Raw genomic sequence first — 144,179 nt, 5'->3', positions numbered from 1 at the left:
ACAAGATAGAAGAAGGATAAGAAACAGTAATGAAAGTGGTTAATACTATTGAGGTATACTCTATGCATTCATAAAGGTATCCTGATAAAACCTCTTTATTTTGTACAATTTAATTCATGCGGATAGAAAATAACAATTGCCTCTTTTTAGAGTAGCCTTAGGTTCACGGCAAAATTGAGTAGAAATCACAGCTAGACTTGCTAGACATGCCGGCTGGCGTTGGCTCAGCCTCCTCGACACCCCACCCAGCATGTTTACTGCAGGCTACAGTGACCCATCATCACCCAGTGTTCATGGTCTGCACTGGACTGTGTTCTTGGTGTTGTCAATTCTATGGGGCTTGACACATGTGAAATGATACATAGTCATGGCTGTACTACTGCACAAAACAATTTCACTGTCTTAAAAAGCTCGTTTATTCTCTCTCTGTACAGATTCCTTTACTTTGCCTTTTCCAGACTGTCATTTTATTGGTCCAATTTTCTCTGCTTCTCTCTCTCTCTCTCTCTCTCTCTCTCTCTCTCTCTCTCTCTCTCTCTCTCTCTCTCTCTCTCTCTCTCTCTCTCTCTCTCTCTCTCTCTCTCTCTCTGTGTACTGGAGTTTTAATGCTGGAGTTTTAACGTTTTCTACTCACGGTTGGTGCTCTGCCACTTGAGCCAGAGCTCCACTACATGTGATCCTCATATGTCAGCTTCCCGAGTAGCTAGGACTAGAGGCATGAGCCACTTGTGCCTGGTCCATTCATATATTTCCTTTTTCTTTTCTTTTTCCTTTACTTGGGTGGGGGGAGTCATGGGGCTTGAACTCTGGGCCCGGGCATTGTCCCTGAGCTCTTCAGACCCCCTTGACTGCTCATTTTCTAGAGATTAACTGGAGATAACAGTGCCCGGGCTGGCTTTGAACCATGATCTCAGATCTCAGACTCTGAATAGCTAGGATTACAGGCATGAGCCACCATACCTACCTTATTTTATTTTTCTGTTTTCTTGTTTATCACTCTCTCCCCTCTAAAACAATTTAAGTAAGTTTCATGGGTCTATTTTTTTTTTTTTTTGCCAATCCTGGGCTTAAGCTCAGGGCCTGAGCACTGTCCTTGGACTTTCTCAAGGCTAGAGCTCTACCATTAGAGCCTCAGCACCACTTCCGGCTTTTTTTTCTATGTATGTGGTACCAAGGAATGGAACCCAGGCCTTTGTGAATGCTAGGCAAGCACGCTACCACTAGGCCAAACTCCCAGCCCTTATGGTATTTCCTATTCATGGTTGTAGTATACTTGTTAATTATTGATCCTCCATCAGTCTTTTTTCCTTTCTTTTTTACTTACTATCATGGATGGATTCTCCTTCTCTCTTTTCCTTTCTGTGTGTGCCATGAATATTTATGTCCCTTTGATCTTGCTGATCAAAAATGGAGACAAACATATCTGGTATTTGGCTTTTCAAGTTTGGTTTATTTCACATGATGAGTTTCCATCTCTATCCATTTTCATTCAAGTGACATGACTTGATTTTTTTTTTTGTGGATGTGTAATATTCTGTGGTCTACCACTTTATGAAGAAAAGAAGGTTCTTTTAATTCATCTTTTCTGGAGATGAAGGTATGGAGGCCAGATTAATTGCAGGCTGCTTGCTACTAAAGTTCTGAGGCAATCCAAAATATCATATGGCAAGAGACAGGAAGTGTGCCTGTGTGTATGTGTCTCAGTGAGTCTCTCTCCAGACCACATGCCTTCAAGGATTCATTTGCAAGGCTTCCATCCTAATAATTCTTATCTAATCTTCATCATTTCCCAAAAGTCATGCCTGCATAAACCATAGTTCACTTAAATTGTGCCCTTTGCCTTCCTCTGTACCCACTGTAGATTTCAAAATATGAAGCCTTACGAGATATCAAATCATCTCCCAAACACATCAATATTTTGCAAAATTTACTTTTTATACCTATAAACAAGACTCTTCTTTTTCTTTAGCCCAGATCTATTAACAGAGCCATTCCATCATTTTTATCAAGGCCCAATAGGGGCCATCTGTACCTCCCCAAAATTCTGATAACTCCTCAAGGTTCTTCAAAGAACTGAGCTGACAATGTATTTTTTAACATGTGCAACTAAAAGTGATACTAATGTCCTCAATTCCGGTTAGAATTCCTTCCTTCAGTAGCTGAGGTTTGTTCTTGACTCTTCCGCATGGTTATGGAGACGGAATATGGATCTCTCGGTAGGTCTGTGACCTTTCCCTGTTGTATCTTCTAGAGAGATCCTACACACGCTCCTGAACTATGGGCTACCACAAAGAGGATCCACTCCCTCTAAGATCTCCTCCAAACCTCAGCTTCTTTATCTGTAAAGCTAGGATCACTTCTGGGTGATTCCTTTTGGGTTCCCTTATGGCTCCAGAGGTTTCATATCTGTGAGGATGGAAGATGGCATCCCTGTTGCTCTCAGGGAATTTCTGTCTTCACAGTTCAAGATTCTAGAGGAAAATGAAGTTCTCTCTCTCACTGGTTGAAAACAGTTTGTTCCCCCCACCCTGTCCCCAGGCCCTGTGGAGTCTTCAAATTTTGTTTTGACAGAAGCTGACAAGGAAACAGGTTAATTATAGGCAGATAGATCTTCAAACTTAATGAATGGGAGTCAGGGAGAATATGAACATGAGATATAATGTGACATATGGGGTATCATCCCTGAGATTTGAAAATGCAGGTTTGTGCAATAAAGTATTCGCACCTATCGTGTATGCTCTGTGGTGTACACAATAAAGTATAACTCAAAAGTCCCTTTCAAGAAGTGAGTCAAGATTGCTAGAAATAAAGTCAATGGTGGTCCATTTTTTTTTTTGCCAGTCCTGGGCTTGAGCTCAGGGCCTGAGCACTGTCCTTGGACTTTTTCAAGGCTAGAGCTCTACCACTTGAGCCTCAGCACCACTTCCGGCTTTTTTCTACTTATATGGTGCCGAGGAATCGAACCCGGGTCTTTGTGCATGCTAGGGAGGCACTCTACCACTAGGCCAAACTCCCGGCCCCGGTGGTCCATTTTTAAGACAAGGAATTTTGACTCTGAGTAGAACATGACTAGTAGCTTGTATGAATTTTCATAGAATTTTGTGGACATGACAAAGTGTTTATCCATTGCAATACCCACAGATAAGCAAGACCAATTAGAAGAGGAGCAGGCCAATTACCAAAGGGAAGAATGGACTGCAATAAAATGAGAAAACAGGTAGAAACTCTGTTCATTCCAGAAGACATGTATTTATAAAAACCTTCCCAGCACCAAAGAAGAAAAATGGGGGGGGGGCGTGGGAGACAGCTAAAAGCCAACTTGTAACATTTGACTCATCTCAAGAGGTACATTAATTTGGAGTGCCCGATAGTAAGTAAAGTAATTTAAGAGACATCCAGGAGAAAATGTGAACCCCATAGCATTTGAGCCAATGAGGAAATAGAGAAGGAGGCCCCACATGAGAGGTATAAAGTTGCTTATTGTAATCTTGCCATTAGACAGACACACTGATCTTGCAAAATCATCATTAAAGTCTTGCTATTGTTGAGACTAGCAGAAAGTCTAAATATTGAGTCCATTGGAGCTTGGATAGGTGAACATGTTTCTCATAGGACTCACCAGAATGAGTGTATAAAGTACAGGACAGTGACAGACAAGAGATAAAACTTCCTTTTAGGAAACTAGATAAAGGTATTTCCTTGGTCAATATGTACTGGGAATTTCACAGGTGTCTCTTTCAGCCCTATGGAATGAAGGGTCCCAGTTTTTTCTGGGTGTTTAGGTACATGCCCAGCCTAGCTACATGACCTCTAATTCTGCACAGAGAGTATGTCCTCTTCATCCCTTTCACATGGTAGTTTATAGCAAGACTTTGTGCTTAGTCAATATGACTCGCACACACACACACACACACACACACACACACACACATGTGCCTGCACATGCAGGCAGACTCAGGCATGTGTGCATACACATAAATGAGACCTGAGGCTTGAATTCAGGGTCTGTGCACTGTCCCTAAACTTCTTTACTCAAGGTTAGCACTCTACAAGTTGAGTGACAGCTCCACTTTGGGCTTAGGTATTGTCCCTGAGCTCTTCAGCTCAAGGCTAGTGGTTGATTGGAGATAAGGGTCTTATGGACTTTAGTGCCCAGGCTGGCTGTTATATCATGAGAGCTCAAAAAATCCTATTGTGGAAGTCCAAAAGTTAAGCATTAATATTAACTTTGTTTTTCTTTACTGCTTTGTCAGTGGCTGTCTTAGACTCACAGCAGAAATAAGAAAATGAAGCGTACTAATTGATTTCTGCATTTAATTATCTTTATTTGTATATGCCACTAGTGAGGCTTGAACACAGGGTGTGGGCACTGTCCCTTAGCTTTGTCACTGAAGGCTAAAGCTCCACCACTTCAGCCACGGCCCCACTTCTGGCTTGTTGATGGTTAATTGGACATAAGAGTCTCATGGACTTTCTTGTCCAGGCTGGCGTTGAACTGCCATCCTCAGATCCAAGCCTTCAGAGCACATTGGATTACAGGCATTATCCACTAGAACCCAGACCGCAACACTGGCCATTTATTCCTCTTTACCTAAGCAAATAATTTGTTAGTCTCCTAACTTTGTTCCTGCTGTCGGGAAGCCCACCCTGTCTCAGCCCCCCACCCCTACCCCAATCCAAGCTGACTTTCTCAGGCCTTCCATGACCTTGGACTTCATGTGGAAATATCCATTACTGAGCTGGAGGTCTGGCTATTGTCCTACCATCAACAGAATAGCCAGAGCCAAGGGACACTACAGTATTAGCTGTTTTGTCTGCCTGCTTTGTTTGTTCATCCACTTATACCATAGAAACTTGGGCAATGCAGCCCTCAGTACGTCTTCAACTCGTTGAGGGCGGGTCTCCCCAGGTTCCTCTGGGATGCTTCACTATATGTGGGCAGAAGGTTGTGATTTGTTTCTGCCCAGATGTGAGACAACACAGAATTTAAAGCACTTACTCCTTGGAAAGGCTTTTCATTACCACTTTTAATTATGTAATTTGCATGGAGACAATAGCCATCATCTACCATTGTTTTTCTGTCATTATTTTCAAAAGAAACATTTCAAGCAAGCTTTTTAAGATCTCTGGAATATTACCTACTGGTATCCATGGGTTGCAAAATCATCCCTTTTGTTAAAAATAAAACAAAAAATAACAGTTAACTGTGTCAGACACATCAGCAGAGATGAGTTTGTTAACCTCCTATAGATGGCAAGTTGTTATAAATTAGTCAGTTTTAAGTTGTACACCTGTGTTTGGAAAGAATGGTGGTATTAATCATACACACTGACATATTGGCACAGAAATTATGACTGCTTTTTTCTGTCTTTTAATGTATAAAGAATGGCTTTAATAATTGGATACTTTCAATATATTTTTTGACAATTGTTACTATTTCCTTAGTTTGTCCAAATGAATTCGATCCTTCTAACAAAGCATATGTATTCTAGGGAACTACTTTTCCAAGAGCGCTTCAAAAGCTTATGCTATATTCAATGTTGGCCTCTTTTTGTATATTTTTTTTTTGTTTCAGACAAGGTCTTGCTATGTAGCCCAAACTATCCTGGAACACTGGACAGTAGATCTTCTTGAGTGCTACAGTTATACCCACAGTGTCCTGTTTGCTGTGTGTGTGTGTGTGTGTGTGTGTGTGTGTGTGTGTGTGTGTGTGTGTAGGCATATATGTTTTACTGGGTTTTGAACTCAGGGCCTTGCACTCTCACTTGGCTTTTCCACTCAAGACTGGCACTCTACCACTTGAGCTATAGCTCCACATTTGATTTTATGCTGGTAAATTGAAGATAAGAGTCTTTGGATTTGTCTGTTCTGGCTGGCTTCAAACCTTGATTCTCAGATTTCAACACTGAGTAGCTAAGATTATAGATGCAACCACCAGCATTTGGTATTGTTAGATTTTATGTACTATTTTTCAAGTCTTTGTGAACTTTGAAGAGTGTCTATCTTATTCTTACATAGCTTGTATAAAGACACATTTATAATTCAACACTTCTAATAAGGGCTCCTGTTCATGAGATATTAAAACAATTTATTGCCATTATCATCACCATTACCATCTTGCCATCATCAAAATCTTACTGATAAATAAATTCAGTAGTCATCAGCTTCGAATATGAGCTGGATGCCAGATGTTAGAAAGAATCATCTCTTATCTCCATGAAAGATCTTTCAAGGTCATTCTATGAAGAAGAGTTTAGGATTTATATTTACAGATTTTGCTTTCCTTTTTGCCATGCTGAATCCTTGAAATAAATACTAATTAAGTACTTTACCCTAGGATATGTCCAAGTTAGTTTTTTTTTACTAAATAAATTATATATTTCCTGCATTCACCATGTTTACAATATGGCATTAAAACATAATTCCACAAAGAACATTTCAAATAAGAAAACCAGTAGCCAGGCTCTCAATTCTGTAATTCTAGCTATCGAGGAGGCTGAGATCTGAAAATTAAAGTTCATAGTGAACCCACTCAGGAAAATATGTGAGGCTCTTGTCTTCAAATGACCAGTAAAAAGCCAGAAATAGAGCTCTGGGTCTGGTAGTATGCTAGCTTTGAGTAGAACAGACAAGAGAGAGCACAAGGATCTGAGTTCAAACCCCAGTATTGGCACACAGAGAAAGGAAGGGAGGAAGGAAGGAAGGAAGGAAAGAAAGAAAGAAGGAAGGAAGGAAGGAAGGAAGGAAGGAAGGAAGGAAGGAAGGAAGGAAGGAAGGGAAGAGGGGAAGGAGGGAAAGAGACTTTTTTGCCGATCAGATAGTTGAAAGCCATGTGGAAAGATAGATGTTTTGTATTTTTAAAAAATCACATTAAATCTGAGGGATGCCTTTGCAAACTTTACACGTAGCCATCACAGATCTTCAGAGGAAGAACACTGAAGATTGACCCCTGAGAACTCATCTCCTGCTTTCAGATGATCTATCTATTCACAAACTGCTAAAAATTCATTTACAATTTAAAATAGCTTTGACAGATGCCCACCCGTCCTGAAATCGCAAGAGCATTTCTGCTTTATTTCTTCCGCTCTCACACTTTCCATAGACATATTGTCAGCCACAGCAACAATCTCCAATTTTCCTTTCAAATAGGGGGAAGTGGGTTGGAAGAACCCGAGATGCTATCTCACAGAGTACTCCGGCGTTTCTTTTCATTTACGGAGCATAGGGTGGAGTGCAGGCGCTCTGTTCCCTTCAGTTAGAATCTGTGGAATAGGATGTAGAAGAATGGATGGCTAAGTTCTGAATCCGTGTGTGTGTGTGTGTGTGTGTGTGTGTGTGTGTGTGTGTGTGTGTGTGTGTGTTGGTCCTGGGGCTCGAATCTTCATAGCTCACTTTGTGATGTTGAATAAGTTAAGTCTTTCTATGCCTCAACTGTATTATATGTATATTAGGGATGATAATAATGCCACAGGGATCACTTAGTGACTGAGGTAGAATAGATGCCCTAGAAGTGTGACAACTTCTCTCATTTTAATTATGTTCAGAGTACATTGTGGGGTTGCACCTAAATTCACAAAATGACCAGTTGCTATGTTCCTTTTTGGGGCCTGTGCACATAGCTATAATCTACTTCTTGGAATAAAAACAATTTTTTCTAGACTTGTATGAGAACTCATAGGCTGTGTTTTCATGAGAAACTAGGGGTCTTACTTAAAATTACACCCTAGCCAGGCACCAGTGGTTCACACTTGTAATCCTAGCTGAGATCTGAAGTTTATTCAGACAGACAAACCCACCTATGTCCAATAAACCATCACAAAGCCAGAAGCGGAGGTGTGGCTCAAGTGGTAGAATTCCAGCCTCAAGCAAAAGAAGCTCAGCTCAGTGACAGCATGAGACCCTGAGTTCAAGTCCCAGTTTTGGCATACACCCTCCTCCTCCCCAAATACATCTTGAGGATTTTAATTCCTAGGACATGGACTTCTGTGGCAGCAGTTACACAATGGGCTTAACTTACTGGGATTTTCCACCTAATAATTTAATAAAATGCAAATGTAGTTAACAAGTTCACAGAAAGACAGATTCTTTTAGGTTTCCAACAACTGGAAATGTAAAGAAAAACGTAATTAAGGGACAACATTAAAGAACACTATTTAGAAAACTCTTTACTTTTTGCTTACTCTTCTACCTCTGAGCAAACTTACACACAAAATACTTGTGGTTTTGTGCTGTAATGTGACAGCATAAACAAATGGTGGCTCTTCAGAAGTTATACTCACCCTATTATCCCTACTAGGTTACCACATTTTGTATTTTTCTTCTTTTTTTATTTAAGATTTTTTATTGTAATTAATAGAAGGATTACATGATATTTGCCAGATAGAAGGTGCATTAACTCACATACATTGATACCCTTTCACATGTCTTGGTCCCCAGTTCCCTCCCCCCCACCCCTCATCTTGTTTTCCCCCCTTCCCTATCCAATTTCAAATAACCAAATACATATATTTTTCTTCTTTTAGTTTTCTAAATTACCTGGAAATAGTTGTTCAAAGGGAGTACACTGCATCTCAACACACGAGTCACTCCTTCCATCAGTCTCCTTCATCTTCTCCAACATGGCAGAGCCATTCAGCAAGATTTTCAAATAATTCAATAAAAGGTCTGAAACTTCCTACTGTTTTGAAAAAAAAAACAAGCAGTGAGCTTTCCACAGTGTCTTGGATGCTACAAAAAGAAGTGGCATTCCAGGGTCAGAGGACCCCAATGCCCATACTCTGCAAGCAATGGCCACATAAACACACACACACACACACACACACACACACACACACACAAATTTTTAATCACATTTAGCACACTCAGAGACGTAAGACTGAGCCTTCAGGTGGATTCTTCCTATTCATATTTAATTGCAAATAAAAATTAGTACGTAGGAGAAGCAAGTCTGTCATGTACGTAGCTTCAGGCTCATCATTGCCGGGCTCTCATGTGGGAAATGAGGCACAAAAGGCAGCAATATCTTGTTTGATATCATAACGATGGATCCCTGCTATTCGTTTCTTATAACTCACCAAATAGACGAGATGAAATCCTAAGGTAAACTACAGACCTCAGTTACTGCTAACATGCTGATAGAGACCCATAAATTGGGGCCCAACTGCCAGGTATTAATCCTATGGGAAATTCATTTACGAATCACCTGCTCCAGTCTCCTCACCTCACAGATGAGCTGAAGCTATAAAACTGCCTACCTCTGCTCCACCATCTTTCTGGAAGCACAGCCGTAACTTGAGGTTCAAGGATCATCTTTTAAAATACAATTTTATTATTATTAAGGTGTTGTAGAGAGGGGTTATCATTTCACAATTTATGCGACAAGTTCATTTCTTTTTGGACAGTATCATTTCATTCTTTGCTCTCCCCCATTTTCCCTCTCCCATCCTGCCCCCAAGATCAAGGCTCTTACTATTCTTTTAACACAAACGAACTCCATGGAACCATCTGGCCCGTGACTTTCCTGTATATCACATTGCCCCACACCCTTGTCTTTGGTTTTGTCTTTGTTTATTAGATATACAGAGGCGTTATAGTTACATAAGTCTGGTAATGAGTACCTTTAGTTTTGAACAAGGTTATCCCTTACCTTACTCTCTCCCAGTTTTTCCCTCCCACCCCCACTCCCAAGTTGTTCAGTTCATTTTCCACATAGCATCTAGTGAATACCATGCTACATTGGTTTACCTTTTGTGTCTCCATCTCTGTGCTCCATTTACCCTCCCAAAGACAGATAAATGAACAAACAAATGGAAATTAAAAACAGCAATGAAGAGAAAAAAACTCTTGTTTCCATTTCCTGGAGTTTTAAATATTATTTTATATGGTCAGATGCATGTAGCTATTGTTCCTTTGTGATCCTTTCCTAAGAATATCCTTTTCTGCTTTCGCTTGCTGGGAATGCCTAGAGACCCCTACGATTTACCATGTCCCAGTGTTTTTTTTCTTTTATCATCCAGCATGTTCACATGTAGATTTGTAGGCACAATCCATTACCACAAATGAGGGAAACCATGCCAACTATATTTCTTTGGATCTGGCTTATTTCGCTTAATATGTTTTTCCCATTTCCTTATGAATGGTGCAATATCATTCATTCTGATGGAAGTGTAGAATTCCATTGTGTGTGTATACATTACATTTTTCTTGACCCATTCACCCTCTGAGGGCTATCTGGGCTGGTTCCATTTCTTGGCATGCCCTTGTTTAGTTGTGCCCAGTGGAAACAGAAAATGAGGCTGAGGTTCTATAACAATTAGGATTCCAAATCCCAGAGAGGAGAATGAAAAGACGCCTGTTAACGATGAGCTGAGTGTGATTCCGGAAATGGGTCTGAGAAAGAGGCAGCTTCTACATTGGATGCTCCATTCTAGCTTTCAGATTTGCTGGTGATAACTAATACAATCCTAGATTCTTCAGGGGAAGGTTTTCCTGGAAGGAATTACAAAGGACAGAATGTTGAATACATTTTACGGTTTCTGCCTTCAATCATCAAAACTGTGCTCTAGAGGAAATGAGATCTAAATCCAGGAAACAGAGCCAGATCGTCTATACACCTTTCTTGAGATGAGAAGCAGAGGGCTGCTTCATGCCTGGCTGCCTATTAAAGGCAGCAATTTTCATAAATCCATACTCTCCACAATGATAAAATGTTCTTTTCGATTCTGAGGTGAATAGGATCCAGATCAGCCGCTGGCAGTGGGAAAAGCCTGCCACATTTAGCCTTTATCCTCCTACCTGCTTCTACTCAGGAGTGCCAGGGAGAAATTACCTACTTCTTGGGGCCAGTAAATCAAGGAAGAGAAAGCACTAGAGGGCCTCCCCACTGTGGGGACCAAATAAATCAGCCATTTTACTACCCAGCGCTCCATGATAAGACTGCATCCAGGATGGCTTACTACCAGACGCATATGAAACTTGGAATTTGGCCTCTAGGGGGAAGAAAAGATACTTTAAATACCTTTTCTCTTCCTTTAACCTTTTAAATTTAACCCTCTTCCTCCCAGTCTCTTTCCCCCATCTCCTTCTCACAACAGCGGAAGGTGAGGTGTTTGCTAAAGGAGCCGTACTGTGTGGCTGACCAGTGTTCAGCTGTGTAAACTTTTGTCCATGTAATAAAACATAAGGATGATTGTCATCTAGGACAATGTGACATTAAAACTGGGAGTGTACTACTCAGGAGGAGAGCTGTGACCAAGGATATATGGGGCCTGAATTCCATTCCAAGCATCACAAAACCAAACTAAACTACATTAAAGCCAAGCACTCACTGGTCGCCCATGCCTGGAATTCGAGCTACAGTATTTAACAGGCTGAGCTCTATTTATCAAGATTTAAAGTCTGCCCTGGAAGCAAAGTCATGACACTTCTTTTTCAATTAACCAGTGAAGAATCAGAAAGTGAAGCTGTGGTTCAAGTGGTAGAACACCAGCCTTGAGGAAAACAGTCAAGCAAGAACTCAAAGGCCATGTTCAAAGCCTAGTGCTAGCACACATTCTGTCTCTGTCTCTGTTTCTGTCTCCCCCCCCCTTCAATTAAACTAAACTAAAAATACCACCAACAAAGTCCTGACATTGATTGATATCTTTTCCTCTTTCATTGCTTTTCACTGGCACATCCTCCCCCTCCTCTTCCTTCTCTGAACTCCCCGAATGTTTATCATGCTGTGAAATTTAATGATATGCTGCCTCACCATCACAGAACAAGAATTCTACAGTTTGAAAGAATCCTACTTATCATGAAATTGAGACTATTATTTAATAGAAAAAAACCCCTGAAGATATTAAAGATTAATTCTGTGTTGTGGAGAAAAATGAGAAGAGCAGGAGTCAAATCTTGAGTCTAGCCCAAGCTCTGCTCTTTCATGAGAGGTAGAGGGCTTCAGGTCTCTGCAGTGAATTGTGAGACCCCTGGGAACAAGAACCAGGCCTTAGAAGCACAGTGTCTTTTGTTTATTTAGCTGGTAGTTTTGTAATTTGGAAGTTTATTCAGCATGGGTCAGCCTCTGGCAAGATTTCCCTTCCATCTCTGTGTGCATCCAGCCTCTGGAAAATGGTAGCATGTAGGAAGGAAATGACATCACATGGTGAGACAGAAAGCTGTACGAGGAAGTTGTCATACAGTTGTCAAAAGATGTAAGTTAAATCTTAATCTCAAACCTTAGTTTCTTCTAAGGCGGATCTCCCAAGGATCTTACCACCTCCCACTGGGCCCCGCTTTAGCATCATCCCATCGGGCATATCAAGCCTTTAACTCACAGTTCCAGAGGAAATCAAACCTCATTCAAACCACAGCACTGTCACAACAATATTATGAGACAATCTGGGGACCTTTTTTTTTGTCATGTCCTTATTCATTTCAGAAAAACATTTCATCAGCATTATTCTTCTTCTATGTTAATATTTTATGGAGAAATAACTTCAGGTCTAGACACACACATCATTTTCATATGTATCACATATGCATGATTTATTAATAATAGCAAAAACAATCCTGAGTTTAGGTGTTAGGAATGCTTAGTACATTGCAAAAGTTAGCATGCCTATCTAGGTTTTTACTAGACAGACTCAGTTTCAGAATGAAATATGAACTGAGAATAGAAGTTTAAGGAAGTAAAAATATTTCATTATAATTAGGAAGTTGTATGAAGAGGTTACAATTCTATGTCAGGTTATGAGTGCAATGCGTCTTGATCACTGTCACCCCTTCTGTGGTTTCCCTCCCTCATCTCCTCCTGTACCCACCCTCAAATCACATAGTTCAATTTCTACACAGTGTACATTGAATATAAACACTCACCCTTCTTCCCTTGATTTGGGCCCCCGCCTGCCTTGTTGCCTTCTTTTTCAACATGTTTTAGCTTTCTAATATTCATTTTTGTTGAACAGGTAAAGGAAAACATTTTTAACCACCATTGGAAAGTGCACAAAAGAAAACATAGTAAATCACTTCTCAGAAATAATTTGCATACAAGAACCAGATGATTATGATTTAGATCCTTTTTGTTGTCTTTGTAGGGATTTAGAGAGGACAGGAAATAGTAGACAAATGCCAAGCATGAACACCCTGTGTGTCACATTGCTCTGACTCTAAGTCGCTTATCATTTTTCTGTTATGATCACTTAGAGATTCAGACTAAATTCCTGTTTCTCACTGAGCCCCACACACAATCCAATGTCATCTCAGAGCGACTGGATACCTGATATGAAGCAAATTTGTACAATTTCAATGTCAAACTCACTTGATTTTGGTTTGCTTTCTTTTTAGCAAGTGAACCTGGGTCAGGCAAAAACAAATCTCTAATAGTTGCTCTTCCACTTTTTCCCTGCTTGGAAATAGTGCAAAATTAAAATAAAATGAATATCTTCTTGTCCTGTTACTTTTCTTTCTGGAATCATCTTATATTTGTCATTTTTCTTTAGTTTAACCATTTGAGTCAGATACAGAACAAATACACTGATTTCTGACATTGATATAATGCTTATAGCTGTGATATTTTCATGAAACTATAGATGCTTAGGTAAAAGATGAAAATTCTTTGGTTATTGAGTTATTCTGTTTATCATTATGTTTGGCTTATTGGGTTTAATGTTAAACACTAAATTTTGAATTATTTCATAGGTAATCTCAATTGCTATTTCCTACACAAAAATGACTCTGACTCTACTTGAATTTAAATATAAAGCCATTGTATTATTTATCTGATTTTATTGTGTACATTTATTTTGTATTTTTGTTTGTATATTTATATATTGTATTTCAATAGCTGGCATTTGTTCCTTAGCTCAAATAATGTAAGACTTTTCCATTGTAATGATGACAATTTAATAATAAAAACCCCTAAGGTCTTACAGAAAACTATTTTCAGATGATATATTTCTTGCTCATTCTGTTTCAAAGATTACATCTCTTGATGACAAATACAATTGAAAAAATCATCTTGGGTTTAAAATTCTCCCATTCAGGCTTGTAAACAAGTCAAAATAAATTATGATGTTGCAATACAAGAAAGATAAAAATAAAAGATCATAAAGGACATTTTCAAATCATTTTTCAGAATTGTTTTTTACTATGCTGTTAGGAAAATGTTTTTTTTCCCTGCATTGAGGAAACAGTTTACTAAATACATTTTCAGGTTTCCATAGAACAGTACTGTAGATTCTAAAATCATAACACGAAGCAGGAGAAAATATGCAGAGCCAAACTCACCATTTCTCGACTCACTCCAAACAAAAAAAACATATTCAGATTCAAAGATTCAGAAATCCTCCATTTTTTACAGTTTACAGAGAGTTGTCTGGCTTTTCCATCTTTCTCGCACTCTTGTCTACTTAATTAATCACTTTACTTCAAGAATTTATCTGCTCCACTCTGTAGTAACTTGTCAATTCGCATGAATGCGATATCACCATTAAGAGCAACTGGTCTCTTAATCTCTTCTACTCTATTACTTCAGTGAATCTAAGATTAGCTTGAGATGGCAATCTGAGCACATTCAAGGGAGGTTAATAGCCTACCTTTACTCCAGGGGTTCACATAGCTAATTCCTCTAATTACATGAACTTCTATATGAATTGTTCCCAAGAGGCCCATGGTAAAAGCTAGGTCTTTGGGCCATGAAGCTATGTGTAACCTCAAGGGAATGGTGACATCCCAGACATTTCCTCTCTGTCTCTGTCTCTGTCTCTGTCTCTGTCTGTCTGTCTGTCTGTCTGTCTGTCTCTCTCTCTCTCTCTCTCTCTCTCTCTCTCTCTCTCTCTCTCTCTCTCTCTCTCTCTCTCTCTCTCTCTCTCTCTCTCACACACACACACACACACACACACACAGCCTTCTAGTTGCCATGAGGTAAAACCTTCTTCCTCCAACCCGGAAGATGACTGTACCACCAAAGATGAAGTGACTGTGGTCTGGAGCCATGAATTAAAATAATACTTTCTTCTTTTAAACTTGATAACCTCAGGCATTTTGTTGAAAGAACCCAAGGCTATTCAGGCACCATTTGCTGACATTTGTAATCCTAGTTACTTAGGAGGTGGAAATCTGAGGATGGCAATTTGAAACCAGTCTGGGCAGAAAAGTCCATGAGATGTTCACATCAAAAAGCCTAAAGTAGAGATATGGCTCAAGTGGTAGAGCACTATTCATAAGCAAAAAAACAAAAAAAGAAAAAAAAGCCCAGCAAGAGCTCAAACCCTTGAGTTCAAGAAACAACCTTCTTTGATCACATTAAAATGTTCAATTGATACATCTCCTCTAAAGTATAAATTATAATAATCCAGAATGTTTTATGCTCTGAAGATTCCTTCTACAGAATCCAAAAAGGCCTAGTCAAGGAAAACATATGTCCAACATGGCATTACATGTGTGATGAGTCTGGATCATAATCCTGAATCCTCTATTCAGTTCTAAGAAATACTTCCCACATTAAGGAGACAAAACAAAACCAAATTAAAGAGTACTGACCCTCAGTTTAAATTGCACCTCAGATTTCTGAACAAATCAATCCAACTGATAAATGTATATGATTAAAAAAAGAACCATTCATTGAAGAGCAAGTAGGATAAAATACTTAGCTTCTGGAGCCAGAGAAACTAAGATTCCCACTGGCTCTTTTCAACCAACTGGGGAACATTTGAATAAGACATCAATTCTTAAAATGATCACAACAGTCTGTCATATCTTGAAGCTTCAATCCTTTAGACAGAGTAATGAAAACAAAATGATGCTGTACTATGGCCCACTAGATCAGTCCTCCTTCTGCGTACTCAATCCAAAGATGTCAAGTCTTGTTTACTATTTTAGCTCCAACACTAAACTCAGAGAGACTTAAACTTCATTGAGCTCTAAACATTCTGTGTGCTGCTGAATTAGCCAAGTCACTTAACCCAGGCCCCTGAAAGGAATGAAGCCAGAGGGAAAGAAAACCATGCTCTGAGAAAAGAACAATATTCAAGAAAGAGCAGGGCAATACAATTCTTTATCACAATATCTCAATGTCAGTTTTGGCCATTGTAGCTGTGAGGAAGCATAGCTTAATGATTCATCTGGAAAGGTCTGTGAATGGAATATGGCTTTTCCCAATTTCTTCTCAAACCTGAAATGAACTTTAAGAATTTGAAAACTAGCTAATCAGCATACTCAGATAAAACCTACTCCCTCTATGATGAACATCACTAAAGAGATTAATATAACTAGATGTCCTTGGCTCGTTCTTTTGAGTATTTAGTAATTGTTCAATATCATGGCATGCTATGTCACAGCTGTGAGATAAGGTCTGAATATTTAGTGGCAGATATCTAATGAATTATTTCCACTTAAAGGCTACTTTGATGAACTGTTTCCTTAGAAGATACACAGATGGAAGAAGTCCTGCCTGCTAAGCAAACAATAGGCTCTGAGTTCAAACACCAGAACTGGGGGAAAAAAGCAAAAATAAAAGAAAGAAGATACCCAGTAACTACTATGTGAAAAGACTAAATAAGACTTTTCAACATGGTTTATTAAAATTATATATATAAACATAATAAGTATTTTTTGTCTGTTGGGGGGCTTGAACTCTGGGCCTGGGCACTATTCCTGAGCTTTTCAGCTCAATGCTAGTGCTCTACTACTTGAGCTACAGTGCCACTTCCAATAATGAATAATTTTAAAACAATTGATTATACCAAGCTCTGGTTGCTTACCCCTATATTCCTAGCTACTCAGGAAGCTGAGAATTGAGGTTCAAAGCCAGCCTAGCAGGAAAGTCTGTGTGCTCTTATCCCCAATTAACCACCAAAACACCAGAAGTGGAGCTGTGTCTCAAGTGGTAGAGCACCAGCCTAGAGGCAATATAGTCCAAAGAGGGTGCCCAGGTTCTGAGTTCAAGCCCCAGTACCAGAACAAAAAAATAGATCACAATACTATAGATCCTAAATAATATGCTAGTTACTATGATTTGTGGGTGCAAGCTGCTGTTTTCCTGGAAGAATCATCCTCACACTCCGTCCCGTCATCACTCTGCCAAGTTACAAAGGCTGGGGAAAATCCCATTTGCTGGACTCAAAGGGTATCAATGTATGTGAATTAATGCACCTTCTATCTGACAAATATCATGTAACCCTTTTATTCATTACAATAAGAAATATGTTTTATGACCAGAGATGTTGAGCAATTCTTCATGTGTCTATAGGCCATTTTTATTTCTTCTTCAGAGAAGACTCTCTTTAAGTCTTTGGCCCATCTTTTAACGGGATGGTTGTTTCTTTGGAGATTAGTTTTGGAGTGATTCAATTTTTTGAACTGTTGATATATGTTAGATATGAGGCCTTTGTCCGTTGTATGGTTGGTGAAGATCTTCTCCCATTCTGTAGGCTTCCTAATTAATTTACTAGCTATGTCCTTTGCCATACAGAAGCTCTGCAGTTTAATGCAGTCCCTTTTATCCAGACTTTCTCTGATTTGTTGTGTTTTGGGGCCCTTATTAAGAAAGTTTCTACTTCAATAGAAAGTAGGAATTCATCAAAAGAAGTAATACTCTACAATGGTATCTGTTATTGCTATTATTATTATCTCTTAGATCAAACATATCCCCAAATTGTTCCTTAAAATCTAATCTATTAAGATGTTTCATATTGTTTCCAAAAAGTTACACAGCATGCAAATTAAAATAAATGTTATATATTTCTGCCACATGAGACTTTTTGTATTATATTGTTTAAAATTAGCATTTTAGATATATTTTCCTGTAGATCACACATACATAATATATTATATTATATATGTGTAGTATATAATATGATAATATAATTTACAAATATAATATATATTACAGATTGTTATGTAATTTGTAAAATATCATATAAGATGTATATTTTATTAATATATTACACATATATAATATGTATTACAGGTTGTTATGTGATATGTAAAATATCACATAACATATCATATAAAATATATACTATATGTTAGAATATATTATAATGTTATATATAATAAAATATGTTATAAAATTTATAATATGTAATGTAACCTATATAATATAGATTATATAGATTATGTATATATTATCTATATCTATATATATTACCAGTATATGAGGGCTTGAACTCAGGGCCTTGAGCTCTCACTTGGGTTCTTGGCTTTTTCCCTCTTGGCTGGTACTCTCCCATTTGAGCTACAGTTTCATTTTAGGATTTTGACTGATTAATTAGTGATAAGAATCTCTTGGATTTGTCTTCCCTGGATGGCTTCCAACTATGATTCTCAGATCTCAGCCTTCGTTGCGGCTAGCATTACAGGCAGGTGTCACTGGCATCTGGCCGACATCCATCAATTTCTAATGCTCTTTCATTAGAGACCAGATTTCTTGCATCAAAATCTTTGGGAAACAAAGCACAACTCACAGTAAAGTGCAACTAGAGAAGCTAACTTCCAATGTCTCTATCTTGCTCCCAAACAAAAGATAGATTTGAATATATCACCTCTGAGCTGTCTGTCAATCATTGCTTAAACACAGTCTCTAGATAAGGATGCAAAGAATTTATTTCTTTCTCTCATGTCAGGTGAAAATTTCAATGGAGGAAATCCAGTAAGAAGAAGATAAATGAATTTTGAATTCTGTTCAGAGGCTCTTGTCCATTTCCTTTGCCAAATACATTTCTTATTGATACTAGAGCTGATTTTCTTAGGTTCTTCCATGATATTTTTTTGGACTCAGGGAAATGCAATTTTGATAGATTTTAATAGTCTCATCACCTCTTTGTGCCCTGAAGCAGCTGGTAGACGGCAGATGCTGTGAGCCTCTTAAAGTTATTCCAGACCAATTTCTATTCTCACCCATGTACATGGATGGCTGAAAGATTCTAAGGGAGTCCAAAACAAAAGTTTAGTCAAAGAAATGTTGATTCTAATTTGCTCACATTGTGTTGAAAGGGTTGATGTGCATCAAGATGTATTGTGTCCCTAAACTACTTTGTTAAATGGCAGCTCCTTGTGCAACTACTTAAAGATAATGTTAAAACACTGCAGATTTTTATTGACTGATCATTTGTTCATTATTTGCACAAAGAGGTCACAATTCCATAAAATATGTTACGAGTATAATGAATCTTGATCAATGTCACTGCTTCCATCATTTTCCCCCATTGTTTTATGGAGATTTTATTATATGAACATATTGCTAACTTTACAGTTTTGAGTAGGCAGAAGTAGTTTACAAAGGACTATGAAGTTTCAAGGCTGGAGTTTCCAGGCTGGAGTTTCCAGTGTGATCTCCTCACTTATGCTTGGTCATGAGACTGACCAGAATTAAAATTCCTCCTCTCCTTCCAGGTGCTGGTGGTTCACAGCTGTAATACTAGCTACTCAGGAGGCTGAGATCTGAGAATCATGGCTAAAGCCAGCCTGGGCAGGAAATCTATGAGTCTCCTGTCCCCAGTGAACCACTAGAAACTCAAGTAGTGCTATGGCTCAAAATGGTAGAGTCCTAGCCTTGAGCAGAAAAACTCAAGACAGTGCCCAGGCCTTAAGTTCAAGACCAACACTGACAAAAAAATCCTGGCTGTCAATTCCTTTCTGTGTGATCAAATCTGCATGCTAGAAAACTAGTCACTAAGATGATAGCATTTTTATTTTCTTTTTTTCTTGTAGAGGTATTGCAATAACTTGGTCTAATAAATGTAAGGTCCCAGTCCAGTGATCAGATTATGATTTTATATATACATAATACTATATGCAATCTATTACATAGTACAGCAATTATAATAATATATCAGTATATTAGATATAATTATATTAACATATACAATTTTATTATACTTGCACATGATATATCTTATATCATGCGTCATATATAATTATGATTACATATTCTGTCATATAATATATTGCTGTTACTGCCAGAAGCATATGGCTTATACCTGTAATCGTAGCTACTCAGAAGAATGAGTTGAAAAATTCAAGAGACTCCATCTGCAAAGTAACCAGCAAAATACTGGGTTGGAAGTGTGAGCAGAGCAAGCAATCCGGGTAAACATAAGCCTTTGAATTCAAACTGCAGTATTCCCCTCACCCTCCAATAACTGCATTTTATCTTCTATACTGTCCAGAAAAATGTCTAGCAATGACCTTGGGAGGAAATAGTAGATGTACACTAAAACATAACTTTTATTCATTTAGCAAAAATTGTGATCCTTTTCTTCTCTCCATGATAGAACATAGAAATAACTTTCTTATGGAAGGAATGGATAAATAATGCCTACTACATTTATTGGTAAATGAAGTTTTTTTTGTTTTTGAAGCCTTGATTTGATCTAATTAAGGTAAAACTCTGGTGGACGGAATCTGATTTAGACAAAGGAAGACTGGTTTAAAATTCGAACAGAAATCTTAGCCTAACCAGCTACTGTTGGTGGCTGGGTCTCACCCAGGTTGTTTCCCAACACCCTTTGGGTCCCTCATTCACTATGCTGGCTCTGTGGTAGTGGCAGAGCCTCTGGAGAAGAGCCAGTTTCACCAGACCAGCTCTCCAGGGGGCTGTGTATAATAGCTCTGGCCATCAGAGCAATGCAATATCTGTGCACCAGGAATCCCCATAGCAGAAGGAGCCTTCTTCTCCTCCTGAAGATGCTGCCGCAGACACCGACCTAGAAATGTTGGGAAGGAACGTTTAGAGCTTTATGTTCTTTTTCTGTCTTTTGGCTCTGCTCAGTGTTGTTATTCTCCAACTCTCTCTTACTTGTTAGGACAGAATTATATTCCATTATTATTCCCCCGCCTCACATACACACATTATTGAACTTAATTTATGTATATGTAGTAAGTCAGATTCCCATGACTGCAAAAGATTAATTGGGCAAGTCAATTTAAAAGAAAGAAAGAAAAGTTTATTTGGGCTCTCAGTTTTAAAGGGTTTAGTCTATGATCATTTGACTCTGCAGCTTTGGTGAGTAAACTGTCATGGTATCATGACAGAATAGCCTAAGTAAAGGAGGCTAATGACTTAGTGGTGGCTAGGAAGCAAAGACAGAGGAAAAGATACAGATAAGGAAGAGCCGATTTCCAAGTGACAACTCTTGCATGAGGCGCCACCTAAACCTACCGTCACCTCCCAATAACTCTACAGACTTTGAACTCATGGCATTTGAAGGGTATTTCACATCCAAGTCATGACATTTGATCTTTTGCTGGGCATTTGAGTCACTTGTACCATGGGGATATTGTGAATAATGTCATTATGAACATTGATGTATAAATATCTAAGTCTTTGCTCTTAATGCAGTGGGGTATAATCAGTGTAAAAATATCTCAATGTCTGCTCTCAATTTATGTGGATAGGATCCAAGAACAAGAATGCCATATCATTTCTGTTTAATTAATTTTTTAAGAACCATCCTACTATTATCCATCAGAGCTCCACTTTTTCTTTTCAGTCATTATCCCCACTTACTGCCCAGGATCTAATTCTTCTATGCTTTCTTGCTGTGGATAACAATTATCTTGATGGATGCTGGGTTTTAACCCTTCCATTCTTGACATACCAGCAAGAACAGTCAAGAGAACTGTTCTGAACTCCCTGTAGATTACATCCATCAACAAGTAGCTAAATGAGATTGCAACAGAGTTTCATAATGGCTTTTTAGGAAAGCAGCCAACAGAAGATCTCACAAGGGCAATTGCGGTGCCTGGAGTTGTTTTAGACTATCAAGGTTTCTGTCAGTAGCCTTGTATAAAATTAGGTTGGCAATAGCCATGAAGATTTCTTCATTTGGGTCTCCCTATACCTACACAAAGTGAGGAAGTCCTCAGTACAAGGTCAAGCTGTATTTACATAAGCACTGAGTTTATGATGGGTTCCTAGGGTTTGTCTTTTCTTTTGGTTTGTTTGTTTGATTGATTTGGTTTGGTTTTTTGTTTTGTTTTGTTTGTGTCTGTTCTGGGGCTTGAACTCAGGGCCTAGGTATTGTCCCTGAGCTTTTCTGCTTAAGGCTAGCTCTTAACCTTGTGAGTCACAGTACCACTTTTGGCTTTGGTGGTGGTGGCAGTGGTTAACTGAAGATAAGAGTCTTGTGGACTTTTCTGTCCAGGCTGGTTTTGGACCAAGATCCTCAAACCTTAGCCTCTTAAGTAGTTAGGATTACAGACATGAGTCAAGGATGCCTATCATAATTTTAAATGGGCACAACAAGAAGACATTTTAGAAGTGAAAAATATTTGCTGCAAGTGATTCAAAACCACGCCAAAGACAAAGCTAATACCTAAATATAAAACTTCTTAAAATTATCTTGTTCATAAACTTTTACTTTACATTTTACATGCATAAGTATGAAACACAAATAAAATGAGAAGCTTGAGTTTTCAATGCTACTTTTAAGTTACCTTTACTAGTAATGTGCAAAGACATTTGATTGTCTTTGGTAACATTTCTAGAACTTTCTATTGACCTTAGAAACAGAGAAATTTGAAGCATTAAAAATATATAGGCCAGTAATGGAGTATTGGATATCCCCTCCAATTTTGAGGTTTAAAACGTATCTGAACTTAGCACCCATGATTCTACCTAACTTATGAGTCTGGAATATGAAAATCACAGTTTGAAGTCAAGGTCAGGAAAGTCCATGAGATTCTTACCTCCAACTAACCAGCAAAAAGACAGAAGTAGAACAGTAGTTCAAAGTGGTGAAGGATGGCTTCCAATGCCAAAACTGAATACTGCCTAGATCCTGAGTTCAAGTCTCAGAGAGAGAGAGAGAGAGAGAGAGAGAGAGAGAGAGAGAGAGAGAGAGAGAGAGAGAGAGAGAGAGAGAGAGCTCAAGCAAGCTGAATTCATTCAAGGTCTCCTAGTTTTGCCCTTTAGAAAGAAAATGCTGCCTTCCTGAGATTCCACAAGAATCCAAACAAAACGGTGGCTTTCACTTCAAAAGAAAATAATCTGTTTCCTGCTTGTTGGCAATTACTCTTCACCATACACGAATCTACATTATTCATCAAAGTGGGGGTGGACCCAGATACATTATTGTGAGCAGAGAGCCAATTGTCTTTCCAGATGAGTCCTTTTTTTAGAGCAGTTTTGATCATTGTTAAGAAATCAAAGCTTTTAAATTTTCAAATGGGGTCTACCAAAGGAGAGAGAGAGATTAAAAAAAAAACAACAAAACAGCCATTTAGTGAAGCTAACTGTAGTCACAGTTTAGGAGCTGAATGTTTGGGTCTCTCAAAAACAAAACAAAGGCCGATATTTCTGGTTACTTTGGAGGCCAGGGCAGGAAAATCCTGGAAACTCTTATCTCCAGTTAGCCACCAGAAAACTGGAAGAGCAGCTGTCTAATAGAGCATCAGCCTTGAGCCAAAGGTCAAGGACAACAGCCAGGTCCTGAGCTCAAGCCCTAGAAATGGCACAAACCAAAACTAATGATAAGCGGAACCCCCGCTCTCAAAGTGACAGCACTTGGAATCTGATCTTTTCTAAGGTAAATAGATTCAGATTAGGTCACGGGGGTACAGTTCTCTGATGGAACCTGGCGTTTCATAAGTAGAGGGGGGAGACATCTCTCATTTTCTAGCCTACTGAGGGAAGGCCACATAATCACCCTGTGTGAAGGCAGTTAACTACAAGCCAGGAAGAAGATACAGCAGGAACTCACTCCCACCTTACTCACGAACTTCCCAGCATCCAGAACGGAGAGAAATAATCTATTGCTTAGGTCTTCCAGTCTACCATATTTTGTTAGCAGCTACAGCTAAGATATTGGAGAGAACCCAATCACTTTCAACTGAAATATGCCTTCTGCACCCTCCCAACTTGTCTGCTTTAAAATATGCATCACATTTTTTTCCACTGAAAAATACTTTTTGTGCAGTTAACTTACATTTACTTCTAAGGAGTTACATAGTGGTATAATTTCGATGCTGAATTTCCCTCAAATATTCATCTGTTGAAGCCTCAGTACCCAGGGGATAAGGTGGTGTGACCTTTCTCAAGGAGGGGCTTTGTAAGAAGTCATTAGGTCACTATTGTGGCTCTGGAAAGAATCACAGCAGCTCAGTCCCTCCCTCTTTCCCTCTTGCTTCCTCACCATAAATACTTTACTCTTCCATGTAAATAGTTTACCCTTGCCATTTGCCACCTGGTATGCTTATTTCCAAAGCAATGGTTCTGCTGGATCTTGGACTGGAATTTACAATCTTTTTCTGTTTTTAAGTTGTTCATCACAGGTATTTTCTTATAGTCACAGAAAGCTGACTCATGTATATGATTTGGGTTGTTCCCTAAGAAGCCATAAGCTTCGTTGACTACTTACAAAATAGTCAAACATTGATGAAATAAGAAATAGATGTTCTGTTGAGAAATTTCAAATACTTAGAATTATTTCTGTGGATTAGCACTCTATAAATTCCCTTTGCCACCATTACCTCAATAAGCAAAAAAAAAGGTTTTCCTGTAAGGGACAACAGTGAACACTACTAGTTAAGAGATTGGGCTCGGAGGTCAAGAACCAAATTGGATAGCTTCAAAGTGCTCTTGAAGTGGATGACTCAAGGCAAATTTTAATGAACTTTATTTCCATTTGCCCATTAATAAAGCGGAAATACTGAATGCAGGGAAAATGCTGTCAAGAATTCACTGTACAAAATTAAGAAAAGTAAGGGAAGGAGTGGGCCAAAGTGGGGTGACAATATTGAAGGGGGCTAACCTGAACAAGATGTAGTATAGGGAGGCCAAGAGTTTGGCCTAGTGGTAGAGTACTTGCCTAGCATGCACAAAGACCCGGATTTGATATTTGATTCCATGTAGAAAAAAGCCAGAAGTGGTGCTGTGGCTCAAGTGGTAGAGCTCTAGCCTTGAGAAACTCCAAGGACAGTGCTCAGGCCCTGAGCTCAAGCCCAGACTGGCAAAAAAAAAAAAGAGATGCAGTATACTCATAAATTACTTTGTTAAATGGCATTTCCTTTGTACAACTATTTTAAAGTAAGCAGATATTTAAGAAGTGGAAATAATATTAGAACCACACCTCACAGAGTTGCCAAAGGATTTACCTTGACCCAGGTGAACTATTTAGGAGAGGCCCTAGGATTTTTTTTTATAATTACTATATACTGAAAGGATCATTTCCAATTATATTTGTTCCACACGATAGATTTCTTCTTGTCTTCCACTTGCGTTTTCACTAACAGAAAATGTGAGAAACAGACTGTTTCATTCATCCATTTATTGAATGTTACTTAAACACTGTCTATTCAGATATTAGATATTTAGGAAAGATAAAATCACATCTCTATCATCAAGGAGATTCTCAGAATGAGATTTGAAGGCAAGGAGAAACCTAGTTGAAATGAGCAAATAAGAAACTTTATTCAGGAACTGATGGCTCACTTCTGTATTCCTAGGTAGTCAGGAGTCTGAGATCTAAAAGATCATGGTTCAAAACTAGCCCATAGTGGGCTAGTTTTTGCTTCAGGTTTTCTGCTCTTGGATAAAACATTGTGTTCTCCTTAGAGAAAAACTAATTACCAAATTTCCCAGGTCCCCTAATCTAAGCAAGTTTAGTTGGAAAGACTATTCTTAAAAAATTGTTAAGATTGAAAGCAAAAAGATTTGTTTGATTTTTTTCTACAACTTTGAATATATATTCATACCTTTAAAAGGGGACATTTGCTTGCCTTTTGTGTATACACAGTTAATATAATATTTTCTTAAAGTGCTCTAAAATGAATGTCTTATCAAATGTGTGGGTTTTAAACAAAAGAAGTAATGAAACACACCAAACTGTTGATCAAGTTAGAGAAACAGAGTATCAGTCACCTCATAATTTCTACTACTCTGTTAAATAATCTGGAGAAAATAAGGTGACATTTTCTTGGTGGAGTTAAAAGTTGAATAAGGGCCAGGAATTTGGTCAGAACAGTGTTGTACTTTGATTAAACAAAGTTCAAAGTTTATTTTGACTTCCTCATCTCTAAATCCGAGGAGACAAACAGAGATAGATAGATAGATAGATAGATAGATAGATAGATAGATAGATAGATGGATAGACAGACAGATAGATAGATAATCATGCCAGGGACTGGTGATTTACACCTGTAATCCTAACTATTCCGGAGGTTGAGATCTGAGGATTCCAGTTCAAAGCTGGCTTGAGCAGACAAATTTGAGAAGTTCTTACCTCCAGTTAACCAGCAAAAAACCAGAGGTGGACATGTGGCTCAAATGGTAACATCCTGGCATTGAGTAAAGAAGGTAAGGAAAATCATCAAAAATCTGAATTTGAACTCCAGTACTGGGAATATAAATATATATGTCATTTATATTCTATATTTTATATATGTGAAGCATAGAACACATACATTCACACACAGATAGAGATTACATACGCACATATATGACATAGTTTATTAGATAGTCATGGTCTATTCTATCTCATGTCTCCATTATTGTGAGGGTCCCAAGTTCATAATCTTAAGAAAATAGTTTGAATTTGCTATGATCCTTTATAGCAACTGAGACATGACATAAACTAGATTATGTGTCAGTACAAAATATAATAAAAATGAATTTCATTTTGGCTTAGAATAATGACACTTAGAAAATGATTTTTAAAAAAAGAGTGATTTCCTATGACAATGAAATCAGAATAATACTATTCACCTATGCTGCCATTTTAGAGCAATAAAATTTCAGTGTTTAATTAACCACTCCTATTTTTTTACTCCTATTTTTTTTGCCAGTCCTGGCCTTGAGCTCAGGCAGGGCCTAAGCCCTGTCCTTGAAGTTTCTCAAGGCTAGAGCTCTACCACTTGAGCCTCAACGCCATTTCCGGCTTTTTTCTATATATGTGGTACTGAGGAATCGAACCCAGGTCTTCGTGCATTCTAGGCAAGCACTCTACCACTAGGCAAAACTTCCAGTCCACACACTCCTATTTTTTAATATCAGAATTTTGTAGTTGAGTCATAAACTTCAGCCTTCTGAAATAGAAAAGTTATTTTCTTTTTTTTATTTGAGCACAAAACTTGGCAAGTAAGTATACCTTTAGTTTTCTATCCTATAAGGATGCTTCTTGAACCAAACATCTATCTATCTAAGGAATAGTTACGAATTATTTCTCTGCAATATCAAAGGAAAGATCTTAGAGATTTTTAGTCAGTTGGTTGTTAATTGGTTATACTCTGGCAAAAGTCTAAATATATACATTCATACTTATTTTTCTGCTTGTAATCAGTGAAGATTGATTCTGCTTTTCATTTTATGTTTAATAATTTAAAAGGAAAACTCAATCAAATATTAAATATCAGATCAAAGAAAGGTTAACAAATCACAATCTCCAAGGTAACAAGAAATTTAAGGTAATATACAAACCAGGACACAGTATTTGTCAATACATTTTTTTATAAATTAGGAAAAATACCACATAATGTTATAATTTAAATTATGCACAGCTCCTCTACAGTAATATTTCTTAAGATTTCCAAGCAATTTATTTTTAAATAAAAAGTTTAAGTATAAAAGACAGTATAGAAGACCAATGGTATATCAGTGCAGCTGGATTCTAAGATGTTAACTACCAGGCAACGGGCTCTGCTGTTTTATTCTCTATAACTCTAGAAAGTTCCAGCTTCCCAAATCTTTTATGGGAAAAAACAAGATTATTGGGAGGGGATGGGGGGAGGGAAATGGGGACAAAAACATAAGAAGGGGTATCAATGTATGAGAAGTAATGAACCTACTGTTTGGTGAATGTAACTATAACCCCTCTATACATTACCTCTATAATAAAAAGTAAAATGAAAAAAAATCCAAGTTTTAGTAATGATATATCTACCTTGGGTTATAAAATATACCCTATTTTTGTTAGATTCTGCACCATTCTGCACAGGATTCCACAGGGTCGGGGAGCAAATAAACAAAAATCCAGAACCCAAAAGCATAGGCTCTTCAGAAAGGGGTGTTCTTTCATGATTGATTATCATGATTACTGTGGTAATCAAGTAATACAATAGAAATAGGCAAACTCTTCAATCATCCATTTCAACATCAATAGCAATGAATTATTCTGAGAGAAATCATTTGCTGGGGACAGATATGAGGAACAGGATCTGTAGTCATGCTTTCAAAAATGACACTAATATGATGAAAATTCAATTATGTAGCAACAGTTCCAGTTGGCATATTTCCAACTTGCCCTGATAGGGAAAACTACCTAATCTAATTGGTCCTTGGAAGGCAATTGATACATGGGTTCTAAAATATGTAGCATCATTGTGTGTGTGTGTGTGTGTGTGTGTGTGTGTGTGTGTGTGTGTGCATTTGGGTTAGTGAACCAATGATAACTACGTGTTAATTCCTGTAACTATCACCGTCAAGTTAATTTCAACTTTCAGCTGTAGGTTTCCATTTATAGCATAGATTAAACTTGAGATGATCTATTGAGAATTTGGTCCTTTGATCATAAACCTGTGATTTTTTATGTATGTATGTATATATGTATGTATGTATGTATGTATGTATGTATGTATGTATGTTGGTACTGTGGCTTAAACTCAGGGTCTGGTGCCTTTGGCTTGACTTTTTTGCTTAAGGCTAAAACTCTACCATATCAGCCACACTTCTATTTCCAGGATGTTGCTATTTAATTGGAAATAAGAATCTCTCATATTTGTCTTCTCAGTCTGACTTTATTGATTTTCTGGTCATGATTCTCAGATCTCAGCCTCCTGAGTAGCTAGAATTATAGATGTGAGCCACGAGCACTCAGCCATAAGTGATTTGAATGGTAGATTTAATACAGCTTGTGTAAGTGCTGTCTCTCCTTGGATTGTATAGCTGTCTGTTTATGTTCAAAAAGAAATTAAGAAGGATAATACATGAATTTATGCCTAGAGCAATCCAAAATTTGGATAAGAAGTGCTGTTCAATTTAAGTTCATTTTGCTAATAATTTGAAAAAAAATATATACAATCAAAGGAAATCAGAAGTATGCCAGTTACAGCCTTTAGAAAAAGAGAACTATAAAATGATTAAAAACTAAACAAAGAATCTGATGTAATCTCCCAATATTATGGGGTATTATTGACATAAATAAAGTAGAAGTCTTTTAGTACAGTAAGCAGTATTTATACCTTGTTTAGTTAAAAACTTAAGCATAATTTACAAAAAATTCGAATTACAAATTGCAAAGAAAAATAGGTAGGCTCTCTTCATTGACATCTTCAGTGCATCTTTTTACCTATCAATTTTCTGTTCCATTACAAAATTCAATATTAAAATTTCATAGCATTCAATATTGATTTCAACATTAAAATTTATCAAAATGATTAAAAATATTCAATTAGAAAAAACAAGACGCCAAAAATAAGATTTCCAGGCTTCTTCTGCTTGGATCGAGCTTTGATAGGGAAAGAGGAAATGTTATTAATTTTTGTTTTGGTAGGTTATTTGGCTCTGAGTTCAGGACTACAAAAATGCAGGTGATGAGAGAAACCTTCCAGGAACAAGGAAGGAAGGGGCTTCTATAATCTTCCAGATAATGAAAACCATGAAAGTTCTGTCCCAGCTTTTTAAGGAGGACCAAAGCTTTATGGCTATTTATTATATTTTTTTTCAGCTAGAATTCACAACTGTGACAGAAATTGAGCCTCTGTTTGGGGAAAGAACATTCTAGCTGGGAGAAACAACCCAACCATGATGGATGGAATGACACTTCCCTGGTTCACGGTTAGGCAAATCCAACATGGCAGGAGGATGTCTCCAAGCAGGGTGGACCTCCCAGAACCCAGAACCATAGGTGCCCTGTGAGCTGAGGGCACCCGCACACCCACTTCCATAGCCAGGACAGGACAGTCCTAGGAGAGCTCAACCATAGCTGCCAACCAGGAAGCACCCTCTTTCTGCCTCCCCCCTCTGACTGTGTGTTGGTGTCGAGGTGACGCTCCAGTGTCTTCCTAGCATTCTTCATTTCTCGAGACCTGGGACTCATTTTCTTTACGTGACTTTCTCTGTTGGCAAATGCGTAGGGCTATGGCAGTGATAAACAACACAATGAAGACCACAACAGCTATCACACCTGGAGGCGAGACAAGGGGAGAAACACAGGAAAACAAAACCCACAAAGTCAGAAGAGAAAGGCCCAACTAGATTCTTTGCTGACAGCATTGCCAACAAACAGGATAAAATAAACCATCTAGTTTCATAAATTGAAACTATCAAAAGTTTTTATTTCTTTTTTTTTGTTAGTTCCAGGACTTGAACTCAAGACTTCGTGGTCACTTGGCTGATGCTTTGCCATGCCATGCCTCCAGTCCTGTGTGATTTTTTTTTTTTGCTGATGAATTGGAGATGGACTGGTTTTGAAGAGAAATCTCACAGATCTCAGCCTCCTGAATAGCTAGGATTACAGGCATAAACCTGTGCTTTTCAGATTGAAATGTGAACACAGGCCTCTCTAACACCAGATATAACTTTCTACTAGCAGGTGTAAACTTTTACATTATTTTAGGATCCAGTATTTAGTGCCAGTGTAGTATAAATACTATTGTTAGATATTATTAAACAGGTATATTTTAACAAAACTATTCTTAAAATACTTTTACCAACACATGCTTCTGACATAAATGTAATCTATTTTTATTGCCCAAAATACTACAAAAGTATTGTTTATATATGTGGAATGTGGATTATTGAAAACAATAGGTGGGAGAGTTCTAAATTTCTAAAAACCAGTATATAGACCAATGCTACTCCAGTCAGGGGCACACAGTCAGGAGATGGAGATAAAGGAGTGGAAGTTGTACCCATCTCTTAAGGTTTGGGTCTCAATTCACAGCCAGAACACTACAGCACTAACACATGCCACAGAGAGCTGAAATTAATGCAGTTATATTAGCAGAGAATAAAAGGAAATCTATGCCAAAACTAATCCATGTGAATAAGGAAGCAAGATTTCACTCTCCACTTAATAAACTAAAGATAATTCACAAAGGTGTTCATTTCTGTCTCCAGCTGGAGATGGCTAGAAAACAAAAGTCCACCTTGGTGAAGACTGAAAGCAAGCCTTCCCTACAATGCATCTTCCTTCTCTTGCATTCCAGGACTAGGTCAGACCTGCTGCGTGGTAAATGTTTCATAGCAGCAAAGAATTACATTTCCTCAGGAAATCTTGCCAATTATATTTGACTAGAAGCAAGGAAAATGCAAAGATAAGCTCTTTTTGCTCACTAGCCTGGTTCACAGAAAGTCAAGCTAACTGTGGCATAGTGCAAAACAGCTGTAAGACTTGGGAGTGGATTTTGAAAATGACAAGCATATTGAAGTTGCTTTTTCATTGCAATGAAAAAATATCAAAAAAAGAAAGAATTAGGATTTAGGAAGGATTTGATTTTTTAATCTGACACAAAAGTATTACATTTAGGTATGCGTTCTTAGCCACATTCCCACTGAAAAAGGTTTAAAAGGTGTGTGCTCATTATATCACATTAATTAATTTTGTGTCAATATGGGGGCTTGAACTCTGGGCCAAGGCATTTTTCTTTAGCTTGCTGCCCAACGCTGGTGCTCTATGACTTGAACAACAGCTCCACTTTTAGATTGCTGTTGGTTCCGTGAAGATGAATGTCTCATGGTCTGTAGCGCTGTGGCTCAAATGGTAGGGCGCTAATCTTGAGAAAGTCCAAGAACAGTGCCCAGGCCCTGAGTTTAAGCCCCAGGACTGGCAAAAATAATAATAATAAATAAATAAAAATTCTTAAGAAGTGATAATAGTAATAATAATAGTGAGAGAACAAGGAGATTTGTTACCTCCAATGACCCCAGAGTCACTGCGGTCTGCATTAAAGAAGGGCTCTCCCTCATCTGTTGGCCCCAAATGACCTAGAGCAGAAGCAGCAGGAAGGAAAGAGAAAAGCACAAAGGAAGACTATGAGCTTGTGGAAAAGAGGGCAGCTTGGAAGCATGAGGGTGCAGCCGGGCAGGGGGTACGCACGCACCTGCGCCCCCTGCGAGCCTGGGTGCCAGTTCCCGTGCTGGGGAGCCGGATCTTGGCCCCTCTGTGCAGCCGGATGCTGGGTTCACCCGGCCCCGGATGAAGATGGGATCCCCCGGACCCCCAGAACGCAGAGCCTCCTTCAGGGGGGCAGCGCCCCCAAATCGCACTGCAGAGAGACAACCCGTGAAGCCACGTGCTGCTGCCCGCTGGGTGTCAGGGTCCGTGTCCAGGGGCTCTGGGGACAAAAGGGAGAGGACAGTTAGGGCCAAAAGTAGGCATCTAGGCAGCAGAGATTAGTGTCCCTGCCAACTGCAGTGAAAGCCTTTATCAGCAAGCTGCCTTGGGATGGGGGGTGGGTGAGATGAGAGTAAGGAGGAAGGGAGGGGTGGATAGAAGAGGGAGGGATACATGAAGAAACAAAGTCTCATAACAATGGTTCGCGGTTATTGGGTTCTAGCATTTTAAATGTTGATATTCTTTTTTTTTTCTTTTATCTTCAAGCAGTTGTGCAAAGGTGTTTCAATTCACCATGCCAGCTGATGACTCATATCCATCCTCCTTTTTCTCGTTATTCACATATCAAATAGAAGTCAAAGCTCTGTGGATCATTTTAAGTGTAGTGTGTACACTCAAATGGGGCCATCTTGAGACAATCAACTGGAATTGTCTCCATTAAGTGAAAACTATACTGACATAGCAAGACAAAAGAACATGCTACTTAAAGTGAATTCTGAGCTATTCTTTTCTCTGAAACATGATAAAAATACATTAGATAAAAGCATTTGTTTATTACAACTCCTTACACACTAGCCTGTATTTCCTATTGATAAATGAGTCTGAGGGTGAATGCTCAATCTGTCTGACCCATAAGCATTCTCAGGACCTAACAGCTCTTACTGAATAGATAAATTAATGAGTCCTAAGAGTTATGAGAATTCACCTTAATGACACACCACTGTGCACTTTGGATAACTTTCTTTGAAAATGTAGTGGCTTCTCTACTTGTCATTTGATTGGGCTGGTCTATCTTGCTGTAAATTAAAAGGAATTCCAAGATGATTGGGAGGAGGTGGAGGAGGGAAATGGGGACAAAAACATGAGAATCAATGAGTGAGAAGTAATGCACTTATTACCTGATGAATGTAACTGTAACCCCTCTCTATATTACCCTGACAATAAAAATATAAATAAAAGGAATTAAAAAATACTTCTGTGTACCTCTAAATGAACATAAAATAATTATCTTGATCCAATTATTACAGGATCTTAGAGTAGCAAAATACCTTACATGGTAGAACACATCTTAAAATATAGTTGTATGAAATTTTAAAAATTAATTTCTGATTATTTCTACCTATCTCTAGCCTCAGAGAAAATGAATATTCACAATTTTCTGAGGTCAGTTGTTCTAGATAATATAATTCACTCATATGTTTAATTTGAACTTAAATTAGTTTCTTTACTATGAGTTATAGAATCTCTATATAGCCTAAACTGACCACAAATAGAAGATCTAGACTTAGCATCCTGAATGCCAGGACTGCAGGCAAGTACTACCAAGCCTGCCTGTTATTGTTATCTTTTTATACCCTTAAGTTTCATCTCTCTGAATATACATTTCTTGAATAAAAACTACGAATGCTTTAAACTTTATGAACTTATTTATTTGAAGGGAAATAAGACCTTACTTACATAGCAAACATTATTATTATGATTTCTGATCCTCTTCAGAGTTAATCTGATGTGCTTTGTTTTCTTAACTGGTTGACATAAGATAAGTATCAGTAGTGGAGTATCAACTCAGGGGCTCTACATTATCTCTGACTTTTTCTTCCGAGCCTGTTGCTCTACCACTTGAGCCACACCTCTTCTTCTAGCCTTCTGCTAAGAGTTTCTAAGATTTGTCAGCTTGGTCTGGCTTCAACCAGGAATCCTCAGATCTCAGCTTCCTGAGTAGGGAGGGTTACCAGAGGGAGCCACTAGCACTGAATGAGTAATTTTTTAAAGAGAAAGATTATTTTTCTCATCAACTATGACTTTAAAGGTAAGCTGTATTTGTTTTGTTTTATTTTGTTTTGTTTTTGCCAGTCCTGGGTTTGAGCTCAGGGCCTGAGCACTGTCCTTGGACTTTCTCAAGGCTAGAGCTCTACCACTTGAGCCACAGCACCACTTCCGCCTTTTATTTTTTTCTTCTATGCATGTGGTACCGAGGAATTGAACCCAGGTCTTTGTGCATGCTAGGCAAGCACTCTACCACTAGGCCAAACTCCCGGCCCAAGCTGTAACTTAAAAAAAAAAAAAAAAAAAAAAAAAAAAAAAAACATGTTCCCCTACTGACATCACAGATAATTACTACATCTTTCAACCTGTGTAATAGACATTTATGCGCATGCCTGATCTTTCTTGTTAGAAGATTACAGAGAATGGAAACATTAGGCTGAGCAGGATTTAGGCAGAGGACAAGCTGGGTTTATCTGCTGAAAGCCAGGACTAGTCCTTTCTCTTCAGCTGAAAGGTACTTTAAAAATTCAATGGAAGTGCTTAAAGTTGGTGCTGAGGCTGTGTGTCTGCTTTGGGAACATTTTCTTTTTCAAGGAGTGTTAGACAAAGACTGTGACTCATTCTTCATAATCATCAAGTAGAGAAGATAAGTGCCCGCCAGGAATTTTTTTTTTTAAGAAAGGCCTTCGCTCATCTACCAGATAGTACTTGCTTGTGATTATATGTGCACTCAGTCAAGAGTACAATTTGTACCTTGATTGTCACTCACTGTGAAATTATTATTAACATAAGACAAGGAGCTCCTTTCAGCATGATGAATGCTTCCAGAGTTAGTGACATGACATGATTTTGGTTTGTGTGTGGGGGAGAGATCTATCACTTACCTAAAACCTTTCCCAAGAAGAGAGATTTGACAGCGTTAAATTCTGTCCCTGAGGACAAGATGACTTTTCTCTTTGTACTCTGGTTAACCTGTAAAAAATGTCCCATGGGAAACAAGCATTACCAAAAATTGGGCCATTTTAATGAACAGAGAGATACTACAAGGAAGCTTTAATAAATCACCTTCAAGGAGCAGTTAGAAGGGGCAGGCTATTTTATAAACAATTTCTGAAAGCCATCTGGCATCAATACCCATTGAGGATCTATCTACTCCCTCACCCTGTTCAACTCTTCATGACGTGTCTGCAATTGGTCACACACTGGGAACTGAACTCAGGGCTTCATACTCCTAATTTTGGCTTTTTACCCTCAAGGGTAAGAGGAGAAAGGGGTCTTACGGACTTTCCTGCCCAGGCTGGTTTCTAATTGTGATCCTCAGATCTCAGCCTCCTGAATAGCCAGGATTATAGAAGTGAGCCACAGATGCCCATGCTCATTATCCAGTTTGGGCCTTCCATGATTGCTTCTCAAGCTGTTGCTTTACCTCTACAAAGACCACAGCTTCCTTTCTGTGCATCTTCAGCCTGTGCAGGTACCCATCAGCCATGTTCTTGAAGTCAAAGTGAAATGCATCCGGATCACGATGTCTGTCCAGCTTGTACCTAACCTGCAAACTTCCTGAAGAGAAAAACAAATGGTGTCTGAAATTCAAATGAAATCCTACAAAGTGTTCCATTAGATCCCAGAGCAACTTCTCCTCTTATTCCTGAGTGTATTTTGGAATCTATATAGCATTGCCTCAGATTTACCTAGCAGCCACCTAGTCTGCCTCCATACGTAGCTGCAACGTATTTCAAAATTACTTACCCTCCATCATTCTTTTCCGCTCTCCTCTCCCCACTTCTCCCAATGTGAGATTCTATTCTTCATGTTAAAGTCAAGATGAAAGCGCACTGATGATAAGCAATATCTCAAATGCCTCTTACATTAAAGGGTTCAAGTTATGCATATAAAAGCTCAGATCTTCTTGAGATAAAACTCCATGCAATATGCATTATTAGTATTCAGTTCCATAATTATAACAACTGCTCTACCATCCATAACAAGATTCAGTGCATCACTGATGTGTACAAAATGTAAAAATATTACAAGCAGAATCGTTTATTGATTATAGTTGCCATAATCAAAACACAGATTTTGTTTCATCCTCATCTTCTAACATGCACAATGCTCTCTAAAAGTGATAAATCCCTATTTGCTGCAATTCTCTTACACTTAATACTAAAATCTTAGTTGTGTAGGATTTATTTAGAAATAAAATTGCTGTCTTGACTCACAACCTAGCAGACTTAAAGCCTGGCCATATTTGTTGGCCAACTGTCAAAGCCTCAGAGGGCACCAGATGTCATTGTCTGAGGGATTGTCACTTTTCTTCTTCTTATGGTTTTATTCTAATTGGTTTGGAAACCACTGAAGAGAAAGAGCAATGATAGTTATCAACTGCTGGTAGAAACTGGTTTTTACATACTTTTATACCATTCCATTAATGTATTTAACTTAGAATGAGGAGATGATATATGGCAAATAGTCAGGTATCTTATTTCAGAAGGGCCTGCAAAGGAGATTTCATTAAAGATATCTTCTCAATGAGTAGAACCACATGTCAAATATTCATGTTTACAAACTTATTATGACAAGGAAGCATCTCAATTTAACCTGTGTGTGTGTGTGTGTGTGTGTGTGTGTGTGTGTCTGTGTGTGTGTGTCTGTGTGTCTATATCGGTATCTATGAATTCAAACCCCAGTTCTGGGGTTTGAACTCATAGCCTGAGTGTGTACCTGAGCATTTGTGCTCAAGGCTAGTGCTCTACCACTTGTATCACTACTCTACTTCTGCCCTGGCTGGCTCCAAACTATGATACTCAGATCTCAATTTGCTGAGTAGCTAGATTATAGATAGGAGCCATCGGTGCTCAGCTTCCATTTTCTCTTAAAATAGTAGCTTTCACAGTAATCACAATGGGACTGAGAAATGGACATGTTGGGAGGTTTAAGAATTTCTTTTCCAAGTTTGAACACTAAAAAGACCGGTGTCATTACAATCCTATTTTTCTAATTTAATGTGTCTGGTTTGTTGTTGTTGTTATTCACACAAAAGATATTCACCATTATTGGCCAGGAAAATGGAAAGGTATTCCTCAGAGAAAGAGCTCACATAAAGCAATAAACTCGGAGTCTGGGTGGTCTGGAAGCTCAAAGTGATGGAATTGCTCGACAATGAAACATCTCTAGGTAATGAAGAAGCCCAGGAAGTGGTGTTTTCACGTAGAGTGTAAGGCTCTTGAAAATTATACGTCATTGAAGATCCAGTATCAAAATAAGCAGAAATCTCTGGAATTAAAACATATATTTTTTGTTACAGTAACAAAATGAAAGCACAAGAGTCTTACTTTAAGTAATATTTAAGGAATGAATCAAGTCATTAAATACCTGGGGAGATAAAGTAATAACATATTTCTCTCTCTCTCTCTATATATATATATATACATATACACATATACATACATATATATATATTTAATTTTAGGCTTCTCTAAAAATGTAAAGTTTAATTGAAAAAAGGGAACAGATGCTAACATTGTCAAAAACCTGGAATTGCCTAACCTCTAGCAAGTTTCACTTAATACACCCCATTTTCTTCTTAGCTCTATGTAAAGCTAGTTGTTCAGTTTCAACATGTAATTTAAAGGCAACCAACTGCTCGTAGCTTTGTGTTCCAACTTTTATCCAAAAGATTGATCTGTCTTAATATCATTATTAAAACATAATCATAAAATCAATTTGAGCGTATTGTCATCATCTCTTTTCTCCCCATTACACCCCTCCCCCCCAGTTCTGCACCTCAGGCAATTCTAAATCTTCTTTCATTCCTCCTATATGTTCTTGTGCTGGAGATTAGATTATAGTGGAGTCATTTGCTATGTGTATTTTTTTTTGCATGTAGCTTCTTTCACTTGGCATGTATTCAAGGTCATCTATATTGTAGCGTTTATCACTGCAATGTTCATTTTTATTGATGAATGGATGTGGAATATTTCGCACATCTGATTATCAGTTGATAAATATTTAGATTCTTTCCACTTTGTATCTATTATAAATAATGCTGCTGTGACTACCTATATGTAAGACCTCTGTGTGGATGTGCATTTTCATTTCATATGTACTCAGAGGGGACTGTAACATTTTGAGGAAGTAGCAAATTGGTTTTTTTTCTCTTGTTCAATGCTGGGGATTGAACCCAGAGTCCTGTGCATGTTTGACAAATATTCTACCTCTGAGCTACATCCTTGCTGGTTTTGTTTCTCATCTATGGCATTGTTTTAGCTTTCCCAACAACAATGCTTGAGGATTTCAGTATCTAAACATCTTCATGAACATTTTTTCATTGTCTTCCTTATAAACTCTAGCTTCAGTTATAGTTGACAACCACTAATTATATTTCAAAAAAAAGCATGGAAGATCTTGAATGTTTCCACTACAAAGAAACAATATATGTCTGAGGTGACAGATATGTCAGTTACTATGATGTGATCATTTGTATATATCCATCCTTTGCATGGTTTGATACATCAATACTTAAAATACCACATCGTACTTCATAAATATGCATGAAGTAGTCCATAAATATGTATAATTACTGTGTCAAGTATACACACACACTCGCCCCCTCTCACACACACATGTAAATGCAGCTACTATAGTTGATGTTAAAGTCATTATCTCATTGTGAATTTGATCTCTGTTTTTCTACTGGCTAATGCTGTCAAATATTTCCCCACGTGTCTTTGGACCAGTTGTATATATTTGCTGAAGAAACCTATGAGAAAATTTTATTCATTGCTTAATTAGTTATTTGTCTTTTTAAATTTAATTTTTCATATATTTTTATTGTAATTAATAGAAGGGTTACATTATATTCACCAGATAGAAGGTGCATTACTTTACAAACATTGATACCCTTTCTCATGTTTTGGTCCTCATTTCCCTCCCCCCATCCCACCCAGTTATTTGCCTTTTTAAAATTAAATTGTAGGGTGCCGGGAGTTTGGCCTAATGGTAGAGTGCTTGCTAGCATGTACGAAGACCCAGGTTCGATTCCTCAGTACCATGTATATAGAAAAAAGCCAGAAGTGGTGCTGAGGCTCAAGTGGTAGAGTGCGAGCCTTGAAAAAGTCTAAGAACAATGCTCAGGTCCTGAGCTCAAGCCCAGGACTGGCAAAAAATAAAGTAGGAACTCTTTATGTAATTTTGTTATTAGGCCTTTATATAGGTCTTTGATTATGTAGGCCCTTGCAAGCATTTTCTTCCAGTTTTTGGAATGTCTGCTTTCCTGATGGAGCCCTTTGAATTAAAAAAAGTTGTTTTATAATTTTGATAAAATTCAGATAACTTTTTTCTTTTGCCTCTCACTGTCATTCTTTTATTTACAGGATGTGGACATTTCTCTCTCTCTCTCTCTCTCTCTCTCTCTCTCTCTCTCTCTCTCTCTCTCTCTCTCTCTCTTTCTCTCTCCCTCCCTCCCTCCCTCCCTCCCTCCCTCCCTCCCTCTTTCTCTGTGTCTGTATGTATGAGTATGTATGTACTATCTATATTTTTGGAAATTAATCTGATATGTAATTAAAACATCAGCCTTCCATCGATCTTCTCCACTACCCAGCCATACTATATTTGGACTTCTACCAAGAACAGCACAGGCTAGGATACGATAAAGATAGTGAGAGGTGATCATTTTTTGGTCACTTTTTCTATTTCCATAAAATATAATAAATTCACTGAAAATTAAAATTACTAATTAGATTAAAAAACTTAACTGCAACTTATTTTCTACCCCCACTGGAGAGCAATTCCCTATGCAATTAACATACTGTCTATGTCTCATATAATTTTAGGTTATAAAATAATATTAATATTGTATTTATTGGAGTTATCTAAACATTATTACAGAGGCTTACCCTTGGAACGGATTGTCAGGTAGGGGGTACTGTATCTGAATCAGGATGTGTCATTACTTATGGGCTTTAAATTACAGATTATTGAAGAAAATGTACAAAGGTACCTTTAAAAATTTTTTAAGGAGTTGTAGATAATTAATGGTCAAAACTTGTTTGAAAATCACACAATTGTTTTTGTAGAAATTAAAGCCGATCACATTCCTAAACATAACGTACGTGACAACTCAGAGACATTTGAACAATTCCTTAAATTTAGTTTTAACTTCTCAGTGTTACAGAAGGTTCCATACAAGTATTGTAAAAACAAGTATATTCAAGAAATCAGCATAGTATATTTAATACTTGTACCCACCACTTCTTTCCTTTCAGAATGACTGAGCAGAAGCACAAGGTTATCCTATGACATTCTCCCAAAAACTAAAGGTCAAGTAATGAATAAAAAAGTGTCTGACTGGTCCTGTTAATATTGGCATGTCACAATGCACATTTTCTCCTCCTAGACCAGATGTTTGTTCATGTGAAAAAGCAATTTTTAAAAGTATTCTCATGAATGTAACCCCACACTATATATCACCCTGACAACAAAATTAAAAACAAAAAGTATTCTTGCATCACTTCAAGTCATTTTGGTCAAAAACATCTTGAGACCAGAACAGTGCAAGAAGAGCATTTCGTAAAACTTAATTGTTGTAGCCGGGCACCAGAGGCTGACACCTGCAATCCTAGCTAGTCAGGAAGCTGAGATCTGAGAATTGCATTTCAAAGCCAGCCCAGGCAGGAAAGTCCATGAGACTCTTATCTCCAACTAGCCAGGAAAAAAAAAATCAAGCAAACTAGAAATACGGTTATGGCTCAAGGGGTACAGTGCCAGCTTTGAGAAAAAGAGCTAAGGAACAAAGCTAAGGTCTTGAGTTCAATCTCCAGTACCAACACTTAATTATTTTTCCCCCACAAACTTGCTCTGTACTCTATTTTCTGGTTGCACTCACCTTGTGAGCAGAAGGGCCCATCAAAGGCAGAGGAGGCACAGTCACACTCGATGCCCGTGTGTTTCTCTCGGCATCTCCCTTCGTTATGGCACAGGTGCCCGTAGCTGCTGCAGTGGCCTGAACACCCTGGCTCCACTCCCGGGGTCACCGTGGCTCTCCCTTCCAGGTCCAGGGCCACCCCGTTTAGCTGCAGGTCCCGGATGCAGCCCAGGAACCCCCTTTGCCTGCTGGCCGTCCCACCTACAAGTGAAACACTGAAAATACAAATGTGCTCCTTGGCATTTTATTCAGGATTTTATGTCCATATCAAAATCAGGCCTTATGGAGGGGGCAAATATTAACTTTTGTTTTTTCAAAACTGCTGTGGGTATATATAATTTTTAAAAGCACTAATTTTGTCAGATTTCATGAAACCTGAATCATCTTAAGTAAAATATGAGCCACAACTCTTAAGCATATTAAGAGTGGCTAATAATAAAAAACCTCATATTGAATAATAGAAGACCCCATTATGGCCATCTAATTGTCAGGAAGGGAGCCGAAATTATCAGATAGAAGAAAGACAGCCTCTTCAACAAATGGTGCTGGCAGAATTGGTTGTACTTGTGTAGAAAACTGAAGTTAGATATCTATCTGTTTGTCTGTCTGTCTGTCTGTCTGTCTATCTGTCGATCTACCTATCATCTTGCACCACAATCAACTCCAAATGGATCAAAGACCTTGAGGTAAGAGCAAATATCCTGGAAATATTAAAGGAAAGGATAGGGGATATGCTAGGGCTCCTTGGCATAGGATGAACTTCCTAAATAAAGATCCAGAAACACAACAAATCAAAGGAAGTCTGGATAAATGGGATCACATTATAAAGCAAATTCTGCATGGCAAAAGACAGAGCTAAGCAAGTTAAATAGAAAGCCCACTGATTGGGAGAATATCTTCACTAGCTATACAACAGACAAGGGCCTTATATCAAAAATACATAGAGCTCAAGAAATTAAACCCACCAATAAAACAAATCCTCAAAGAAACAGCCACCCCATTAATAAATGGGCTAAAGAATTTTTTTTCTTTTTTTTTAATTTTTTTTATTGTAATTAGTAAAAGGGTTACATGATATTTGCCAGCTAGAAGGTGCATTAATTCACATACATTGATACCCTTTCACATGTCTTGGTACCCGTTTCCCTCTCCCCCACACCCCCCCCCGTTCTTGGTTTTCCCCCCTTCCCTATCAAATTTCAAATATCCAAATAAAGAATTTTTAAAAGACTTTTCTGGAGAGGAAATAAGAATAGCCAAAGGACACATGAAGAGATATTCAACATCTTTGGATATAAAAGAAATGAAATCAAAACAACACAGATTCAACCTCACCCCAGTTAGAAAGTCCAAAGGGTAGATTACTACACTTTTGATGGGAATATAAACTGGTTCAACCACACTGGAAATCAGTAAAGAGGTTCTTCAAAAGACTAAACATAGAATTCCCCTATGCTCCAGCAATCCCACTCCTGAGCATTTTCTCAAATGATCACAAACAAGGCCACATTAAAGCTACCAGCACAACCATGTTCGTTGCAGCATTATTTACCATAGCCAAGATGTGGAAATTGACCCAGATGCCCTTCAGTACAGAATGGATCAAGAAAATGTGGTATATGTACACAATGGAATTCTATGTTTCCATGAGAAAAAATGACATTGCCCCATTCATAAGTAAATGGAAAGACCTGGAAAAAATCCTATCAAGTGAAATAAGCCAGATCCAAAGAAACATAGGCTCCATGGTTTTTTTCATTTGTAATTAGTATATGTCTAGGATAGTCCTAGAAAAGGATCATTATAGCTCAGTAGCTTTGTACATATGACCATCTAAAATGATGCTACTTGAAATGAACTTCAAGATATAGAAACAAGAAGGGTTTTTGTTGTAGTTATTGTTGTTGATGTTGCTTTTAATGTACGGTATTATGTTCTTTCTTCCCCCCCCCCCCTTTGGTTTATCCCCTGTAGTCACTGCTTTGGATTCTGGGACCCTGTGTATTGTATATACATTTATCTGATTTGGGGAGAGGAAGAAGAATAACAAAATGGTGAAACAAAGGACAAAGAGTGAACCAATGCAGCATCAATACTCACAAGGCACTGGATTGAAAATGAAATTTACAACTTTTGGAGGAGATATTCAGGACTGGGGCGGCGGGGAAGAAAGTGGGGAAAAAATGAGGGAGAAGGTAACAATGTTTGACAAGAAATGTACTCGTTACCTTACTTATGCAACTGTAACCCCTCTGTATCTCACCTTTACAACAAAATTTAATTTAATTTTAAAAAAGACTGGCTGATATTCATACTAAATTTGTTTTCTCTTTCTATTCTTCCTCTGCCTTCTCTTCCTTCTCCTCCTCTTTCTCATCTTCTTCCTCCTCCTTCTTCTATCTTTATAAGTTGATGAACTAGGGTTGGTGCACTTGGTAATAATAATAAAAATCTAACACAGTTTGTGTAGGTGTTCTCTCCATCAGGTAGTTAGATGGTTCCTAGACTTTTGAAGTGGCTTCCTTCTCGTCGAATACAAGAACCAACTATGCTTTAAGCCTAGTATGTACACTGTCCTGTCAAAGATAAACATACACAAACTTACACATTTGGATTCAGTGTGTAGCAGTTTGTGCCCTGGAGTTGTTATGTGTCCTCTAGTTAAATAGACTGTGTGAATATCTGTGATTCAGACCAGAATCTCCTTAGACTGAAACTTTAACTTCTTTCATGTGTACTATAAAATCATTGAGAGAGTGCTACTGTCTGAATATGCTCAGTTTCTAAATTTTGAACAGAGCAATTAGAAAAGGAAAAATAGCAAGATATATTTTCCCCTTTAAGAAAAATAAACAACAATTAAAATAAAAAAAATTAAAAGGAAGACTTCCACTATCCAGATTTAGAATCTTTAAACAAGTAAACCACAAGAATAAAGCACTGGGCTGAGGATGTGGCTTAATGATAGAGTGTTTGCCTAGAGTGCATGAAGCCCCAGGTTCCATTCCTCTGTACCACATCAACAGAAAAAGCCTGATGTGGCATTTTGGCTCCAGTGGTAAAGTGTGAGCCTTGAGCAAGAGGAACTCAGTGCTGAGTTCAAGCCCCAGGACTAGCATAAATAAATAAATAAACAAATAAGTAAAGTGCTGTAAATAAGCAAGAACTATGAGAGGAAAGAGCATGGGAAAGGAGAATAGAAGGGAGAGGAAAGGAGTGAGTTTCTGAATGTTACACCACAGGCAGACACACTGTGCTCCCATTATGGTTACCTGTGGTCTGTTTTTGTCTGTTTTTGAGCAGACATTGGATGAATAAAACTGTACTGATAAATCAAAGCACTCACAAAAGCCAGTCAGACTTGGGCATCAGATATCTTGAGTCTAGATTCCAAGTATTCATTGGTTAGTGGGTTCATGTGTCAATAGGCAATACCATAATAAAACTGGCATATCAAATAAGAAGCTTATAGCAAGCACTTGGAATTTACTAAATGACGCATACATAGAACCATGGCAGGAGCTGTTGGCAATGGTTATTGAAAGTATTTTCATTGTCCCCATTGTCTCCTGGTCCATCTCTACAGCCACCCCAAGTTCAACTATAAACCAGTGGCACTCACCAATGAAGAGCTGGCTGTTGAGTTGTAAGCGCGTGTGCCCATCTACTGGGGCAGGCTGTATCTTTTGGGGGAGCTGATCCACTTGAAGAGAGGCTCCTTTAACGTTTCTTTCTGCCCTCACGCGGTGCCACCGATTGTCATTGAAGGGAGTAGGTGACTGCACTGTGACCTCAAAAGGTCCATTTCCCACGTCGAAAGAAAATGTCACTTCTGTGGGAGCTGCAAAGATCACACATGAATCTTGCTCAAGTTAATTCACGGGGGACAAAACGAAGTCTTGTATAGGCTTAGGAAAGCATGATGACATGCTCATTAACAGAGAACAAAAATGTAGAAAAATATGACTGATTTGGGGAGAAAAAGAGAGAAATACTCAGGAGGAAAACTGATTTTAATATATTTATCCTCAGAGTTTACTATTTGATTTTGCTAAATCCTAACTCAATCTTGCTCAATGCTAAAACAGAAATATATATCCTTAAGTAGAATAAGAAATAGAATTTGTTTAATGTATATAAACTATTTTTGCTTGCAAGTGGTTCAAAGCTTCAACCAACCTAAAAAAAAAAAAAAAACTAAATGTAAGCCAGATGTCAGTGTCTCATGCCTGTAAGGCCAACCATTCGGAAAGCTGAGATCTGAAGGATCATGGTTCAAGGCCAACCAACCTGAGCAGAAAAGCATGTGAGTCTCCACCTCTATTTAACCAGCAAATTCTGGGCTGGAGGTGTGGTCCAAGAGTTAAAGCTCCAGCCGAGTAAGCAAGTCAAGTTCAAACCCCAGAAACTAAAGGGGGATAAAAGGAGGCTGGGGGCCAGGAGTTTGGCCTAGTGTTAAAGTGCTTCCCTAGCATGCATGAAGACCCGGGTTGGATTCCTTGGTACCACATACATAGAAAAAAGCCAGAAGTGGTGCTGAGGCTCAAGTGGTAGAGCTCTAGCCTTGAGAAAGTCCAAGGATAGCGCTCAAGCCCTGAGCTCAAGCCCAGGACTGGCAAAAAAAAAAAATGGAGGCTGGGGAAAAACCACTAAATGTAAATTTTATCAGCAATTGATTAAACTTTGGCTGTGCTAACCATTTTGGTCAATTAGTTTCTGTTTTGGTAAACAATATGGTGAGTTTGGTTAAAGTTCCAAGTGTATAATAAAAAGCCTACATAACATTTCTGCGTACATAACATTGCTGTGATTTATGCTTCATAATTTCACTTGTTAAAAATAATGTTAAAAATAAAACTCTTGGGGCCGGGAGTTTGGCCTAGTGGTAGAGTGCTTGCCTAGCATGCACGAAGACCTGGGTTCGATTCCTCGGTACCACATACATAGAAAAAAAGCTGTAAGCGGTGCTGAGGCTCAAGTGGTAGAGCATTAGCCTTGAGAAAGTTCAAGGACAGTGCTCAGGCCCTGAGCTCAAGCCCAAGACTGGCACCAAAAAAAAAAAAAACCCTCTTACATTTTAATAAAATATAATTATGAGGCAAGGATGATGACTTAAATTCTTTTTTTATCAAACTTGCTATTCATTTAGTTATTTTAATGCTGGCCCTGGGATTTGAACTCAGAGCCTTGTGCTTTTAGCTTTCTTACTTATAGCTGGTACTTTACAAACTAATGCCTCCAGTCTAGCTTTTTTTTGCTAGTTAACTAGAGATTGACTTTCTCTGACTTTTCTGTCTGGGTTAGCTTTGAAATGCAATCCTCAGACCTAAAACTCTTGAGAAGCACTAGGTTCACAGATGAGAGCCACAGGCACACAGCCAGCTACTAGCAATTGGCATCCGTAAGCTGTTCCTGCCATGGGCAACATACCACGCAGCTCCATCCTGATAAAGTCTGTGATTCCCAGGTTCTCCATGAACACACCAGAGGAAACGGTAGTCTTGAAGAAGAAATGCACGTCAGCAGTCAGTTCTCCATGGAAAGTTGGGAAATGAAGGTATGATGTCTCTGTGTTGAAGGAAGCTGAATTCCAAAATGATTCTAGCAGAAAAGAAAAAACAGTCATGGATCATCTTTCCTGCTAAGTGCGTTGAAAGCATTGGGAGATGAGAGAGATAAAGAACTTGTCATAGAACCATGGCATTAATATCGATGCTGTGATTACTTTGAAGACTAGGATTCTATGTAGAAAAAATCAAAGTAAAATTGTCACCAGTTACCACACCAACACCATGATGGTGTCTTGAACTAGGGTGGTGGTAATGGAGGTGGTGAGACAGAGAACTGATCTCAAACAATTTTCAAGTTAAAGTCAAGTGACTGATGAACAGGATGTGGAACGCAAGAGGAGGGGCTTAATCTGAGAGAATGCCCAACTTTTGGAGACAACAGGGCTGGAAATAATTTTGAAGAAGCAAATTCAATATTTTTGGATCTATCAGATTTCAAATATCTACAGTTGCAGTTCTATTAAATTTGAAAAAAAATATCACTTATCATGGTGAAATGTTCTGTACAAAGGTCTGGGGGGGAATGCAGTGTGACTCAAGAATTTTATTACGTTCCAGTCATCCTAAGAGTGGAGGGGTAATGCATGAATACTGCAAAGCATTCACAAGCTCAAGAAATTTGCGTCACTTAAGGACTGTTCTGTAAGAAAAGCAACAAAGTAAAAATGACAGACTAACCAACTAATAAATATCATTATTTGCAAATACAGATGAAATATTACTAATTCAAAAATCCCAAAACCCAAAATGCTCCAAAATTCAAAACTTTTCTAAGTGTTGACGTGCCAGTAAAAAGGAAAAACCCACCCCTGACGTCACAGCCAGGCACTGGAGGCTCGTCTGTGTAGTCCTAGCTAGTCAGAAGACTAAGATCTGAGGATAGAAGTTTAAAGCCAGTCTGGGCAGGAAAGTCTGTGATGTTCTTCTCCTCAATTAACCACTAAGAAAGACAGAAGTGGAGCCAAGGCATAAGTGGTAGAATGATAACCTTGTGCAAAAAATCTAGGGGCAGCATCCAGGCCGTAGGAGTTCAAACTTCAGTATCAGCATAAGCAAATAAATAAAGAGCAACAACAACAAAACCCTCAGGGCAAATATAGAGTGCAAGATTACTTTCAGGCTTTCTGTAGAAGGAGTAGATGACACATAAGTAAATTTCATGTTTAGAATTGAGTTCCAGCTTTAAGATAATGATAGATGTGCATGTGTGTGTGTGTGTGTGTGTGTGTGTGTGTGTGTGTGTGAACAAGAATTCCAAAATCTGGCAAATTGGTCCCAAGCATTTCAGATGAAGTAGAGGTAAACTTCACCAATGAAAAATTGACCTTTAGCAAATATGACACTTTTGTATCTGTTTTTATATCTATATATTTTCATATTTAGGTTTTTGTAGCTATGGTTTCAAAACTTCTGTTCTATGTTCTTTCTAGAACTGAGATTTGAACTTGCTTGGCTTGCTTGCTCATAGCTGATGCTCTGCAACTTGAGCCATATCTGTAGCCTGAATTCTTATTATTGAGGACTTGTCTATCCAAGCTAGCTTTTGAATTTTGAGCCTCCAGATTTTAGCTTCTTGAGAAGTTAGAATTAGAAACATGAGCCATTGGCACTTGGCTAATAATTTTGATCTTAAATGTCTGCAAAGGCCATCTGATAAAGATTAGGTCACTAGTTTGTGAAGTTACTGGGAGGTAAAGGAATCTTCAGGAGGTGGAGCCTAATGGAAGGAAGTGAAGTCATTGGGGGTGTGGCCTCGAAGATGACTTTCATGAAGCAAGCAACATGCTTCACCACATGGTTCCACCTCACCCACACCTAATCATGGCAAAGCCAACAGGCCATGGGTTGAAACTTTAGAAACCATGAACGGCTCACTTTTAACTCACTTAAGTATGTGGTCCCACTGGTTAAAAAGCTATTTGATCTAGTACATTTCTGACATCTATCCAAGTCTGAAGCATTGGCGCTGTTTGATTTCTGTGACAAAATAAGGATATGTTCCTCCTCTTTATGATCAGAATATCATATGAAACAAAGAGGAAGTTTCATCACTACTTACTGTCGCCCTGGCAGAGCAGCGGCCCCAGGGTATAAGCAGCTTGGGAGTGTGGTTGTCCAGTATCCTTCATCACAATCTGAGTGACAGGCAGATGCTCTTTCTGAGAAAGGACAATTGTATCACTGGTCCTAAAAAACAGCAACCCAAACCCTTAAAATTATTTCATTTTTTTTAACATATGATGGAATTAGCGATTGTTTTATAGTGATTGAAACTAACACTGTAGGACATAATGGAATACCTAAAAGAATTTCTTTTTAGTATTTTGACAACCACCATTCAAATACCAGACAGTATTAAGAATCTACATGAAGAATTAGCAATTTTGTGGGGGTTTTTGTTCAGAGACTTCTACTGCCTCTACTGCAACTAGATTATGGGCAAGATCTTATTGCAGTGAAAATTTATGAACACCAACGTTTGAACTGCAGTCAACTTTTATGTGCCTTGAGATAATCTTCCTTTCAGTTTTCTACTACTTGGAAAGGTTAAAAATTCTTTGCTCATCAGACATCTAAAAACAGGCCAGTGGATGGCTTTGACCCACAGATGTCAGAAATGTCTTAGGTTACTTAGCTTTTTAGCAATGGGATCACATACTTAAGTGAGTTACAAGTGAACAAAAATGCTAATTTGGTTCATGGTTTTCCAAGACTTCATCCCATGCTCGATTGGCTCTGTGAAAGGTGAGCAACTCCTGATCCAATTACCAATTCCTGATCTTGCTGACCACTGAGCCAAAAAGTGGGGAGCCAATCAAGAATGGTGAAATTACCTTGGATGACATCTGAAAGATAATTAAGCTTATAACTTCTTTCCAAAAATCAGTCAAGATAATACATGTTCACTCATTGCAAACAGAAACAGTTAACACCTAGATTTAGATATTCATTCCACAAAATTTTGTTAAACTTTAAAGGTCTTTTTTTTTAAAGAGTTATTGGCTCTTTCTTTTCTTGATAACATCAAAGCTATAAAACTGAACCCACAGTTTCAAAACCAGAAGAAATACAATCCCTGATATAAGTAATAACCATACTAAGTATGCTTATTGATCAGATCTGTGCCAGCCATTAAGAATACAGAGTGAAAACCAGCATCCATGACTTCCCTCATTATTGACTTGAAGGGAATTGACTCTGAAAAAGGACTGGTCAATGGGTTGCCAAATTGTAGATTGTGTAATTTCTGCTGAAGTGACTTTCTTGAGCCTTGTTTTTGTTTTGTTTTTTTTTTAAGCAGAATTCCTCACTCCTACTAATTAAGATGCCAGTAGAAACAGCCCCTGTCTTTTCAACAGCAAAAATATATTCAACTTATGCTAAATATCCCCTGGTGGGAGGGTTTAAAGTTCTTTGAAAGTCCTGATATCTGTGAGTCAATACATTTAACCAGTATTTTAATTCTCCTAAAGTTTTCTGATTTTGGGGGTGGGGGGGTCAGTTATAGGACTTGAACTCTGGGCCTGTGCAAAGTCCCTGAGCTCATCTGCTCAATGCTACTTCCCTAATCCTTGAGCCACAGTGCCACTTCTGGTTTTCTGATGGTTACCTTGGAGATCAGAGTCTCAAGGACTTTTTAGTGCCCAGGCTGGCTTTGAACCATGATCCTCACATCTCAGCCTCCTGAGTGACTAGGATTACAGGTGTGAGCCACTGCGCCCAGCTGATTTTTTTTTTTCATGAGTGGATTCTAATTTTTTTTTAAAAGAATTTCATAGCTTTTCACATTGGAACTTTTATTAGTGCCTGGGTACTTTCTCTAAGTTTCTTTTTGTGCTCAGAGTTAGCATTCTACCACCAGAGCCACAGCTCCACTTTTGGTATTTTGGTGATCAATTGGTGACTTGAGTCTTAGGGACTTTCCTATCTGGGCTGGTTTCAAACTGCCACTTCCAGTTTTCTGATGGTTAATTGAAGATCAAAGTCTCACGGACTTTTTAGTGCCCAGGCTGGCTTTGAACCACGATCCTCACATCTCAGGCTCCTGAGTGGCTAGGATTACAAGTTTGATCCACTACCAGTGTCTGGCCTTATGTGTCTCTTTTGAAAGGCAAGAAATAATCACATTAGAAATAAAATAATATTAAATATTCATACATAATTATTAGAACAAAATCACTCAATAGGTATTTTTGAAGATAATTATGATCTGCCTATTACAGAGAATAAATAGATCTCCTAAACATTAATGGTAAGATACTGACTTGCAGCCTATATTAAATTATTATTAGTAGTAGTAGTAGTAGAAGTAGTGTTCCAATTTGGGTACTTGAATTTAGGGCCTTGTTCACTCTTGCTTGGCTTTCTGGCTACTGGTCTACCATTTGAGTCACATTTCTAGTCCATCATTTTGCTAGTTAATTGGAAGTAGTCTTGGATTTTTCTGTCCAGACTGGCTGGCTTTAAACTGTGATTCTCAGATCTCAGCCTTCTCAGTAGCTAGGATTAGAAGTGTGAGACATCAACACCCATCTTAAATTATTATAGTATTTTTATGTAGATTAGATTTATAGCTGATGTTTGGTATGCTGTAGTTACTATATTAAGTCAGTGGAAATTATGTTCTTTAAGCAACATGCTATCTGAGCATGAAGTATTTATAAATACATGTATTAAATAAGCTAGTGACTGTTACAGAAAAATACTTATAATGCTACTGATTATACTCATAAATATGCACATGATTTGATAATAAAATAGCTTTCCCATTCGCTTCTATTCCTAGAAAAAATACTCTTCCATAAAAAAAATTCCCCAGGAGGAAAAACTCACTAAGCATCTCAATTATTACAGAAAAGACTTTGAATTAAAAAGCTGGATTAATGTTCTTATTTTTACATCTTAATCAGGATTTCATAATCATCTATCTTATCTTTACATGTAACTTTAATTGCAAAAAATCCTTATTTAAGACTGGTAAATTCCATTGTTATAAGCTTCAATTTGAACTAAAAACTTAAGAGAAGAGCTGAATTCCTTGCAACCCTTCCACATACTCAGGCATTTGTGAATCATCGTTTGGGAAATGGAACAACACTTCATAATGGTTGTATTCTTAGAGTTGAACAAGTTCTATCACAAGTATTGAAGTGAATACATGCAAAAAAAAGCAAACGATTCTACAATCATCTCTTTTTAAATCAGGATGTGATTTTTTTTCAAATTGTTTTCTGCCTAAACCTCCTTAAAAATGGAAAGGCAGCAGTTTGTTCCTCCAATGGACTGGGACATTCAAAAGGTGTCAGAAGATTTGGAGTCTCTTTTGCTTTCCATCAATTAACAAAAAAAGGCTGCATTTTTAAGGTGACATGTTCCTTTAGTTCCTTCCCTAAGCAAATGTGGTCTACAGTAAAGTATGTGCTAAAAGATAGAAGGGTTGGAAGTGGCTGTGTAGTAGAGTTCCAGCCTTGGGCTGAAGAGCTCAGGGGAAGTGCTCTGACCCAGAGTTGAAGCCCCATGACCAGGAAAAAAGAAGATAGAAGAATCTATAATTTTTAAAAACTGAATTTTATAAGGTTCTTCAAACTACATTCTAAGACTATTAGAATATAGACAATTTGGATATTCTTACAACACCCTGCCAAATCTCTTTTCTTTGACTTGTAAAGATGAGAAGTGAGTCTCCTGAACAGGGAGTCTCTTGAGCCAGGAGGCTCAAGCCTGACCATTGAGAAAGAAGGGAAGAAAAAAAATCTCTAGGAGAAAAAAAGATAACTTTCAGGGTTGGATGTTCATCTCAATATGGAGCCCAAAGTTAACAGGCAGCATTCAACTGCAATACAGGTATTTTATTTTGTGTATCTTAACCTTTACAAAGACATCGTATTGATACATGGTGACTTAAGAGCTGGAATTACTAGTAAAACATTTTTCCCGTTATTTGCTGCTACACTTGCTCGTGTTTGTTTGTTTGTTTAATTATTGAGGTGAAGTTGCATTGGGATTGTACACCATCGTTTTGGAAGAAAGCATCTCCTAAATACATTTGCAGATCCCGTCCCAGTGGTTTGTTGGCTAATTGGAGATAAGAGACTTTTGTGACAGTGGCTAGCTTTGAACTTTGACCTTCAGATCTCAGCCCCCTGAGTAGCTAGGATTACAGAGATTACAGAATTGAGTCACTGGTGCTCAGCTAAACACACACACACACACACACACACATTGTCTATGAACATACTTAATGTATGAACATACTTTATACCAGCTCATCTAAGAGAGTTCATTAATTATGCATAGTTAAAGTATAGAAACTACTTTTTTTGACAGGGAAATCATGCAGAAATTACCATTCATTCTGGCCAGCATCACAGTTGCAGTGATATTGGGAATCAGTGCAGCTGCCCTCTAATCCACAAGTGCACTTTTCAGCATTGGGCAGAGAACCTCCCCAGTACGTGTGGGTCTTATTGGTTTTTCCAGCCCACCAGCTCAGCGGGGATCCACCTGAAAAACAGGATGAGAAAGGTCATATCTGCATTTCCCCCTCATCATCTCACCAATGTATTCCCTTTACTCCCAGACTTTGGGTAAGGGAAGGAAAGGGAAGGGGAAGAAAAGGGAGGGGAGAGGAAAGGAAGGGAGAGGAGCAGGGGAAGAGAGAGAAGCAGGGGAGGGGGCAGGAGAGAGGAGAAGAAAGCAGGAGAGAGTAGAGGAGAGGAGAGGAGAAGGGAGAGGAGAGGACATTTGAAAAGATACATTTTACCCCTATCAAAAATATGGCTTGGGAGGGGAGGGGAGGGGAGGGAAAGAAAGGGAAGGGAAGGGAAGGGAAGCAAGATGATTGGGGGGGAGAGAAGTAATACACCCACTACCTGACGAATGTAACTGTAACCCCTCTATATATTACCCTGACAATAAAATAAAAAAAAATAAGATATGGCTTCTTTAAGGAAATGGATCAAACTCTCTTCCCTCCATCCAGCCCCATACCTCAGTAGACTTAAATTATTACCATCTATTGTTCTTTTATTGGCAAATGACTTCTTGTCTTTGTTGGAAGTTATATTTCATATTCTCTGGATAAATGACATTTAAAAACTTCCCCATCTAAACAATCTATTTCTTAAAATGCTCTACCATTTGGTGTCATTTTTTCAAATTTATACATCCTAGATATTCAGGAGGCTGAGATATAAGGATCACAGTTCAAAGCTAGCCAGGGCAGGAAAGTCTTTCAGACTCTTATCTCCAGTTAATAAGCAAGAAAAAAAAAGGCTGGAAGTGGAGCTGTAGCTCCAGTGGTAGAACACTACATATATACAGTGTATACACACACACACACACACACACACACACACACACGATTAAATAGAGGACCCGGACCCGAATTATCTTTAAGTGAAATAGTGGCTGTATATTAGTATATATTAGTCATAGCATATAATATATTAGCATATATTCATATATTAGTACATATTAGTATATTAATATATAGTTATAGTATACAGTATATTAGTTATATATGTTATATACTTCCGACTCAAATGAAAGCATCTAAAAATGAAAAAGAATTATATACTGAAAATGAGAAAACAAATCATATAAAATCACATAAGATACTCAGTTAAAAGCAGAAAATGTAAAGAGCTATTCAAAAGCAAAGGGATGGGGCTGGAAGTGAGGAAGGTATAGGCAAAGACAATTGCTTTGATGTGTCTTCTTAGGACTTAAGTTGTGAATGATAAGCCCTGGTATGGGAGGCGAATGACCTCTGAAAAGCTGTCTGATGGATCCTTTGTTATCATTCGTCTGGTTACATTTCTAACTGAAAGCATATATCGTAGCATAATTTTAATTCTTTTAAGTTCATTAAAGTGCATTTTATGGTCGGATTTGTGGTTCATGTATTGAACATGTGTTCTGTAATTGTTGGAGTAAAGTATTCTATATGGGTCACTTTGATCCAGTTGATTGATGGTGGTGTTTAGTTCAAATACATCCCTAATGATTTTCTGCCTGCTGTATCTGTCAATTACCGATAGAGGGGTACTGAAGCCTTCAGGGGTCATAGGGCATTTGTCTCTTTGTCCTTGGAGTTCTGTCAGTTTCTGCCTCATACATTCTGATTCTTTGTTGTTAACTGCATTAACATTAAGCATTGTCATGTGTTCTTGGAAAATGGATGCTTTTATCATTGTGTAATGCCCTCTTCATCCCTAGTGACTTTCTTTACTCTCATCTTTTAAATTAATACCACACTCTAGCCTTTTTTAGTTGGTGTTAGCATGGTATGTCTGTATCTATCCTTATACCTATTACAGCAGTCAAAATCCAAATCACTGGCACCACAAAATGCTGGCTAGGATTGAGGCAGCAGAAACCCAATTTGTTGCTGGCAGGAGGACAAAATGGTACAGTTACTTTGGAAGACAGTGTGGTACCTATTTAATAAGCTTAACTGTCTTACCATAAGATCGTGCAATTATGTTTCTAGAAATGTATTTAAGACTGTTGAAAATGTGTGTGTGTGGCAGGGGGCGGGAGGAACGAGCCCTTCTCTAGGTAGATACAGTAGTCAGGGTATTGTGATATTGGTACAGGCATGGGCATTAATGGGAGAGATAAAGAAACTAGAATAGATTCACCACACAAACATATCTGATATTTGGGGATGTTGAATTTAGAATTCAATAAAGGAATTCACAGAGAAAGAAAGTGATAGGAAAAGAGAGATGACTCTTATGTTTTATAAATTATATAATAATGACTACAATATAATCATTATGGTTATGCAAGAATAATAATTATATGCAATATAATAATATTCACGTAATTACATAAACATATTACATATTGCAACTATACAACTATATATAACATATTCATCAGAATTATATAATTATTAGATAATCATAATAAAAAGTACTTATATTCATCAAATATACATATAAAAAGTATCCCAAAGCAGAGCATAGAGTTAAAAGTAAAATACAATACAAAAAAACAAAAAGAAACCTTTGGAGTTCAGTAATAGAGAAAGAATTACACGTGACACCAAATGCACTAGCCACAAGGGAAAAATAATATATTGTATAACAACAAAAGTAAAAGTTTTGGGGGATGGGAGTTTTGCCTAGTGGTAGAGTGCTTGCCTAGCATGCACGAAGACCCAGGTTTGATTCCTTGGTACCACATAAGTAGAAACAAAAGCCGGAAATGGTGTTATGGCTCAAGTGGTAGAACCCTAAGCCTTGAGATAGCTCAGGGACAGTTCCCAGGCCCCAGAAATGGCAAAAAAAAATTTTTTTGTTCTACCAAACACCAGGCTGTGGAAGAAATTCAATTTTCATACACTATTGGCAGAAATGTAAAATACTACAGCCACTTGAGAAAACAGTTTGAAAGATTTTGTGGTTGTTATATATCTTCATGCAATGTTGTTGGTAATTCAGGATGTATATATGTAATATATATAAATTATATATGTATGCACATGCATGTGTATGTATGTATAATTATATATGTGTGTATTTGTCAAGCTTTCTTGCTAAGATTTATATATTTTATATGCTCATGTACATTGGCTAGGTTGCATTTTTAAATACACATTTTATTTTATTATATAATATACCATAACAAATATATATGATAAATATATAACAAATCGTAAATATCTAATTTTATATACATTGTAATACCTAATTTGTACATGTGCTGTATCATATATTATATACATATCCTATTAATGCAGCAAAAAACCTGTTCACTATGAAAAGGTTTGTATTTAAAAATATAATGACTGCTATAAGACATGCAACTGTAGACTGTGAGTTTTGAATGTGCATAGAAAAGTGCCAATGTTTTGTTCCTAAGGCTGTTTTACAAATTCAACCTATTTTCACTTGCAGTCATTAAACATGCTTTTCCTCTGCATAGCTGGCAAAAATTGTCTCCCATTCTGGAGACTGTCTTATGCAAATGCATAGGACTCATATAGTAGATCCAAAGGAGAACTCAAGCAATGTAATTCCTTAGGAAGACACCAGTAACCGAGTACTTGAAAGGGGTGGGGTCAAGAAGACAAAGGTGGATAAATGAAGAGAAGAGATGGAGAATGCAGTCAAGAATTCAAAGAATATCGTACAAAATTAAGAAGAGTGAGGAAAGCGGTGTGTAGGAAAGGGAAGGCGAGATGTGGATCGAGATATCCCATATTCATAAACAGCCTTGTTAAGTGGCAACTCAGCTGCAGAATGACTTCAATATGACCCTATAGTAATAAAATCGTTTTCTTTTGGCATTGCGTTCGATCAACTTGTTTAGAAGTAAAGTCAATGAACACTCAAAGCTAAGCATGCTAGCTCATCTGGTCAGGACCTTTTCCTTACCTGTCTGTGTGGTGTGCAGGCTGTGGGCCAGTACACAAGTTGTGGAGTTTGCTCACTGACTTACTGGGCAATGTGTTTTTCTGATTCCATCAGAAGATTGATCCCTTGTGACTTGTTCCCTCTCTTCCCTTAGCTTTGCCTTCCCTGTTAAAGAGCCAGATTTTTTTTCCTACAGACCTGCCTTAGTTGGCTTTTTTATGTTTCTCCCTGGATTAAAATTCATCAGTGATGAACTAGATGAACTGACAATTAACAGAACTTGGTAATGCCAAGTGCAATTTAAAATAAAGCACTAGGAGTGAAGATTGCTTTTTTCCTATGATATTTATTTTTAGGTAATTGTATTTATGGTAGGAAATCTTGTGAGATTAGTATCTCTGAGCTTTTTCTGAAGAGTGAGGCAAGGACTGAGAAAGCACTTGCTTTGGTTTCTGCATCCGGTTAAGTAAAAGGCTTGGAATTTGGACTTCACACTTGGCAGTAAAATGGAAGAGACTTTTGCTCTTTCTAGTATTTCAAATTGACTGATAGCCATCCTGACAGGGCAAGGATCACTCTGAGAAGGAGCTTCAAGAGGGTTTGTATGGGTCTAGCACTGTGGGTGGGATTGAAGGGTGAAAGGCAGGAGTAAACCAAACAAATGGAGGAAACTCATGGCATGAGGAAGAATATGATCTAGAATATTCCACAGGGACTGACTGGCCAGGAGAAATGTAAATCAGTAGAAGCATTGCACATATGCATCAGTGGTCCTGAATGCCACACCTATAGCTGAGGCACACACCAACTTGAACTCAGATTTTCTGTATGAGGTAGAGAGAATTCCTGGAAGGAATGAAAAAAGCCTACCTTGAACAGGAGAGTTGTGATGAAGACAGAACTTCTTAAAGATAAGCTTCAATTTTCAAGATTAGGATACTATCCACATTAGATGACTTGGGTAAATGGGAGAAGCCAGTAACAAAAGTCTTGGAATAAATAGTGTTAATAATAACTTCACGATAGATCAAAGTGGGAGAGGGAGGGTGGTGGTGTAAATGGTAAGATAACCTGCCCGAGTAACACCAGAATGGTACAGGTAGAGGTCGATTTTACAAAGGGAAAAGAGGCAGCAGCTGATCCCAAAGAGGCACTGTGAGGCCTCACCGACCTCCCTAGAAATGCACCTCCCTATTCTAGTACTGCACATTTGCTCAACACACCCTTGCAGCAGCAAGATCAGAGCCAAGGCCCTTACCTGGGGAGTCAGAGAGCTGCGTGGCGTGACAGCGCAGCGCTAACCGCTGCTCGCAGCGCTCGGCCATGTGCACAGCTGCCCGCAGCTGCCCTGCACCTGCTGCATAGGTGAAAGTTGCTGAGCGCTTCCGCCCTTGGGGCCAGCCTCTGACCGTCACCACGTCAGGACCACTGTGTTGCACCACCATCCATGCAGCATCTGCTGAATAAAAGCGAAACAAAGGAACGCCATGAGTGGGGCTGCAGAGGAAAACTGGGTGAATGTGTGTGGCATTAACTCCTGGAGACTGGAAGTCGCACGCAAGCTGCTAAGTTCTTAAGGCTTGGATAGTCAGAACAGGGTGGTCATTTTCCACGAGCTATAGGGGTGCAGGTCAGCAAGTTGTATGTCAGGAGTGGTTCCACGAATATTCACCGTTCAAGGGATGATTCCTGTCTCTACTGTTCCCAGCGCTCAGGTTTTCTAACTCCCTACCTAACCCAATAGGACCTGACTTTAGACAAGATCATGTGATAAGAAATACCAGAAAGGAAGGGAGGGAGGGAGGGGAGGGCAGGAAAGGGAAGGGCAAGGAAGGGAAGGGCAGGGCAGGGTAGGGAAGAGAAGGGAAGGGAAGGGGGAAAGGGGAAAGAGAAAAGCAAAGGAAGGAAAGAAAAAATGAAAAAGAAAAAAGATGAAGCAAGGAAGGAAGGGAGGGAGGAAGGAAGGGAGGAAAGAAGGAAGCAAGGAAGGAAGGAAGGTGGCAGGCAAGCAGGTAAGTAAGCTCATTTGATGAAGAAGCTGAATGATATTTAGGGCTCTGGGGAAAGGTGCGTGACTAAGGCTAACCACGTTGGCATGATCTCATCCTCACTTTCATCCAATTCTGGGATTCAGGGTTAGTTTTCGGACTTCCTAGAGGGTCTTCTGTATCATTATCTTCAGCACGCTGCTGTCCAGTGCTGTTCTAGTATTGGCAATATTTCCCCAAACATTTTAAATTCATATGTACTTCCATTTGTCTTTTTTTTTTTAAGTTGTTGGTGCTTACTGACTTGTTTGGTTACTATCCAAATTTATAAAACCTCAAAACCTTTTCTCAGCACATTTATTTAGAACTTAAAACATCTTTCTTTTCTGGAGAATTTTAGAAGAGTGAGGTAGCATATTTCTCTTCAAAAAGTTTAATTAAGAGGAATTTTAATGCAATCTTCCATAATCAAGCTGTGTTTATTTGTAATAATATTGAAATCAGGAATGGCTTATAATATCAAAAAAATCAAATTTCTTTGATTATGAGAAAATTGCATGTCATGCAAATCACTAAATTATATAAGATGTATATAAACTAGCATATGTAGGATATATATGTGTGTATAAATATGCTAGCACATATATGTATATATACACAATATATATCCATATATGTGTGTGTGTGGTTTTAGCACATCTGAAGACCTCCATTTGATTCTAAGTTTTAATAATCTGTAAATCATAGAATCAAAACTGTCCATTTTATCATGATGCATGTGAACAGAATGGGGATGTATTGCACTGTAGCATTAAATCACACAGCATTAAATTTTGCCTGGTATCTATCCAAGGGAAAAAAAACCAAAAAGTAATAAATGAAAACTGAATTGATCACTAAGTTAATAAATGTCATATGTAACACTTGGCATTATACAATGATCAAACTACATGTCCTGTTTTCAACCAGGCAGATTTCTCAGTGTCTTCAGATGCTATGTGTAAACAACTGATATATAAATCTAAAGGTTAGTAATATACCTGTCATATTGCAGTACACAAGAAATGGTCCCAGAGGGCCACTTCCATCCACATCGATGGAGTAGAGCCCGGAAGGGCTCCCCCTGTGCTTGTGGGCCTCACACGACTGCTCATGGGTAGCTGTAGGGAAACACCAGACATTAAACACAGCACAAAATCCTCACTGACCATTTTAATGTCCAAATGGTTGCCATTTGTGAATTACCAAAATGTCGCATATTACCCAGTGACATTTCTATTCATTTCAGTAATATCATGTTTGACTGGGAAATTTTTTAATGATAATATTAAAAACTCAGCATTCTTTATTAACAAATGAAAAGGAAATGATCTAGTCAAGATGAATTTAAGTTCTGAATGTTATTAGGCGCTAAATATTTGGTATATATCTATCTCTATTTTGAAGAAAAGGACACTGGGTATTCGTCACTGAGAATGAAGATTATGTCGGGCATGGTGGTACAGTTGTAATCTCAGTATTCAAGAGAAAGGAGTAAGTAAATCATGAGCTCCAGGCTAGCCTTGTCTATATAAAAAGTCCCTAGCACAAATACAAGAAAAAAAACTACTGTTATACTTCAGTTAATTCATTTGTAACTGCTTGCATGCTACAGTGTGTTTACTAATAGATTTATGGGTACCTTCTAGCTACCACAAATGAGGGAAACATGGGACCTTTGTTTCTCTGGGTCTGGCTTACTTCGCTTAATAGAACTTTTCCAAGTCTTTCCATTTTCTTATGAATGGTACAATATCATTCTGATGGATGAGTAGAATTCCATTGTGTGTGTATACCACATTTTCTTGATCCATTTTTCCAGTGAGATGTCAGGGCTGATGTCTTGGCTATGGGGAATAATGCTGCAATGGACATGGTTGTGCTGATGGTTTTACTGTAGCTTGTTTGTGCTCTATTGGATAAATGCCCAGGAGTGGAATTTGGGGGCCATAGGGAAGTTGTATGTTTAGTTTTTCAAGGAACCTCTATATTGTTTTCCAGAATTATTGAACAAGCTTACATATCTACCAACAATATACCAGAGTTCTCTTTTGTCCACTAAGTTAATGCCCAATAAAATAAATACCAGGAAGTGCTTACTTGCAAGAGGGGTGGTAGGGCCAAGGAGAGAGGAAGACAAATGAAGGGAGAAAGAAGAAACAGTGAAGTCAAGATATACCACAAAATTATGAAAAATAAGGAAAAGGGTGGGTGAATATGTTTCAGGGGTGATGAAGATCAAGATTTATTATATGCATCAACTGCTTTGTTAAATGGCAAAAAAGTCAATAGATAGCCTAAAAAGCTTTAAAAAGTGAGAGAAAGAGTGGGTTGGGAGGGATGGGTGAGAACGCTGAAAAGGTGACATTGATCAAGATGCACTGTATTCATAAACTGCCTTGTTGAATGGTACCTCCTTTGTACCACTACATAAAGATAATAAAAATATTTTCAAGAATATATATATCTATATATATAAACAAGGAAAAAATGAAGATGAAGAAGATGAAGTTGTCAGGGTGGAAATGTATTGATAATTAGCGATTGCATTTTCTTTATGCAAATGTTCTCTTTTGCCTTTGTGTGAGAAAGGGTACAGATTCCAAAGTGCAGTGAAAAAGATTTGAAGAGGTATTTACTCCAGAGAAACTGTGAATCTCAATTGTACGTGTTGTTGCTGTGTAACTCTATTCAGATTCAGGGTAACTTCAAAATCAAGAGCGATAATTAAAGAAGAAACCTTCATTCTCTCCATAATAACTGAGTATCTAATAAACATTCATTTTTAACCTACCTAAGTAATCTTGTATTATACAACATATATTCTGGAAAAATATTTTTTATAATGCAGTAATCATGCCCTTTTCTTACTTAAAAACAATCTATAAATGAACATTCTAGAGACATAATTAGAAACCAATAACTTCTCTTTATTAAAATATAGTGAAAACTGATTTTTAAAAGTTACTTCCTTAGGTATTTTGCAAATGGCAAATCAGGATAATTCAAATTCAAAACAAGGAGAGAAAAGATTTTGAAGAGCAAGTCCCTATATAATGTTAATTTATTCCGACATAACTGAATATTTTCATTTGTGCAAGTAAATGTTTTGCTAGGCTATGGAATTATCACCTGCAGATAATGAACATGGTTAATCTTCAGGATAAATTTAAAAGAAAGATCAGCCTGCAGGGAAGAAGCCATTTGGAAAAGCTGAAAGACTCTAACGACTCCTAGGAAAAGCTACATGCCAGATGGTAAGTGTGGTGGATCTGCTCATTCTCTAAGAAGCCACTTAAAACAAGCTTTTTCTGGGTCCTGTGAATGAATTAAAAGTCCCCCAACATTGTATCTGTGCCCTGATCTGTAGCAGTCATCTTTGCAATCACCATGACTTCCCAAAATGATGGGATTCACAAATAAGCAATCTCAGGCGGAAGGCAACCTTCAAACAAGCAAGGTCTTCTCCGATCATCTTAAAGAAAACAGGCTCAGCCTTTAAGCCACCTGTTTCTGTCCTATTCCAGTAATAAAGTGAAAAGTTCTCCAATGTTCTTCCTGGGAAAAAAGACTTAAGCTAATAAACAAGCAGAGCATACCTTTATCTTGAATCCTCTGACCCCAATCCTCCCTATTTCACCTGAAGCCAGTTTTTGGACCCTTGAAGGTAGATGTTCTGAAGTGCTATCTTCCGTAAGTCTCCTTTCTCTGTCCTTCATTATGTTCCCTTATGTGGTATATGGGGGGGGGGAAGGGAAGAGAGGCAAGGGAAGCAGGAAGTTGGCCAGACTTAATTTGAGATTCTTAGACTTTTGAACCTAGAGTCCAATTTCAATTGAGTGCTAAAGATCAAAGGTTGCTTTCAACAGCCAATGTTGGCTTCTACACAGGCAAAGCTGGGCAAATAGAGGAAAGAAATGAAGCCTAAGGAAAAGAAAAGAAACTGGATCATTATAATGGGTAGAAAAAGGAAATATACTCATGTCCTAAGGATAAGGATATTTTACATTGAATTACCTATGTATATATTCATGAATATTAATTGAAAAAGTTTCCAAATACTTAAAGCATGTCAAGGAAAACAATCAAAGTGGAATCTCATGGTTCAGAGTATTTTAAAAATGAGGTCACCAGATCTCAGAGATATCTTCAGCTGAGCATTTAAATAAGGCTACAGATATGTCACTCACACTGCCATGAGTGTTGACCTTTGAACTCTGTTAGCCTCTGCTGACCTGTACAATAAACTCCTCCTCCAAACCACCCAGAGACTGGACTGCACTTTCTTAACGTTGTGTGTGTGTGTGTGTGTGTGTGTGTGTGTGTGTGTGTGTGTGTGTGTGTGTACCCATCCTGGAGCTTGAACTGTGGGCCTAGATGTCGTCCCTGAGCTTTTTGTTTTTTTAATAAAAGATTTTTTTTACATCATATTCAAATGTCAAGTTTAACAAACAAGTATTCAAGAATGGAATCTCTATAATCAATCACGGGCACATAAATTTAAGAACAAAATTAAGCTGAGACTTTGTATGTCTATATAATAGATCAATATGTCTATAGAATATATATCCCGTCATAGATTTATATGTCTATATAGTTATATTTATCTCTCCAAGTTCATGTCAATGACCTTGAGTGCCCAAGGATTGAGTCATCACTTTTGTACTATTTGGATCTAATATCTACATATCAAGGAGACCACGTGCCTTTTGTTCCTTCCTTTGGTCTTGACTTATCTCATTCAACATGATTTGCTCTAGTTTCATCCACTTCCTAGAGAATGCCGTTATTTTATCTTGTCTGGTGGCTATGTAGAATTCCATTGCATATATGTATCACATTTTTAAAAATCCATTCATCAGTAGTGGGGCATCTGGATTGTTTCCATCGCTTGGCTATTGTGAATAGTGCAGTGGTGAATATGGCTGAGCAGGTGTCCTTATCATATCCTGGGTTATGATGCTCAGGGTAGATGCCCAGGAGTGGTATGGCTGGGTCATGGGGAAGGTCTATTTTTAGTTTTTTCAGGAACCTCCAAGCTGCCTTCTAGAATGGTGTACTAGTTTACATTCCTACCAGCAGTTTGTCCCTGGGCTTTTTGTTTGTTTTTCCAGTCCTGGGGCTTGAACACTGTCCTTGGACTTTCTTAAGGCTAGTACTCTACCACTTGAGCCACAGCACTACTTCTGGCTTTTTCTATGTACATGGTACCAAGGAATTGAACCCGGGTCTTTGTGCATGCTAGGCAAGCACTCTACCACTAGGCCAAACTCCCTGTCCTTCCCTGGGTTTTTTTGCTGAAGGCTAAGACTCTACCACTTGAGCCACTTCCAGGGTTTTCTTGTTCGTTGTTTGTTTGTTTTGGTGATTCACTGGAAATGAGAGTCTCATAGACTATCCTGCCTAGGCTGACTTCAGATCTTGGCCTCTTGAGTAGCTAAGATTACGGGCATGAACCACCAGGATCCTGCCCTTTTCTAACTTTAACCAGAATCAGTCACAATTCCTACTAACCAGTAGTGGAATTTCTAATCCCCTTTGGTGTGAAGCTACTCATGCTGTTGTCAAAATCGCAGAATACATTTTCGGGATGGGTAGAATCCGAGTCTTCTTGGATTGTAATCCTGATTAGCCCCAAATAAAAGTAAATTCCTTTGTTGTTGATAAAGTTAGCTTTATTCTTGACTGATAGGAAAGCCCAAAGGAGGAACTTAAGTGGTGTTAAGTAGAATGGAAAAAGGAAATTGGTAGGCAAGGTAAAATAAGCACATCTAGTACAGTATAAAATAAAAATTAATCCAGGGATGTGTGATGTAACCTTGCATTTCTTTGCTTGAGTTTTAGTTCTAAGGATCTGTTCAGTAGGAGAAAGGTGGAAAAATAATCATTTGCCAGTTTTTCAAGTTTAAATGTAATTAAATTGAAGATCAAAATTTAAAAAAAAATACCACTGGATGAGTATGCAACTTAGTAAAATTATAGAAGAAGTAACAAAGGTCTCTTACAACTGTGATTTTTCTTGGTTGGAGATGATAAATAACTGTGAAGGAATAATGACAAAGGCATGCGTTTTTTGAATACTTAGATACAGGGGGGGCCCTTCAACAGTTTTGTATTAAATGAGGCTGGGCTAAGGGTATAGAGATGAGTGGGAAAGTACCTCCTTACCATGTACAAGGCCTAGGGTTCAATTCCCAGCAGTCTAGATAGATTAGATAGATAGATAGATAGATAGATAGATAGATAGATAGATAGGATGATGGATGGCAGATGGGTGGGTGGGTGAGTGGGTGAACAGACCATTGATTATATAGACAGATAGGTAGGTGAGGTGGCTTAAATATAAACCCGAAATACTTGCATGCTAACACTTCTTCTGATATGTCTGCCTGAGTGTAAATGTACAGATACATATAAGCAGTGAATGCAAAGAAAGTCACAGACATCACTAAACTGAGGACAAAGGGGTGTGGCACTTACAGGAATGGCAGGTGGCTCCCGTGTAGCCCGTGCCCACACAGTCACAGGAAAAGGTGTCCCACGATTGGGAGCAGCCACCCCCATGCTCACAGTAGCTGGGCAAACACCTACAAGAGAACAAACACAACTGTTATTCTTGTCCAGTCATCTTAAAACCAGTGTCTTCTCTACTAAAGTTAGGTTAGTTAAAAAAAAAATCCCGTGATGAGGGATGACTGAGTCTGCCACTATTTCTTAATTACAATACGCTTTATATAAGTATATATATTGACATGTATATCTATATATCTATATATTGGATATGTAATAGTAGACTGTTCAATGCATCTTAATATAGAATACATGCTTACCAATACATCTTTATCCAGAATGTCAAAATAGCTTAAGATGTGCCTTAGCAAAATTGATTGGATGCATAACATTATAAGACTTGCCAGTCTCAGTAAGTACATTGTGGACATTTTTAAAAGAAACAAGGAGAAGAAAAGAAAAAGAAAAAGGAGAGTAGTAGTTTCCATTATGTGGTAACAAAGTCCTAACAGTTTTGAAGGACATTTAATTTAGGTCAGTTTGTTGCTCTCTTTTAGATTTGAAATGAGAGCTTCATTATTGGAAAATTTCAGTTTTGGTTAAGCTGTGAGTTCTACCCAAATCTCTCCAGAGAATCAGTGCAATCTCTGTCAAAATCTCAACAGTGAAAGAAGGAAAAGAAACTCCTGGACACTTTCAATGAAAAGTGTAATCAAAGTAAGTTATTCATAGAGCTTTCAAGGATCTACTTGTCAGGACATTTTTTTTCACTATTGGCCTTTTCTTCTGTGGTTAAATTATAGAACACTTCTCTGCACTTGCCTTACACATATGCAATGAGTTGATATGTTAGACATTCTCTTCTCCTGAATATAGACCACACGCTTGGAAGAATTTGGAAGTTGATTATTTTTTTCCTAGGACTCTGCAGTGTTTTATGGACAAATAAAACCTGTCTGGCTGAGTCCTTAAAAAAAAATCTCAACAACATTTTTTGTTGTTGTTGTTGTTGTGTTTCAAAAGAAGGGGGAAAAATCCATCCTCAAATTTATAGAAAACTGCAAGGAACACCAGACAGCCAAAGAGATCATGGGAAAAAAAGTTCGAAAGTCTCACATTTTAGAATTTTCTCTTGCTTCTCCCCACCTGCAATTATTAAAACCACAGTGATGTCTCCCAACCAATCCTGCCTCCAGGACTGGAAGGAAAACCCAGAGAAAGAATCTCTGTGTTTAACCTAGCAAGCTCATGACCTCATGAGTGGCCTCAGCAAGTAGAGGCTGCCAGAGGCCTGGCTCTCTGTCACACTATCTCACAGCCACTGAAGTTATGAGCTCTACCCCTGCCCACTTTCTTCCCATTGGTGATAATATCACTAAAGAAGAAGGTGGAAAGGAAAGAAAGGAAAGGAAAGGGAAAGGAAGGGAAGGGAAGGGAAGGGAAAGGAAAGGAAAAAGGAAAGGAAAGGAAAAAGGAAAGGAAAGGAAAAAGGAAAGGAAAGGAGAAAGGAAAGGAAAGGAGAAAGGAAAGCCTAAAAGCTACTGATTTCCCAGGATGGAGGCCAGGCAGGGATCTGGGATATGAAGACTGAGAGGAGGTTTGTATTTGTCCTCTCTAGCAATCCTTTGAGAGAAGAATATAAGGTGTTGGGGGAAGTCCCATGCACCCAGTCCCTCAGCATTCTAGCACCCTACCAAATACCACATACTTAAGGTCAAACTTGGACTCACTAAACAAAGTTAATGAGCATTTAATCTTATTTAGAGACATAGGCAATCACAATCACAACTTGTTCAAATGAGGTTTAAGATATGGTAAAGTGTATGTGAAAGGAGATGGTTAGAAGTGAATACAAATTGGAGTAGGAAACTGCTGCGTGCGTGGTGGGGGGGAGCGGAATTTGCACATTTTGACTTTCTCCTTCTTCTTAACACAATGGGGAATTTTGAGATATCAGACTTGAATATTTCACAAATTTTGAATTGATAAGGAAAAAAAAAACATCCTGAAGTTTGATAACAACAGAGAGAGCATCATTTTGCTTAAAAAGGATTTGGAAATAAGAATTAGTTAAAAGCAAGCAAGGGCATATCAACAGGCATATATTAGTGAGGAGGAGCCTATAACTAAATGTAACATTATTTATAAAAAATGATATGGATTCAAACAGAAGGCTTGCAGTACAAAGAAGATTCATGAAGAGGGTAAGAAAAGTAGGAGCCAGCTGTGAGGAAATGGGGGAGACATCTCTGTCCTATGGGTAGGAGAGTCCCAGTAGTAATAAATCACAGTGCTGCATTTTCAGCACTCATAGAATACAGGTCAAATATAGATAAAACAAGGATTTGTTTTTGTCACATTAAGATTCTAAGAGGCCAGGCACAGTGGCTCATGCCTATAATCCTAGCTACTCAGGAGGCTGAGATTTGAGGATTGTGGTTCAAAGCCAGCCTAGGCAAGAAAGTTGTGAGACCCTTATCTCCAATAAACTATTCAAAAAAAGCTGAAAATAGTGCTGTGGCTAAAGTGGTAGAATGCTAACCTTGAGCAAAAGAAGCTCAGGGACAGGGCTCAGGCCCAGAGTTCAAGCCCCAGGCCCATAAAATAGAAGAAAAATGAAAAAAAAAATTCTAAGAGTCTGGTATAAGAGATGATTTGGAAGTTAAAAATCAATCCAAACATAAGCAAACAACTATTTTGTTCACACTGAAGTTTCAATTAAAAAGAATAATTTTGCCAGGCACCAGTGGCAGGCAGGGTAATTATTTCCTCTCTAGAAGAGATGGCATTTTGGTAGCTGATGCTATAAACCAAAAGACTGGCAACTTGTTCCATTCTTTCTATACTCTGAATATTATTTCACTTCTGGGCATGGCTGCAAAACCTTAGCTTGATAACTCACCAATCAAGTTAAGTGAAAATGTATAGGTATTTTATACTATTATTTAAAAAAGCAAACCATGGGGAATATATCTACTTGTTTTCAAATCCTCGCAAAGATGACAGAAAATAGAAGGAAGAAATGCAGGCTCTTTTTTCTTAATACTTGGAAACCAAGCATGCTTAATCCAATGACCCAGAATGGTGCTTACCTGTCTGTGATGCCACACGAGTCTATCTGGAGGTCACTAAAACTCCCCAGCGCCCCCTGCTGTACCTTGATGGGATCCACCATTTTGTCACCAATGGAGATGAGCCTCAGGCAGCCCTGAAACCCTCTCAGGGAATTTTCACATGCTGAGCTGTTGTGGGGACAGCCTGTGCAGAGAAACACAAGGATGGGGGAGGGGAATCAACAACCATCATAAAACTATTTCACAGTTGTTGTTATGAGACCTTGCTTTCCTTTGCTTACAGATTCCTGAGGAATGAATTCTGACATGAGGCGATGGGTTGATCTCTCACTAGAAAAAGCAATAAGGACATAGTGAGAACTAATGAAATGTTAAGCCACTGCCTGGAACCCAGATTTTTTTTTAAAGTGAGATGAAATTAAGATTTAAAATTCCTGTAACATGAATGATTGCACATCTGGTGAAGTCTGATTCTTTTGAAAAATCCCATCAAAGGCATAGCTGCATTTTAGCTTCATGTTTATATAGTAAAGAAATTAATGTGAGGTAAAACTAAAAAGTAACTTGAGTCTTACCTCATATTTCATTTAGGAGAAGCTTAGAAATGCTACTTCTAACATGCAGTTGGAGATTGTCATGTATCAAAAACTATGGCGAATAGGTATTGTGTGTTAATGAGTGTGCATTTAAGAATGCTTTAAAAACATTCTTATATTATCTGAATGGAGGTATCTTAGATTTGAGAGTTTTGTTGGTGCCAGTACAAAACTTTAACGCAGGGCTTTGTGTTCTCAGCTTTTTCACTCTATGTTGAAATGCAACTCGACTACTTAAGCAACACTACCATTTCTGTTTTTAGCTGGTCAACTGGAGATAAGAGTCTCTTATCTTTGTCTGCCAAACCTGGCTTTGAACTAAGACTTCCTGGCTTTGAACTAAGACTTTCAGATCTCAGCCTCCTGATTAGCTAATATGACAAGTACAAGTCACCAGCATCAGGTACATTTGCTTTTCTCATAATGTTTGCATTTAATATTTCAGTCAAGCAGGGAAACAAACACTGTAGGATTGTGTTGACAATGCAAAAAGTAACTGGCAACGATGGGACATAGTGATAAATGAAAAATGTAGCAGAATAGTATATTCTAGAAATAAAAAGAAATCATATATGATTATTTCAAATATTAGAAATTAAGTACAGCCAGGTGCTGGTGGCTCAGGCCTATAATCCTAACTACTCAGGAGGCTGAGAAGCCAGCACATGAGACTCTTATTTCCAATTAACTCCCAGAAAACTAGACGTGGTAGAGTACTGGCCTTGAGCAAAAGAGCTCAGGGACAGTGTCCAGGCCCTGAGTTCAAGAAAAGAAAGAAAGAAACAGGGGGCAGGGGAGAGGAGAAAGAGGGGAAGGGAGGGAGAGAGGGAGGGGAAAGAAATTAAATACAACTAAAGGCCTCATCCCAACTAATTCAAACTGCATTCCAAATATCAAGGGTTATAATATACCTGTGTGACCTTTTTCAGACTAGAAATAAGAAGGATGGCCAGGCCATCACGTGTGCTCCCAGCTTCTCAGAAGTAGCCATCAGGAGGCTAGCTGGTGGAGGCCAGTGTTTGAAAATAGTTCTCAAGACCCCATCTCAACTCCATGTGCTAATTAATACACACCTGTCATCCCAACTATTATTGAAATGCAAATAGGAGAATTGTGGTCCAGACTGGGCCGGGAAAATGCAAGGTCCTATCTCAAATTTCACCAGAGCAAAAAGGACTGAAAACATGCCTAGCAAATGGAAGGCCCTGAGTTCAAAGGCCCTGAGTACTACCATGAAAAAAAAGGACAAGCAAGGTTAAGACCTCATGATTGATCTAAATTAAGTGATATGATCTCCATCTTTAATCCAAACATACAAAAATTAAGGGCATGGAGTTTTCCACACTGCCTGTGTAGTTGCACCGCTTAGCCTAATAACAGAATGTTGACTCATGCATCTGCCAAACAAACATACTGCAGTTAAGGAAAGAGAAGGTAATCATCATAAAATGGCTTTCTATTTAAAGATAAGTGCAGAATAAAATCACAATGCATTTATCTTAGCCAAAATGCCTCAAATGTCTTCTGTAGAAAGCCACATAGCACATGTCTAAGGCTTGGTGGGTCACCAAACATCTTTGTCAGATATTCTTAGGGCTTTTTTGCCTTTTATATCTTAAAAAATATATAACAATTCTTCCATTGAGCCTATATAATAATAAGTAACAGGCCACAGCATGTCTACTTCTAATCTAAATATACAAGGGACTACTTCCTTTTAGAATGTCTTCATGCCAAAGACAATACAGATTGAACAGATGAGTTAATAATTTAATTGTGTGTTATAGAACTTTCACATGTGAGAGTAATGAATTTTTAAAATGATGAAAAATGAATGAATGGATGGATGGATGGATGGAGCTTGAATTAGGTGTATTTGTAATCCTAATTCCTTGGGTGGTAGAAATAGGAAGATCAAGTTTTAAAGCCAGCCTGGGCAAAAACAAAAAAGCAAATAAACTTTCTGCAGATACTTTTTATTGGAAAGAACCAACTCTTTATGTTCCTAAAAACAGAAAAAACCAACTTTCTACGTTCCTTAACATAGAAAGATATTTATATAATAGAGTATTTGGGGGCGGATATTGGGGCTTGAACTCAAGACCGCAACCCCTTTTTGTTGTTCAAGGTTGGTGCCCTACCACTTGGTCCCCAGTTCCACTTCTTGCTTTTTGCTGGTTAATTGGAGAAAAGATGTCTTCAGAACCGTCCTGCCTACACTGGCTTGGAATCACAATCCTCAAATCTCAGCTTCCTGAGTTGCTAGGATTACAAGTGTGCACCTAGTGAAGAAGTTATTTCTTTGTATCGATGTGATGTAAGTATGGTGACAGACCCAGCACACAAGGCAGTGAGAATAAACACTTCCATTCTCTGCCTGTGCAGTCCAGTTGCACTCACTCACCTCCAAAATAGTAGGTGTCCCCTGAATGGATGGGTACGGGCACAAGGGGTTGAATAACTGAGTGCTCGTCAACTACCATGCTCAGGTGGCTCCATTTGGCGGACAAAGACACAGAATGCCATTGGCCATCGTCCATCTCTGCACCTGGAGGAAACAAAACTAATTACAGACAACTCAGAATTCTGAACTTTGCAAATGCTTGAAAACAATTTTTCAGATCACTGAGTAAGTCAGTAAAAACAGTATTCGTGTGTAGCTACCTCACTGACAGGGACAAAAGATCAGCCACCTTTCTTTCATCAGAAGATTTCATGAATCGCAGTAATAATACATAAATGAAAAATGAATGGCTTCTTCAGTAGACTAGCTCGCATAAATAATATGGTTCAGGGAGCAATCTCCCTCTTAAGGATCAAAAAGTCTTTACCAATGAGATTAGAAACGCAGTTAATTCAGAGACAAGTTTTACTTGCTTCACAGAAATGTAACAAAGAGAATTTTTTTCAGAGAATTCGTTGGAGGAGCTAATAAAGCTGAAAAGTAACTGTGAATGGAGAAGGAAGAGCACTAGGCTTTCAGTCCACCTGGCAAAAACATTCAGGCTTTCTCTGCCTTCATTATGCAGTTAGTTCCTTTACAATGCTATCAACTGGAAAAACTTCAGTCATGCCAAATGCTTTTGTCTGAAAGATGCTAATTCTTCTGTCTAAGCGAAACAGGTTGTTATTCAATTGGTTATTGAATTGTTTGGTATATACTCCTAAATGAATTTCTAAATTCCTTATCTATCCATCCATGTGGTACTTAAAATTCTCCTTTGAACTAACTGTAATAGTTTATTGGTTTATCCTATAATTAATGAGGTATATAAAAATCAACGTGGGCCCATGTGTTCTATGAATGAATGCATCAGGATTATAGTTAATTCCTTCCTCTCCCCTCCCCCCATCCCAGTCCTGGGGCTTGAACTCTGGACCTGGATGCTATCCCTGAGCCTCTTTGTTCTAAAGGCTAGCACTCTGCTACTGGAGTCAGTGTGCTCCACTTCTGGCTTTGTCTAAGTAGTTTATTAAAGATAGGAGTCTCTCAGACTTTCCTGCCTGGGCTGGCTTTGAACCATCATACTCAAAGTTCAGCCTCCTCAGTAGCTAGGATTACAGGCAGGAGCCACTAGTGTCTCCTTTAAAATGTCATTTTTTAACATATGATTTTAAATACTTACAAAATAGCTAGAGGTATACTTTACCTACAGAAATACATTATTTTTATGTTTACATTCCCATATGTACTAGTCTATTATTCTTAATTTTTTTAAAATAATGTAACAGTAAATTCCCTTTGATGATAAATTTAAAGATGGGAGCACTGAAAGAATGAATCACTGGAAGTATTTTATGCTTTCTTTCATCTTATAATATGTCAAAGATGCATGCTGATAAATGGGTAAAATGAAATAATTAGCCTATTAAAAATGAAATTAGTCTATTAAGTGAAATTGGCCTATTAAGTGAAATTAAACATTGTTCCAATGCTTGAAATTAGAGCAAGATCAAAACTAATTTCAGAAGTTGAATACATAACGATAAACTCTAGATTACAGGAATGTTTCTTTTAAAAATTTAACATTTTAGACGATAGTCTTAGAAAGTCTGCTAATTATTAAGATTATTCTGTGCTTAATTCATTTCCTTACTCTACATGCATTTTTGTAAAGTTAATGTCATTAGCATTTCAAATGCAAGTGGTAGTGCTTACTATTAAAAAAATTAACATTAATAGTTCAGTGTTCCCTCTTAACCTTCAGTGATGTGTGAGTCTGGAAAGGAAATAATTATGAGTAAGTAACATGTAAAGGAACAAAATATGTAAATCAATCAGAATTGCTAATGCTTTCAGTGTGAAACTAGACATTGTCTGAATACAATTCTGTGGATCTCAGTGTCTTTCACGTTCTTTATTTTAGTGTTTATTATTCACTTTATTTTGCCATTCTGTAAATTGCAGATAAGTCAAAGTAAGCAAAGACATTCCAAAGACATTCAAGTACATTTTGTTTGGTGGGAAGACTTCCGTCTTCCTCCCCACACAAAGGAAGGAGCTACTGTTGCATTACATGTGAATTCGTTGCCTCTTACTGTCTGCATATTGGTGATTCCCTGAATTATCCCTTGAATTAGTAGCTCTTCAATTAAACATTCGTTAAATAAAAATCTTCAGTATGTTCTTCGTGTCACTATTTCATAAAATCTAAATGCTGTGCTCTTTTAAAATACTTTTTAACAAGTGAAGTAGCTCTTGGTGCAGATTGCTTTTCATGTTCATTATTTATTATCAAAATAACTCTTTCTCTATTGGGTTATAACTTGCCTTTGGCTATTGTTTATAGTCAAGAAAATCACAGACAGTAGAGACTAAAGGCATGGTAATTTAGCCAACTATTAATTAAGCAACTGTCCATAACTTGTATACTACTTTAAACATGTTTGCATATGATCTCTTGTCAAGAATGACAGCATTTTAAGCTGGGCACAGTGACTCATGCCTGTAATCCTACTCAGGCTGAGATCTGAGGATTGTGGTTCAAAGCCAGCCGGAAATAAAGACCGAGAGACTCTTATCTCCAATTAACCACTGGAAAAGTGGAAGCAGTGCTGTGGCTCCAGGGTTGTTGGTCCTGAAGAGCTCAGGGACAACACTCGGGCCCAGGGGTAGGGTAGTAGCCTTGAGCTGAAGAGCTCAGAGACACCGCCCAGGCCTAGAGTTCAAGCCCCACAACCAACAACAACAAAAAGAAAGACAGCATTTTAAATAATTCAGAGGTAAAATATCACCTTTGCAAGGACATGATCTAAAGCAAAATGTTGGTGTGACTTAACAATTTTTATTATTATATGTAATTCTGGTTGTTATGCAAACCAGACCTGGAGAGGATATTTTCTCCACACTTCAAGGCACCAAGAATGCTTAACTACTTCAGAAAAACATTGAACAGTCCTTGGAATGGACAAAAAAGATTGCTGGGTATCTTTTCAATGGAAGAAATCATCTGAGTTTTACATGGTTATAAACCTTTATGTCTGACTAGGTGGTTTTATAACTGTGCAGGAACAGAGATTACCTTGTCGAAAACAGATGGTGATATAAAAACCTGTCAAACTTGTCCATAGACTGATCTGCACAGAGACAGAACAATTGACTTCTTTCTGTGTATGGTTATTGACAAGTTGTCATTTCATCGTGTTATATGCTTACTTCTTGGAATCTTTTTTGAACTGACGTTACTGGTATACAAAGATAAACATGGTATATAATATTCAATGTACATAGAGGAATGCAGAACCAGGTAACTTGAAGGATGGGTGGTGTTGGTCTAAATAGGGAGAATGATGGAAGGAGTGACCTTGGTCAAGATGAATTGTGCTCAATGCATCTGACATGTTGAAATGAAGCCCCATTTATGCGATTAGCACCAAACAGAAATTCTCAGTGCCAGAAACTCCCTCCCTCTCCTCTTTCTTAAAGCATTTCCTTTCATAAACTAGGCAACTATAAATTCTTTCTCTGCTTCCTGTTAGAGTTATACGTAAATCTTTCTTAAACTTTGTTTTAAAGCAGCTTTTCCATTAAAAAGCATATCTTGTTGAAATTTTATTTAGCCTCTTTCTAGTTTTAGAACCCAAAAACATGTTCCTTGAGGTCCCCAGAGACATTGCTTTGAAATGTAGGCATCCACAGAGGCAGCTCATGTCTCAGGGGGAAAGTTAGCTTAGGTGTTGGCTCTCTGCTTGTCACAGAGAGATGAGGACTTTTAGGGGCTTTGTGTTCTGATGTGGGGAGGTGGGATTTGGGTGAAGACAATGACCTATTAGAGTCAACTCTTCAATTATCAAGCGAGCTATAAATGTTCTGTCCAGTCCTTGTGCTTGGAGACAATTATCTTTTATCTTGAGGGTGTGTATGCTGTGGATAGATCTGGCTGGCTACCTGAAAGAATGGGATTTCTTTTTGTTTGTAATCTCACTGGAAATCGCCTGAGATAAGCATAGGTCTGCTTTCATTCTTATTCCTTAATATAGCTACTGCATTCTTTTCTTCCCTTCTGAAAGGAATGTGCTACGCTGACAGGCTTTTAATCTTTACTTTCCCAGTGCTGTTCTTTCATTAGCTAATGGATCAAATGCAATCTTTGACACATCCACACCTTGCCTAAAATATGTTGTGGTTTTACACTTTCTTTCTTAGGAGAAAAAAAAAACAAAAACAGGAAGAAGATTTTAATTTTTTTAAGATAAAGAATATATGTCACTGAACTTTGAAGTAGGAAGTAGGCACTTGAAAGGGAGGGGGTGGGGTCAGGGAAAAGGAGTAGACAAGGGGAATAGGCAGGCAAAGAATTCATTGAATGGCCTACAAAATTAAGAAGAGTGAGGCAAGGGGTAAGTAGCAGAGGGATAGGTGAGAACGTTCAAAGGGGTGATCTTGATCAAGATGCACTGTTTTCATCAAGTGCTTTGTTAAATGGCAATGCCTTTTATAATTAAAGATAATAATAAAAAGTAAATAAAAGATAAGGAATATAGATCCTTCTCTGAATAGTTCTGTTTTATCTCACATGATTCACCTGGGATCTGAGGTAAATAGACATAGATTCTAACACCGGACTTGTTGGATTATTGCAGTGGTAATGAAATAATGTCTCACATTGGCAGATTCAATCAGGTTAGTGGTTACTGAACTTGCCCATATGGTACAGCACATACACTACATCCATTGTGAAATTTGTCTCATGGACATTTAAGACCCTAACCTACCAAGAAAAGCATTTGCCCAACAAAAAAATAAAGTTATTGATGGTAGGAGCATGAGGGTTGTGTGAGATGGCTACTGTGTTAATATAATGAGATTTCTAGAGTTCTCCCAGCAAAGAACTAACTAAGGGTTGCCACTTCAGGCTGATTTTCATCAGCAGGGCAGTATGAGGTGAGGCTCTTCTCTTGTGCCGGGGGATCTCTGAAAATAAGGCAGCCTTCAGCAAAAGAGCCACAGCTCTCAAGTAACCAATGGCTCACACCTGTAACCCTAGCTACTCAGGAGGCTGAGATCTTAGTATCACAGTCCAAAGCCAACCTGGACAGGAAAATCTATGAGATTCTTATCTCCAGTTAACTACCACAAAGCCAGACCATGGAGCTGTAGCTTAAGTGGTAGAGGACTAGGCTTGAGCTGAAGCCCCAGGACTAGCACAGATAGACAGACAGAAAGAGAAAGGGGGGGAGGAGTAAAAGATGGAAGGAAGGAAGGAAGGAAGGAAGGAAGGAAGGAAGGAAGGAAGAAGGAAGGAAGGAAAGGAGGGAGGGAGGGAGGGAAAAATTAATGAATAAGAAAGAAAGAAAGAATGAATGAATGAAAGAGAAAGAGAAAGTCAGAGCGTGAAGGAAGGAGGGAGGGGGATGGAGGAAAGGAGGGTAAGAGAAAGAAATATTGAATGAAAGAGAGGAAAAAGAAAAGGGAGGAAAAGAAGAAAGAAAGCGGAAAGAGTTGACATTGTTCAAAAGGAAATGTACTCATTATCTGACATAATTGTAACTTCTGTGCACATTCCTCTTACAATAACAAATTTTTTTAATAAGAGAACAGAAAAGAGCACCTATCTGGACAAAGTCATAGGGAATGGAATGTTTCTCCACAGAACAAAAGAATAAAGGAAAGAAGGAGGGAGAAAAAAGTGCATGTCTTTCTGAGCTGTGTATTTCTTGAAGTCCTGTGTATATTTCTCAGGAATAGACACTGTGTCTGGGACCAATTTTGTCAGGGAACAACTTTGTCAGGGAACGACATTTAAGTGTATTACATGTTTTTCTTGTTCTATAAGAATTATGCCTGGAGAAATTCCATTTTTCTTAGTCATCTTTCTCTTTCTCCTCTTCTTCTTCCTCCTCTTTTCTCCTTCCCCCTGATCTTCCTTTCTCCTTCTTCTCGTCCTCTTCCTCCTCCTTCTCCCTCTTCTTTTCCTGTGCCAATACTGGGGCTTGGACTCAAGGTCTGGGTGCTACCCCTTAGTTTTTTCACTCAAGGCTGGTGCACTACCACTAGAGGGGCAGCTCCAGTTCTGGGTTTTGGCTAGTTAATCAGAGATAGAATCTTTACTTCCTCCAGACTGTCCTTGAACCCATGATCCTCAGATCTCAAGCCTCCCAAATAGATAGGTTTAGAGGCAGGAGCCGCCAGCCTGCTGCTGTTTCTGAATTCCCTGCATACAATCATTTAGGATCAAAAGATCCCTGTAGTGGCAATAATTGTGTCCATAAGGAAAAGAAGAAGGCAATTTGTCATTCCCAATAAGAACAAGTAGCATCTCATTACTTAGCAATTTATTACAAAAGGTTGTTGATACACTTGAGGGGAATAGGTGTTTTACCTGCTGTGATGTTCTTTGAGGACTGGCCTCGCTGTGAGAGACCCAGTGTGAGTTTTCCATCCTTAAGAAAGAGGATAAAACTTCCTGAAGCATGCCAAAGTTCACCAAAAAGCAATTGTCCCAGTTTGTTCCACGTCCGAAACTGAAAAGTGACAGATATGTTGTCCTTTTCAGCGTTGCCCGGCAGAGACAAATAGCTCCTAGAGCTCAGAAAAGTCATGGGGACAGACTGTGGTTGTGGACACGAGAAGGAGACATTTCCCTGTAGATAAAACAGAAGGGCAGCAGTGAAAGACCTTTCAGAGAAGGGAGCTTCTGTTTAATTAAAGGTGCATTTGCAAAGATTTACATAAAGTTTCTTTTAATACAGAGGTTTAGGAATGAGACTATTTTACCTGACAATGCGTAACTTATGACATTTATCTTGTCTTCCAATGTAAATATTATCGTCCATAGGCAAATCTATCTATGGGTGTGTGTGTGTGTGTGTGTGTGTGTGTGTGTGTGTGTGTGTGTGTGCGCGTGCGTGTAATTCTCCACCTTACTATTTCTCTATACTAGCAAAGAATGTTTACTATACTAGATTGCATAGGAGTTAATGCTATGGCAGTTAATTTCCAGGTTCTCTGGTAGGCCTGAGGTTACAACAGTTAACAGGAATGTTTTATAATTTTGGAATAATATTTAGATTTTCCTAAAGATCATTTCTGAAACAGTTTCATGCTAATGTATTCCTATCATTTCCCTCATTAATTTAATCACTTATTTATTTATATACCTATTTAGTTGGTACTGGTGATTGAGCTTGGAGTCTCACCCTTGCTCTGCAGACACTATACCACCTGAGCCACATTCCTAGTCCTTTTCACATTACATTTGTTTTTTTTTAATAGGGTCTCATGCTTTTACTTGTGCTCTCCTTGAGCTACCATTCCCCTACCTCTGCCTCTGGGGTAGTTGCCATACCAGGAATCTACCCACTATGCCCAATCTTTTAAGATTAGGATCTGGCTAACTTTGGCCAGGCCCAGTTCAGTTTCTTCTTGGAAGGAAACTTTAGATAGCACATCGATCCATTTATCACCTTCCTTTTGATTTATTTTTAATCTTGTCCAAGGTACCGTCTCTCAGTGGAGCTTTTTTATCCCTCTTACCTTTGGTGTTTCTCTGTTCATGAATCTTTCTGACATTTTTTCATTCGTTTTTATCCTAGCATCAGGCTGTTCAAAGAAGGATTCCGATCTATCATTATTTTATTTTATTTATTTATGTGTTTACTTGTTGATTTATTTATTTCTCTAACCTTCTTGCAATAAGGTTCTCATGGCTATTTTTCCTTCTATCACATGTGAACATGAACAATGTATTCATTTTGTGACCAGTACATCAAGAGCTGATGTGTGTGCGTGTGTGCAAGTATTGGGGCTTGAACTCGGGGTCTTGGGTTTTTGTTGCACTCAAGGCGTGTGATCTACAACTTTACCCACAGCTCCACTTATGGCTTCTTATTGGTTAGCTGGAGATAAGATTCTCACAGATTTGTCTGTCCGGTCTAGCCTCGAACTGAGTTTCTCAGATCTCAGCTTCCTGAGTAGAAGTAGGTGCAAGCCACCAGCACCCAACTGGGAACTGAAGATATCTCCAGGTGTTGACTCTGCAATCCAACCCTTTCAGCAGAGAAACAGGAAAGACACTACTTTTCAAAACAACATAAATGCCTATCATTCCCACAATGTTCTCTAAGATTTACTGACAGGCAATATGAACTTGCCTGTCATCCAAAACTCAGACAGTGCCTTTTCTTTTTTAAATGGAAAGAAGTTAATTATCTACTGGGAAGTATTTACGATTGATTCGGGAATAGCTCATTAGGGATTTTTATTGCCAAACAATTGGTCTCCAGAGACTAATAATACCCCAAACACACAAGATTTATGAATTCTGATTTCAATATAAAAGTAGCATGTTAATTTTGCTTCAAATTAAAATGAAATAACCATGTCCCACGAGATATATATTTTTTAACTTCATGTGCATAATAAAATTGTGATAATTACAAGCTGCTTAAAAGTATGAATTGAGCTTGAAGCCAGTGGTGGGTGCCAGTGGTTCTTGCTGTAATCCTCTCTACTCAGAAGGCTAAAATCTGAAGGTAATGGTTCAAAGCCTGCTCAGGCAGGAAAGTCCAGGAGACTCTTATCTCCAATAAACTACCAAAAGGGCGGAAGTAGAGCTGTAGCTCACGTGGTAGAATGTTAGATTTGGGCAAAGGAAGCTCAGTGACAGCACCTAGGCTCTGAGTTAAAACTCCAGGACCTGCACGCAAAAAAGTATGAGTTGAGTTTTTTTAAATATTATATCAAATCAAAGTCTAGAAGTAATGTTTTCTAGTTGTTGTTGTTATTGTTTGTTTATTTTGCCAGTCCTGGGGCTTGAATTCGGGGCCTTTGCACTGTCCCTGAGCTTCTTTTGCTCAAGGCTAGCATGCTACCACTTGAGCCACAACACCACTCTGGCTTTTTCTGTTGATGTGGTGTTGAGGAATCGAACCCAGGGCTTCATACATGTTAGGCAAGCACTCTACCACTAAGACAACTTCTCAGCCTAAAAGTAATATTTTTTTATAGGTGTCCTTACCATAATGAGGATTTGTGGTTTGTGTTTCTTGGCTAATTCAATTATATCCACTCCATTGTAGTAAAGATTTTCCAAGCATCCATGAAACATTTTATGTGAGAAAGTCAGTGGGCCTCCAGGTACTGGAACTCCGCCAAAGCTAATCTTGAAAAGAAAAATGACATAAAAGACATTTTAAAGTGATATTCTGTGCATCTGTTTAAGACATTTGTGACTTAACAGGTATCACACTAATGGTCATAAATTCGGTGTTATCGTGTTATATTTCTGTGTCATTTGTTTTACAAGAAATATTCTGTTATCATGGCATCATTCAATTGCTTGATTCCTGCCACCAGACTTTGTGTAGACTTAAGAAAACAAGTCAATAAACTTGTTCTTGAAATGATTACATAGTAAACAGTTTAAGACAACATAGTAAATAGTCACATGCTCTCCCATGTATTCCTCAAAGTAGTCATGGGGACACACTTTTAGAAAAGTATGTGGTCTAAGAAAATTAAGCCAACCAAAACAACACAGTGGCTCACCCTATAATCTAGCTACTCATGAAGCTGAGATCTGCAGGCTGCGAATCAAAGCCAATAATGGCAGGAAAGCCTGTGAGACTCATAAAGCACTAAAACTCTGAAAGTGGAGATGTGGCTCAAAGTGGTAGAATGCCAGCCTTGAGATTAAGAAAAACAAACAAACAAAAAACTCAAGGACAGGTTCCTGAGTTCAAGCCCCAGGACAGACACACACACAAAAGTTATTTGTTTATTTGTTTTTTTTTTTTGCCAGTCCTGGGCTTGAGCTCAGGGCCTGAGCACTCTCCTTGGACTTTCTCAAGGCTAGAGCTCTACCACTTGAGCCTCAGCACCACTTCCAGCATTTTGCTATGTATGTGGTACCGAGGAGTTGAACCTGGGTCTTTGTGCATGCTAGGCAAGCACTCTACCACTAGGCCAAACTCCCGGCCCCTACAAAAGTTATTTTTAAAACACAGCAAATATGCCCATGTTTGACCCAAGACTTAAAAAATGTTTTGCCATTATGTGGGTATTTTGGTATAGTATTGAGATCCTCTGCACATTAAAAATCTATCAGGTAACATAAACATCCCAGTTTTTCCTGATCCTCATACATTGTCCTATGAAAAACTTCCAGAATTGTGTGGCTCTGAGGCATACTGGTAATGAATTACTAAAAACTGCTTAAGTAAGTTAAGGTGAAGTTTACATGTGTGCATTTGTATCTCTTGTTAATGAATTTATGAACATATACAATGCTAACTCTTCCAAGAGATCTAAGACAATGTATGCTCACTGTGCTCATACCATAGAAAAAATTTAAAAAATATATCTCACCCTCAGGAATCTGTTATCACCTAACGTGTAGTGTGCCAGATACAATTCAAAAGGACTCTATTGAACAATATCATTTTGTGTCTTTAAATCGCTTCATTTGTAGAAAATATCCTTAACCTTACATCATGACTGGTTACTGCCTCTCATGGAAAGAGAATGATCCATCATCATAAAGTAATGAATTAGCCCTTGTTTTAAGGACTTCCCAGTTCAGTGGGGCCTGAATTCTATATCAACCACCATAAGTCTGAATTGCTATCTATTTCTCCATAGACCTAGGTTCCCTTTACAGTCTGTTGACATTGTACATTGTGTAATAACCTCCAGGTGAAGATCTAAGGAAGCATTTTCTCCCTTTGCACGGAAGTGATGAATGTGCTTGTCCAAGGTGAAGTTGACGTGGGTGTTGAAGATCTGCAGGACGACCGTATGCCAGTGTTGGTCATCCAGCAAGCTGCCCACGGTGAGGGTCATGGGAACTTTCGTAGAGGACAGGTTTGCATTGCCTTCAAAGAGAACAACAACCACATCCAGTTAGCTCTGCTTGAAATCACCATGTCCTTTTGTGAGATGAGCACTGACATTTACATTCAACCTTCCTTCTTCTATGGAGATTCTGACTTCCTCTTATACACAAAGTATACTTCTTTTGTGGTTTATTATTATTATTATTATTAATCTACTCAATGCTGACATTTTAGTTGCTATTTTAGTTTTAGTTTTTCGATACTAATACTAAAGCTTGAACTTAGAGGCTGTCCCTTAACTCCTTAGCTTTTTCATTCAAGGCCAGTGCTCTACCACTTGAGCCACAGCTTCACTTCTGGGTTTTTGGTGGTTAAATGCAGAGAAGAGTCTCACAAAGTTTTCTGCCCTTCCTGGCTTCAAATTGTGATCCTCCAATTTCAGCCTCCCTGAGTAGCTATGATTGCAGTCATGAACCAGTAGTGTCTGGTTGAAATTCTTCTCTTTCTTTCTTTCTTTCTTTCTTTCTTTCTTTCTTTCTTTCTTTTGTTCTTTTTTACTTTCTTTCTTTCTTTCTAGTGATTTATTCTGTACCACCATTCATGGCATGATTCATATTTGCATGGAAAATACTTTCTGTATTGGAATATCATTATCAATACTATCCCAGAATTTTATACTAACTTCTTCATAGCTATATAATTATATCTAAGCACAATATAAACTATACTCTATACGATTTATTTATAACTCTCTTTCAATATTGTTGAAATATATGCTGTTTAGCTTGCCATGGGTGGCTCATACTTGTAATCCTATATAATGAGGAGGCTGAGATCTGAGTGTTGATGTTCAGAGCCATCTTGAGCTTGTAAAGTCTGTGCAAATCTTATCTCCAAGTGACCAACAAAAAGCCAGAAATGGAGGTGTGTCTTAACATGTAGCACATCAGCCTTAAAGAGGAAACTAAGCAAGAGCATGGAGACTCTAGGTTCAAGTCCCAGTAATGACACACACAAACAAAAGGTGTTCATGTAATTTCTACCTGAAATACATATGTAAGTGCAGCATGTATTTACTAACAGTATTCTTAAACTTTTGTTTTCCCAGAATAATTCTGCTTTATAATAATTATCCTGGCATGGCACTTAGAAGCTTGTCTTAATTCTCAAAGGTGTTCTGGTTTGCAGGATAAATTGTATGGTCCCTTTAACAGATTCACTATACACATCTGTTTATAGCTAAACAGAGTCTAAAAAAAAACTACTGGCATAAATTTACAGTATATTTTTTACCTGCATTAAGATAAAAGACAAGTTGTCCCTTAATTAGTTCCAGAGTGATGTGATTTCCATGTGGTCCTTCTCTGTGAAACAGAATCCCATTGTTCTGCATGGCTTTAAATTTCAAAGAAATAACATCTCTGTTTGGTCTGATGGATTTTTCATCAAATCTGTAGAGCAGGGCACTGTGTCCATCAAAATGAGCCACCTCAGATCCTGGGAAAGAGGATATTGAAAGCAGAACTAAATATAGAATTGCTGCACTTATTTAAGCGTGTTGAAAATCTGTGACTCATGCCATCACACACACACACACACACACACACACACACACACACACACACACACCTAGGAGAAAGTCATGTTTTTAAGTCTGTTCATCAAAGGAGAAAATGCACAATAATGTATTTTCTGTTTCTCTCCTGAGCAGCTTTATCATCTAGAAGTATTTTTATTAATCTTCTCCCTGAAGCCATTCTCTTTGTATTATAGTGGCCTACTTCTCATCCTTAAGAAAATCAAGAAGGATGTTACATTTCTATGACATTAATTTTTAATTTTAACATTAGTATTAGTATTGCTCTATTTAAAAAGGCTGATACTTTCCCTGGACTTCTCTTGTTTCTGACAGATGTACTTATTTTTATTTTATTTTCATAGCTTGAATATAAGCATTGTTAATACTTTCTTGTATGTATATTAAAATCAGTATTTATTCTCTGGGGAGAAAAATAATGAAAGAGCTGATTGGCTGATACCCAAAAGAAAAAAAAAAGAAGAATTTCCTTTCCAAGTTGAAAAGTAACCTCTGGGACTCTATTGTTCATTGTTAAGACTATTATTATCATCATCAAACAGTTGTACAAATAGTAGTACAATAATTGCTTCTGGTTAACATGTTCATTTATGTGTAGAATGCATCTACACATAATGTAGCCACTTCTTCCATCATTCACTCTCATCTTTCCCGACTCACCCATGCCCCCCAAGTTTCCTACTTCCTAGTTCTATAATACCTTGAGCATGGTGATGTATCTGCCCCTCTCCTCTTTCTTTTTCTTATTTATGTAAGTGGTTGTACAAAGGAGTTGTCACTTAAAGCAATTTACGAATATGGTATATCTTGACCAACGTCAGTCGTTTCAACATTCCCAGCCATCCCTCCCCGCCCCCCCTTTCCCTCACTCTTCTTAATTTTGTAGGATAAATATTGAATTCTTGTCTGCATTTCCCCCTCTTCTCCTCTTCATTTATCTCCTTGACCCCACCTCACCCCTTTGGAGTGCCCCAGCATTGGGTTTTACTTTACTAAACTTGGACTCCAGCTAAGGAATTGAGTTCTCTCTTGAATTTACCATAGTTCAGTGAATACATTTGTATGCACTTGCATACCACCCAATGTATTTCCTTATAAGTTTCTAAACAGAATCTAGCTTCCTCTTTCTATTCTACTGCTACTTCTTTTAGTCCCCACTCCCCACTATCAAGATGTGTGTTGACACTCTGTTAATGGTTCAAAGGCATTATTCATGAAACCTCATCTGTTCGTGTTACATATTCCCACGTTTTAGTAAAGACTTTGTCTGTTTTTATAATATACGTCCATATGCACACAGAAACCTATGTCTTGTGGCTGTTTCCTGGAAGTACCCTAACTAATTAAAGCACATATTTTTGCCTGCTAGTTTATCTGTTCATAGGCATTTTTGATAGCATAGAACTTTTATAGTACTATGCTGGGCATTGCGGTTGCAGCCTGTCCGAATTGTAATTCCACCCCGCCAACCCAAGTCTCTTCCAGTTTCACTATGGAAGTCAAGTACAGCTGGGCATGGTGGCTCATTCCTGTAACTCTAGCTACCTCAGGAGACTGAGATGATTGTGGTTCAAAGCCAATGAATGGGAGGTACTACAATTAACCAGTGAAATGTCAGAAGTAGAGGAGTGGCTCCAGTGGTCGAGTGCTAGTTTTGAGTGACAAAGTTAATGCTCAAGCCCCAGTAGCACTGAGAGAGAGAGAGAGAGACAGAGAGACAGAGACAGAGCTAGAGAGAGACAGAGACAGAGACAGAGAGAGGGTAATGGGGGACATAAGAACTCTTGCTATGGTGAGATCAGTAGCTTAGTTACAGCTTGAAATGAACACAGGGATGAAAGGCAGTGGCCAAGGGCAAAGGGACAAAGATGTATAGTAAGACACCCCATGATATTCAACACCCTGTAGGAATGTTAACATTAGAAAACACAGGCCAAGTTACAGGCCAAGTTAGGTATTCATTGGGGTGGCTAGAGGTTGAGAATTCGAACAGTGACATAAAATACTTCCTGGATGGTAGATTATTATTATTATCATATGCTTTAGGAAAGTAACATTTGGCAAGGTTACAGGTACAATCAGAAAAGAATGGAGCCGATCATGCACAAAAAGCCTGACCAAAAATATCTGTGCAGACCCAAATCTAACAAGTGTTAAGATGGCCCATCCACGTTCACCTTTGGATTGTTCTTCAGTCAGGCCTACACAGCAGTATGTTTTTAAATATGTGTGCTAGTACTGAGGCATGAACTCAATGCCTACGTGCTTTCCCCCAGCTGGCACTCTACCATTTGAGTCACAGCTCCACTTCTGGCATTTTGATGTTTTATTGGAGATAAGAGTCTCATGGACTTTCCTGTCCAGTCTAATTTTTAACAGTGATCCTCAGAACCTCCTGAGTGGCTAGGATTACAGGCATGAGTCGGTAGCACCTGGCTACAGCAGTACTTTTCGTGCTCTTCTATGCTGACAATAATTTAGAAATATGAGAATGATGATGTGAAGATACACTCTGAGTAGACTGTGGGTCACCAAATGACAACTGTTAAGTAGAATTCTGCCATATGATTTCACAGTTGTGTGTGTGTGTGTGTGTGTGTGTGTGTGTGTGTGTATGTCTGTGCTATTTTCATGTGGACTCTATTCATTTCATGCTGATTACTGTTCACAGAAGAGACAATAAGCTGTCTCCATGTGTAAACCCACCAAATAAAGGTCAAGTGTGTTAGACAAAAGAAGGGTTTCACAGTGAAGCTCACAGAGAAAAGATGAGTTAAACATCACAGAGCAGGTGTTGGGCATGAGAAAATTCTTTTCTGTGTTCCCACATGGAGTGCCATTTAAGCTACTTCAGCAAATAGCACTGGTTGTCAGTCCTTTGATTTTTCTCTTTGTTTTGTTTTTCTGGTAGTAATCAGATTTAGACCCAGGGCCTGGCACTTGCTCAGCTAATGCTCTACCACTTGAGTCATGTCTCCAGCCCAACATTTGGCTGGTTATTTTGGAGATAGAGCCTTGCAGACTTTTCTAACCCAGTCAAGATACTAACTGCAGTCCCTCCAGATCTCAGTTCCTTCTATCACTAGAATTTACAGACAAGGAGCCGCCAGAACCCTTGCTCAGTTATTTGCATTCTATTCCGTTTATGATTGTCTACAATGTTACATGTACTTTCTTTAAAAGGCACATCTGAGAACCTAAAGATGAGTGGAATTTTGGTTCAGGTCTAACTCTAAATCAACTCTAAAAGGCGTCAGTTCTCCTAGAAGGTCAGTGCAGCAAGTAGTCTGGCTTGGGGCTTTTTTTTTCCATATATTTTTTATTGTAATTAATAGAACGGTTACATGATATTTGCCAGATAGAAGGTGCATTAATTCCCATACATTGATACCCTTTCACGTGTTGGCTTGGGGCTTGTACTGCCCCTCAGGGCACCTGTCCACGTTCTCAGGTGAGGAGAGGAAGTACCACTTACGATATGCACATCCATACACTTCAACACGCATCCCGATCCTGCCCTTGGGGTTCCAGGCCAAGGGCAGGAAGCGCAGGAACCTGGCTTCGAAGGGCGGCTGGAGACTGTGATGCACCACGCTGTCTGCATTGGTGTTCCCCGGGAATCCCTGGGAGGAAGCAGAGAAGGAGGTCGAGAGAGCAGCCGGGTACCACCTTCTCTCCTGATCCTGTCGGGAAAGACCTGTCCCGGTGCCACGGCTGCCTCCCTACAAGAAACCCGGCGGCTGCAGCGCGATGTGAGGTGGCCAGCTCTTTCCCACGCCACGAGAGCTCCCTTTCCACCCGAGACAGCTGGGATGCCATCCACACCCCTCAAATGCAGACAAGTGGGGGGGGGGTTCTGTCAAGTCGGCTTTGCCAAAACTGTCCTCTCACAACCTTCCTCCTCTGCCACCCCACCCTCCCAGGAAAGCACCTTCTCAAGGGCTTCTCAAGGGCAGGCTGACTCAGGCCCAGAAGATCCTTCTCTGAAGTTAAGAGTGAGGACCTGCAGCCTAGCAGGGGGAAATGCTGCACAGCCAGCTGACATGTGGTTTGGGTAAGATTAGATCTGGCTTTTTGTCCCCTTAAATTTGTCATTATAAAGGTGACATAAGTCGAGTAAAAAGTACATTTCTTTTTTTTTGACAAAATCACTCCTTCCCTCCTTCTCTCCCAGTGTTTCCCCTCCCACGCCCACGAACAAGTTGTAGAGTTCATTTTCATTGTAGTGTCTTGTGAGCACCACGGCTTCCTCCGTTCATCCTTTGTCCCTCCATTTCTGTGCTTCCCTTCCCCTCCCAAAGACAGATGGTTGAACAAATTAGACAGAGAGAAAGGAAAGCGAAAACAGCAACAAAGGGGGAAAAAAAAACCCTTGTTTCCTGGAGTTCATTTTGATGAATATTACTTTACACGATCAGAGGCACATAAACATTGCACTTCTGTGTTCCTCTCCTAAGCATTATCCTCCGTTGGTCTCACTGTGGGTGAAGGCCTAGAGTCTTGAACAATTTATCATGGATTTATGTCGAGCTTCTGCATATTGTCTGATTCTCCTGCACACATAAATTTATTTTAGATCACCCATCAATGACTAATCCAACGAACAAGGTAAGAACGCTGCACAAAACCATTCGCTGGAAAGTGAAAATATACAAAAATGAATACTAGTCTCTTCTTTCCACAGCTTGTCAATCAAATGACTTCTCCAAACTCCTCACTCAAGGGTGCCATGTGTGGTTTGACATGAAAGAGAAGGTAGGGGCGAGGATGAGTGGTTTGAGGAGTCAGCAGCTTCCTACTTAATAAAGATTAAATCCAACTTTTAAAGCTTGGTTATACAATAGGAGCTGTATTAAAGAAAAAAAAGCCAAAGACTTTTATCTAAGAAAAATGAAGTTGGGGTGTAAAAAGTATTCTTTCTAGCACTCTCATATCTTTTGGCTAATATACCTAAGATGTGCATTTAAGACAAAAGTACAGAGCAGACCAGTTGGCTCAACAAAGAATCAGGGATCTTATCTGTCTAATTATCTGCTTTTTTGTGTGTGAGAGTCCCAGGCTTGAGCTCAGGACCTAAGCACTGCCCTTGGACTTTCTCAAGGCTAAAGCTCTACCACTTGAACATCAGTACCATTCCAGCTTGTTTCTATGTATGTGGTACCGAGGAATCAAACTGGGGTCTTCGTGCATGCCAGTCAAGCACTCTACCACTAGACCAAACTCTCGGCCCCTTTGGCTTTCTTTTTTTAATGCCAGATTTTTTTTTGAGAAAACAATTGAGCCAGGATGTTCATGCCTGTAATCGCTACTTTGCCAGAAGTGGAGGCAGGAAGCTCACCACCTGAGGAAGGGCCTAAGGAAAAAAATAAAAATAAATGAGTGAGATTGCATCTGAAAATTAGCAAAATCCAAAAATGCTTGAGAGCCTGGCACAAGTGGTGGATCATTATCTTTGTAAATGTGAGGTCCTGAGTTCAAATCCCAGTGCTGCCAAAAGAAAGAAGGCTGATTACTCTAAATAGCTACAGATTCGCTGTGAATCTCCCTTGTTACAAATAAATGAAAACTCTAAAATTAAAAAATGTGGGGAAAATGGGAGAAAAACGGGGAAAGGGATAACCATGTTCCACAAGAAATGTATTCACTACCTTACGTATGTAACTGCAACCCCTCTGTACATCACGCTGACAATAAAATTGAATTAAAAAAATAAAATGTATTTCAGAATGTGATCAATGCCAGTGTGTATGTTAGACCTGTCAATAGTTCCCTTATGGCTAGGGACATTAAGACAATCCATCAAATACCTGTCAACTCTAGGATGATGTAAATGAAAAGAAGCCATATCCCAAGGCCGGGTGCAGCGGCTCATGCCTATCCTTCCAGCTATATAGAAAGGCGAAGAGTGGGGAGATTGATCAGTTTTCAAGGCCAGCTTGGGCAAAAAGTTAGTGATACTCTATACTCAACAAAGAAACAGGGCATAGTATTGTGTGCCTATAATCCCAGTTATATAAAAGAGGAGGATGATCAATGTCCAGGCCTCCAGCAAACAAACAACAACAACAATAAATAAACCTGAGACCAGATCTAAACATTAACTAAAGCAAAAGGAAGGGGATACTGTTCAAGGAATAGAGCGCCTGCCTGCGCAGCAGGAGGCCCTAAGTTCAAACTCCAGTACCACAAAACCAAAAGTCATATCTTAGCATCACCCATTCAAACTCTGGTCTTGTGCTGTTTTCCAACAAGGTACAGTTTCCTTGTCTATAAAGCTTGTTCAGCAAAACCTAATTGTAAAGATAGGAACAATAATTGTGATCATTAGCAAAGTGCCCACCTCCTGTTTGAAGATGAGCATTCTGGGGTTCTGGCTGCTGTGGTTCAGATTCTGGGAGTGCTTGCTTATAACTGGTGCAGATTGAATCCATCTATGGGTTTAATATCGAAGGCATCCATCTAAACTGCTAAACCAGGGGCATCAGCTCTCCTGGGCATTTTGCCTTCAACATTAAAATTCAAAGAATTAAAATCAATTTTGCCTGAAGCTGACAAGGTGATTTAAATTTCGGTATAGGCAACACAATAAAAATCTTTCCAAGGAAACCTACCCAAATAGAATTATTTTACTGTCTTTGTATACCAAACATTACTTTTCTTTCAAGCTTATTTTCAAATATAAGCTCTGGAAAAGAATTATGAAATGATGTGACTAGAGTAGCATAGAGAAAAATAATTTAATGGCTTATTTTTATAGAATCAAATGAGATGGTTTTTAAGAGATTTTGTACCAGTATGAGGTAATAATTTGTGAATCGAGCAGATAGAATGTAATGTTTAACATTGCAGATACTGCTTATAACCCAGAGATAAGACTTTTAAAAAATTGTTACATATTACTAAAATATATTAAAGGGACTAGGTTGCCAGCCACAGTGGCTCATGCTTAGGAGGCAAAGATTTGAGTATCCAGGTTCAAAACATGCTAGGGCAGAAAAGTACAGGTGTGTGCTCAGCTCCAACCCAGAGCAGAAAAGCTAAGAGACAGTGCACAGGTCCTCAGTTCAAGCCTCAATACTAGCATAAAAAAATAAGGTTCAGTTCTGGAGGGCATGCTGAAGCACTGGTTCTTTACCAGCACTGTCAATATATGCATGTATATATACACACATGTTTATATATATGGATATACATATGTGTGTGTTTATGTATGTGCAGATTTGTGTATGTATATATGTATAGATAATGCATGTTTGTATGTATATTTGCATACATACACATTCAAATATTCTAATACATAGTCACATGAATTCCTTTGAATTTTGAAGAATCACATTATTCATATTTTATCTGAATTATAACCAGCTACACAAAATACCAATCAAATGTAACAACTAAAAAGAATATACCGGGGCCAGGAGTTTGGCCTAGTGGTAGAGTGCTTGCCTAGCATGCACAAAGACCCGAATTCGATTCCTCGGTACCACATACATAGAAAAAAGCTGGAAGTGGTGCTGTGGTTCAAGTGGTAGAACCCTAGCCTTAGAAAAGTCCAAGGACAGTGCTCAGGCCCTGAGTTCAAGCCCCACGACTAGCAAAAAAAAAAAAAGAATATACTTTGGAGAGGGTGAGCCTATAGTATTATATCACTCATATAACATTTAGGGCTTAGTTATTAAAATCATATATTCTAGAGTAAAATTTTCATGGCTGAAAATGTTGTATATTCATTTGTCCATTTACAATTTGCCTTGAGAGTTTCCATCATAAATATGAATTTACAGGCAAGCACAAATAGGGAGAAAAGTTAAAACATAAAGCCCTGTGCCTGGAGTCAGAAAACAAAGGCTCCAGAAGAAGAGGGCAACACTGGCTCTATGGAAATCTGTGGTTATCAGCGATTCTGCAGAGGCTTAAATCTTCATTAAGAGACAAAGCGAAGGCCCAACCCTGTCAGGAGTGAAGATTTTACCAAACACTTTAAAACCCTTCAAATTATTTCCCGTCCTTTCTTAGAAGTGTGACCTTGTAAGTCACTGTGGAGCTTTATATAGCAGAAAAATATCTCCCTGGAAGTCTTACACACGAACACAAGGTTTGTGTCTGCAGTGCACCTTATGATTATACACCATTTTCGATCACCCACTCTAGTGGTGTGTGTGTGTGTGTGTGTGTGTGTGTGTGTGTGTGTGTGTGTGTGTGTGTATGGTTCCCTCTTATTGAACAATGAAGATTCTCTTAAATTAGATTTGGTCACTGCGAGTATCAAGACTCATACCAGTGTTTCAAAAGTGAATGTGTTTCAGGTGAAAAATCTATTTTTCTAGCATGTTTAAGCATGAGTGGTCCTACTGAGAAATTTTCCAACTGTCACTATTTTTTTTTACAGTCCTAGAACTTGAACTCAGGGCCTGAGCACTGTCCTTGGGCATTCTCAAGGCCAGTGCTCTAGCACTTGAGCCACAGCACCACTTTCAGCTTTTTCTGTGTATGTGGTTCTGAGAAATTGAATCCAGGCCTTGGTGCATGCTAAGCAAACACCACCCCAGACCATGCACCCGATCCCTCAACTGTCACTTTTCTTGTTTTGGGTTTTTTGTTTTGTTCTGATTTTGGTGGTGGCGGTTGTGGGGCTTGAATTCAGGGCCTGGGCTCTTTTTGGTCAAGGATAGTGCACCTATGAGCAACAGCATCACTTCTGATTTTTTTCGTGGCTAGTTAAGAGTCTCAAGGACTTTACTGTCTGGGCTGGCTTTGAATCATGATCCTAAGATCTCAGCCTCCTGAGTAGCCAGGATTCCAGGAGTAAGCTACCAGAACCTGGGATAAGGGTCACTTTGATTTGTTTCTCTTTGTTTCGCATAGTCACTTTGGACAAACTACCAATCCTAGGCAGGCCACACTGCTTTCAGGCCAGCCGTGTTCACAGAATTAGCTCTATAAGTATTCTCAGTGGGAAATCAAGGGGAGCCACTCTGAAACAGAAAACCTTATTTTATTAATGTTAGATTCATCACCAGTTATTTCTAAGAAATCTCTTCCAGATTTGTTCTGTTGAAACATTTCTATCTTACTGAATATTGTATAGGGATGCTGAGGCTGCACCTCAGTATTTGGGGCAGCTGCTTAGCATTTACCCAGTCCTAAATTTCCCTCCAAAGAGAGTGGTTTTTCATTAAAGCATTATTTTAAATTTTGAGTTGTAGAACTGAATCTCAGTGGTATCTAAAATAAGGATTTAGTGCCTGCTGTGTCTAACCACAGTGCCAAGCCATTTCAATGCTCACAAAGGTGTAGGGAAACAAACAGAAAAGATATCCTTTTCAGCTGGGTCTCAGTGGCTCGTGTCTGTAATCCTAGCTACTCAGGAGGCTGAGATCTGAGAATTGAAATTTGAAATCAGTCTAGGCAGGAAATCCCATGCGACCTTTATCTCCATTTACCTACCAAAAAGCCAGAAGTAGAGCAAGTAGAATGCCAGCATTGAACTAAAAAGCTAAGAGACAACACCCAGGCTCTGTGTTCAAGCCCCCGTGCCAGCACACATACAAAAATATGATATTGGTTCCTCAGGAGCTTCTATGTTATTAATAGTTTTCCAAACAATTGGCTACACTAAATGAAGTTCTTATTTTAATATATGGTGGTAAGTTGAAGCTGTTCTGATTATATGGTAAAATAGTGGCTGGAAGGATGTAAGAAAGAGTTTTATGATTCTTCACTGTGGTTCTGTTTCCTGAAACTATGTGCCTGTGCTGTTACTGAACATGAGTTTTTATTCTCCCAGTGAGTACTCGGGAATTGTAATACCCGCTTTGCTCAATGCATACCTCATTGAAAGATGGTTGTCAAAGTATCTTGAAAAGTCTAAGGAACTATTCTAATAAAAGATATAATAAGGCTGCTCACCATAAGATTTGTTAGCAAAATGATTAAGATACCTTATAATTTATGTGTTATTAGAAAAAATGGTATTAATGCTAAATAGTGAACATTACTAATGTAATTACCCTGGCATATCACCTGAGAGCATTTTATGAAGCAATTAAAATGATGTTTTCACAGGTTATTAAAAAATGAGAATATGCTCTTTATCAACGTACTATGAATAGCATAATTACATCTGCGTAAAATGTTAATCAGTGAAAAGCAAAATGAAAGCTATAAATCAACATGGTGTATAGATTCATATATGTATGAACAAAAGAATTCTTTGTTTTAAAAAATAAAGAAAACATAAATAAAACAAGTTAGACTGGAAAAATACGTTGTCCTATGGAAGGAAGGAAGGAAGGAAGGAAGGAAGGAAGGAAGGAAGGAAGGAAGGGAAGGAGGGAGGGAGGGAGGGAGGGAAGGGGGAGGGAGGGAGGGAGGGGGGAGGGAGGGAGGGAGGGAGGGAGGGAAAGAATGAAGAGAGAGAAGGAAGGAGGGGAGATTGCAAGACTGAATGAACAAATGAAAGAATATGTTCTCTTATACAGACCAGATCATTTCTTACTGGTTTCTCATGAAGAATGTGACTAACCAAACCCTTGGTACCTGATGCCCAAATAACACAAATGATCTAGTGTGAGGATCCAGGTGGCTAACAACCCCTCTCCTCCTCCCTTCCCTAGGGAAGACTTAGATGAAGGAAGGGCCTGCAGCAAGGCATGGCCTAGTGGCTGCTACAGAGACTTCTCTAGGACACAGGTGACATGACTGTAAGGTGGTCACTTGAGCAGGGAGATTTATTTCTATGTCTCTATGTGAATGTTCCCCCCAGAACTCAAGTCAAACATCAACACCATTGTAGCTCCATTAAGGGATAGGACCTTAGAGAAGTGATTGGTCATGGAAACTCTACTTTTATAAATGGATTAATTGATGCTGTTGGGATTGATGTTAGCTGTCATGGCAACAGGCTTTTGATTAAGAAAATAAAAGACTGAGTTTGGTCTGCTTTTCCTGTCTGTCTCAATTTCTTATTTATCCTCCCATCAATGTTAAGAGGTAACAAATGGCCCTGGTCAGATGCTAACACCATGTTCTGAAACTTCCAAGCCTCAGAACTATGAGTCTGATACATCTTTGTTGTTTATAAATTATCCAGACTATGGTAAACTATGATAATAGAGCAATCAGATTCAGGCACAAGCAAAAGACTTTTTCTAAGTTTTGGAGTGTCCTGTAAGTGGTCAACCACAGTTGCTCTTAAGTTAGAAAAGTCTGGTATATGCAGAATATGCTGGCATAAGTGAGTATTTCCCCTCTCACGGTGGAAATAACACCCCCACCTCACAGGAGTCTTGCTGTGCCTCTAAATTCTCAGTGTAGGACTGGCATGTGAGAGTCATTTCCAAGCAGTGCTTAATACTGTCACAGTTAAAATGATAAGTGATATTTCTGTAAAAGGCAACTTAAAGATGTTTTTCTTTGGGTTTATAAAATTAACTAAAAGCGTGATAAAAGCTGGACTCTCAGACTCTGAACACAGTAAAGGTAAGGGACATGCTTCATGGAATGAATGCCTTAGTTAGACACTCAATCTCTTCAGGAAATATAGGGCCCACCTCTAATTACAATCCCATCTCACCCCAACACCGATAAGCTTGTTTTCTGGGGAGAGTTGAGTTCATGATAACATAACTTGGGGGGTTGAATGAGTTTTCACTGGTCAATCATGAGTGATTCAAGTACTTCAAGTTGGACTCTTTTGAAGTTTACCTGGGGGATGCTTCATGTCCTTGAAAAGTTAGACTCTTCAGTTAAGGTAAATTTTCTTCTTTTATAAGCAAGAAAAATGTCAGCCACTATCAATAAAATACCCACATATTGAATTAGTGTGAAACCCTAAGGTGAGGAAAATTACATTCTCTTGTAACTGCCTAGAGAATATTCTCTAGGTGAACTTCTAAGCCCTGTGAGATCTCTGGCTACAAATACTGAAAGTCTGGCCTAGGTAAATTTAAAGAAGAAATATTGACTCCTCATTTAAAGGCACAGGGGACAAAAGAATTGAACACAAATCCACTGTAAAAAAAATACTTAATTAGTGCAGATATCTAAGAATTAAAATCATAGCCAGCATGAGAACTATAGGCACCAAAAGAAATCACAGATATTTATTTTTTTTATCTTATAAATCTACACAAAGGTTCACCATCTACCTTACTAAATTTGCCATAGTCTGTCACATAAAATGTGGAAATATTACAAAGGGTCTTTTTGTTTTTGATCTAGCATCTTGCCCTCTCATTTGACCTGGCCAGAGAAAATAAAGGTAGGATGGCAGTCTTCTGATCTCTATCTACTGAGTAGCTTGGATTCCCAGGGGGTTTCCAATCCTATGTTCCTTCTTTACCAGACTCCATTTCTCTAGTTTTTGTTTTAATTTCCAGCATTAGAGCTAGAGAGAATGAATATTGGTTTTATAGATGCTGCAGTTTTTCTTTGTTATAAGCTATAGGATTGATGCATTGTGTTGACCTCAAGGGTTCCTAAAGATGAAGCCATTCTTATAGTTTGGTGCTACTTTCCTGTGCCAGGTGAGATAGGTGCCACTTCTTGTTCCTTTCTCAGAAGTCTCTATTTGGTTCCCAAGATCTTCCAAACCATTTCAACCTCAACAAGTTACAGTATAGACATCAAGAATCCTCCCAAAATGTCACCTCCAGTGTCAGAAAATAATAGCAAAGCCCCTCTCATCAATGAAGATGGTAAAGCCTCAGAATTCAATTACAACTTTTGCATTTTCATTTGCTAAGAAACTTAGAGAAGAACAGAGACAGCTTTTATTGAAAAATTATCCAGACATAATCACAACTTTAAGGCATGAATGGCCTGAAGGAATTAGAATACATGATTCCAGGAGAGAGAGCAAGCGCAGGGACACCCATGTGGGGGTTTGTGCCTACAATCTCAACCACTTTTGAGGTAGGTATAGAGAGGATCGTGGTTTGATGCCATCTTGGGAAAAAATTTAGCAAGACTTCATCTTCATAAACTAGAAGTGGCAGAGTATATCGTGATCTCATCTACTTGGGAAGCAAGAACAACTCCAGCATCAGGCCAGCCCTGGACAAAAACATAAGACTCTCCCTGAAAAAGCTTCAGAATTATTACAACTTACTCATTTTCACTCAACTCTATTAGCATTCTTTTTCCCTAATATCCTCACTTCTTCAAAGACTGAGGTATTAAATATCCCTTAGGACATTCTATCTTGTTGTTGGCCCCAAAGCAACCATGCCTCCTAAGGGGACAGTTAGCTCTGTAATCTAAGGCTTGGTGGTGGCAGTTGTGGTTGCTCTTTTGGTTTTACTGATGGTTATATCTTTTTCTCCAAAATCAATTGCTACTTACAGAGACCAGAGAAATTGTCTTCCCTCACCATCTAACCATTTATTTATTTATTTATTTATTTATTTATTTATTTATTTATTTATTTAATCTGATAACTCCTGGCAGGAAATTCTTGGCTAAAAAGCTATTACAAATGAATAGAGGAACAAGGCTACAAACTGATCTTCCATAAATTCACCCCTTGCTTCCTGCACTGCCCATGAAAGCAATGGGGGTCATGCCCTTGCCTGGCTCTCCAGAACATTCTGATCAAATGGCAGGTAATTTTCAAGGATCTTTATGAGCCCATCCTTTTGAGTTTCCAAAGGCATCCAAAGCAAACTGAGTTATGGAAAACAGGTGTTTAAGAATTGCTTTTGCCAGCAAGCCCTCGGTCTAAAACAAATTAAGAGCTGGCTTCCCTGTCTTCATTTTTGGGGGGAATCTGTCTTAACTCTACACTTTAGCATGTTAATCACTCAAAGAGTGTAGATCTAAACACAGATGATAGCTAATCAACCTATCTCCATCCCCTTCAGGGCTGAACATACAAAAATAAAAGCAGCTCAGGTATTTGTCAGCTTTTACAATGCACTGTTCTAGACTCCTCCCCTCCCCCATACCTACATGTCTTCAGTCTCCTTTAAGTCTAGGAATAGGAAGGCCTCACAGATACCCCAGAGTAAGATCACCCCAGAGTGAGATCACCCCCACACAAGACAAGTCCTGTCATAGGAACATGATAAGGGCACCTTTAGGCCAGAACTGATATAATGATCAGAGTAGGTTTTAATCAGAAATTTTTAATTACCTAATTAATTGCCTTTTTGCCTTCTCCACACTCTCAAAGCACCCTCTAAACCTAAAGCTCATGTGTATACTATAAAGATGAGCTGCCTTGTCCAAATGGCCATTTTTGATCAAAATCCCTTCCTATTGTTTCATCATTGTTTTTCTAATATCTTTGAAGTGAGTGGCTGAACCTGACAGAGAGTAGTTGCTAGAGTTGGGCTCTGGCCCGTGTTGTGTGTACACTATTGACAGGGACAGTCGGGGGTTTTCAGAGGTCAGGATGCTTCCTGATGTTAGGCAGAGAGGATTGGCATTCAGCCTTCATCATGCTGTTCCATCATTTCAGCAAGCCAACCAGAGGCTAACAGTTCACAAAACAATCAGAGTACAATCCATGTGTATGGTTCTGTGTTGTAAAATTGTTGCACTGATGGTGGGGCACTAGTGGCTTACCCATGGAATCCTAGCTGCTCAGCAGGCTGAGATCTGAGGGTCAAGGTTCAAAGCCATCCAAGACCAGTAAGTCCACAAGACTCATCTCCAACCATCAAAAGGACTAAAAGTGGAACTGTGGCTCAACTGGTAGAGCAGGAGCCTTGAGTGAAAAAGGTAAGGGATAGTACTCCAGCTATGAGTTCAAGCCATAGTATCCTCACACACACATACAACACACACACACACACACACACACACACACACACACACACACACACTACAGAGTACCTTTGTGAATTCTCATGAATCTTCCAAAGCAATAGAAAAGGACTCTTAAAATGGGCAGAACCAAATGGGAACAAGACTGGATGCATTCTAGCATTTGAGCCAAATGCTGAAGCACCAAAGGGAAAGAGCTGATTTTCTTCATGTTGAGATGAAAAATGAGTTGGTTTGCCCAGCACTAGTCTTTTCCTGTTTTGCTATATTAGCTTTAATCTTTTTTTTAATTCATTTTCCTCCAAGTTACCAGGGTAACCGCTCAACAACTCCAAACCTTTATTTTAGGTACAATCTCTTACCCGAGTTCTCAATCATTATTTGATTGTCCTTTTTAGTCATGTAGGTGTCCTTAGCTGTGCCTTGCATATTTAAATTCCAGAGAATCACAGGGGGCAGATCAGCACAAAAACAGCCAAGATCAGGACATTACAACAAGGATAAGGTGTCCCTTCCGAAAGAAGACCTGCATCTTAGAGGGTGATTCTCCCCAAATGGAATGCTGTAGATGTTGTTTGACATAATTAATGGGCAAGTGGATTTAAGAGAAACTAAAATACTTTAAGATAGACTCCAAGTCAAGAACCTTTTATTTTCATTAGTTCCTCTTCACCCAATGCAGAGAAGAGCCTCCAGTGACCTTTGTCTACCTAAAGTATCTTTGGTCCCTTCCCTCAGATTTTGTGAAATAAACTCATATTATGAGAAGGATGAGATTTATTCACATACCTGGATATGATCTTTCTCTTTTACTTCAGACACATTTAGAGAATCATCTACAATCCATTGTCTGTTCTGTGGCTCCACAGGACTTCACCCCAAACCATTTATATTTCCACAAGCCCAGAGAAATCCCCTAAATATACTATCCCTACCCCCTAAATAAAGTGATCTTTCTGCCCTATTCCCCTCCATTCACATAGAAGTGTATAAGCTTCTAAATCTTTCGGCGGGTAAGAAACTTAAGTTATGTGGTTGTCACTACATACGCAATTGATGTATCTGCTGAGCAACTAATCTGTCTTTTCATCAGTTTATTCCTTGACCCTTTGGAGGGGGGGGGGGTGTCATTCTAAACAGGTTTTCACAGCTAGTGAGAGCCATCCATTGAATCAGTTATTGCCTCAGTCCCAGCCTGAAACAAATAGGGATAGAAAGGGAAGCAGAGGGAACCAAAGGAAAGAAATAAAAAAATTTGGAAGGAAGAACTCAGTTACTTAATCTGGGCCTCCAGTTGCCTAATTCGTTCTGTATGGCTGTTTGTTCTTTTGTTTATTTTCTGAATCACATTCTTCCCAGTGATATAAGTAAACTTTATTATGGGTAGGCTTTTTCTACAAATCTCTGTGCATACACCAATTTCTCTGCCCCAAAAGAGCCTTTCTCTGGCAACTGCAAAACAGAATTTTCATTTTATGTACATCCCAAACACAGGAGACTTAAAATAGGCCTTCTAAAAGATAGAATCACCAAAACATTCTAGTCTGGCGTTGAAAATTATGCAGAATCAAACCAGGTTCTGCTAGTTTACACCTGTAATTCTAGTACCATGGATAGCCTGAAAATTAGAAGAGCATATTTCAAGGCCAACCAATGTAAACTTTCCTGCCCAGGCTGGCTTTGAACCTTGATCCTCAAATCTCTATCATGTGAGTAGCTTGGAATATGGGTATGAGCTACTGGCAGCCAGCAAAGTATCACAATATTTTTAAAAGGTGACACCCAGTAGGGAGACTAATTCACAAATCCCCATCCTTATCATTGAATTATTGGTGAAAAAAATAGCCAAGACCCAAAGGAATACAACCAATTCCAAAGTATAGAATTGGTTGATTTTCTTATTGAGCAAAACAAATCCTGACTGCATACAGGTAGCTACCAAAGGGCTAATAAAGCCATAGCAGAGATTCAGCTCAATTATGTGAAATTGGAATTGTGATTATTTTGCATCATCCAACTCTTAGTAAGCAGTCAGCAGGTGTTCTATTGACCTTACTTATAAATTGAGCTTATGCTGAAGATCTGCTTTATCTACTGCGGAGTCAGGCTGGCTCTCATGTGAAAGTCTTCAGAATCCCTTATCAAGGCTTCTGGCTATGCATCAGTAATTAAGAGGGTCCTATCTTTTAGCTTGCATCAGCAAGATTTGGTTTCCCCATAGAATGGTATGAATCAGACTCAGCTGAGTGCACATCTCCTCAAGACTTTACTAGAACCTTTTTTATTATGCAAAAACCAAGCCTTTCAAACTCTCCTTCTCTAATGATTTCATTTTGTTTTTATACTAGATTAGGGTCTCAACCCAATGCCATCTTGCTGTGATTTTTCACCCTACTATGTAAGCTACGCATTCACTTCTGGCCTTTTGTTGTTAATTGGAAATACATGTTTCACAGAATTGTATGCTCAGGCTAATGCTGAATCATGATCCTCAGATCTCAACCTCTTGAGTAGCTAGGATTATAGACATAAACCACCAGCGCCTAACTCGGTAATGATTTTTTTATACTAAAATGACTGTTAATTCAAATCATGGGAACCCTGAGAGCTTTTATTTGATAAAAATTGAAAGTTTACCAAGTTTCTAAATTGATGGCTTTAAACCTCACACATGTTTGGAACGTAATAATTTGCTTACTTTTCTATATTTCTAAGAACTTATTTAATCAATTAGTATTGCGTACTTGAGTAGGTATTTACTTATTCTGTCAAATAGGGTTCATCTGAAAGACACAGAAGTGTGCTAATGACATTTTAGGAGAAATCCAATAGACCATGAAATTGAAGTGAAGCTCTAAGACTGTAAACATTGATGACAAAGAAGAAAGCTAAGTAACTACAGGGATAAAAGCTAAATGACTTAGACTAAAACATAGAAATATATGAGGCAAACAATAAAGCATTCTTACTGGGAACAAAGGCAATATATAAGTTCTACAGAATTTACTTTAGATACTATTATGATCTTGACTCATTCCATCTAGCCCTTTGTACTAAAACTGTTTTCTGCACATTTACTCTTTTGAGTTATAATCAACATGTCATCAAAGACCCAGTTATATCACAGTTTTTTTTTATTTTCTAAGAACTTACAAAGAACAAACTCAAGAATTTGGTCAATAGACCAAATGCATTATTTTTTTTCTGAATGTATGCAGGTTTGGGAGCTTGAAAGGGCCTGGGAAATATCCCTTAGCTTTCACGCAGGGCTGACACTCTGCTACTTAAAGCTCAGCTCTACTTTTGGTTTTCTGCTAGTTAATTGGAAATAAGAGTCTCTGTGACTTGTTTATCTTGGATGTCTTTGAACTACAGCCCTCAACTGTAGCTGAGATTACAGATATAAGTCACCATTGCTGAGCCAAGTACATGCTTTTGAAATTGAGATTATTAGTTGTACCTACAATATGTGCTTAAAATGTGTAAGATGTATGCACATCATCATTAACTATTAAGATTCTTGTTGAATTGCTAATGTTATATCTGGTAGGACTAATCTGAAATAAGCTCATATCAATAAAAAAGAAAACTTAGTTGAAAGAGCATAAATTTTCTTAATAGCATACACTGTTTGCCTAGTAACAGCCTTATATGTTAAATCACTTTAAATTAGGAAATACTAAATCAACAACAATTCTTTCTCAAAACTTGCTGTAGCAGCTTTAGTTTCTATTCTTTTAAGAAGATAGCTGTTGGGGGCTGGGAGTCTGACCTAGTGGTAGAATGCTTGCCTAGCATGCACGAAGACCCAGGTTCAATTCCTTGGTACCACATACATAGAAAAAAGCTAGAAATGGTGCTGAGGCTCAAGTGGTAGAGCTCTAGCCTTGAGAAAAGTTCAAGGACAGTGCTCAGGCCCTGAGCTCAAGCCCAGGAGGAAGAGGAGAAGGAGGAGGAGGAGAAGGAAGAGGAGGAGGAGGAGGAGGAGGAGGAGCAGCAGGAGGAGGAGGAGGAGGAGGAGGAGTTAGCTCTTGCCAAGCACTCCTGGCTAACTCCTGTAATCATATCTACTCGGGAAGCTGAGATCTGAGGATCATGGTTCAAAACCAGCCTGGGAACAAAAGTCCTTGAGACTCTTATCTGCAATTAACCACCAGAAGTGGCACTCTGGCTTAAGTGGTAGAGCGGTAGGCTTGAGCTGAAGAGCTCAGGTACAGAGCCCAGGTGCAGAGCTCAAGCCTCACAATTGAAAAAAATAAGAAGATAGGGGTCCATTTTGATACTGAGAAACAATCTGGCAAGAGCAAGTTTAAAACCCTTATTGAAGATGCTGTTTTTAAATTAGAATACTTTAATATGTCTTTGCTCTGATTTAGAAATAGTTTAAGTTTCAATGAGTCCATAACAATACTAACCCAAAATAGCAGTAGTCATATATCAAAAATAAATTTAAGAAGATTGCTCAATATTGTGAGTAAATATTAGAGAGAAAGAGGAAAATATCTGAAAGCAAACCGAAATGAGCCCATGGCACTCTGTTTCTGTATTTGTCCTTTGTCATGTGGAAATATCCCACAACTAGAAACCAGAGAGAAAGCTCCCTTCTAAGATAATCTGCAAGTGTCTTTATATTCAGGAAGATGTTCTCTTGGCTTTCTGGAGAATCAGAATTAATTGCACCTAATTTAAGTAATTAAAGATAACTGTCTCCATTTTTATGTATTAACTAACCTGATGTTTTCTTACATGGTGTAAGTACTGTCTTTGCATTTGTTTCTGTCAGTATATGATAAATGCACATTTGGACAACCCATCCTGCTTTCTATCCAAATATCATTTGATTTCAAATAGAGAATAACAAAAGAAAACAAAAACAAAATATCTTTTTGTTCAAGATGTCTAGCAAAAAGAAAATAGCCAGACAAATATAATTATAAGCTCATCAATCTGCTAGCCTTACACTGGTCTATAAAACAAATATATGAATAAATCAACAAATCAAACATGATTATATATGTACTTGTGGTTTTAAAAATTTGGAAATAAAAATAACGAATGTTTAAAGTCCTAGAAATGTTAGGTAATCCTGAGTTAATCATTACACATGGTCTACATGTATGAAATTATCGCACAGTAACACAAATCGTATATAACCATTATGTGTTTAAAACAATTAAAAAGAAAATTAGAATAACACAGAAAAATGAAGATTAAAAAAAAAAGAAAGTAGGAACCATGCTTTCATTCTAAGGTAGAAAGGTCTCTTTAGCTCATAATCTTGGAGGTTCGTCAGCCTGCAATAGGAAGCTTTGGGGATGGTTCCTTCCAGTACAAGGACTATTTTTTTTGCCAGTCCTGAACTTGAGCTCAGGGCCTGAGCACTGTCCTTGGACTTTCTCAAGGCTAGAGCTCTACCACTTGAGCCTCAGCACCACTTCCAGCTTCTTTTTTTCTTTTTTTTTTCTTTTTACTTAACTTAGTTTATTTTTTATCGTCTTTTTTTAATATTTTTTATTGTAATTAGTAAAAGGGTTACATGATATTTGCCAGATAGAAGGTGCATTAATTCACATGTCGGGAGCAAGAGTGGAAACAAACTGTACTTTGATTTGCATCAGATAATTGCTTGATTGTCTTATTGTTTTTTGGCCTTCTCCTGTTCAATTGATCTGAGATTTACCATATGAATGTAACCCTCAACAGCTCCCTGATTAACGATCTGGATGTAACACCTGGGAGGGCCCTGGTCTCGGGAGGGGATAAAAACTTTGTGTGAAGAATAAACGAGGCAGCAGTTTTTGCTTGGGCTGCAGACCTCCTGGACCCGATGTGTTTGTCTCTCTTCTAATTTTTCCAGTCCCTGCCCCTTATTTCAGGAACCCCAATTTGCTGCCGGGAGGCCCCGGCATCTGGCGCCCGAACAGGGACCCTGAAAATCTGGGACGAAGGTGAAGGACCCCTCCCTGTGGTAAGTAACACATCGTAGGACTATTAAGAGAGTATAGTCAGGAGTAATAATTATGGGTCAAGCTAATAGCCATGAGTTATTTCTACCGATCTTAACAGGCCTATTTGAAGCCCACGGAACGTGGGTGGAAGAGGGGGTGCTTCAGAGCTTCCTACAGTTTCTCGAGGAAGCATGCCCGAGGTCTGTAGAGGAGGCATTCCAAAAAGCCTGGCAGCGGATAGGAAAAAGAATTCAAGATTATTATGAGGTATATGGCCCCGAAAAGACCCCAATAGAGGCTACTACTGTATGGAATTTAGTAAGTAAATACATAGATCCTCTACATGAAGATGCTGAATTTAATCTTGAATTAAGGGAACTTTATGAGTTAAAGGACCCTTCTGAAGAACCTGAGGCTGAGCCATATGCCGCAGCCCAAGAGAGTCTAAGTGAGATCTTGCAAACGGAACAACAACCAGTAGATATTGAGTATCGGAATTCAGGTTTGAATACCAAGGAGGAAAGTTATGATGAGTCAATGGAGGGCCGAATGGCTACGATGGAGAAGAAGTTAGAAGAAATCCTACATTTTCTATCGAAAATGGGGACAGAGCAGAGAGCCCCCCCAGAAGTAGGAAAGAAATATGACCCTCAGGCCACCATGGTGTCTGATTCTAAACCTTACCCCTCACACCCACCGCCTCCGGCTGCAGCCTTACGGCCTCAATCCCTTTCTCAACCTTTAGGCAAGCCTAAAGGCCCTAGCAACAAGTCCCTTTTAACAGGCACTACAACCAGGCACAGTGCATCGCAATTAAACCTGACTCAGGCTGCTAGAGAGAGGGAAGGTATTTCAGGGCCTCGATGCTTCCCTAGTTCAGTTGATCATGATGAACAAGTATACCATCAGCCTGTTCCTGTTAAACTATTACAGGATTTAAAAAATGCCTGCTCCCAATATGGGCCAACTGCCCCTTTTACTCAAGTAATATTGGAGGCCGCGTGTGCTGGTATTGCATGCCCAAATGACTGGAAGCGGCTTGCCAGAGCATGCCTTAGTGCAGGAGAGTACTTATTATGGGAGACAGAGTTCACTGCACAGTGTCGGGCTAAAATTGAAACAAATAGGTCTAAGAACCTGCCTTACACTGTTGATCAGTTGTTAGGAGAGGGAACCTATAAAAACACCGAAGATCAATTGGGTTATGCAAAGGAGGCCTATTTACAAATAAATGCTGCGGCGAGAGAGGCTTGGAAAAAGTTACGCAATTCCAATCGTACAAAAAATCTAGTAGAAGTTAAACAGGGACCGAATGAACCTTATCTAGAATTTTTGTCTCGATTAATGGAGACTGCAGACTGCCTAGTACAAGATGAGAATGCAAGGGAGAATATAGTTAGACACATAGCCTATGAAAATGCCAACGCCGCCTGTCAGGCGGCTATCAGACCCCATAGGAATAAGGGAGGAATCACGGACTTTATTTCACTGTGTGCTGATATTGGACCCTCCCATGTACAAGGCCTTACTTTAGCCGCCGCTCCTCAAGGAAAGACTGTTACTGAGTCTCTAAAATATAGAGGTCAGCGGCATTCTCGGGATGCTAGACCCCCAGGGCGTTGCTTTTCTTGTGGACAAATAGGACATTGGATGACGCAATGCCCACGCCAGGCCAGGCAAAAGAGAGAAAAATCACCTGGCACATGTCCACGCTGTGGTAAAGGGAAGCACTGGGCTAAAGATTGCAGGTCAAGAACAGATCGCAATGGCCGCCCGCTTTCGGGAAACTGGAGGAGGGGCCAGCCCCTGGCCCCGCAAAACCATGGGGCAGTCCCTCCCTCTTCTCGGCCACAAGTGCATCTTCTAACAACCCCCCAAGATCAGTCTCCGGCCTCCTCCGTGCCACCCCAGGAAGTGCAGGATTGGACCTCTGTTCCTCCACCTGCTCAGTATTGACCCCAGAGATGGGGACACAAGCTCTCCCCACGGGGGTCTTCGGCCCCCTTCCCCCGGGAGTGGCTGGATTGCTGTTAGGGCGAAGTAGCTCAGCCCTTAAAGGGATACAGATTACACCTGGCAAAATTGACCAGGATTTTACTGGAGAAATCAAAGTACAGTTTGTTTCCACTCTTGCTCCCGACATTCACATACATTGATACCCTTTCACATGTCTTGGTACCCGTTTCCCTCACCCCCACACCCCCCATCCATCTTGGTTTTCCCCCCTTCCCTATCAAATTTCAAATATCCAAATACAAATAAATTCAATATATCAGATCACAAAGGGAGATACTATACCAATATGAGATAACCAAGGGACAGCAAAGGAGATGAGAGACAACATAGTACATTAAGGACAACAATCATTCATTATATGGCTTTATACATGTGGTACCGAGAAATCAAACCCGGGTCTTCCTGCATGCTAAACAAGCACTCTACCACTAGGCCAAACTCCCAGCCCCCAGTTTTATAAGAAGTTTTATTAACTGCCCTGCACCCCAGGTTTCTTCCATTCTGACTGCGGGCACATGAGTCCAGTGTCTCTTGCTTCCAAGAGCCGCTTCATCACTAAGGTAGAGCTGGGAGGGATCTGGCATGATGTTTCTGTGTACTCCTCTCCCCTCCCTTGCAGTTGTTTCTACTGCCCAGAGAGAGTAGACAGTGTGTATGGCAGGAAGGAGATAGAGAGAGAAGAGAGAAGGAACAAGGGAAGGAGAAAGGAGAAAGGAGAGAGAAGAGAGACTAGAGAGGGGAGGCAGAAAGAGAAGAGACTCAGAGTGACAGATACAGAGGAATGATTTCACTTCTGCTTCTGTCTCAGAATTGACCAGAAGAACCTTAGAGAACCTCCCTTAGGGGTCTAAGCCCCTTCTAAGGCCTTGTGGCTCCCTCCAAAGGGACTTCTTTTATGTATGGTATCACTATGTGTGTTTCTACGTAGGATCATTCAATACACGTTTGTAATGTGTGACAATCAAGTCAGAGAGTTAACATTTCCCTTTCCTTAAACATTTCAATTTTTTACTAACAGAAGTAATAAGTTCTAATTTTCTGCCACGCAGTAGGATGACGACAGTTCACAGCAGCCCATTGTACCTTGTATGACTAACTCCAAGACAGCCTCCCTCAGACTCCACATACAAAGTAAGGAGATGCAGATGATGACATTCATTTCCCCGATTTTATCAGGGCCCGTGGTATCTGTGTACAGAAAGCACTTCTGATTCATACTATCGTTTATCTTTTGTTTGACCAAATTACTTCTTTCTGCTAGACACCTTTATCAAAAGAAAAAAAGTAATTATCTCTAATGTTCAAGTTTTTAAGATAATAGGTGATTATCTGATATTTTTTTCATTTTCTTCCTTTTCCTTTTCAGTCCAGACTCACCAAAATATCCCCTTTTAAATATATGTTTTAAAAAACCTCTGGCTTGTTCAAGATGTACTTTTAACTATACAAAATCTTTGAAGCACCCCCTCTTTTTATCATCTCTACAAACAGGAAGGGTTATGTAATATCTTCTCCAAGCCAGACTTGGCATTTTGGTTTCGAAAGATGAGGGGATTAGCAACCGTTGAGATTTTCTCGGTCTTGATTAAGCTTCTGGGATTTCCTTGGATGTGTGTTTGCTTATAGAAGTATACTTTCCACACAAAGGTGCCAAGAAGAAGCTTTAGACTGTATCCAAAATTTACTCTCCTAAATTTGAGACAGAGGGGTTGACAGGGAAGTGAAAAATATGGGGAGCAAGATATGCTGAGTTGTTAAAATTATGACTCTCCCACAGAATCATAAGCATGTGGTTCTCTGGCAGAAATACACACACACACACACACACACACACACACACACTTAGCCATGAGAAAAACTATTGAGCCTAAGTTCCTTTGGGTCTGGCTTACTTCACTTAATATGATTTTTTCCAAATCTTTCCATTTCCTTACATAAGGTCATACAGGATGAGACTAAATGAAAGGATCTCTAGGATGTGGAAACCAGAGCTTTATCTTGTGTGAATGTTTGTTCTTAATGTACTATATTATTTCTCTTCTCTTTTTTTTTGCCCTTTGGTTAATCTCATATTGTTACTGTATCTGACTTTGTTACCCGGTCTATTGTATATATGTTTATTTGTTTATTTGAACTAGGAAAGGGAAGGGGGAAAACAAGGTAATTGGGAGGGTGTGGGAGAGGGAAATGGGGACAAAACAATGAGAAGGGCTATCAATGTGTGAGAAGTAATACACCTACTACCTGACAAATATAACTGTAACTCCCCTATACATTGCCCTGACAATAAAAAAAAAAAATAAGGTGAAGTGCACTCACCCAGCTGACTCTCTACTTCTGCATTTTTCAATAGAAGTATGAAAGAAAAAATCCACTTGCCAATTCCAACTCCCCACTATAAAGTGGCCCACTCTTCCGTTATACTTCAAAGCCCTTCTCCTTCAAAATGTCTTCCAGAAGCTCTATTTCCATTGTACGCAAAACGGAACATATCAGCTTTGGCTATGCTTTCAAAGAACTCAGAGCATCTAATTTTATCTCTCTTTTAGCAGGGTGATTCTAGAAATATTTTGTTTAACCACACAAAAGCAGTACTAATTATGATCGTTTTGTGACCTACTTACTATTCTTATTTAGCATATGGCAAAGACACATGCTCCGCATGAATTACAGAACCGAGTTGCTCAAGCAAGGTTTTATCACACTGAATTTTGCTTATATAAATTCAACCAGCAGAGTTTGCTTTTCCTATATGAGATCTTTAAATGATGGAAGAAATGTACGTTATGACTTATTTAGAACTTCCAGGTATTTCTCTTCCATAACTGGTAGTGGTTGTTGTAGACACTACTTTTGAGACGTTACATCAACATGTAAAATTCAGATTGAGATTTCAATACTCGGGGTTTTATGAATAAAGGAGCTTATACCTGAAGGACCTTATGATTTCTTCCTGAAGCCTTCTGCTAGTTCCCCCACCACAGTAAATTCCATGAGGCAGTTTCCTTTGTTTTTTTTTTTCCTTTTAAAGATCAGCAAACATGGTCAGAAGAACTACTCATGACTATTTTCACCTAGATGATATTATGACCTCCATTATCATGTGGTCATGAGCATTATCATGCACACACAAGTATGTGTATGTGTGTGTGCATGTGTTTGCCTGTGCACACAGGCACACATACCCGGCCTGGGGCTTGAACTCAGGGCCTAGGCTCTGCCCCTGATTTCTTTGTTAAAGGCTAGCATACTACCACTTCAGTCACAGTTCCACTTTGGAACCAGGCTGGTTCCAAACTGAGATCACCAGATCTCAGCTTCCTGCATACCTTGGATTACAGGTACAAGCCATCAGTGGCCAGCTTGATCTATATAACATAAAGTTAACTTTCTATTTGATGTATGTAATTTTTTTGTTTTTGTTTATTTGCTCTCTGTGTGTGTGTGTGTGTGTGTGTGTGTGTGTGTGTGGTTCTCTGGATCTATATAACATAAAGTTAACTTTCTATTTGATGTATGTAATTTTTTTGTTTTTGTTTATTTGCTCTGTGTGTGTGTGTGTGTGTGTGTGTGTGTGTGTGTGTGTGTGTGGTATATACCTGTACTGGGGCTTGAGTTCAGAGTCTCTCTTTATTGTTTGGGTTTTTCTTCTCAGAGCTGGCTCGCTGCCACACCTCAACTTATTTGATATATTTTAAAAATATAATTTGAAATATACAAGAAATAGTCACCTTGCCTCAAAATATTCCCTCTACAGTCCCTACCTGAAGAGAATCTATCTACATACCCAGTGCTGAGGGTCTAGACACCTTTTAAAGTTTATGAAATTCTACATTAAAGCTTAAATACATGTTTGTGGTAGTTTTAAAATCAATACTGTTTTCATTAGTTTGTTCAAAATATTTAAGAAACCAGAACATTTCTGGATACTGTGTTAAGAAAGTGAACAAGGCAGGCCTGGGAAAAGGTAGTTTACTCCTAAAGACTACTGATTCAAATTGAAATTGGAAAAAAATGCAGATCAATTAATAGGTAAATGACACTGGAAACTATCAAAGGCTAATTTTTCCCACTTTATTATTTTTGCCTTAAGCTGGTTCTGTATGAGGATTTTTTTTAAGTACAAAGACAATGCCCGGGGAAGTGGTTCACAAACTGAGCATTTTGATGTTCTGATGGAATAACAATGAATCGTTCTTCCCTGCAAGCACATTTCAGAGAAAATCTTGAACAATGAAAAATTTTGAACAAGTGAAAGCTATATAAATGTTCCGCTGTGTGATAAAATGGAACATTTTGCCAAGTTATAATTGCAAATCACATACACACTGTTTCATACTTTACAAGTTTTGTCTGTTAGGAGTCAGATTTTCTGGTATGTGTAATCATTCCTCTTTATATTTTTACATGAAGTGATTTTTCTTTAAAAATTTTTTTGGTAGCTGCTGGTATAGAAACTCTAGATGTAGATAGTGGGCAAAAAATGACTATTTTTTACTCTAAATACTCACTTCAAACATAGCTGAATGGTGAAGAGAATGTAATTGTTCTATTGATTCTATTAAGTTTTCTATTCATTGAGACAAATCTTATTCATGTTTTATGATTGTGTGTGTGTGTGTGTGTGTGTGTGTGTGTGTGTGTGTGTTATATTTCTGCACTTGAACTGGGCTCTCCCTTAGGTTTTGACTCAAGACTGGTACTTTACCACTCGAGCCACATCTCTGCTTCTAGCATTTTTTTCTTTCTCTGGTTAATGAGTGGTAAAGAGTCTCTCAGAATTGTCTGTCTGGGTTGGCTTCAAAGCAGAGTCCTCACGTCTCAGCCTCCTGAGTAGTTAGTATTATTATGATGAGCCACCAGCACTGAAGTATGATGAAAAGAAAATTTTATGATAGTTACAAAGCTTAACATCAGGCTATTCTCTCCCATTTTAAGTGAGATTCAACAATCCCACTTCTGGATATATTATCCTCAAAAGTACTGAATTCGGGATGCTAAAGAGCCATTTGTCCTTCCATGATCACAATAACCAATATGTGCTAACCACATAAATTTCCATCAATGGATGGGTGAATAAAGAAAACAGAACATTTTAAAACCATAGCTGATATGGCATTTTTTAACTTAACTCTCATACTTTTAAAATTCAGTTAAATATAGGAAATTAACCGATCATTTTGTTGTTATTTAGTTTTATATTTTTTTACTTGTGGATAGGAGTTTCATGTGTATGCTGACACTGGGGCTTGAATTCAGGGCCTTAAGCTTCCCCTTAGCTATTTTACTCAAGGCTGGTACTCTACCACTTCAGTCACACCTCCACTTCTGTGTGTGAGAGAGAGAGAAAGAGAGGAGAGGAGGGTTGGAGAGGGGGGCATGTCATGGACTTTCCTGCCCAGGCTGGCTTCAAACCATAATCCACAAATCTCAGCCTCCAGAATAGTTACACTTACAGTTGTAAGGCAGTGGCGTTGCTTTTTGTTTTGAAGATGGAGTCTTGCTCTGTAGCTCAGCTGACCTGAAATTCTCCATATTCTTGCTTCTGTATCCCGAGTGCTGGCTTCTAGATATACACTAATGGTATTATTAATATCATTTCTGTAGGACTCAGACTTTACCTATCATTGAATCTTTTTGACATCCTCAATGAGTCAAGTAGGATACAGGCCACACAGGAAACTCTTTGCTGTTATCCCTGGCTTCCAAACTGTACAACACAAAACTTGTCTGAGAATTCTGAGGTTTCAGGACAGCTCTATGATCCACCTCCAGGTTATTGTAGCTTTCGGACATCCTGTGATGTGAGACCGCGCTCAGCTCTTTCAGCTCCCACAGAGCTACAGTCCCAGGGCTGCCTCTCCCTGGGCACAGGAAAGTCGCACCAAACTATAAGAATGGCTTCATCTTTAGGAACCCTTGAGATCATGTTGCAGACCCCAGAGGCCAGTCTGTGCAAACAGATGTGACTCCGAGAAAAGTTTCTAGGATTTTTGTTTTCTGTCCACTCGTGGCCAAGCCATTCATGAACATTCATGGTGGGGGAGGGGGACAAGGAGGGCTTTTACTTTGGAAGATCTCATTCAGAGTTCAAGACCTATCGCAACTTCAAGGACGTCGTTTTGAATATCTATATCTTCATTTGCAAACTGGAGATATGGGATCAAGCCAGTGGGATCTTATCCAAGGAGAAATGCATATTAAATATGACGCTGAACAGTGGAAAGCATTTTTCCCTGCCAGCTCACTTTGCAATGAAGCAAGGGAGAAGGAAATGATGTTAAAAGAAATGAATTTTGTTTTGTTTTGCTTGACTCTAAGAATCATAATTTGAGGAAAACAGATGTTTTCCTTCCTTCCTTCCTTCTTTCCTCTCCCCCTCCCTCCCTTTTACCCATCTTTTATTCCTTTCTCACTTTCTCTTTCTCTTCCTTATTCCCTCTTTCCCACTTTCCCCTTCACACCCTCATTCCTTTCTTTTTCTCTCTCCCTCCCCCTTCCTCTTCCTTTTTTGCCTCCCTTGCTTCCTTCCTCCCCTCCCCATTTCTCCCTTCTTTTCTGCCTTCCTCCCTCTCTCCAACCCTCCTTTTTTGTTCCCTTCCATCCTTCTTCCTTCCCCCTCCCCTGTTCCCCTTTTTCTTCCTTCCACCTTCTTTTCTCTTCCTTCCTTGCTTTCCCTTCCCGCCCTTCCTCTCTTTCCCCATCTCCTTTCTTCCTTTCTATCTTGGAAACAGGGTCTTATGTCATTCAGGCTGCCTGGAATTCTCAGTCTTCCCAAGAATAGGTCTGTACCACCATGACAAACCAGCAACCAGCAAGAGGATTTCTTTGCCTTTATAGATACGTTGCATCTAAGTCTTGCCATATTCTGCAAATGACTGATTTCCTGTTTATTTGCTTCCCCTACACACATGCACTGTCATTCTCAGATCTCTTGGCTAACCCTCCCCCTCACAAAATAGCATTCATTTCTCACAATTCCGCTTGTCACAAGCCACAGTCCACTCTTCTTCATGAATTATCACTACTACCTTATATCCTGGGAAATGTAAGACATAAATGGTTTCAAAGAATGGAAAGATGCAAACTCCTGCCGTGTTCTTAAGTGCTACATATTAAAATACATATTATGCCATATTAAAATATAGATTATGGGATGTGCCCATCCTCTTAAGCACACAGATAGAAGAATAACTTGAATGTGCACATCAACTCTCGGGACTGCTGTTCTTCAAATTTATCTAATACCTGATTTCTTTCAAGGTGAATGTGAGTTAACTCATAAACACTGCCATTTTTGTAATGGACAAGCAGACTTTTCTGTATTATTTTCCATAAGTATGAGTGAAAGCAGAAAATTAGCTTTCAGCATCCAAAGGGAAAAAAAGTGGCAATAAGAAGAAAGTGGTAACTGGAAAAAGAAAAAAAAAGTAGATGATCTAAACCCATAAAGCTGAAATCAAAAGGCACAGAGGCAGAAATACAAAGCCAAAGCAAGTTCAACCCCAGAGCAAGTTTAAAGGGGAAAAATAAAATGAAAATTTTAAATGACAGAACACATTATAAATACAAGGAAATGAGTTAGGGACGTGGAGGAGGGGGTCTCCAGCCTCCAACCTACAAACAGGATGTGGATGGGAACACTCAGGCTCTCTTCCTGCCTTCCTTTCTGCAGGTAGGGATCTTACATTCATTACCTACCCCTCGCCACTCCCAGCTGCATTACTTTTCATTCTTTCTGCTTTTCCTGATTGACTCTCAGACTGGGATAATGTATTTAGCAGCCTCCAGTTGAGTTTGGAATAGTTTAGAGAGAAGGGAGGGAGGGCTTTCTATAATGGAACTTCAAGCACCTGCAGCTTGGTTTTTCCCATTGTTTTCTGTGTCCCTTCATGAAGATGCCCTCTACAGAATTATTTAGACACATATGTATCCCTTCAGGAAGCAGGTCCTGTGTTTTGCCCCATACAGAATTCTTCCCTCACTGCTGCATTTCAGACCTCAGGAGAACAGCCATGCCTGGCCTACGCACTCACTCCTTCTACGAAGACCTCATCCTCAGAGGTACTGAACGATTTGACATCTGGTTGCTGTAGAGAACCTGGACAAGGTCAGCTCTAGGGCAGCAGCTAAACCACATCATTCCATAATTTCACTCAGAACCCTAAGGCCAGCTATTCTCCTGGGCCTCTCAACCCTCCCATTCTGGGACATGCCCTCAAAACCTGTACCATAGATTTTTCAGATCAGTTTTTCATTTTTCATGATCTCAGCACTCATATTTATCCAATCCATCTCCCCACTTTCCTTCTCCTTCCTTATTACAATTCTTCTCAGAAGGCTGAGATCTGAGGATAAAAGTTCAAATACATGGTGGGTAGGAAAGTCCATGAGACTCTTCTCTCCAAGTAACCACCAAAAAAGGCCACAGGCATAGGTGTGACTCAAGTTATATAGCACCAGCCTTGAGCAAAAAAGCTAAGCAAGAGTGTGAGGCCCATCCTGAGTTCAAGCCCCCCAGCATGTGTGCCCACACACATGCATGTTCCCCACACACACAAATTTAGCCCAGATAGAGAAAAAAATCAGCCAACAATAAGATTCTAAAGAGAGCGATAAAAGAAATATATATATATATATTTGCATTTCTTTTATGACCAGAGATGTTGAGCATTTCTTCTTCAGAGAAGACTCTCTTTAAGTCTTTGGCCCATCTTTTGATGGGATGGTTGTTTCTTTGGAGATTAGTTTTGGAGTGATTCAATTTTTGGAGCTGTTGATATATTTTAGATATGAGGCCTTTGTCCGTTGTATGGTTGGTGAAGATCTTCTCCCACTCTGTAGGCTTCCTAATTAATTTACTAGCTATGTCCTTTGCCATACAGAAGCTCTGCAGTTTAATGCAGTCCCACTTATCCAGCCATTCTCTGATTTGTTGTGTTTCTTGGTCCTTATTAAGAAAGTTTTGACCTGTGCCAAGGAGGCCTAGTGTGTCTCCTATTCCTTCTTGAAAAGTTTTCAGTGTTTTAGCTTTTACCTCAAGGTCTTTGATCCATTTGGAGTTAATTCTAGTGCAGGGTGACAAAGAAGGATCTAACTTTAACTCTAAGATTCCACCTCTCTCCAGTTAGAATGGCCAGGATCAAGAAAACTAATAACAACAGATGCTGGAGGGGATGTGGCCAGGAGGGATCACTACTACACTGTTGGTGGGAGTGCAAACTCGTTCAACCACTATGGAAAGCAGTATGGCAGTTCCTCAAAAGACTAAACATAGAGCTCCCCTATGACCCAGCAATTCTACTACTCAGCATTTACCCAACCGTCCAGAAACAAGGGCATACTAAATCCACTAGCACAATGATGTTCACTTCAGCACTATTTACCATAACAAAGATACGGAACCAACCCAGATGTCCCTCAGTTGATGAGTGGATCAACAAGATGTGGTATTTATACACAATGGAATTCCATGCTGCTGTCAGAAAGAACAACATCTCCCCATTTGAAAGGAAATGGAAAGACTTAGAAAAAATCATATTAAGTGAAGTAAGCCAGACTCAAAGGAACATAGGCTCAATGGTTTCCCTCATTTGCCATAATCAGTAGAAACCTTGGACTCTTCGGCAGAGATTTGCAATAGAGCAAAACCTAGATACATAAGGCCATACCGTATGATGCTAAATGAAAGGACCTCCAGGATATAGAAACAAAAGCCATATAATGAGTGATTGTTGTCCTTAATGTACTATGTTATCCCTCATCTCTTTTGCTTTCCCTTGGTTATCTCATATTGTTACAGTATTTCACTTTGTTATCTGATATATTAGATATATGCATATTTGATTATTTGAAATTAGATAGGAAGATGAGGGTGGGGTGGGGGGGAGGGAAATGGGGACCAAGACATGAGAAAGGGTTTCAATGTATGGGAAGTAATACACATTCCATCTGGTGAATGTAATGTAACCCTTCTATTAATTACAATAAAAATATATGAAAAAAAAGAAATATATAATAGCCATTAAAGGGATCCCTCTATTTAAAAGTGTTTATATTGGCATCTGATGCCTCTGATATGTAATTTCTTTAAAAAGAGCTTGCTTAATAAACTCATTAAGGAATTAATTTGAATTCAAGGATGGAAAATCTATTGTTTATATAAATGAATTGACTGATTTAATTTTTTATCATTTGGGAGGGGGAGAATAAATTAAAAACTACAGTCAGAGTAATTCTGCCTTAAATTCTTAAGACATTTTAATCTTTGCTTATGATAAATGCAAGCCTTTTCCAAATCTGAATTTACTTCTCTTCGCAGTCACAAGTTTGGCTAATAAAGCTTTGCTGGTGTGCAGCAGAATGGCTCTCTGGAGAAACACTTACCCTTGCTCAAGTGATTTTTTCTTCTTCTCTCTCTTAAAAAGAATGACATTGTACCTTTATTTATTTTTTTTTTTCAGTAATGGAGCTTGGACTCTATGCCTGGGCGCTGACCCTGAGCTCTTCAGCTCAAGGCTACTGTTCTACCTCTGGGTCTGGGTATTGTCCCTGAGCTCTTCCACTCGGGGCTACCATCCTATCCCTTGAGCCACAGGGCCATTTCCAGTTTTCTAGTGGTTAATTGGAGATAAGGGTCTCAGGTCTTTAGTGTCCGGGCTGGCTTTGAACCAAGACCCTCAGATCTCAGCCTCCTGAGTAGCTAGGATTACAGGCGTGGGCCACCATGCCCGATGACATTGTGTCTTTAGAATGTTCTGGGCTTTGAAAGAAAGACAGGCCATTTGATTTGAACGCTTTATAAAGACATTAAGGGATGCAAATCCAAAACATACTACCAGTTCTAGTCCACAGAACAAAACTTATTTCTTCTATGTTGTGGAGATGTTTCAAGTAACCGTTTTTTTTTTTTTAATGCCTGCTTACAACTACTTGAGAAGTCACACCTTGGCCTTTTGCCTTTTCCAAAGGATCTTCCTGTGCAAGGGAATTTGGGTCTGATCTGGTTTGTTTTATGTCAATACTGGCTCTTGAATTCAGGGCCTGAGCACCGTCCCTTAGCTTTGTAGGTCAAAACTGGTGTTCTACCACTTGACTCACACCTCCTCTGCCAGTTTTCTTTTCTTGATGACTGACCAGAGAGAAGAGTCTGGCAGACTTTTCTGCCTTCGGTGGCTTTGAACCATGATCCTCAGATCTCAGCCTCTTGGTTAGCTAAGATTACCAATGCAAGCAACTGGTGCCTGGCTTACGCAAGAGCATTTGCACGAGGAATGCACTTCAGTCTCTCCGAGACAGGGTCTCACTATGGAGCCCAGGCTGCCTTCAAGTTACAATCCTTCTGCCTTAGTTTCTTAAGTTGTATGCCACCACACCCAACAGGATTGCATTTCTTAGTATTATAAAGAATTATACACAAAGCCCACTGAGAAGAGGACAAAGAAAAGAATCTGAAGTGAAGGTGGAAGAGAAGATCCATGAGGGCTAAGGGCATAAAGGGATTAGAGAGGGAGGGAAGAAGGAAGGAAAAGAAAGTGGGGGGGCCTCATAGTTCCAAGTTTTTACCATGTATGAGGAAGACCATTTCTTATATTTAGAAAATATGTTAGCATCATATACAAATTCTTATAATGTAATCTATGCGATGACACTACCAGATGCCATGCTCTATTTTGACCTAAAAATTCATTTAAAAATGGTATTTTTATGGAATAGGAAGATGAACCTGGAGTTAGGCAGGGGAGGGTCATGTATAATAGGAGGGCCTGAGCACTGTCCTTGGACTTTCTCAAGGCTAGAGCTCTACCACTTGAGCCTCAGCATCACTTATGGCTTTTTCTAAGTATGTGGTACCGAGGAATCGAACCCGGGTCTTCGTGCATGCTAGGCAAGCACTCTACCACTAGGCCAAACTCCCGGCCCCAACCAAGATATCTTACATACATGTATGAGAATGTCATATTGAAGCTACTACTTTGTGCAATTAATAAATCCTAATAAAATAAGCAGTTTTGTTAAGGCATACTTTTATTCCTACTATCAAACGTAGCAGAGATTTACAATAGAACAGAATCTAGGGGCATTAGGCCAAATAGTATGACACTAAATGTAAGGACCTCCAGGATAAGGAAACGAAAGCCATATAATGAGTGACTGTTGTCCTTCATGTACTATGTTATCTCTCATCTCTTTTGCCATCCCTTGGTTATCTCATATTGTTACAATTTTCCACCTTGTTATCTGATATATTTTATATGTGCTTAATTGGTTATTTGAAATTAGATAGGGAGGGGGAAATCAAGATAAGCGGGGGGAGGGTGGGAGGGAAATGGGGACCATGTCATGAGAAAGGGTATCAATGTTTGTGAAGTTATGCACCTTTTATCTGGTGAATATAATGTAACCCTTCTATTAATCACTATAAAAAAAGAGGGAAAAAAAGAATCAGTTAAGAAAGATGTCTACTGTGGAGCTGGATAAATGTCTACCTAGATGAGTGTTGCCCAGAAGGCTAAAATCTGAGAATCTGAAGCCTGCCTGAGCAGATAAATCCACTTGTCTCCAATTAACTAGCAAAAAGCCAGAAGTGGAGACATGGCTCAAATGTCAGAGTACCAGCTTGAGAGCAGAATTCAAACCTCAGCACCAGCACACAGAGACACAGAGACACACATACACGTTCAGAGAGAGAGAGAGAGAGAGAGAGAGAGAGAGAGAGAGAGAGAGAGAGAGACAGAGAGAGACAGAGAGAGACAGAGAGAGACAGAGAGAGACAGAGAGAGACAGAGAGAGACAGAGAGAGAGAGAGATACATATGGAGGAAAGTTTACTCTTACAATTCAAATTAGGAGTGAAGGTAGACACAGACATAAAGATGGACAGACAGACAGATATTTTCATGTATATACAGATGATATTCTAATGGCTATTGGCTATTTTTTCTCATTTTCATCATTGTCCATCATTGTATGAGAATACCTCACCGGTAAAAATTAACTGAACCTGCAGAAAACAATTTGCCCCTAAGAATGGAGCAACTATATAGAATAAGATGTCAGCATTAAAACATTTTTTAAATCTGGATAGTCATTTTGGTTACAACTCTCTCCTTGAATATACATGGATTCCTAAAAGAGAGTCAAACAAAATCTTATATTTGTTTGGAAACCCACCTCTGAAAATTACTTTTATTTTGCTTCAGTTTGCAGAAACTTAGAGCATATGAGCCCTTTCTATTAACATCATTGATGTGTGTGCGCATGTGTGTATGTGTATATGTAAAGAGAGAAACATTGTTTCTATATATCCATATTATACTTCCTGTAGCAACATACATAAAGATCTGCAAAGTTTATCAAAAGTGACATAAGAGGCTATAAATTCTCAAAATTTATATGGAATTGCATGGGCCATATTTCTAGATGGAAGCTGACAGTAGTGAAATAGTGTTTCAACAAAGATAAAACTGAGATGCAGGGAGTGAATGAAGTCTGCATGCTAACCTCATTTTATGCCAAGCACAGAATTAAGCTTGTTAATTAGATTGTGTCATTTTCTTCCTAAAATTATGCTCATTTTTAAAATGAGGATGCTCTGAGAATTGAAATTGCTCAAGTTTACATAATTTATACCGAATCATGTTTTCAGAGTTCTATGTGACTATCACCCCAGCCAGGCTCCAATGTAGATCTAAAAAGTATATTTGCATTTCCTATGACAGTTATGAATACATGAACAAATATTGTTTTAAAGTAAACTGATCCTTAAAGGACTAGAGTTAAAAGCAAAACATTCAAATATAACCTAAGACAGAATCTTCAGTAAAGATGAAAGGAAAAAGACACTGTCACAATGAAACAGAGAAAAATGTATGTAACAGGACTTTTCCACAGAACTATGCACCAAAGTATCCTCAATAAAGGAAAACCATTATCCAGTGACTAAGAAACTAAAATATGTCATTGTTGTTTAAGTAATACTTGAACTAATTTTACTAAGGGTTAGAGTTCATACTGGTAAGCATTGTTACTATAGCCAAAGTCTTGATAGGAAAAACCCTTGCTTAGCCAGTCTCATTCCTGTCATCCTAGCTACTCTTGAGACTGAGCTCTTAGGATCTGGCTGAAATCCAGCCCAGGCAGATATATCTAAGAGATTTGTTTTTTGCTCCAGTCTTGGAGATTGAACCTAGGCAATGTCCCTGAGCTTTTTAGTTCAAAGCTAGTGTTCTGTCACTTGAGCCACTGTTGCATTTCGGGCATTTGGGTATTTAATTCGAGGTAAGAGTCTCACAGAGGGGATGGAGAATTAGCTCAGTGGAAGAGCACTTTCCCAGCAAGTGTGAGTCCTCAGCTTGAGTTCAGTCCTCAGCTCTAGAAAAAAAAAATTCTCATAGACTTTCCTGCCCTGGCTAGCTTTGAACCACAATCCTCCCACAATCCTCATATCTCAGACTCCTGAGTAGTAAGGATTACTACTGTAATCCAAGAAGATCTTCACTTTAATTAACGAGCAAAATACCAGAAGTGTAAGTGTGGATCAAGTGGTACAGCACTCAAAAAATAAAAGCCAAGTAAAACCACAAGGCCCTGAGTTCAAGCCCCAGCACTGGTACAAAGCAAGCAAACAAGCAAAACCCCTGCTTATCAGTCTCTCAAATAGAGGGGAAATAAGTGGTATTACTACTAGAAAGAAAGCTACTTAGACCAGCAAACTGATTTGTCAATGTCACTGAGTTAAACATGAAGGCTGTTATCTCTCAAGAAGTCTGTGCAATCACAAGGTTGTTGCTTTCCAAATCTTAAAGGATTCACAATCTGGAACTTGCAGGGAAACCTTGGTAAAGGTTTCCTTGATGAAATCACTAAGAACTTTTACTCTGCCTACAACCAACTGACTCAGAACCACTTGCTACATTGATTTTAAATGCCACCCAAGGATAGAATCAGGCACAACACAGAGCCATTGCACATGAAATAAATCAGCTCCATTCTAGATTATCATCACACATGCTTTCAAAGTTTGAGGACACACACAGCTAGGACAGATTAGGAACAATAACCTATCTCTTCCATCTTTGACCTTATTCTAATAGCCACCCATTATGTGAGTTGTCACCGTGGAGTTTCTATAAAATTTCTAGGAAAGTGTTCAACCAATCTAATGTACAGCCCCTCATGCCCACTTGTTTGTACATGGAGTGTTAAGAATCGTCACCTCACTTAGTCACTGAAATATGGGGGGAATCTCTGTCCTACAAGCACTGTGAAGGGTGCCTGTCATCACAATAACTGAAAAGTGATGAATAACATCAGACTAAAAATAGTCACCCTCAGGGTTTTCTGGAGATAGTCATATGAAAATTCAAACCCAACTGGAATCAACGCTATGTATTCTAAGCACTTCCATTACCACACTGACTACTTAAATTATCAGTGGAATCTGAGTGCTGGTGGCTCACACTTGCAATATGAGGATAGTAATTCAAAGCCAGCCCTAGAAGGAAACACCATGAGATTCATATTTCTAGTGAATTACCAAAAAGCCAGAAGTGGAGCTGTGGTTCAAGTGGTAGAGGAAAAAAAAAAAAAAGAAGCTCAGGTCAGTGTTCAAGTCTTGAGATCAAGCCTTAGAAATGGTACACAATAAAATAGCCTTTTATTATTGGAAGACTTTTGCTTCCCCTTTTTGAATACTGAAACCCTCAGTAGAATGTTTGTGAAATGAAATGCGGGAAAGTAGGAAAGGCAAAATATCTGAGTTTCTCAAAAAATTGAATCACTCCAAAACTAATCTCCAAAGAAACAACCATTCCACTAAAAGATGGGCCAAAGACTTAAAGAGAGTCTTCTCTGAAGAAGAAATAAGCATGGTCTATAGATCCAAATAGTATGACACTAAATGTAAGGACCTCTAGGATAAGGAAACAAAAGCCATATAATGAGTGATTGTTGTCCTTAATGTACTATGTTATCTCTCATCTCTTTTGCTATCCCTTGGTTATCTCATATTGTTACAATATTTCATCTTGTTCTCTGATATATTTTATATGTACTTAATTGGTTGTTTGAAATTGGATAGGGAAGGGGGGAAATCAAGATAAGTGGGGGCAGGGAGGAGGGAAATGGGGACCATGCCATGAGAAATGGTATCAATGTTTGTGAAGTAATGTACCTTCTATCTGGTGAATATAATGTAACCCTTCTATTAATTACAATAAAAAAAGAAAAAAAAGAATGGCCTATAGACACATGTAGAAATGCTCGACATCTCTGGCCATAAAAGAAATGCAAATCAAAACAACTCTAAGATTCCACCTCACTCCAGTTAGAATGTCCATGATCAAGCAATCTACTAACAAATGCTGGCAGGGATGTGGCCAGGAGGGATCACTACTACACTGTTGGTGAGAGTGAAAACTCGTTCAACCACTATGGAAAGCAGTATGGCAGTTCCTCAAAAGACTAAACATAGAGCTCCCCTATGACCCAGCAATTCCACTACTTGGCATTTACCCAACCATCCAGAAACAAGGGCATACTAAATCCACTAGCACAACAATGTTCATTGCAGCACTATTCACCATAGCAAAGATATGGAACCAACCCAGATGCCCCTCAGTTGATGAGTGGATCAACAAGATGTGGTATTTGTACACAATGGAATTCTATACTGCAGTCAGAAAGAACATTGCCCCATTTGTAAGGAAATGGAAAGAGTTAGAAAAAATCATATTAAGTGAACTAAGCCAGACCATAGGCTCTATGGTTTCCCTCATTTGTCATAATCAGTAGAAACCTTGAGCTCTCCTAGCAGAGAGTTACAATAGAACAAAGCCTAGATACATAAGGCCATATAGTATGATGCTAAATGAAAGGACCTCCGGGATATAGAAACAAAAGCCATATAATGAGTGATTGTTGTCCTTAATGTACTTTGTTATTTCTCATCTTTTTTGCTATCCCTTGGTTATCTCATATTGTTACAGTATTTTACCTTGTTATCTGATATATTGTATATATGCTTATTTGGTTATTTGAAATAGGATACGGGAGGGGGGAAACAAGAGGAGGGGCAGGGGTGGGAGGAGGGAAATGGGGACCAAGACATGAGAAAGGGTATCAATGTATGTGAAGTAATGCACCTTCTATCTGGTGAATATAATGTAACCCTTCTATTAATTACAATTTAAAATATATGGAAAAAATATCTGAGTTTCTTTTCCTTGTTTCCTATTCAGAAAAATTCTTTTGCTTCATTCATTGAAAAGAGCACTTGTTTAAGCTGGTCTGTTTTGTGCATGCACAGACATGTTCATGGGTAGTTTGTCTTTCAGGACAATTGGCCTGGTTTGGTGTTGCATGGAGGAGAGCTGCAGGCACAGGTGTGGAGGTATGGAGGGAAACAAGCCGTGACATCAAAGATTCAGTGGCTGCTACAGCCAGAGGCAAAATGAAAGTCAGCAGAAATGGGAGGTCAGGGATGGGAAGAGATATCCGATGATCACTCCAAGCTCAGAGAACAGCATGTGGGTTGACACTTCACCTGATGTTAGAACATTAGACCTACTCTTCCTGTCTCCCTGTGTCTCCTGGTGACCATGTGTGTCACTGTGGAGGGCTTACTGGCCACACTTCAGTGTCTCTGCTGACTCTGAGTCTGACATGAGCAACCTATTTGTTGGCAGGATTGTACAATGACAGATGAGTGGACAAGAACTTGTTAATTTCTGCCCACTGCCATATGTATCAAATCTGTTGTTGGACTCAGAGGGGATTGTGCAATCTCTGATCTCCAACCTTCATCTTGTCTATTCCATTAGCTGCCCTTGGCATATTCCAATTAAGCCAGAAAATAAAAGAAACAATTAGGAGAAAACATATACAGGCCATGAGAGCCCTACAAATAATGTACTTTACTATTCCCATAGGAACACATTACAGTGGTAGTTTGGGGATTGTTTTTCTTTCAGATTTCCAAGTTCAAACAATGACACTTGGGGGGGGGGGCGTACATGCGTGCATGTCCCCCCTTCTGGGGCTTGAAATCAGGGCCTGAGTGCTTCCTCTGAACTTCTTTGCCCAAGACTAGCACTCTCCCACTTCAGCCACACCTCTACTTCTGGCTTTTTTTGGTAATTAATTGGAGACGAGTCTCATGAACTTTCCTGCCAAGGATGGTTTTTGACCACAGTTCTCAGATCTCAGCCTCCTGAGTAGCTAGGATTACAGGTGTGAGCCAACACCAGCTCTTGGCTCTGGTCAGACATGTTGAACACCAAATTCTAAAATTTAGATCACTAAGGTATTTACTAAAGAGATTTTGAAATAGATAAAACTTTGTCAAACTAAAACCACTTTTCTGTATGAACTTGTGCTAGAGCTTGAACTCAGGGCCTAGGTTCTGTCCATTAGCTTTTCTCAGCTCAAGACTGGCAATCTGCCACTTTTTGCTGCATTAACTGGAGATTGAGAGTTTCACTGACCTTCCTACCAAAGCTGACTTCAAACCAAGATCCTCAGATCGCAGCATCTTGGGTAGCTAGCATTAACAAATGTGAGCTATTAGCACCCAGCTTAAAAGCTTTTCAATGTTATTTTTTTACACCAGGCACCAATGTTTCACTCCTCTAATCCTAACTACTCTGGAGGCTGAGATCTGAGGTTCATAGTTCAAAGTCAAACCTAGGCAAAAAAGCCCGTGAAATTCCCAGGAAACTACTCAGAAAAATCCAAGTGGCTTAAAAATGGAAACACACTCATATATATGGCCTCATAACATGAATGTGTAAGAAATACACACCATGAGATAATTTTGTCATGGTGAGAACATCATAGAGCATATTCATACAAATGAAAATGGCTGTAATGTCACTAATTGGTCTGAAATTAACCATACTCTTGGTCAAGGGCTGAAATATCATGCCTGCACTTTCTTGTAACAACTAGAGGACATTTGACTTGTGGATATCATTTTTGTTTGCAAGGAAAATGATGAGTAAAGTGACTGGCATTTTGAAATGTGTAAGCAGCATTTCAATATACATCAGAGGCCATTCTTCAGAAACAAATGCTTATGAAAAGATAAAGACTTACATAACAAGGATACAATTAAGACAGGATTTATACTCTTTGCCAGAAAGCTTAGAAAAGTATTTTTAATGAATTCACACAATATTGTTCAAAGGATACTTTTTTACTCTGAATAAAATCATCCTAAAGGAGAGAGACGTAGAGAAAATAAACAGAATCCCATATATGGTCACAGGAAATAATAAGAAATGAAACAAAGTAAGAGACAGTGATAAGGGATGGGTGAAATGAGGAGTGTGAGTGCATGTGTCTGTGGGTGTGTGTTGGAGTGATTGTGTAGAACTCTATGGGGAAGAGATACCATATTCTAATGTACTTATAGGTCTTTTAAATAACGGACGTATTAGATTTTTTTAAAGGGGGCAATGTTAACTGCATTTTCGGCTTACTTCTGGCTTCACAATATTTGTTTTGTGAGTATGTGCCACTGCTGGGGCTTGAACTCAAGTCCTCCCCTGCTTTGGTCAGCTTTTTCAATCAAGGTTTGACACTCTATCACTCTACCACTCTACTTCTATTTCTACCTTTTTGCCCACTTATTGGAAATAAGAGGTTCATGGATTGCTTCTTCTATTTCCTTAAAGAATGACATTGGGACTAAATTTGAAGATAGCCCTTGGCAACATTGCCATTTTCATGATGTTAATTCTTCCAATCCAGGAGTATGGGAGGTTTTTCCATTTTCCCAGTTCTGCTTTAATTTCCTTTTTCAGGATTTTAAAGTTTTCATCATAAAGGTCCTTTACATTATTAGTTAAGTTAATTCCTAGGCACTTTATTTTCTTTGAGGCAATTGCAAAAGAAGTTGCTTTCTTGACATCCCATGCTCATGGTTAGGGAGAAACAACATAGTGAAAATGGCTATACTGCCAAAATTGATATACAAATTCAATGCAATCCCCATCAAAATCCCAAAGACATTCTTTACTGAAACAGAAGATATAATCCAAAGGTTCATATGAAACAAGAAAAGATCTAGAATAGCCAAAACAATTCTAGGCAAAATGAGCAATGCAGATGATATTACAATACCAGACTTCAAACTCTGCTATAGAGCCATAATAACAAAAACCACATGGTATTGGCACAAAAATAGACAAGAAGATCAATGGAACAGAATAGAAGACCCAGAAATAGAACCACATACCTATAGGCAACTTGTATTTGACAAAGGTGCCAAAGATATGCAGTGGAACAAACACAGTCTATTCAATTATTGGTGCTGGCAAAACTGGGCAGCCACATGCAGAAAGCTAAAAATTGACCCTAGCCTTTCGCCATGCACAAGCATTAACTCAAAGTGGATCAAAGACCTCAATATCAGACCAGAAACTGAGAAACTACTACATGATAGAGTAGGAGAGACACTGAAACTCATAGACACAGGCAAAAGATTCCTGAACAGAATCCCAATGTCACAACAGATTGGAGAGACTCAATAAATAGGACTACCTAAAAATAAAAAGTTTCTGCACAGATAAAAGCATAGCCACAAAAGTAGAGAGACAGCCAACCAACTGGGAAAAGATATTTACCAATAATACATGTGACAAATGCTTACTATCCAGTATCTACAGGGAACTCAAGAAACTAATCCCCCTGAAACCCAACAAACCAATCACTAAATGGGCAAGGGAACTAAAGAGAGACTTATCAAAAGAAGAGATTAAAATGGCAGAAAAGCATATGAGAAAATGTTCATCATCCATGGTCATAAAGGAAATGCAAATAAAAGCAACCCTAAGATACCACCTTACCCCAACAAGAATGGCCAAGATTTTGAACTCAGACAATGACAGATGTTGGCAGGGTTGTGGAGAAAAAAGAACCCTACTGGTGGGATTGTAAACTAGTTCAGCCACTCTGGAAAGCAGTGTGGAGGTTTCTTAAAGAACTGAAAATTGACCTTCCCTACGATCCCGCCATAGCACTTCTGAGCATCTACCCTGAATATCATAACCCAAGATATGATAAGGACACCTGCTCAGCTATGTTTATCTCTGCACTATTCACAATAGCCAGGCAATGGAAACAATCCAGATGCCCTACTGCAGATGAATGGATACAGAAAATGTGGTACATATATATATACAATGAAATTCTACATAGCCAACAGACAAGATAAAACAATGGCATTTGCAGGGAAGTGGATGAATCTAGAGCAAATCATGTTGAGTGAGACAAGTCAAGACCAAAGGAACAAAAGGCACATGGTATCCTTAATATGTGGCTATTAGATCCAAACAGTACAAGAGCGAGGACTCAATATTTGCATACCCAATGTTGTGGACATAGTATTGGAAATATAAACACAACTACATAGACATAAAAACCTATGACTCTATAGACATAATGTTTTATTACATAGATTAATATGTATCTATGATATACAAACCCTTAGCCTAATTTTTATTATGTTCTAAAAACTAAGTGCCAGTGATTGTATATAGAGATTCCCTTCTTGAATACTTGTTTGTTAAACATGTCATTTAAAATATGATGTAAAAATCAATGTTAATAAATTTTTAATTAAAAAAAGAGTTGCTTTCCTGATTGCTGCCTTGATCCTCTCATTGCTGGCATTCAGGAAAGCAGTTGATTATTGAGGATCATTTTTATACCCTGCTACTTTGCCAAAGTTTCAAATCAGCTCCAGCAACTTGGGAGTGAGTCTATTATATGGTTCTTTAAATACATCTGTCATCTGCAAGGAGGGAAAGTTTCACTTCCTCTTTCCCTATTTGGATCCCCTTTATGCTTGCTTCTTGCTCTGGCTAGGAATTCTAATACTATGTTAAAGAGGAGTGGAGAGAGTGGACATCCTTGTCTCATTCCTGATTTTAGAGGAAATGGCTTTAGTTTCCCACCATTAAGAATAATGCGAACTGTAGGTTTGTCATACACAACCTTTATTATACTGAGGAATGTTCCATGGATTCCTAGTTTCTCCAGAGCTTTTAGCATAAAGGGTATTGGATCTTGTTAAATGCCTTTAGAAACAAGAGCTTTATCTTGTGTGATTATTGTTCTTAATATACTATGTTATTTATCTTCTCTTTTTTGCCCTTATGTTTAGTCACATATTGTTACTCTATCTGACTTTGCTGCCTGGTATATTGCATACATGTTTATTTGTTTATTTCAAATAAGAAAGGGAAGGGGTGAAAACTAGATAGCTGGGAGGGGGTGTGGGAGAGAAATGGGAACAAAAACATGAGAAAGGCTATCAATGTGTCAGAAGCAATGCACTTACTACCTGGCGAATGTAACTGTAACCCCTCTATACATTACCCCGACAATAGAAAGAAAGAAAGAAAGAAAGAAAGAAAGAAAGAAAGAAAGAAAGAAAGAAAGAAAGAAAGAAAGAAAGAAAGAATCTCATGGACTTTTCTGCCTGGGCTAGCTTCAAACTGTGATCCTCAGATCTCACCTTCCTGAGTAATTAGGATTTAGAGACATCAGCCACTGAGCCTGGCTCGGTGGAGAATAAGCTGAAAATACATAAAAAGGAAGATACCTTCTAGTGTGTTACGTTAGTCTAGGAAGTAATAGCATAATCTTTCAGCAAGTTTCTGATACCCTTTCCTATCATTATGAGGCTGAATTTCCAAATATATTTTTTCCTCTTTCCTGATCCTGAGTATCCATTTCTGTTCAGCTATTTATGCTATTACTACTACCAAAAAGAAAGATTTTGCCTCCTTACCTTGTTTATTCTTGTGTTCTTGCTTGAAAAATGGCCCCTGTTCAAATGGTGTATCCAGAATTTGAATTTGTATCCAGAACAAATGAGTATGTGTCATAAAGTACATTTGGTTAACAGAAAATCTAATGCAGAGCCAAATTTTCTTTCTGTTATTTAGAAATTATCCCTGCTTAAGTAGCAGAGTTACTTTGCCTTGGAAATTTTTTGTTATTTGGAAGATTTTTAGAAATCTGACAATTGTTGTTTAAGTTTTTGTGGATTTTCCCATTTCAAACCCAGGTCAACCCTTAAGATACTCCATGGGAGTCTCACAGTAAGAATATAGATTAAGATATTAATCTACTCCGATAAGCAAATGCTAGTAATTTATATTTAAGGTGCAATATCCCTTATCTACAGCCTTGCTACCTGATTTATTTCAGATTTAGAGTGCTTTTCTTAGAAAGAACACAGAGTGTACACAGCAAATGCAAGTGACACATACTACTATGGCTTTAATAAAACATATGGATATTCACATTAAGCTGGGTAAATAAAGAATATAAATAGCCCTGAGATCAGTATATTCAGATTTTGCTGCTCAATGAGTTTGTGTCTGCTTGGGTTTTTTATCATTTTAATAACTTTGCTTCTGGAATCAGGAATTACAGATAAGCAACTGTGGATCTTTAATAATAGAAAACATTAGTGTGGATAACGGATAGGTCCAGGCCAAAAAAATTTTTTAAGCCATTAAAAAGAAGATAAGGAGAGCATCCAACAAACGTATACGACTGGAGAATGAAATTTTAATGTGTCCTTAACATAAAAGTTAAAAGAAGACTCCTTGAAAGAGAGCTGGGAATTCATTTTGCTTTTCAGGGTGAGGACGAACAAAGTTAACAAATCTAGGCAAGTGATGGATCCAGGGGTAGCATTTATGTTAGTAAAGATAATACAGCCCCAAACACATGTAGTTTTCCTTAATCAATGGTGCTAATATTTTGGAAATCAAATGCTTATGACAAAAAGAAACAAGAAGACAGACAAAATTGATCTTTTTAAGTTAACTTCTTTTAGCTCAACATTTGTATCTGAAATTAATGCCTATGTCAAGGGCAAGTGCTCTTATAAAATGCGTAATTCATTATTACAGCATCTATGATGAGACTGAATAAGTACCAAAAACAGACCATTGCTTTAAGGCAATGACATAAGACAATCAATGAGTGAACTTTAGGTATTTTTTGCCAGTCCTGGGCCTTGAACCCAGGGCCTTGGCACTTTCCTTGGGCTTTCTTAAGGCTAGAGCTCTACCACTTGAGCCTCAGCACCATTTCTGGCTTTTTTCTATGTATGTGGTACCAAGGAATTGAACCCGGGTCTTCCTGCATGCTAGGCAAGCACCTTACCACTAGGCTAAACTCCCGGCCCAGTGAACTTTATTTCTGAGAAAAGCAACTGTGATCAACAGAAGAGGTATACCTAGTCAAGAATGTAATGATTATCATTTGGTTCATCTTTTCCAGAAGTATGTTACTGAATCATCTATTATATTCATATGCCTATTTGCTAATGGAATGATGAGTGAAGAAGAGTTCCCTGAGATGCTTAGGTACTTTTGCAATCCAAAGTTGAGACCCTTTGTAGTTTTACTTTGGTCAAAATTCTCAAATTCTTTAACTCAGTCTGATCTGATATCTCACTTCTCATAGATTTTGGAGTGTCCATTATCCAAGCTTTTGTCCTCATTACTTCTGCCTTCTGGGATTTCTTTCTTAATTATATACCAGCACTCCACATCTTCATGCTTCCTTCAAGATCTATCTAAGCTCATTCATCCTCAAGTCTCTTGGGGCCTTTGTATTTCAGTTGAACACTCACAGTTCTTTTGTGGGTTCTAATCTCTTCAGTATCTGTAACATTTTGTTCAACACAAAAAGTCCTGGGCAACCAATCACCGATGAGGAAGTTAATTCATCAAATGGTGGCCATTTGCCAGTCACAGCCATTAAGGTTGAAGGAGAGACAAAGGTTAAGTTTGACCCTTAGTTATCATAAGGCAAAAATAATGTGGAATTCCCACATCCTCGCAGCACAATGTTATCTTTGCTTTAAGTTTAAACAAGTCCTAAAGAAGTGTAGAGCTGGGAGAGATCACTCCTGGAGTGGAACTGAAGAAAGTCATCCTGGGAGAAGATGGATTTTGGTGCTACATGGAAAAATTAAGGTTCAGTTATTTTATTTGTGGAATTCCTACAGCTGCCACAACAAGGTACACCTAGAACAGCAAGTCCTAGAAGCCAAAGTTCAAAATCAAGGGGTCCATAGGACTTTGCTGCCTCTGCAGGGTCTGTGGAAAGACTATTCTATGCCATCATCTATGTTCTGAGGGCCTCTAGTCTTCTTTGGGCTGCAGATTATCCCTCCAATCTTCTCTCCCCTTAGGGAAATCACCCTGTATGCCTGTCCTGCCCCTTCCGTCCCTCATTCTCTGTCAGATAAAATCCCCCTTTCATGAGGACACCCAGAACACTGGACCAAGACCAACGCCCTTGTCCAAATTTCAACTTGAACACATCTTTAGATGAAGACCTTATTCTGCAAGGTACTGGAAGTTAAGTTTTAGACCACAAGTCAACCAGCAGCAGAGATGCAGGAAAGAGAGACAATGACCTAGAGGATGTCCCCAGTGTGATACAAACCCTGCATTCCAATGGAGCTCCATTCACTCACGGTGGGTGCTGGGGTGTCTAAAGAGTGTTCCATACTTCACCGATTGACCCTTCATATTCTTGACACTTAGAGTAAGAAAACACCAGCACATGGTGATATCTTAACTATTGCTTCCTTCCCTCCTGCCTAATTGAACAACAAAAACAAAGACCAAAAAAAGTGCCTGGTTCTTTATATATTCTTTAGGAAGAATGAAGAAACTCAAACTGCAAGATACTATACAGAGTTTACAACATCAACTTTATAGCAAAAAATATTTCTCACCATTTTAAAAATGGTTAACCATTGCAGGGCAAAATTTCTAAAATGTATTTATGCTACTTCCAACCCTCTATAGTAAATAAATTCAAATATACTGCCTGGTACTGGTAACTCACCCCTGTAATCCTAGCTATTCGGAAGGCTAAGATCTAAGGATCTGGATTCAAAGCCAGCCTGGGAAGACAAATGAGAGAGTACCAATCTTGATTGAAAAAGTTAAAGGACAATGCCCAGCCATTGTCATATGGACTAAGTATTGCATATTTCATATATATTATATTATGTTATCTACAAAACTATATATTCATTATATTATATATCTAATATATGTATATATAATATACAGAATTATATATATATATATATATATAATGAGGCAGTGATACAGAATGAGAAGTGCAAGTTACCTCACTGCTCTGAGGAAATTCAAAGTCATCCAGTGAATCTCATGGCATTGATGCCTATGAATTACCCCAAACAGCTGTGTAACAATACCCAGTTCTTCAAATTCAAAGCTTGTATTCGTAAATTTTCCTGCCTAGAAGAATTGCTCATTTATGGATTTTGAAAGGTTCTTATGTTTCAGCAATATGACATTGCAGCAGAGAAAATAAAAGGATAAACCCAACATACTAATGTCAAATAATTCAGGGGCAATGCTAAAATTTTATTAGTGATGGTGGTAGTCCTGGGACTTGAACTCAGAACCTAGGCACTACCCCTCAACTTTTGTGCTCAAGGCTTGCTCTCTACTATTTTGAGCCACAGTGCTTCTGGTTTTCTGGTGGTTAATTGGGTACTCGAGTCTCATAGACTTTTCTGCCCAGGCTGACTTCAAACTGCAATCCTCAGGTCTCAGCCTCCTGAGTAGCTAAGATTAAGGGCTTGAGCAACCATCACCTAGATTGCTCACCTAGATTATTTTACTGAACAGAAAAAGAGAAAACAAGTTATATATGACATGCATTGTTTTTAAACTTGTACTGTATGTAAGGATATAATTTCAAAGTGGTTATTTTCTCCTTTTTCATTATGTTTCCCTTTATGTAAGATTTTCTTTTGCTTTCTATTTTAATAAAGTCTGGAACTACTGGAGTTTGAACTCACAGCCTTACCTCCAAGAGGCAGGTGCTTTACCATTTAAACTTTACCCTAAGCTCTTTTGACTTTAGCAATTTTTCAGATATAAATTCTCACGTTTTTCTCCAGCCAACCCAGACTGAGATTCTCCTGTTTATGACTGCCATGAAATTACAGATGCACACCAATAAACCCAGCTTATTGAGATAAGTCTAGCTATCATTGAATGGGGTTAAGGAAAGAGCTCTGTGCAGGCTCAGAAACACAATCCTCCAGTCACCACTTTCACTTAACTAGAATTACACAAACAAGCCACAGTTACACAGGTAACTCATTTTGACCTTTAAAAATATCATGTGATTCTTATTCTCTTTCTTATCAGATATGTTGTGTGTAATTATTTTTCCCATTCCCTGGATTGTCTCTTCACTCTGTTGATCATTTGCTGTGTTGTACAAAAGCTTTTTACTTCAAAAAATTTGATTAGTCTCCTTTTACTTTCATTGCCCTATCCCTGGGGGATCCTATCTCATTCAGAAAAATAACCTGATAGTTATTATAGAAAGTATACATACACCCTATGTACATGTATATGCATTTATATGATTCTTGAGACACACTTTGGGGACGAGTGGATGAAAGCGCAGAGCCATCATTGTTAGAAAACATACCGAGATGCTGTCTTCTTGTCGATATTGCTTCCAGTTCCTCCCACCGTCACTGAACATCAAGAGGTAACTGGTCACCCAGTCAGAGCTCCCATATCCACCCTGTGTGGCCACACCAGTGACCTTCATCCTCTCCCCAAGATCAATCTGTAGCCATTGGTATTGATTTGACACAAATGGAGTCCAGCCACCAGCTCCTGTTAGGGAATTTAAAAAAAAAAAAGTAGAAAAGTGATCAAAAAGAGGAGAAGGGATTCTTGAATATACCTATTATTTGAGTAGAATACTGTAAGATTATAAACAAATGTTAAGTTGAAAATTATGAGTTAGGAGTGGTGGCTCACATCTGTAATCCTAGTTACTCAGGAAGCTGAGATCTGATGCTTCTGGTTCAAAGTCATTCAGGAAAAAGGAGACTTTTATCACCAATTAATCACCAAAATCCAGAAGTGGAGGTGTGGCTCAACTGGTAGAATACCATATTGAGTGGAAAAAGCCAAGTGAGAGAGTGAATTCTTGTACCAATAACCACAGAGAGAGAGAGAGGGTGGAGGAGAAAGATTGCCCTTGGAAAAGTAGAAAAATTATGTACAAATTGTAGCCTACACTGCTTTCATAATTAGCTGGGAAACCCTCTGACTTTCAGACACAGGAGACCCAATGAATGTTGAGGGTTTGAAGTGGTACAGGTACCTGTTGCTTTGGGTACATTTAATACCCAATGTGCCAAATCTGGTCCTTGCCTAACAAGAGACTAAATTTCTTCTGTATTATGTAAACAAACATAGTTAAAATCCAATGCTTCTATGCCCTGTGCTAAGCAGGTGCCACAGAGAAACCAGCACTTGAAAGAACAATTCAAAGGACTAGGTCATCATTCCGTTGTGGCATACACATTTTACACATATGAGAACCTGGGTTAAATCCTCAGAAACACAAAAATAAATATACAAACAAAAGATTGATTACCAGCACAGAGAGTCCTGTGAATCAACTCTATTCATCTGCAGAATTTGAAAAGGTTAAACTCACGAATGGAGAAGAGAATGTTGTGTTTAGTCGGTGAGGAGTCTAGCGAGGGGAAAAAAATGAGAAATGCAATAAAGTATTTTAATTAAAAATTACAGCCAGGCCCTGATGGTTCACACCTGTAATCCTAGCTACTCAGGAGGCTGAGACATGAGAATCAAGCTTCAAAGCCAGCCTGGGCAGGAAAGTACATGAGACTCTAATGTCCACTTAATTAACAAAAGGCCAAAAGTAGAAATATGGTTCAAGTGGGAGGGCACCAAGCTTGAGTGGTAAAGCCAAGGGACATTACACAGGCCCAGTTTGGGATGGGGAAGAAGAGTCCAATTTTCAGGATGATTTTAGCAGCTGCCCTCACATTTAATAGAAATGCATATATGTGTCTGTTCCCAGAACTTTAAAATTAGCTCATCATATTTTCCTCTTATCCCCTGAAACAATAAATTTCATGCCAAATTTCATCCTTGAGATTCTTAGATTTCTTCTTATATTGTTACAGATTCACTGCTTGCTTTCCGGAAGAAGCTAATGCATGCGTCAAACCATGAATAATAACTTCTCTAACTTATTTGACCATGGGAATGTAGACTACCTTTAATATATATACACATGTATATATTATACTAATTCGCTACTGCAGAATCAGAAATTATCCACCACAACAGAGTATATTTTTCACATGTGCGCGTGCGCATACCAATCCAAACAGTTTGAAGCCAGGGCCTGGACAAGGGCCATGATCTTTGTTTTGTTGTTGGTTTCTTAAGATTAGGGTTCTACCACTTAAGCCACAGCTCCACTTCTGGATTTTTGGTAGTTGATCAGTTAAGAGTTTCATGGACTTTCCTACCCAGGCTGCCTTTGAGCCATGATGCTCAAATTTCATCCTCCTGAGTACGAAGAAAGAAGTACATATGCTTTTCATCACTTAAAGTACAATTCCAACTCAGAGGATGTCCCTTTGGACATAACTACAGAATTATACAAAAAAAAAAAAAAAGAATGTCTTAGCTGTTGGTAAGATAGGGGTTTTTGGTTTGTTTGTTTGTTTGTTTTAGCTTGGGAAATTCTGAAGGGATTTCAAGTTTCAAAGAATAAGTAACCGGGGCCAGAAGTGTGGCCTAGTGGTAGAGTACTTGCCTAGCATGCACAAAGCCCTGGGTTTGATTCCTTGCTACCACAAACACAGAAAAGGCTAGAAGTGGTGCCATGGCTCAAGTGGCAGAGTGCTAGCCTTGAGAAAAAAATGCCTAAGCCCTGAGTTCAAGACCTAGAACTGGCCAAAAAAGAAAAGAAAAAGCAAGAAAGCAGTAACTATGGCTTAAGGGAGAGGGAAATTCTCCAGGTAAGTTGTATTTCGTTTCCTTAAAAATAAATTATAGTTAGCCTCAGCCTATCATTTTGCATAAAAATAACTCAAGGTAGGATAAAAAGAAAATACCAAAGAAATCACTTTGTCCTCATCTTAGAAAAGCATATCATTATGGCAAGCTTAACAGTAGGCAGGAAGAAATTTGAAGCACAGAAAAATAAACTTTTATTTGCATCTGCTAATAAAACCTCCTCTGTAGGAGATATGGGGCACCAAACACATAACTAAGCATGTGTTGTTAGTCAGCACGTAAAGTACCACAGAATGACTTGTTCTGTCTTAAATACAACCATGCAATATTAAGTCCATAATACTCATTAGTGGTTGGAATTGTTTAAAGTAAGACATGAGTTGTTTTGTGTTTTTTTAACATTTCATTTGACCTACACATAGCTATCCCACAAGAGAAGCCAGACTGAACACATTCAAGTAAAACCAAGCCAGGCAGAAGCCTCTAATTCTAGCTAGTCAGGAGGCTTAAGGATCACAGTTCAAAGCCAGCCCAGGCAGAAAAGTCTTTGAAACTCCATTGCAATTAATCTGCAAAAAGCAGGTTTGGATTTACCAGAGAATCAACCAAGAAAGTTTTAGGATCTGAATTTAAATCTCAACAAGAGCAAAAGTGGCGGGGGGCAGGAGGTTGATCTCTGGTTATATGTATTCAGTAATGGTAAATAATAAACATAAGTAAAATATCATAATAGTGCATTTATGATATTTATGGGATATTTTCACACTGTTGAACACCTGTAAAGGGTTCAGAAAAAGAGAGTATTTATTGCCTCTGGAAGCAATCCAATGTATTGTATTTCAAACTCTAATTATTTTATTTCTTTAAATTTCCCTTGCTTCAAATATGCAATTATAGATGGCAAAAATCTTTTTGATAAGCCCAGTGCACTAGAAAAACATTTTATTAAAGCACATTGTGCTGTCTGTCATTTCCACAGTCTATTGGTCGTAGACGAATGCAATCATGCCCTGAAACTCCACATTAACCTGCCAGAAGAATCACACTGACTTTGGCATCCAGGATATGCATTTTCAGCCCAGGCACTGGTGGCTCATGCCTGTAATCCTAACTACTCAGAAAACTGAGATCTGAGAGTCATGGTTCAATTCATGAGACTCTTCTTCCAATCTCTACCAGAAAACCAGAAGTGGTGCTGTGGCCTAAAGTGGTAGAGTGCTAGCCTTGAGCAAAAGACCTCAAGAATGTGCACTTTCAGTACAGCAATTCTAATCTGCAAGTGTTTAGCATATATTTTATCAGAGTCTAGAAGAAGACAGGAGTTTGAAGATTCTCAACATAAAAAAAAATTACACATGGGCTGGGAGTTTGGCCTAGTGGTAGAGGGCTTGCCTAACATACACAAAGACCTGGGTTCGATTTCTTGGTACCACATAGATAGAAGAAAAGTCAGAAGTGGTGCTGAGGCTCAAGCGGTAGAGCTCTAGCCTTGAGAAAGTCCAAGGACAGTGCTCAGGACCTGAGCTCAAAGCCCAAGACTGGCAAAAGAAAATAAATAAATAACACATGTTCAAGGAAATGAGAATGTGAATCAATATGATGGATCTTTGTACCTTGAATACATGTAATGAATTGTCACAATGTACCCTATAAATATGTACAGTTATGATGCACATTCTTTTTAATTAAAAACTATGAATTGATTGATTAAAGTTTGTTAAATTAAACTACAAAAGCATAAAAAAGCAAAAACATGTTTAAGTAATTATATTCTAATCTTCCCAGAATTCATAGTAACAACTTTTTGGAAAATGCAAAGCAGCTTTGAATTATTCTTCATAACTTAGGAAACATTTGGTGGTAAAATGGAATCTTTCCTATCAAGTGAGAATAAATAACTTGGATTAACACTGATTTTTACAGTCCATGCATTCTTTATTTAGTAAAAAGAAAAAACTAATTTAGTATCCAAGAGGCATAACAAACTTCCAAAATGTGCATCTTGATATTGTAAGTCTTTATCACAGTTATCTTCTTTGTAATGAATTATTACATAGTTTTATATAGTTAGCTTCTCTCATCCCTCATGCCAGTAGCAAAGACAGTTGTTGTTCTTTTAATATAATTTTATTTTTTTTGTTCTTTATGTGGTACTAAGGAATCAAACCCAGGGCTTCATGCATGCTAGACAAGCGCTAAGCCATATTCCAAGCCCCAAACATACTAGATTTCTAGGACATTTTCCCCTCAGATGCACACAAAATACAAGGTTGTACAACTGGAAGCTTATTTGTTTTCTGTCTGGTAACATTTAACTCTGAGATCTTTTTTTAACACTCCACAGGAAAAAGGCTTCAATGTCTGTGACATGGGGTCATTTATTTGTTGGTTTAATTATTTATGATCAGAATACTTAGTAGTGCCTCTATAAACCATTCTAAATCTAATACAGGATATTAAAATGCTAGAGATTACCTATTGCATTCAATAAATCATTCTCAGTTTGGATTTCCTTTGTTGAATATCACCAGCTACCATAAAGGGAAGGCAGAGTAATCAAAATCAATTTTTTAAATGACAAAAATGAATTGTAATCAGCTCAGCTGACAGATAACTAAAGAAATCAAAGAGAGCAAATCTTTTTCAGTCACATAAAAATAAATTGTATTAAGATGGATATCATGGTTTGGCACTAAATGAGTTGCAGAGTTATGAACTAAGAAGAAAAAAGTTACCCCATAATGAAGGATTTCTCACGGTCATGATCATAAATACAAAGCATGACTTGACATCAAAAGGAATTATGGGTTGCAATGACCCTTGCTGTTGTTAATCTGCTGCTCAGTGCCAGTCACTGTTTCCATAATAATAGTCATATTCACTAAGCTCTGCAGGAAAATTATCAACAGAAAAAAAAAACCACCTAAGTCTTACCAATGAATGAGATGGCACACTTAAATCTATTTTAGCTAATATATTATTTGCATATTTATAGTATTTGTATATTTGCAAATGTATTAGCATAATACTTTTGCACAAAGTGAAAAGTTAAGTGGTTGATGTTTCATAACCATATTGCCTGTAACAAAAGGCCATATTAATTTGGTCCAGGATGCAACACAATAATTGTGCTCTAATAGGGAAAAAATAACACCGTAAGCAGAAAGGAAAAGAAGAGAAATTCACAGTAATAATAAAGAAGGCATAAAAAATAGGGAATCGTAATATGTATAGCACACTTTGCAACTTTTTCATACACACTAATAAATATTTCTGCCAGTGGTGCAAATTCAGTTTCCTGGGGGTTTACTCAGAGAAGTTTTAGCTTTTACTTGATAAAAAATGTCAATATAATGCCTTTACTACATGTGTGTATTTCAAAGTTCCCCATATTTTCACAGTGTATTAGTCAACTTTCTACAACCATCAGAAAATATATGGAATGATAAACTTTAAAAGAGCAAAAGTGTATTTTGGCTTATAGTTTCAGAGCTTTCAGGCCATGGTTGGCCTAGCCCCATCTCCTTTAGGCTATGGTGAAGTAGCAAGTTACACTGAGGGCACATGGAGAAGAGAGTCCTGGCTTCCTCTCTTTCAGGAAAAAAAGAGAAGAAAAGGAAATGGCTAAAGTCTGTTATCCCTTTCCAGAGCATGCCTTGGTGACTGAACTTTCTCTGTCCAAGTTGTTTCTTTTATGTTTTGGTTTTTGAGGGGTTTTTGTTGTTGTTTTGGTATTTGTTTTTTGTCTTTATTGGTCATGGGGCTTGAACTCCATCCCTAGGTGCTGTTCTTGCGCTCTTTTGCTTAAGGCTAGAGCTCTATCATTTTGAGCCACAGCTCCACTTCTGATTTTCTGTGGTTAATTGAAGGTGAGAGTTTAATGACTTTTCCTTCTCCGGCTGCCTTTGAATCATGATCTTCAGACCTCAGTCTCCTGAGTAGGTTACAGGTGTGAGCCACCACCCAGCTTAGGTTCTGTTTCTTAAAAGTTCCATCACCTTGGCCGGGAGTTTGGCCTAATGGTAGAGTGTTTGTCTAGCATGCATGAAGACCTGGGTCCAATTCCTCTGTACCATATACATAGAAAAAGGCCGGAAGTGGTGCTGAGGCTCAAGTAGTAGAGCTCTAGCCTTGAGAAAGTCCAAGGACAGTGCTCAGGGCCTGAGCTCAAGCCCAGAACTGGCAAAAAATAAATAAAATAAAAGGATGTCTTAAAAGTGCAGCAAAAACAAAAGTTCCACCACCATCCAGTATTGCCAGAGTTTAGTGACCAAGGTTTTAACACATGAACCTTTAGGAGATTCATATCCAAAACACAGCATACAGTACAGCAAGTTAACATTAACTTTTATACTTGAATTTATATATATGTAAAAGAAATACTTCTTTTAAAATGTTTAAAACTTAAAATATGGAATAGTCACAGTGGAGCATAAATAAACCATCACATGTGTACTCCCTATAAGTGGATGCTGGAGAATCAACTAAGACATACTTAGAAAATTGAGTTCAGAGGAAAAGGAGGACAAAAACATGAGAAGGGATGTCAGTGTTTGAGAAGGAATGTACCTACTACCTGACGAATGTAATTGGAACCCCTCTATGCATTACCCCACCAATAAAGTACAATAAAAAATAAAGACAAAAAAAACCCGAAAATTGAGATCAAGTTCTGATCCTAGACCAAAACAACAAAAAGGTAAGAACCAACCCCAACTGTTTAGGGGTTGGAAGCAAAGCTCAGTTAGTATATTGTTAGGCAAGGAGTATCCCCATCAGTTACCAAGTTCAAGTCCAGGTCTCAGGAAAATAAAAAAGGAAGGGAGGGAGGGAGGGAAAGAGAACCTATGTCACCAGGGTGATAAAGTAATTGAGTTATTCATGCCATATGTCTTCCCAGAGTTCCAGAGGTGACTATAAATGTGTTTGTCTGGAATTTCATCTCATTGTATAAAGCATCATTGGATTATCATTAGTTTTTTAAGATCAACGCAAAGCAATAAAGTACACTCACCATCCCTCCGATTAAGCTTAGCAAACCCAGGGCCATGGCTGCTGGACAGCTCCGAGGAGCAGCTGAAGGATGACCAAGACAGGGCAGAGGCCAGAGGAACATCACAATCATCTGCCAAGGAGAAATGGCATCACGTGGTTAGCACACAGGGTGCAGTTCACACAAACCAGAATGCAAGTCCTTATTACTCGGGAACTTTTTGATTTCCAGTACGTGTGTGTGTGTGTGTGTGTGTGTGTGTGTGTGTGTGTGTGTTCACATATGCATGCCAGTATTGGGATTTGAATAATTCAGGCCCTTGTACTCTTACTTGGCTTTTTTTTTTGGTCATTTTTTCTGTTGTTATTACAAAGGTGATTGCACAGAGAAGTTACAGTTACATAAGACAAGTACACAGGATATTTCTTTTTTTTTTTTCCTTTTTGCTAGTCCTGGGGCCTTGAACTCAGAGTCTGAGCACTGTCCCTGAGTCACAGCACCCAATCCAGCTTTTCCATGTATGTGGTACTGAGGAATCGAACCTGGGTCTTCATGCATGCTAGGCAAGCACTCTACCACTAAGCCAAACCTCCAGTCTGTACATTTCTTTGGGGACAATGTCACTCCTTCCTGCTCCATCCCAGGTTTTCCCTTCTGTTCCCAGCCACAAGTTGTATAGGTCATTTTCCAAATAGTGTCTAGTGAGTAATTTATTCATATTTTGTGTTTTCATCTCCTTGTCCCTCTTACCCTCCTAGAGACAGATAAATGGACAAACAGAACGGAAAGAAAAACAAAAACAGCGAAAAGAAAATGACTCCTTGTTGCTACATCCTGGAGTTCATTTCTATACATATGATTTTGTGTGCTCAGACACACGCAGGCACTGCATCTTTCAGTTCCTCTGCTCAGAGTATCCAGTATCCTCTTTTGGTCCTACTGCATGTAGATGCCTAGAGATGTGTATAATTTATGATGTCCCAGTGTATTTTAGGTTTATCTCTGCCCTTGGAATTGTTTTTGTGGGTCATAGGGCTTGAACTCTGGGCCTGGGCTCTGTCCCTGAGCTCTTCAGCTCAAAGCTGCTACCCCACTCCTTGAATCACAGCCCCACTTCCAGTTTCCTGGTGATTAACTGGAGATAAAAGTCTCACAGCCTTTAGTGCCTAGAATGCCTTTGAACCAGATCCTCAGATCTGGTTCATGGTGTGAGCCACCATGCCCCACTGCTTTTGGAACTTTTACCTTGTAGCTTGAGCATAACACTTGAGTATAGCAGCACTACTTAAAGCTGGCACTCTGCCAATTGAGCCATACCTCCAATTCTGATTTTGCTGATTAATTGGAGCTAAGTATCTCACAGTGTTTTCTGTTCAAGATGGCTTTGACCCATGATTCTCAGATCCCAGCCTCCTGAATAACTACTTGCCTATATACATATACACATATATATAGCCTGGGTTGAGTATATAATCAGTTGAGTATTTCAGAAACCATTTGTTTTGTTTACTCACTTGTTTACTTTGGTGGCAGTACTGGGTGATGCTTGAACTCAGGGCCTCATGTTATCAATTGACTTTTTCATTCAAGGCTGGCACTCTCCCACTTCGGCCACCCACTGCTTCCAGCTTTTTGCTGGTAAATTGAAGATAAGAATCTTTGTCTACCAGGGCTGGCTTTGACCCATGATCCTCAGATCTCAGCCTCCTGAGTTACTAAGATTACAGATATGAGCCACCAACACCGGGCTAAGGGATTATTTTCTTTCTGGGAATTTCTAAGGAATATTTTCTTTCTGGTCTGTTATTTGATATGCAAAGTTTGTTTCATAAGTTGCTAGATTTAACTTGTCTAAAATTGTTAACACAAGGGAATGGAAGAAAACATGATTGCAGAAAAAAATCAATCACTCCTCTTGAAACATGTTTTGTATTATACGGAAGTATTTCACCATTCAATTAAAAATATGAATATTTGATTGGAAACATTTTCAACATCCTTCCACCTAGAGGTAATAATGTTCCATTGACATGAGTTGGACATGAGGATTTGTGATGTTGACATATAGCCTTATCTGGCCAAGAAACAACTTGGTATGAGGAATATCCACTGTTTTCTCTTTATTATTATGATGATGATTATTATTCTTTTCTGATTAATGTGACTTGAATTCAGAGCCTGGAATCCATCCTTGAATTGTTATATTCAAGGCTAATGCTATACCACTTTGAGCCATAGCTCCACTTTGGGCTTTCTGGTGGTTAATAGGAGATAAAAATCTCATAGACTTTGTTGCGTGGACTAGCTCTAAATCATGATCCTCCAGTCTCAGACTCTTGAATAGCTAGAATTACAGGCCAGTACCTCAGAAAGCCAACCATGGAAAGAGCTCTTTTCGGGGCTTCCTTCCTTGTTCCCCTCACGTACAGGACTCTAGGAGAACTTTTTTTCATTTCCCTAACATAAATCACAGCATCCATTAGCAGAGAGAATTCCTGAGAATTCAGCAAATGTACTAATGGACTGAGAAAAAAATAGAGAAATAATCACCTAAGTCATTAAAAAATTATTGAAGTTTCCTTATCCCCAAAACATGGCGTTTTATA

The 144,179-nt window shown here is 38.6% G+C and overlaps 1 protein-coding gene across 3 annotated transcripts; it reads right to left on the bottom strand.

Moving 5' to 3' along the window:
• Positions 1 to 28,536: 28,536 nt before the first annotated feature.
• LOC150065125 (contactin-associated protein-like 3) lies at positions 28,537 to 134,352 on the bottom strand. 3 transcript variants are annotated; one of them, XM_090329729.1, is made up of 22 exons: positions 134,212 to 134,352; positions 87,430 to 87,577; positions 83,651 to 83,854; positions 82,212 to 82,396; positions 80,542 to 80,685; positions 77,905 to 78,166; positions 71,487 to 71,630; positions 68,505 to 68,670; positions 65,383 to 65,489; positions 59,904 to 60,023; positions 58,134 to 58,334; positions 52,856 to 53,012; positions 48,568 to 48,695; positions 46,369 to 46,539; positions 44,561 to 44,779; positions 40,900 to 41,139; positions 37,065 to 37,289; positions 35,443 to 35,576; positions 34,901 to 34,988; positions 32,017 to 32,250; positions 31,829 to 31,900; positions 28,537 to 30,098 (listed from the first exon to the last, which is right to left on the bottom strand). In XM_090329729.1, exons 1-22 carry the CDS (start codon positions 134,335 to 134,337, stop codon positions 29,977 to 29,979), a joined length of 3,597 nt encoding a protein of 1,198 aa, XP_090185855.1. In that variant the 5' UTR covers positions 134,338 to 134,352; the 3' UTR covers positions 28,537 to 29,976. The 3 variants fall into 3 exon arrangements, with proteins under 3 accessions (XP_090185855.1, XP_090185856.1, XP_090185857.1); XM_090329730.1 differs by having other exon boundaries at positions 58,134 to 58,331; XM_090329731.1 differs by lacking the exon at positions 40,900 to 41,139 and having other exon boundaries at positions 58,134 to 58,331.
• Between the last annotated feature and the right edge of the window lie 9,827 nt (positions 134,353 to 144,179).

The sequence above is a fragment of the Megascapheus bottae genome, chromosome 3 (genome assembly GCF_031878675.1).
Source record: "Megascapheus bottae isolate mThoBot1 chromosome 3, mThoBot2.hap1, whole genome shotgun sequence".
Classification (NCBI taxonomy): Eukaryota; Metazoa; Chordata; class Mammalia; order Rodentia; family Geomyidae; genus Megascapheus; species Megascapheus bottae.
The sequence above is the reverse complement of the archived record's forward strand: the minus strand, read 5'-3'. Positions and strand labels throughout refer to the sequence as shown.

What these genes read in the sequence shown, in the direction of transcription:
- LOC150065125 (XM_090329729.1), bottom strand. Translation starts at nt 134,337, where the DNA reads ATGAAGGTCACTGGTGTGGCCACACAGGGTGGATATGGGAGCTCTGAC. An exon ending in GGACACCTACTATTTTGGAG is followed by an intron (nt 68,671 to 71,486) that starts GTGAGTGAGTGC and finishes TTCTCTGCACAG; the next exon opens with GCTGTCCCCACAACAGCTCA. An exon ending in CAACAGCCAGCTCTTCATTG is followed by an intron (nt 41,140 to 44,560) that starts GTGAGTGCCACT and finishes TTTCACTTGTAG; the next exon opens with GTGGGACGGCCAGCAGGCAA.